Source organism: Vipera berus, assembly GCF_964194415.1.
Source record: "Vipera berus genome assembly, chromosome: 1".
Classification (NCBI taxonomy): Eukaryota; Metazoa; Chordata; class Lepidosauria; order Squamata; family Viperidae; genus Vipera; species Vipera berus.
Window position 1 is genome coordinate 114055985 of NC_138202.1, and position 144179 is coordinate 114200163.

General features: G+C 39.9%; 7 protein-coding genes across 9 annotated transcripts in view; 3 read left to right on the plus strand and 4 right to left on the minus strand.

The window, feature by feature from the left end:
• Positions 1–7398: 7398 nt before the first annotated feature.
• On the minus strand, positions 7399–18978 carry PSMD13 (proteasome 26S subunit, non-ATPase 13). The gene is made up of 13 exons (XM_081313327.1): positions 18760–18978; positions 17001–17079; positions 16145–16179; positions 16009–16064; positions 15011–15054; positions 13725–13811; positions 12813–12984; positions 12343–12422; positions 12137–12262; positions 10632–10694; positions 9753–9833; positions 9303–9419; positions 7399–8186 (listed from the first exon to the last, which is right to left on the minus strand). The coding sequence occupies exons 1-13, from the start codon at positions 18852–18854 to the stop codon at positions 8091–8093; spliced, it is 1131 nt and encodes a 376-aa protein (XP_081169453.1). The 5' UTR covers positions 18855–18978; the 3' UTR covers positions 7399–8090.
• Positions 18979–19040: 62 nt separating this feature from the next.
• Positions 19041–35788, plus strand: SIRT3 (sirtuin 3). The gene is made up of 9 exons (XM_081313326.1): positions 19041–19166; positions 24151–24246; positions 25129–25294; positions 27324–27521; positions 30793–31025; positions 31212–31312; positions 31920–32081; positions 32736–32945; positions 34994–35788. Exons 2-9 carry the CDS (start codon positions 24171–24173, stop codon positions 35012–35014), a joined length of 1167 nt encoding a protein of 388 aa, XP_081169452.1. The 5' UTR covers positions 19041–19166; positions 24151–24170; the 3' UTR covers positions 35015–35788.
• Positions 35789–36003: 215 nt separating this feature from the next.
• On the minus strand, positions 36004–75380 carry RIC8A (RIC8 guanine nucleotide exchange factor A). Of its 2 annotated transcripts, XM_081313325.1 has the most exons (12): positions 75157–75358; positions 70883–71040; positions 66574–66755; positions 63490–63537; positions 56328–56942; positions 52683–52777; positions 51238–51388; positions 49414–49509; positions 45250–45394; positions 44316–44460; positions 43125–43244; positions 36004–39095 (listed from the first exon to the last, which is right to left on the minus strand). In XM_081313325.1, the coding sequence occupies exons 3-12, from the start codon at positions 66655–66657 to the stop codon at positions 38960–38962; spliced, it is 1635 nt and encodes a 544-aa protein (XP_081169451.1). In that variant the 5' UTR covers positions 66658–66755; positions 70883–71040; positions 75157–75358; the 3' UTR covers positions 36004–38959. The 2 variants fall into 2 exon arrangements, with proteins under 2 accessions (XP_081169451.1, XP_081169450.1); XM_081313324.1 differs by lacking the exon at positions 70883–71040 and having other exon boundaries at positions 75157–75380.
• A 148-nt stretch (positions 75381–75528) lies between these two features.
• BET1L (Bet1 golgi vesicular membrane trafficking protein like) lies at positions 75529–78687 on the plus strand. 2 transcript variants are annotated; one of them, XM_081320251.1, is made up of 4 exons: positions 75529–75561; positions 76257–76348; positions 76544–76600; positions 77724–78687. In XM_081320251.1, the coding sequence occupies exons 1-4, from the start codon at positions 75543–75545 to the stop codon at positions 77889–77891; spliced, it is 336 nt and encodes a 111-aa protein (XP_081176377.1). In that variant the 5' UTR covers positions 75529–75542; the 3' UTR covers positions 77892–78687. The 2 variants fall into 2 exon arrangements, with proteins under 2 accessions (XP_081176377.1, XP_081176378.1); XM_081320252.1 differs by having other exon boundaries at positions 75531–75599.
• Positions 78688–80335: 1648 nt separating this feature from the next.
• Positions 80336–87784, minus strand: CIMAP1A (ciliary microtubule associated protein 1A; the record flags this gene model as incomplete). The annotated part of the gene is made up of 6 exons (XM_081320678.1): positions 80336–80413; positions 82134–82271; positions 82845–82966; positions 83719–83820; positions 84903–85100; positions 87676–87784. The coding sequence occupies 6 exons, from the start codon at positions 87782–87784 to the stop codon at positions 80336–80338; spliced, it is 747 nt and encodes a 248-aa protein (XP_081176804.1).
• A 12649-nt stretch (positions 87785–100433) lies between these two features.
• Positions 100434–130945, minus strand: INCENP (inner centromere protein; the record flags this gene model as incomplete). Its single annotated transcript, XM_081331898.1, has 18 exons — positions 100434–100754; positions 103401–103551; positions 104864–104962; positions 105084–105198; positions 105699–105871; positions 106860–106982; positions 107952–108072; positions 108162–108271; positions 109623–109664; positions 110704–110838; positions 110922–111036; positions 112936–112987; positions 115337–115433; positions 117114–117147; positions 117832–117880; positions 126475–127232; positions 129404–129511; positions 130809–130945. The coding sequence occupies 18 exons, from the start codon at positions 130943–130945 to the stop codon at positions 100549–100551; spliced, it is 2625 nt and encodes an 874-aa protein (XP_081188024.1). The 3' UTR covers positions 100434–100548.
• A 4123-nt stretch (positions 130946–135068) lies between these two features.
• LOC308660535 (inner centromere protein-like) overlaps positions 135069–144179 on the plus strand; it is a gene marked incomplete at its 5' end in the record, with an annotated part of 22990 nt that continues 13879 nt past the window's right edge. The window contains 4 exons of the mRNA XM_081314939.1: positions 135069–135205; positions 136661–136777; positions 138270–138988; positions 140779–140827. Of these exons, the coding sequence (XP_081171065.1) occupies positions 135069–135205; positions 136661–136777; positions 138270–138988; positions 140779–140827 (1022 nt within the window). The remainder of the gene's footprint in view (positions 135206–136660; positions 136778–138269; positions 138989–140778; positions 140828–144179) is intronic.

The following is a 144179-nucleotide window of genomic DNA, read 5'->3' on the forward strand; positions in this document are numbered from 1 at the left end:
CTCGAACCTTCAGCCCCCTCCACAGATTTTCCAAGGGATTAAGGTCTGGAGACTGGCTTGGCTACTCCAGGACCTTAATGTGCTTCTTGAGCCACTCCTTTGTTGCCTTGGCTGTGAGTTTTGGGTCATTGCCATGCTGGAATACCCATCCATGACCCATATTCAGTGTCCTTGCTGAGGGAAGGAGTTTCTCGCCCAAGATTTAATGGTACATGGCCCTGTCCATCCATCCCTTTGATGCGGTGAAGTTGTCCTGTCCTAGCAGAAAAATACCCCCAAAGCATAATGTTTCCACTTCAGATGGGCCTGTACGTGTGCTTTCTTAAGCAGGGGGACTTTGCAGGTGCTGCAGGATTTCAGTCCTTCACAGTATAGTGTGTTACCAATTGTTTTCTGGGTGACTATGGTCCCACTGCCTTGAGATCATTGACAAGATCCTCCCATGTAGTTCTGGGCTGATTCCTCACCGTTCTCATGATCATTTAAACTCTACGAAGTGAGATTTATGACCTTATGACACAATTGAACCCAAAAATTGTGTTGCTAAGTGAGATATTTGTTAAGTGAATTTTGCCCCATTCTATGACCTTTCTTGCCACAATTGTTAAGTGAATCAGTGCAGTTGTTAAAATTAGTGACACGGTTGTTAAGTGAATCTTGTCAGAAGTTTGCAGGTGATCACATGATCCCGGGACACTGCAATGGTCATAAATGTGAGTCAGTTGCAAAGTGTCTGAATTCTGATCACATGACCATTAGGATGCTGCAATGGTTATGTGAAAAATGGTGATAAGTCACTTTTCAGTGCCCTTGTAACTGAAACATAACAGTCATGAAATGAACTATTGTAAGTTGACTGTCTGTATTTAGCCCATAGGCCTTTGTGCTCTGTATCTTTGAGAAGGGTGGTATATAAGTTTAATAAAATAAATAAAATAAAATAAATCTGTATAGTGAAAATTTGACACTTGAAGAATCTGAGATATCCTGATAATCAATTACCTATTATGCCAAATCTATAATGGCTGGGGTAAAAACATTTAAATGAAAGGATTTGAAGAGAAAACAAGTTTAATGTTGATTGGCATGGAAAATATAAATGGCTATAATTTGTTTTAAAGACGTTGAACAAAATACAAAGCCTGTCTGTAAAATAAGACTCACTAGGTTTTGTAGCTAGGTTCCATCAGATTACATTAAAAAAATACCATTTTGGGATATCTTATTTGCATTCTAACTTGTGTGGGAATAAAGCTTGCATAATTTCTGAATATAGGTCTTTATAGATTCAAAAATACATGACTGCAAGTTGTTTTTGTTCAGAGTAAGGTAACATTTCAGATTAGCAAAGCACCCTGATTTACATCCCATCTTTTAAGCACAAAAGGGTACTGTAGTTGCATTCTTTTTTCCCACCCATCTTGTGAAATAGGCAGACTTCATTATGTATGTGCCTACTCATTCAGTGAATTTCTATGGCTAAATCTGGTTTTCTCTGCTTCTAGTTCAGTACTTTAACTGCACTATATGGAAACTGTTCTCTCTGATTAGAAAAAAAGATGGGCATTCATTCCTTATCCATCTTACATTTTATGGAAAAAAATAAATCTGGTTAAATGTAGTGATCTTTTTGCAGAGCATGATGTTCATCTACATAAAACTTTTTTAAAAAAATTTTTTATTGGTTTTATATAAACATATTTAAACAAAAAAATACATTTTAAAAACAAGACATGACATAAACAATACAATCAACAACAAAAATACAAAAAGAATACTTAACTTCCATTATTCCTAATCTTTTTAATCATTTTCAGGTGACTTCCTCGAATCCCCCCTATCTGCATCTCTTCGTTAATCCTCATTAGCAATATCTATTTCATAATTTTAAATCATATTTAATATCTACCTACGGTATATTTAATTTCTTATCATTTAACAATCATTATTTCATAATATCCTTAATACTAAACATTAAATTCTAAAACTACAACCTATAAACACCTCCAAGTCCATTTCAAACTAGTTGGTATAGCAATATTTCTTCAAATAATCCTTGAATTTTTTCCAATCTTCTTCCACCGACTCTTCTCCCTGGTCACGGATTTTCCCTGTCAGTTCAGCGAGTTCCATATAGTCCATCATTTTCATCTGCCATTCTTCCACCGTTGGTATTTCTTGTGTCTTCCAATTCTTAGCTATCAAAATTCTCGCCGCTGTTGTGGCATACAGAAAGAAAGTAACATTTTTTTTGGGAATTTCTTTTCCGACTATACCACAGGTCTGCAACCCGCGGCTCCGGAGCCACATGCGGCTCTTTCATCCGTCTCCTGCGGCTCCCAGTCCTCTGCCATGTGCAGTCCAAAAAAAAAAGTGGGACTAAAAAAGTTCAACCAATCAATTCAAATATGCAGGGTAGGTGCATATCTCGCCTTGTCTCCACTCTTCAGTCAAAACCTGTTCTGCCCATGCGCGGATGTATGCGCATGCGCACGCATTTTTTGCGGCTCCCAGTTTTTCCTTTTGTGAGGGAACCGGTTCCGAGCGGCTCTTTCACTGTTTCAGGTTGCTGACCCCTGGACTATACCCAATAAGAAGGCTTCTGGTTTCTTAATAAATGTATTTTTCAAAACTTTCTTTAATTCATTATAAATCTTTTCCCAGAAGTCTTTTACTATGGGGCAAGTCCACCACATGTGGTAAAAGGTTCCTTCTACAGCTTTACATTTCCAGCATTTATTATCATATGTATGATAAATTTTAGCAAGTTTAACCGGTGTTAAATACCACCTATACATCATCTTCATCATATTTTCCTTCAAAACATTACATGCTGTGATCTTAATACCCTTTTTCCACATCCTCTCCCAGTCCTCCATCATAATGTTATGCCCCACATCATTAGCCCAATCAATCATCACTGATTTCACTTGTTCATCTTCTGTGTGCCACTCCAGCAATAAATTATACATCTTGGAAAGATTCTTTAATTTTGTATCTATCAGTAACGTTTCCAATTTGGATTTCTCTATTTGAAAACCTCTTTTTTATCCATTTTATACACTTCATTCATTTGGTAATATTGAAACCAATCATCAACATTATCTTTCAACTGCTCATATGTTTTTATCTTAAATTGGTCTCCTTCTTGTACCAATATATCCTTATATTTCAGCCACTTGGTTTCCATATTTAATCTTTTCTGAGTCTTAGCTTCTAGTGGCGAAATCCACCTGGGTGTTTACTTTAATCCACACATTAATCAATGACTTTCTAATTATATGATTTTTAAAGCCTTTGTGGACCTTTATCTTATCGTACCATAAATATGCATGCCATCCAAATATATTGTCAAAACCTTCCAAATCTAATACATCTGTATTCTCTAACACAAACCAATCTCTCAACCAGCAAAAAGCAGCAGCTTCAAAATAAAGTTTAAAATGTGGCAGGAAGAAGCCCCCTCTATCTTTTGAATCTGTTAATAACTTGAACTTAATTCTAGGTTATTTCCCCTGCCAGATAAATTTCAATAATACCTTTTGCCATTCTTTAAAACAATTCAACTTTTCAATAATTGGAAGTACTTGAAATAGAAACAACATTTTTGGCAATACATTCATCTTAACAACTGAGATTCGGCCCATCAAAGACAATTTCAAATTTGTCCAGATATCTAGATCTCTCTTAATTTCATTCCACATTTTGTCATAATTATCTTTATACAAATTCAAATTTTTTGCTGTCATATTTACACCCAGATACTTCACCTGTTTTACAAACATCAAACCAGTGGCTTCCTGTAACTTATTTTTTTCCTCTAATGACAGGTTTTTCCCTAAAACTTTGGTTATACTCTTATTCAATTTAAAACCTGCAACATGTCCGAACTCTTGTATTATTTCCAGTGCTTTAATTGCACTGGTCTCTGGATCTTGTAATGTTAACACCAAATCATCAGCAAAGGCTTTTAGCTTATATTGTTTCGAACCCACTACAATCCCTTTCACACCTTCCTCTTTCCTTATCATATTCAGCAAGACTTCCAGAACCGTAATAAACAACAGAGGGGAGAGTGGGCACCCTTGCCTGGTACCCTTTTCAATTCTAATTTCCTCTGACACCACATTATTAACTATGATTTTTGCTTTTTGCTCAGAATAGATTGCGTTTAAACCATTCATAAAACTCTGCCCAACCTCCATATTTTCAAAATTCCTCTTCATAAAACTCCAAGAAATGTTGTCCAAGGCCTTCTCCGCATCAATAAACATTAATATAGCCTTACACTTCTTTTTGGCCTCTAACCTTTCCAAAATATCTACTATATTCCTAATATTGTCCTTCATATGTCTACCAGGTAAAAAACCTGCTTGATCATGATGAATAAGATCTTGAAGGACCTTCTTCAATCTTGTAGCCAAGATATTTGCGAAAATTTTGTAATCCACATTTAACAAGGAGATTGGGCGGTAATTCTTTACTTGAGCTCTGTCTGTATCTGGTTTGGGTATCAGCGTAATAAATGCTTCTCTCCAGGTCTCAGGTGCCTTAACCCCCTCTAGTAATTCATTGCATACTTCCATCAGTGGCTGAATCAGCCAGTCTTTCAATGTTTTATAATATTTTGCTGTCAATCCGTCAGGTCCTGGTGCCTTGCCAATTTGCATTTGATTAATTGCTGCTTCCAATTCTTGTCTTGTGATCTGGTAATTGAGTAGGGTCCTTTTCTCTTCAGGAATTTTCTGCCATCCATATTTGTCCAATAACTGTTCTGTTTTAATTAAGTCCTCTTTTTCTTTCTTGTATAGCTGCTTATAATATTTCTGAAAACATTTCCTAATTTCTGCAGGGTTCTCAATAGTCTTTTCCTCTTGCGTTATCATAGTTATTGTGCTTTGTTTCTGTCTCTTTTTCAACTGCCAAGCTAGTAACTTGCCACATTTATTTGCCGATTCAAAAGACCTTTGCTTCATCATTTTTATTTTCCATTCAATTTCTTGATTAATTATCTGAGAGATTGTGATTGAAGGGCTTTTATTTTTTTGAACCTGTTGATTCTTTGGATTACTCCTCAATTTTTTCTCTTTCCCTTTCAGTTGGTTCAAAATGATATCTTTCTTTTCATTTTGAGCCTTCTTCCTTATTACATTCTGTTGAATCAAAAAACCTCTCATGACCACCTTACTTGCATCCCAAATGACCCTTTTTTCTATCTCTGTATTCAAATTTATCTCAAAATAGTCTCTTATGGTTTTTTGGGCCTTCTCAACAATCTGTTCACTTCTCAGCAAGGCATCATTCATTCTCCATCTAAACGAACCCTGTAGAAACAGTTTTAATTCCAGCAGCACAGCATTATGGTCAGAACAAGTCTTTGGGCAAATCTCTGATTTGTTTATTCTCGTGGCCAAATCTCTTGTTGTCCATATATAATCGAGACGGGAACACGATTTATTTGCGTCAGAGAAAAACGTGAAGTCTTTCTCCAATGGGTTTTTCAATCTCCAAGTATCAATCATATCAAAATTATCCATCATTTCAAAGAAAGTCTTCATCTACATAAAGCTGTTAGCCTGATTTAACTAGCTAAGCCTGATCTCTTAAACACCTAATATATAGTAGAGTATAGTAAGACTGCTCAGTGATATGCAATACTACTCACTTGATTTAGTGCAACTGACATTTATGATTTTGGGGTGGAGATGGAGCCTCCTAGTGAATGCCATTAGGATGCAATTTTGGGGACAACAATCTTAAAAGTGGTCAGCCATTGCCATTTTCCTAGGATTGAATGATTGTGAAGTTCCCCAATTGACTTTGTACCTAAAGCAGGACTAAAATTCAATCTTCTAATTCCTAACCCAATGCTTTTTCCACTACACCAAAGTGGCTTTTTTTTTGGTGTGTAATTACTGCATTTTTCTTGGCAAAATTTTCAGAAGTGGTTTGCCGTTGCCTTTTTCTAGGACTGAAAGAATAGGTCACCCAACTGGCTTTGAGCCAAAAGTGGTGTCAGAATTTAGTCTATTTCTAGCTTAGTGCTTTAACACCACCAAACTGGCTCTCATCACAGGTAGTCCTCATTTAGGGACTGCTGTTACAACAGTGGTGACAAATTAACTTTATTACCAATCCTTGAATTTATGGCTTTCAATCGGTAAGGCAAGGGAAAGCTGAATTAAGACCATAAGCAGTCGCAGTTTCACTTAGCAATGGAGTTGGTGGTCCCAGTTGTCACTAAAGGAATACCTACCTGTATTAGAAATTTATTGGTGTAATAATTAGGACATCTTTGCATACATTCTATACAAGAGCAATGAGTTAAATGAAGTATTAAGGTTGTGATGCTGCCACAATTATTTTAGAAGACCTATGTTAATACAGCTCAAATGTTATAGTATTGTCCTTTAGTTTCCTTCGTCTCTTCTCTGCACTTCCAGTAAATAAGCTGTTGTAAATACCACTTAACTGTTTTCACTTGCAGACCATTCAATTTTTGTTAACTTTTAGAAACAATACAGCTCATCATGACACAACAGAGAAAATAAATGTAGCCTCAAATACAGCATTCACTTTTTCTGTTTTCGTCATAAAATGTTCAAATGTGCAATTTAAGACTTATTAGCACACTACTCATTTCCAGAAAAAAATTACTTGAACACATGGGTACATTGGTCAAGCTGTATTCCAGAAGAAACTCACAAGTACCTTTTTCAAGGAGCTATTTTAATACTATGATTTTGCTTATCCTATTAAAAAATTAAAATTAATTAAAATTAAATTTTTAAAAAGGCCTTGGGAATGGACATTAACAGCTTGGAAACCTTGACCTCTGATCGTTCAGCTTGGAGGCTAAAGACACAGCATGGGCTTCTCCAATTCGAAGAGACACTTTTGCGGCAGGCTGAGGCAAAGAGGCAGAACCAGAGAAATCTGGGGGCTGGACAGGGGACAGGCTGTATCTGCCCTCGGTGTGGGACTGCCACTCTCGAATTGGCCTTTTTAGCCACACCAGATGCTGCTTTCGGACCTCTTTCCAGAGCACGATACCATAGTCTCTCGAGACTGAAGGATGCCAATGAATGAATGAATGCCATTAAAAACAAAAAACGAATGGCCACTGTGCTGATTTTTCTCCAATGGACTTTTGAAATTGGAATTAAGTACTGCATATAAAAACAAGTATCTTTGGAAGCTACAGTATAAACTTTCCTTGCTCATCCATTAAAGTTGGGGGAAAAAATACCAGAAATTATATCAGCAGCACTGATTTCATTCATGATCAGAATCTTTTAAAAACTATTTCTACATCATTAAACATCATCTTGGATCTCTTGAAAATACTCAGTTCAAAAGTCGGCTTGTAAAAGAAAATAAATAAAAATGCACAAGAGGGACGGCAGAGACATTTATTCCAGCAGTTGTTTTACTGCATCATACTCCAGGATAAAATATTGTAAAAGGCGAGCAAACCCAAAGAAAAAGTATAAAAACAAATCCACAAAATTTATGACTTTATTCTCAGAAAACTCACGATGGTACTGAGCAATTTCCTTTATTGCAAAATATGGGAAGGCAATGGGGAAAACTGTGTGTTCCCAGTTTTGTTACCTTTAAGCTTCCAGGAAAAAGATCGTACTTTCTGCCACCCTTGAGAAATGCCTGACAATGGTTGAAGATAGCTTTACCTTCTTGCACAATAAGTGCAAAATGGAGGTCTTGCTGCTGTCCTGTGGAGCTAATAACCTGCACCCCTGTGACATATGTAGCGCCTAGCATTCTCCACTGGAAACTCGCAGCAAGACAAATTCACCATTATGGAATACCAAACCCCATTTTGGTGACAACTGGATGAATGCTCCCAAAGAATACACCACTCAAATGTTAGTGCATAGGAAGGATTTCCTGACTCCAAGCACCAAAGGGTCACACAGCAAATGCCACTTAAATCTCTGTACAAGCATGACAAAATGTTTTCCCCATTCCTCCCCCCCCCCTTAATAGCATTTAGTACAGAGTCAGTGGTCACAGGGCACTGCCAGTTTCAGCAACAGTACAAGGAATTTCCTCAGCCAGTGCAAAGTCCTCTATGTTAGAACATCATGGGCTTGGTGTTCCACCAACATTTCCATGTTCTTCACATCTGTGCACCAGAACTCCAGACGGTCTTTCATACCCTTTATCTAAAAAAACAAGTCAAGAATCGTATTAGAAACTAAGACACAAATGAGAAAAACTGAGACACAATTGCCGTATCAGAAAATTTTCTAGCAAAATACTAACAGAGTATTCTAAGCGGATCCAGTTTGCAGACAATGTGCAATCGGCACAACAAGCTATGTAAAGGCTCTCCTAGCTCTCACATTTGGCAACCTGTAGAGCTGTACCCCTGAAAACCTCGAGACTCCCAGATGACAGCTGTCACACCTCCACCCGTGTCCCGAAATCTCAGCAGATGCCACACCCAAAACCTAGCTGGGCACATTTCAAAAAGAGCCAGCCCACCCACCTCCTTTCCATACCCAATTAGATTTTGGTAATATAAGCCAATACTTATTTGAAACATTCCACCTGCTTAATAGATCCTTTATCAACCACCTAGTTGAGAGGTTGAAAATTTCTTGAAACTAACAGGGCATTTGTTTCAGATAGTTTATTTTGAGGCTTTCAAATACTGACAACAGCTAGGTGCCCCAACTTTTGCTACAGTGCTGCAGTGGATGGCTGGATCATCCACATGTGATATGCGGCAACCAATAAGAGGGAGGATGAGGTCCATGGATGGAAAGCTATAGCTTGTGTAAGACCTCAAAGGGACAGTAGATGTGGAGCACAGGCAGCTTCAGAAAGTTCACTCTGATGCCCTCTAAATTGTAGCATTCATTTAATCCAGACTGCTATGAGAAATTTGCTTCCAATTCTGAACAAAAACTTCCCAAACACCCTGAATTACTGGAGAAAGCATACTTCTTTTTTTGTCTCAACTCCAAATCAGTTTTACAAGAATGTCTTACTGCTTCCATTTGCCTTGGTAGCAGCATATTATATGACTGAAAAGTGTGGCTAGAAGTAGACATGCTGGCAATTAGAATTAATGTGATTCCTGCTGCTCACTACAAAAAAAGTAAGACTTCTACATTCTAAAACTGATGTGTGTGTGTGTGTGTATATACATATAAAATGTGATGGCTAAACAAATGAAACCCTCTGCCAACAGCCTACGCTATTTTCCACCATAAAACTATCTCCTATAGTTCTAAAACAGAATCTCTGTGAGGGACTGCATGAGGACAGGTTACCTGTTGTAAATCCAACACGCGTGGTTGAACCCATGTCATGTGAACCTTTTTATCCACTTCATCAATACTGCCTTTCACCAAGCCTACTGAGAGTGCTTTCATCACTAGCAGCTCCACCTGCACAAGAAAAGAAAGTGGTGTCTTTACTGTCTTTCGAAGTCGTATCCAGTACGTCCCAGGTCACAACTTACTGAATACATGCTACAACTAAAGGTGAAATAGCAAACAAATACAGAAAATACATAGAGCTTAGGAGTTCGTTACCGTCTTGCTCAAAAGCTTAAACGGAGCAGCTTCAATAAAAATGACTTGAAATAAAAATGTTACATTAAAGAGTGGATTGCTCTCTATTCAAGTGAGTAAAAACATGGTATATAAAGCAAATAAATAAACTGCTCATCAGACCAGATCATATGGTTACCACTGAGGTTACTTCCAAAAGCAACTCACCTCATTTATAGTGACTTTGGCACTTCTAGCAATTTCTTCAAAAGTAAGTTGTCTGTGATTAGCTGGTCTGGTGAAGGTCATCTGTAGCCAAGAAAAGCTATAGGATTAAAACTAATATGGACTTTAAAAAATAACATGCCCACTGCACAAATTATTTTTGTCTCATCTTTGCTGACCTCAATACAAGAAGTTATTGACTGTAAAGCACTCTAGGTTTTTGACAGAAACTTTACGAAAAAGTAGTATCTTGGCATTATAAATGGGAACTATATAAAATTTGCAGTGATTCCCAAAACCCCAGCAATCTCAAAGCATGTTTTCAAATAAAAACTAAAGCTAATTGATATTAAGCAGTTTGTGACTAACATTTAATTATTAAATATTATCAATCCATATGAGAATATTTCATATAGTGGCTTCCTTTATGCTGTTTTCTGGTCTAATATTTTTGAACAAAATAAATATTAAGACCAACATACCAAAGGATTTTTTTCCTTTAACATTAAACAGAATACATAATGAGATCAAATTGAATGACATACTGTATATGGCAGGACAGTAAGCATAATATATTACTAAGATACTACCTGGTGTTCTTAAAATCCATTTATTTCAACCACCCTGATAAGAAGCCTTTCATTTTGCATCATAATTTAGTTTCATAAAAATAAAAAACAAGATGTTTCAGTGATAATATCTAGCAAGTTTCCAGAATGCAAAAAAATGATCCTCTGCAATGAGGATGCAAATTAAAGTAAAAGTAATATCAGTTAACAAAATGAATATAAACGCTGGCCTATGATTTTGACCAATACTTTGGCCAAAAGAGTCTGTTATCCCGATAACTAGCAAAGGTGCTCTATCTGTTACAGGACTTACCTCCATTAAACACAGTAGTTGGATTTTTTGCAGCAGAAGTGTTTCATTTGCAGCCAAGTCTGGCTGTAAAACATAAACCCAAAACATTAAGAAGCTAACCTGCATTTTCTTTAATTTTTTAAAAAATCTAACAGGAAAGTATCATGCATTTTATATGTTTTGCTTCTGTGCTCAAAACTATTCTCAAGCACACTATAAAATCATTCCAAACTTCTAAATGCAGCTATCAAGATGGATTAAAATAGATCTCCTTATGAAGGGAAAGTCAAGAAAAATAAAGAATTCCACCAGTCTTTGCCAATTATCTTTATCTCATTTTATTGGTGGTCCTTAGCACTGGATGTTAGGGATGCACAGTTTTAGAGAACAAGTTGTACAAAATTCTCTAGAGAGCAAATCCAGCTCTTACCTGCCATTCATTAAAGCTGCATCTTTTTCCAGGAAGACACAGCTGCTTTAGTGAGCCAAAAAGTGTAACACTCAAGACTCTTACACATCCTAAAGCATTATACAGCAAACTATACAACAAAGTAGGCCTGCACAATACACGGAGAGCCAAGCAATTGGCGCAGCCCATCAGCAGTTTTTGAAAAACCAGTCCACTGACGCAAAATGTCACTGCCATCAGGAAGGATCTGCTGTTATTGTTTAGGTCAGGGGTGTAAAATTCAATTTCATTGAGGGCCGCATCAGCATTGCGGTTGCCCTCAGGGGGCCGGGGTGGGGTATGGCTAGGGTGGGCGTGGCTAGAGTGCGTATGGCCTACTGGGTGGGCATGGCCAGCTCTACATCGTTCGCATCAAGGATGCCTATGGAGGCCTGGGCAGGAGTGGGACAGATCTGACGGTCTCTGGGCCAGGGCCAAGGAGGGTCTCTGGGCCAGGGCCAAGGAGGGTCTCTGGGCCAGGGCCAAGGCAGTGAGGGCTGTTCCCTCACTGTTTCCAGGATGGCTTTGTGGGCCACATGAAACTACTTCGTGGGCCAGATCCGGCCCCCAGGCCTTGTGTTTGACATGTCTGGTTTAGGTCTTCAAGTCCCCCTCCCCCTCACCTTGAGACATGCTGCCAAACACCCGCAAGGCCTCCAAGCCTCATGAATACTGCCAACACCACTGCTGCCGCTGCACTGCTAGTAGCCAACAGCTGATCACCTCACCAGCTATTTGAATGTGATCTGCAATTATATGGCCCTTTTGCCTCTACAACTACGTAGGTCTGATCCTAAGTGAATCCGGGTTTGCAAATGGTGTTCTGCTCACAGAACACATTCAGCAATGGATTGTGTTCTATAAGATGCTTAACAGCCCCTCCAATTTGCAATCCCAGGCAGGCAGTAAAACCCTGGGGTGTCTATTAATCAGCTGAACAAGCCTAACCTTGCATAAGAACTATTACAATGATTTAATCTCTCTGAATTCATATCTGTGCAGAAAATATGAATGATATTCATCTAAAGGTGTTTACATGGCTTTCCTAAAATGCTATCAGATCATGCCCATCACTAACCTGTTGGCCCCACGATGATTTCAATGCTTGGAATTTTTCCACATTGCCACTATTGAAGGCGTAAAGAGTGTCAATCAGCCATTGTCTGTCAGTGTCCCTCAAAGATTCCAGTACAGGATGCATAAGCTGTAGATGGAGATTGATAAGATTATTAACAGCAAACTTTTTTAAAACCCAACTGTTAAAACTAATATAACTCTACTTACCAGTTCCCCGAAGTTATAGACTCCTTCACCCAAGAGTCCTGCCAAGCCTAAAGTAAAAGCTCTTTCCTGCTGGTCTGCCACTGAAAAGAAAAACGTTTTACTTCAGTGACTATCCCACATTCCCTCTCCCATTTCAGTAGCTGGGAGAATCCCCAACTTCAGAATTGCTATTTTAAATTCAATTCATATCTATTATTTTTAATCTACAGTTGAAACACTGACTTTATGTGTAAGATAAACAGGTGTTAGTGTGCATTCCCCACCCTTTTGAAAACTAAGGCTGTGTCTGTGACCATTCCATTTATAGAACTGCCTCGTTCTTTCCTTAAGATGTTTGCTGTGTGCTTCTACATCTGTGTTAGTTTTAAAGATTAAAAAATTCTTGAACTGAGTTGCTCTTTTTTAAGGCACGCCTTTACAAGCACTACACTGCCAAACACATTCACTGGGGAAAGAAAAAAGGTGACTACCTGGCAGGTCTTTGACATCTATGCAGCCCAGGAACCTTAATGCATCCTTATAGTAAGAGGCATGATTCCCAATTGTTTGATAATACTTGCTAGAGAGATCATAGAAGCGGCTGTGAACAGATGTTACTCCAGGAAGGTTATTCAACATTTCCTCAACTTCTTCAATCGTCTCCTAAAGAAAATAAAATGGATTCCAGATCTTAATTTTATTAAATAATATATATGGAAAGAGTGTAAGTCTGCTTTTAGAAATATATGCAATCTCTCAATCAGTACTCTCAATCAGTACAGAGGAAAATTATCAGTACTTGAATCAATGAACGCTAACAGATATAGCCTGAGGTTACCCATTTATTTTAGGAGAGCGGCAAATAAACATGCATTTACATATCTCTAGAGTATATAAGGTTAGCTAGATGGTCCTGAAGAAGGCTAGGTATAATTAGGCAGGAAGATTTGCCAGAATGAGTGAACAATATTTGAAGTCAAGCAAAAGACTGCCTGGTCTCTAAGAGAGAATTAGGTCGTAATACAGTATCTGTACATTTGTTGGCAACAACTGCATCAATTTCTCTGAATTGAAATACTTCATTTATATAAAGTAGAAATGTACAACCTAAACTCTCATATAATCCCACATCTTAGACACATCCCCAGAGTCACTCTTAAAAACTGTCACCCAAGGTGTAATGTTTAATCATAAACAAGAGGAGAAACAATATATAGGAGCAGCTGTATTAACAATGTTTCATTAATTTCATTAAATCAGATTTTAGTACTTTCACAGAATTCAATAATAAGCACAAGAATACTGGAAAGGAGAAATGGTTAAAAATTGTGAGCAACCTAAAAATGTAACTATTTAACGCAATAGGTAAAACTCAATGAACATGCAAATAAAATACTCCTCACCTTTGTAACTTGCAGGTCACCAATGTTTAATTTTAGAGCACCAATGGCTGTTTTACACAGAATCACAGCTTCATCGCTGCTTTTCACCTACAATCAACATAAATGCCACATCACAAAACAGCTGTTGTATATGTCATCTGTATCAAACAGTAAAAAAATCAAAATAAAAGTCCTAAATCTTAACTTCCGTCCTATCTATTTTCTTACTATAAAAAAGCACACAGAATAATTGGTTCCAGTCCAAATAGGCAATTGAAGTTTTTAAAGCTTATATTTATTATTGAAATAGAGCTAGTTCTCATTTTAACAACTGTTTGGCAACTGTTCAAATTTACAGTAATGCTGAACAAATGGTAGTTACCACTATTCCTTGAAATTATGGTTGTTGCAACACCTCTGTAGTCACCTAATCAAAATTCAAGCACCTGGAAGCCCCACCCACATGCTCAAGCTCCTCCCACCTGCCTCTCTCTCTCCCCCATCCATGTCTTTTGGTTACCCTGCACTCTGCTGCCACCATTCATTGTGTTCCTCTTGCTGCTGACAAATCATGCCAGGCCTGGGCAGTTGCCAGTCCTTCACAAGGCCTTCACGACAGTTGCTTACATCTCCCTGTCTCTGCCCTTTTGGCTTCACAAAGGGCCAGCAACTGCCTTAGCCATATGTACCTCATCAGCAGGAGGAAAAAGATCATGAAGATCAGCTGGGTAACTGCAGGGCAGATAAAAGGGCAGAAATGGGGGGGCAGATGGGGGGGACTGAAGCACAGGGGAGTATGGCAGGACAGGAGAATTCTACACTCCTTGCATAAAAACTACAAACAAGGCTACCAGAACTTCTGTCACTAAGTGGCACAGTCATGTGATGTTTGACTAACAATCACGTTGCTTAATGAAATAAAATTCTGCCCCAAATTAGGGTTGTTAAGGAAAGACTACCTGTACTATGTTAGAGTAAAAATGATAAACCTATATCAAAATTTCCTGTATTCTGCTACAGTTCTTCAAAACTAATCTCTTCCTTGACCTTTCCTCAAACAGAACTTTCCTTTTTTCCAGTTTGCACGCACAGCAAATTAACGTTTAAAGCCCCAACAGCAACTGCATGCATAAGTCATGAGCTAACTGAAACATGACCTGCTATCAATTTATATTTTGTACTAAATTGATTATTGCAGTATTTGCACCCTATCTGTCAACTGGCTGGCCAGTATAGCAAATGTCTGAAACTAATATTTGAATTAATTACAAAATTATATACAATTGTCTATTACATTCTTTCCTTACCTTTTCTCGGGTCTTTTCCAGAAAAGTAAGAGCAACATTAGGATCTAAAGAAATGCAAACCAGAGGCAATATTAGAGATTATTTTAAATATATATGCCATGCCTATCATGCAATCCAGCATTAACCCTTTAAAAATTATATTGTTCAATGAAACATATTAATATAAAAACATATAATTTCCACATTAATCTTTTAAGAATGAAATGTTTACAATGAAATATAATATAAAACATATAAAATATAATAAATATCAAAGAACTCCAGGCATGCTTTTCATATCCCTTTACTGTAATTCTCTGTGGTATAAATAAATGTGGGATCTCTTGCATATCGTATCATTTCATCCTACACTAAAGTGTAAAGATTAAAATCCTATAAGTATATGAGCAATTAAATAAGCTTTCAATTTGAATACTTTATTTGGCCAAGTGTGATTTGTTTCCAGTACAGAAGCACTCATGAAAAGCAACAGAACAATAATACCAATAAAAGGGGGGAGTGAAGAAGAAAATAAGGATAAATAATACTGCGGTCACACTATATGGATAAATATACATAACCATTACACAGCAGTGTGAGAATTAGGTATTCAGCAGAGCAAATGGCACAGGGAAAATATGTCCAGAAAAAACCGCTTTCAATCTGTACTTCCAGAATTCAGCACTTAGTTGGCATATTAATACCATCATTGGGCAAAATACTCAATTTTGAAAACTTTTTGAAAATGTTACTTTAGAATACTTTTGGAATAATCAAAAATAGCATGTGAACAGTCGCATTAAGATAAAAACAGCTATTCTAGATTTGAAGCTGTCTATATAAAACAAATACTCCTTTACCGTATTTGATATATTTCAGTACTAATAAGTACCACAAAAGGCTAAATATATAGATGTTTTCCCTAACAGAGTTGCTATTACTTTATACCATTCTCAGCCTCAAAATTTCTACCTGAACCATTGTCTTTAGGAAAATAATTACAAGTAAAAGAAGTTTACCTGTCATTTGCCGTACCACATGAAGAATGATTTCTACAAGGGATAAAGGGTTCACCCTAAAATAAAGAGAAATTATTATGAATCGATGAAAAATAATCTAGGCTTTTTTAAGTCTAGCCATGTGAAAATTTTTTACCTGTGTTCAAACTCACTGATAAAGTTCTCATAAAGCTGTAAGCCAAAAGAAAAAGATAAATTTTAATAACACAGATGTACACATTAAATAACTACAAACATTGCTACTGAGCACTTTCGTGACAATACAGATATTTTTGAACAAAAAAGGGAAGAGCAGTGACAGTTCTATGAACAATAAGGAGACTGCCGGGGGTGTGTGTGTGTGGAATGTGACAAATCACTTTCCTCGGCCCCAGTTCTACAAAGGTATAAGAGTATAAAGCCTTTTCATCAATAATATAAACCTACAAAATTAAAGTGTTTCATTAAATCAAGGATAGTATCTCATGTGATCTATCTAATTTATTTTAGAAGTCATCCAAGTAAGAAAGTCCACCCCTACCTCCAGGCATTTAACAGCTTTGCCCTTAATGTAAGAATGAATCATTAAATGCTGCATCAGTATCTTTAACTAACTGAAACCTGTTAGATATAATCTTGTTCTCTAAGACAGGAATCTAGTTTTGTGGTATCCTTTCAAGAATTTGAAGAGTACCAAGTTCACCAGTAGCAAAGGAAAATATATCCATTTGATCCTTCACCAGATTTGTTTTCAAAATGACTACAACCTTTTTCTTATTTTTGTTATATAACTTCTTCAGGGCCTTACTTCATTGCAGTGACATTACATGCCAATGTGAATACCTCTGTTATAAACCTAAAAATTAAAATCAAATTACTAAAATGAGGTTCCTTTGGACATATAAATTACAGAACTGAAAACTGTGTGTATTGCAAATAGATAACAACCCTTTGCATCTGTTAGGATGATTCTTAAACAAGCCATTCTAATTTAATAATACTAGGACATATACCTTGATAAGACCATCTCCTTGAGCAAAGCAGGGATCTTGCACAAAATCCAAAACCTGCAATGTTAGTTGGTGCCAGAGTCTGTAACATACATAGACAAAAGAAATAGTATCAATATTGACAAATTTATACATGAGCATATCCAAACTGAAAATTCACTCTAATACTTATTACATATGGAATTATTCAAAATATTTGTTTGAATGAGAAAACTTAAATAACATTGATTTTAAAATAACCTACCAACAAAATTTGCTTAAAATAAGAAAATAACCAAATTTATCAGGAATAGTTCCTAGGAAAAGTGCATCATTAAGAAAAATCAGGCAGCAGGTTTTCAGAGAGCTGCTATCATTAATAAACAACATTGAGCAAAATAGCGTGTCTCATTACAGAATAGCTTCAGTATATCCACAGACATGTCAGTATTTCAGAATAATGTATGTAGGCCATCAAAACCTGGATAGGTGCATCCAGTGCTTTTTTTGTAAAAGAAAAAGGTGCCAGAACTCACACATGTCATGCAACCCGCCTTGCCTACCCTACAAGGGTCCATCCAAAAAAGGTGCCGGAACTCCGTTCTGAGTGTTCTATGACAAAAAAAGCCCTGGGTGCATCTATGTATGTATGTATTCATGTATATTCAATTCAATGTTGACTCCTGGCTATTGTCGGGAGTGCTGTGTTTCATGGCAAGAATTTTTCATAAATGGTTTGCCATTACCTTGTTTCCTACAGCCCAAGGCCACCCAGTTGGTTTTGTGCCTGAGGAGGGATTAGAACTCACAGTCGCTGTTTCTAGGCTGGCACCTTAACCACTACATCAATATGGCTCTCACAATGTATGCCTCATTTAATTAAATATTAAGAACCAAAACAGATTCTTTGTTCTTGCCATGATGAGAAACAAATCATTTGTTGTTGATACCTATACGTTGGTTGCATCAAACTTTTTTTTTAATCCCCCAATGGAACAATATTCCCACTTGTTCTCTAATGTTTGAGAACTGATGGTCCGTGCAGAGCAGATTAAAAACTGTAGCAGGGACTATGGAAATAGAACATCAAATGCAAATCTGCTCTGAGAGAATGGAGTCTTATATGTCTGGAATCTCTTTTCTTGTTACTTTAAAAAACCGAAATGTTTTTTTTTATTATTATTTTAATTCCATTTATATCCCGCCCTTCTCCGAAGACTCAGGGCGGCTTACAAGCTTAGCAGTAGCCTTCATTCTATGTATATGCCCGCTTATTAGGGCTTTCACACACACCCCAAGCGGCGTTATTACAAAGTCAGCTTAATTGCCCCCAACAATCTGGGTCCTGGTTTGAAGCATAAATATTTAAATTCGAAAGCAACGTGTGTGCTACCAATATTATTAGCTGCATGAAACGTCGGGAACTACAGCCGGCTACCAGAAGAGGTCTTCAACATCTCAATACCTTAACCCAGGGGTAGGCAACCTCGGCTCTTTTATGACTCGTGGACTTCAACTCCCAGAATTCCTGAGTCAGCATAGCTGACTCAGGAATTCTGGGAGTTGAAGTCCACGAGTCATAAAAGAGCCGAGGTTGCCTACCCCTGCCTTAACCATTGTCCTTCAGCATTTCCCGAGTAAGGAACCCATCGCAGCTAGCAAAGATCTCCCCCCCCCCACTCCTGACCGCCACCTCCCGGACTCCAACGCACGTGTGCACCCCTTTACCTCGCTTCCCTTCCCCCCTCCCCCACCCCCTTGCTGAAACGATCTCCAGACTCACTTTTTATTGTAAAGTTCCTCCAGCCGGTGCCATACGGCGGCCTGACCAGGCCCAGAACTCTGGCTCTGCTGTAGGAAAGCTGGGACGTCCTTCATGGTAGGACCGGGAGGGGAACAGCACGGAAAAAAAAAACCGCGGTTCACTCCGAAGAGCAACAGAGACCGGCCCTTCTCGCCGCCGGAAATGCACACTCACTTCCGGCACCTTCCACGCGGAGCATGCCGGGTACCGTATGGCTTTGCGTAGAGTAGCCTCGCTTCAACATTCCGCCCCCGAAGAAGGATTGGTTGATCTCTGTGGTTAAGGGGCCCGCTAAACTCTCCGAATGGTTACTGGGAGAGTTCGGAGCTGCTTTTCTCGCTCGGGCGCCCCCTGCCGATCAGCTTTCCAAGTGACATGAAGGCACAGTCGGTAAGCACTACTAGGCAGCTGCCGTTTCATTCCTTTCTCTCGCGTGTCACAAGGACAGCAAGACGTATTAAGTTTCATTATTGTTGCTGCCTAGGTGCGTTGACATCATTATAGTCTCTTCTAGGGGGCCAGGACTCAATAGTCTTGCTGGCCATAGATCTTGGGTTCCATAGATCTTGGGTTCATTCTTAGCAGAACCAGTAAATGAGCTCCCTCCAATAAAGCGCTTTGCTGTTTTCTATATATTCGGGTTTACTTTAGCATTTAGAAAATTAGAAAAAGTTAACGTTAGGAAAGACACTCCTATTCCGTTCTGTGTCGTTTTGGAAAAAGCAGGGGACCCTTGCATTTTAAAACACTTTTGAAAAAGGGTTTGTGGTTTGCCTTAGAAAAATGCATGTGAGGAAATGTAAGAGTGAGGTTTTTAAATTAGTTTTTATTGAACATTTTTTACAGAGTAAAACAATACAAATATAAAGAGGGAAAAGTAGGAAAAAGCGATAAAAAAAGGAAAAGTTATGAAGAAGCACCTTTTGCTCTTTACAGCAGTTATAAATGCATTATATATTTTAGCTTCTTAATCTAAAGATACTGCTCCCTTCTTTCCATATTCTACACTTTATAGTCATCAAACCCATAAATCATGTTCATTTTTGTTCCGTTTTCAGCATAAAGTCCATACAGGTGTCAGATCTAATCACAAGTATAGTTGCTGCCTTTTCCCTAATCAAACCATTTTGGTCATCTTTGCAAATTCTGTCATCTTCACCAACCATTCCTCTATTGTATGTGTATTTCAGAGTCTTTCCATTTTTGTGCATATAATAATTTTGCTGCCGATGAAAAGTAGGAAGATTTTGACTGGCAAAGAGTTTTTTTTAGAATCAAAAATCTTGTTCCAATCTGTTTCATTAGCCAATTTATCTTACGATGATGCCTAACTTTATAGGTGTGACCCTGTACTTAAGGCAGTGTTTTTCAAACTTGAAACTTTAAGATAGATGAACTTTAACTCCCAGAATTCCACAGCCAGCATTTTAAAGTTTATTTATTTATTTATTTATTTATTTATTTATTTATTTATTTATTTATTTATTTATTTTATTACATTTATATACCGCCCTTTCCCGAAGGACTCAGGGCGGTTTACAGGGTGATTAAAAAACAAAGATACAAAAGTTAAAAACAAATTAAAAAAATTATATTCGTCCCTGCATAAATAAAACCCCAGTTAAAATTAAGATTAATTCTCAGCCTGGGCCAGAGAGCTCGAAGAGCCAGGTTGTCAAGTTTGGGGGGGGGGATGACCCAAGGAATATTATTTGTGGTAATCAGTTTTTTAAAAGTCAACTTTTGTTCATGCAGCTGTGTTGATAATTTTATTAATATCTGCATCTTGGAAGGATTTTTGTTTCCAGAAACTGGGACTTTTCACTCTACCAAGTTTAAGTGCTATCCATCCATTCTTTTGGTGGCAGAAAAATATAACTGCTGCATGGAACTTGCTATCCCTATTGCCAATCCCAGTTTCTGCCAGTCACCTGTCTTGCTTCCAAACCTGTTTTAAATACCTTGATGCTGCCCTTGGATGGTCTTGGAATAAGAAGAGAAAATTTCTTTTTGACAGTGGTACAGTTTAGGAAATGTTAAAACTATCTCACAGTGTGGGGATAAAGGCAATATTTCAGATGCAAGGCAGAAAAAAAAGAAGTTGCCCGGACATGTTTCTGCTAGTTAGTTGAAAAAGGGGACACTTTTAGTCATGTAGGTTTCTCTGAATCTTGCCTGTGAAACTAATTAGGATTCATCCTGTACTTTTTTATGGAAATGTATCCACTTGTTAAATTATTTAAAATTTTGGTTTTAAGCTTGTGTTGCTTAGTCAAAAAAAAGTCTAATGGTTGCAGAATCGTGGTTCAAGGTTCTGGTTCTTACCTATAAAGCCCTACATGGCTTAGGCCCGGGATATTTACAGGACCGTCTGCTGCCAGGAACGACTTCCCATCGCCCTGTGCGCTCACACAGAGAGGGCCTCTTCAGGGTGCCGTCGGCCAGACAATGTCGGCTGGCGACCCGCAGGGGGAGGGCCTTCTCTGTAGGGGCGCCTGCCCTTTGGAATCAGCTCCCCCGAGAACTTCGGATGGCCCCAGATCTCTGGTCCTTTCGTCGCGACCTAAAGACATACCTTTTCCAACTGGCCGACCTGGAGGTTTTAATATTGTTCTAATTTTATTGGTTTTAGTAAATAATCAATGGGGCTTTGTAAATTTAATCTTTTTTAATATTTGTATTTGCTGTTTTAATTGTTGTTTTATTGTTGTTAACCGCCCTGAGTCCTTCGGGAGATAGGGCGGCATATAAGTCCCATAATTACCGTAAATTAAATTAAAATGTCTAACACTGGAAATTTAAGCTTAAAGTTCCAAAATAATTGAAAAACACCAACCAAGTAACTTAATTATCACTATACTTATTTAGATATATTTACTTTGTCCCCTAGTGTTTGCTGTATTATATGTATTTGGTTGGTTTTCCATTTGTTTTTGTTCCTTTGTCAAAATTAAATAGAAAAGGTGACCATGAACACTACTAAGGAAATAAATATACTCCTTTATATATGAAGAAGGGTTAATGCTCATCACGTGAGCATTAAGACTTAGCTCATTGAGTATATCTAAAGTAAAAGTTTGGAGCATATATAAGATAGTTCAGAATCAAAATTAATTTCACGTGCCAAAAAACAATGAGTTCCACAATAAATCAACATTTGAAAGGAACCATTTAAAGAGTTGGATTGTGCAAGAGATCATTAATACAAAATTTGGCAACTGGATTCAGTGAAAGGGCAGTTCAAACTCTACTTATCCCAAAGGCCAAATAACATCAAGTTGCTAATATTTCACCATTCCTTTACATCTGCTCCTTTTGTGTGTGTGTGTGTGTGTGTGTGTGTGTGTGTGTGTGTGTTACTAACCCTGTCCCACTGCACAGAGAAAAGAACCTTGAGTAATATAGGTATGGAAAACTGACAGTAGCTATGTTCAGGAAACACAGAGATAATGTTTAGTGACCTTGGTGTGTCTGCAGAAGGAAGGAGAAGAGGAGCTCCTACTGACAGCGTCTTTATTTCCTCTGTATTGCCCTTGCCTCATTTTTTTTCCTTCAGACTGAACCCAGTCTTGATTTGATTTTGCAAGAAGGCTCAGCTCCTTCTAGCATTGACCATGATCCCCCAATTTTATATGAAGGCTAATGTTGAGTTGTGGAATTCTTCCAGTGTTCTTGCAGAAATACCAGTAGACTTGGCATTACACTCCTTTGCCTATGTCCCATCACTTCTCTTTCGAGTGAAGGACCAGCTGTGGGTGAAGCAAAACAATAGTGAAGGTCGGAGTAAGATGTGTTTTGTATGGTAGATCCTCCTGGCCTGAGGCTCCCTAACCAAGCTGCAGAAAAAATGGAAGAAAGAGTTTATGAAATGTTCAGAAAATGCTTATGAATTAGCACATTACACCATTAACCTTTCAAACTCCTGGCAGTTTATAGAGTAATGGAAACATAAAGCATTGGATAAAATCAGTGCCACCCCAGATAGTTATAGCATTTTATGCTTCAACCACTGTAACCTCTAGGAAAGACTTTGGTCTTCCAAACTTTCTGGAAAGTTGTCAGAGCTCCAGTTAAACTCAGGAGGAACCATGCTTCAAAACCAAAACATAAGGGAACGTACTGAAAAGCAGCATTGTATTCTTTTCCTCAGTTCTCATATGGTGATGGGATTCAGCAGCCCCAGACTGAATATATATCAGGTGAGTTAAGCAGGCAGTTTTTCACAGAGTCATGTGTCAAGTAATAAAGAGCTTTATAGGCGGAGACCAGCTCTTTAAATTGTATGTGGGAGCCTACTAAAGCCAGTGCTGTTTTTATTCACTTTGTATTGTTCTTTGTTTTTAAATGTTTTAACAATTGTAAACTGTCCAGAATCATTGGAATTTGGATGACCTATAAACAATAAATTATTATTACTATTATTTCATACTTGTAGCACTGCGGTTGTATGGCACTGGTAGCTCTCACCTACCAGCAAGTGAACCAACTTAGCTTGCTTGTAGTCTTCGTAGGCAGCTCCGTGTAAAGTACATTGCAGTAAATGATTGAAGCAAGAGGTGTGCAAGAGAAAAGACAAAATCTCCTTTGATGTGAGTTCAATTCCTGGTGATTTCATGGGCAAAGTCATGTAGTTTTGTTTAGCAACAATATGGACATGGCAAGGGGAAATGGGACTGGCTGGATGCCATTTTGTTTACATTCTCCCCTTGATTAGCTAAAGGAAACATTGGCTGATTCATGTTAGTTTTTTAGTACCGTATTTCAAGATTGACTGCAGTGAGGAAATAATGGGGATGGGTTTGAAAATGATTCTGATTATTTGGGGAGTGAAAGCAGGAGCCTTTTGGGAAAGCTTACATTCAGCTAGAGTCTACACCAAAACACATCTTACCTCCTACTCCAACCCTTACAACTGTGTTACTTCACCTGTAGCAGGTCCTTCCCCTTGAAAGGGAAATGATGGGGCATAGGCAAAGCAGAGCAATGCCCATTCTGCTGATTTTTGCATTGGCAAGAATGGATTATAACCATTTCAGAATCCAGAGCTGTTTCATGGCATAGGTGCTGCTGCATTTCATTTCTGTTCTCATTTTTTCAGAGGTTTAGTAAGAGGATAGTGGTGGAATTAATCACATTATTATGCTATACTCAAATACCGATAATATAGGCTGTCATTGGTTCTTCTATTAGGAACATTGTGGTAAAGAGCATTTAGTTGTGCTTCCTGGCTCAAGCAAACAGCAGTGCTGCTTTGTCGTATGTCCTAAATTAGTCTTTAGATCACAGCCACTGGCTAAATAATGCCAGGCTTTTATTAGCCCCTATAAAAACAATACTTAAAAATCACTTCTCTTGGTTTTTCTGATTTAGGACTAGGCCACCAAAGGAAAATGAACTGGAGGTTGCATTTCAGAGTCTCTGCAAGGAAAACTGTGCTTCAGACTGCCAGTTTACAAAGATTAATTGGTAAGTCTCAGTCTGCTTCAGGCAGCTTGCTTGATCTGGGAAAAGCATATCAGGGTTCAGAAAGGCTATGGAGATTTGTGACAGTGGGTGGACAAATATACAGGAGTTAATATATTATGAACAACAAAGGGAAGAGTTGAATATAGGAAACAGTGCTGTGTAATAACTCCAGTTCTTGAGTGACCCAATAATGAATAATAATAAAGCTGGTAATTTTGGTTCTGCTGGCTACAATTTTTAAAGAAGAGATTCTAGGACTTGAATCTGGAAAGTCTTCCTAATAAATTGTGTATTCTAACCCTAAGTTATGACTTCTTCTTTAATTAATTCAGTGTTAGTGGTGTTTTAATTTTGTGGGGTTTTTTGGAGAACACAAGTGATATGTAGAATACATTATTTTTCCAGCAGTAAGCCAATTGCTATGAAATTCAGCAGGCACTCCAACTGGCTTTCCATTTTTATTCCCTTCTCTTGCATGGTTCAATAGATGGACTGGGATGTTGAGCTGGGCTGTGTTTATTTATTTAGGATGGGAGACCCCAAAGCTGTAAACGCAAGGGGTAAATTGAAGAGTATCACAGAAAAAGGAAGTGACACACCACTTCTGTATTGTTTCCAAGAAAACTGAATTGAGATCCTCATGTAGTCACTAGGAATAAAGTTCAGTTTATTTATTTTACTTGTATTGCATCAATTGTAAGCAAATGCAGGTTTCTTTTCTTATGTAATTGAACTATATAATAAACAATAAAACTACTCCCTTACAGGAAGTATTAAACATATAAAATTTTATGTTGCTGAGCTAAATTATTTGTCATTCCTCTACAAAATGATACTTCAGTTTCAATATTTATCCCAAAAATGTTTTTTAATTATTTTTAGGATGGAAGTTTCTGGAAATACTTAGAATTACTTCCAATCTGACAGCCTGCAAAAATCTTCCCTTACTTCCCTTACGATCTGTCCTCTGCTTTCCTCATGGAAAACATTTGCTGCAGAAGACTTCAGAAAATAGCTTAAAAAACACAATAGACTTGTCTGGAATAAGGTAAGGCCTTGATATCCTTTGTGTAAATGTTCTTTAACTTGAAATTCTATTAAATCTTATTTAAGAGTAAGGCTCATAAGAGCTCAGGAGATTTTGAATGTTTGTTGTGAGCCTATAATAAACTACCTTTCAGGTTCAAAGTTCTCATTCTCATGATAGTTCTATTGCTGGCAGAAGGAAAGGATCCAAAGGACACTTGTTCAGTGTGGTATTAGATTACAAAGCATGTAAAAGGCTATTCTCTGCATAAAATATCTTTTAAAATGTCATTCACTTAATATAAAATACTTTTAAGTATTCTAATCCATGGGTTGTAATACAATGTACAGTTATCAGGCATACAATTTAAAAAGAGTAATCAAATTGAAGATTATTTAAAATAACGTAAAAATACTTTATTTTTGTTCCAAGGACAAAATCATAGTAATGATGTTACTATGGAGGAAATGTTTGTGATACTGGGTTACATTCAATCTCCAGAGTATTTTTCCAAGCTGTCTTCTGTGTTTTCCATAAGAATTCAGTTTTATGGGAATCAGGGTAGAATCCTTCGTTTTTCAGAACAGGTTCTAAATATTTGGCAAGTAAAGCAAAATAAGTTGGTTATTACAACAGATAGTATAATATATCTTCTACATTGCTGCTCTGACAGATGCAGATTCGTCAGTAGGGTAAGACCTTTAGGAGAATGGCTATCATTTTTGGTCAATGCCACTACTTGCATCAGAAATTGCATTAATGCTGATTGGAGGGAAGTTACAGTAATATATGTCAGATATTGACTCCACTCTGCTATGTATTTTCATACTGCATATCAAGTTCCAACTTCGTTGTTAGCTATTAAACTTTAATCAACTTTAATCATGCAGATACAATATATCTAATACCCTGCTCTTGAAAGTCTATCAAAGCATCCTCAGATGCAAAAAAAGTCTTGGTGAATACCACATTTTACATAACTTGTAAAAAGTGCTTTTTTGCATAAAAAGTAGGAGCTAGCAAACTTACGAGATGCTATATAAGAAATGATACCCTTGATTGTCTGTTTTGGCCTGAACTTTAAATGGAATTGTCTAATCTTTAAAAACACTTTGTTCTCCATGGAATCTAACTATGGCAGAAATATGCCCAACAAGTTCTTTTTTTCTACTATATCCACATGATGTTGCCTTCACCTTAACTTCAGTCCATGAATGAGAAAGCCCTAAGACATCCCTGGCTGAACTGGTGTTATTTTCCCCTTTACCTTGGCATAGTCCAAGGACTGTTAGGCATATGGTGTTAGCCTACAATGTTCGGTTGAAAATATATTAACCATGATGTTATGTCTTTAAGTTGTTAATTGGCCAATGGGTGTGTAAGTGTTCTCATGGCCATAAGAGGGAGCTAGTAACGTAGCTTCTTTCTCTCTCTGAATTCACTGCTCTCTACTGTTACTGTTTTTGCTCTGTTACCTGAACTGTGTATTGACCTCTGGACTGGTAAGAAGACTTTGTATTTTGGATTACTACTTGGACTGTTGATTTTTTGACTGTGCATTTTTGTTTTTACACCACCTTAAAGTAAAATACTTTTTGCTTTTACAACTCAGTGTACTCTTGTGTGACTCTTACTGCTCTCAGTACCCTTCCTTGTCTGTGCAACTCTTTGGTAGCACAAGGAGACCTCTGCACAACAAATTCCTTAACAAGGACAATCTGTATAACATTTCTTACTATCTATTATCAGGGAGGTCACGTGATTGCAGTGGTTTGAATGAGAGAGAATAGGAACTGGCAATGAGAACAGAAAGTTGTACATTAGTATAATTTCCTGTCAGCTAAAGGCTGGGTGGAGATTGCTTCAACTCAGCACCAAGAGAAGAGAAAAAGCTCATGCTGATTCTTTTCTGAATAAATTAGATAACAATCCATAGATGGATATTCTTATAAATCATCCTGGACTGGAATATTAGTTCTTATTTTTTCCTTATAATATAAGTATGCTTCTTTATAAACTAAAGCACACTTACCAATTATGTTGCCTGCAGGATCCATGGAGTAAGGTTCTTGTCCCTATCCACATTCTCAAGAGTATTTTTTGGAATTGGCCCAGGAGGAAATAACGGTGGAAATAAGAAGCTCAGCCTAAGCGATGTAATGGAATACATCCAGAAGAAAGAATGCCATAGGATAGTAGTGATGGCTGGAGCAGGACTCAGTACTCCAAGTGGGATTCCAGATTTCAGGTATTGTATGGAACTACTCATGTTGCTTTGCCAGCTTTAGCCAAATAAGCACCCACGTCACCAAGACACAGGAATGGTCATCCATTAAATCTGTTTTCATTAGGTGTCCCATAGCTTTCATCATGTGTTAAATAACAGAGGCTCAAATAGGGGTGTTTTTTTAGAAATGTAGGGAAATGTCAGTGTTGTTTTTCTGCCTCTCCCAACACAGAGCCTTGTTTCCTCTTTTAATTAGTAGTGCAGTAGTTCTTTGCAAAAAAAAGAGAGATGCTTGGACTGCATGAAATGTGGTATCTTCAAGAGGTTTTTTTTGGAGGTCCTCAAGAATAACTGTAGTGCTAACAATAATGTTAGTTTTATTGACTAAGAATCATCTGGCCTTTTACTTCCCTTTTATCCCATTTGATCTTGCTCTTCTAAGACATTAACACTCTTCCAATTTATTTATTTAGTGTTTAAACAGATTTGACTCCTGGTTATGTGATTATTTCAGGAACATTTTCAGAACTGGTTTGGCATTGACATTGAGGGAGTGGTTGGCCCAAGGTTATCCAGCTGGCTTTCATGCTTAAGATCAAGACTAAAACTCATGTTTCCCCATTCATGATCTAACACTTTAGCCACCAGATCAAACTGATCTGAATTTATAAATGAGTTGCAAATTAAAAATCCTCTTATTTTACAGTTGGTCCTCACCAATAGTAATTGGGACAGAAACTTGGTTGCTAAATGACACAGTTGTAAAGCACAATGTCACATGATTGTGCTGATTTACAATGGCAGTTCCAATCATATATGGGACGCGGTGGCTCAGTGGGTTAGGATGCTGAGCTTGTCGATCAGAAGGTTGGCAGTTTGGCGGGTCGAATCCCGAGTGCCGCAAAACAGAGTGAGCACCTGTTACTCATCCCAGCTTCTGCCAAACTAGCAGTTCGAAAGCACGTAAAAATGCAAGTAGAAAAATAGGGACCACTACGGTGGGAAGGTAACAGCGTTCCGTGCGCCTTTGGCGTCTAGTCATGCCGGCCACATGACCACGGAGACGTCCTCGGACAAGCGCTGGCTCTTCGGCTTTGAAACAGAGATGAGCACTGGCCCCTAGAGTCGGAAACGACTAGCACGCATGTGCGGGGGAACCTTTGCCTTTTTATATGGTCCTAGCATCTGAGAGTCACATGTTTGCCATTAGTGGCCTCTTGCTGGCTTCCTCATTGACTTTGCTTATGGAAGCTAAGAAAGAAGATTGCAAATCACAATGATTTAACCATGAGATGCTGCACCATCATAAGTGCAAGCTGGTTGCCAAGCACTTGAATTGCAATCGTGTGTGTAGGAATGTTGCAACAGCTGCAGCTAAAGGACCCATCATAAATACCCCTTGTTCAGACTCACTGTAATTTTGAGCAATTGTTGAACAAGTGGAGGTTACCCAAGGACTACCTGTATATGAATTCATTTTACAGGTAGGGCAGTCATTTCTGTGTTATCTCAGGTGATTCTATTGGAATGTTGTGTTGCCTGTTGCGCTTGGTAGCTTGTGTACAGTAACATAAACCAATTAAATATCTGCTACCCCTGTCTTAAAGTTAGGTGAGGTGAACGTCTTCAACTTATCCCATGCTCATTAAAACCCACATACATGCATGGTAAGCCATGTCTGGCAGAAGTCGATCCATATAGATGTTCTATATTTTGTGGTGAGTTCTTGGGAGAGTTTTTTCCCCTTGTCAAAATACTTCTAACTTGGAACATTCCTATGAAACATTCTGGATGTTTTGTTCTGAGTGAAAAATAAAATATATTTACCACTTTCCTTTCCTTAGATCTCTAACCAGTTGATATCTTGAATTAGATATTTCAGTACCGTACCTAGGCATTTCTTCTGCTAAGGCTTTGTGGATCTCCATCATACGTTCATTGGGTTGAACAATGACTAAGAAGTTAGGCAGACATTGCGTGCTTTGACAAATGTATGCCTTTGATTAAATCAGCGATATCACCTGCGACCCATATCCAATATAGATTTGGATTTCACATACAGAGAAAACAGTATATGTGAGCTCTTCTGGAATAATAATTGTTCCCATCTGGGAACTTCCACTTGACCAGTTGGTAATCCTGTAACATATAGTCCTGATACGTCATTTTAATTACTTGGGGGGAAGGGGGGAAGTGTTCCTAATCCAGTGCTTGCCTGTATTTATGTGTGCTGTGTGCTTAGCCCCTACCTGTACTCTTTATACACTTATGATTGTGTATCATCTAACCCATCCACTGCGATAATCAAGTTCACAGATGATACAACTGTGGTGGGTCTTATTACAGGTGAGGATGAGACAGCATATAGGGCGGAGGTACAAAAACTATCCATATGGTGTAGTAACAACAACTTGCACCTAAACATCGGCAAGACGAAAGAGATGGTGTTAGATTTCCGGAGAAAAAAGGAGGAACCTGCCCCACTTTACATCGGGGAGGACTGTGTAGAGAGAGTTTCCTCCTTTAAATTTCTGGGAGTCTACCTCTGTGAAGATCTGACCTGGAAAGTTAACACAACCCAGGTGGCTAGAAAGGCCCAACAGAGGCTTCACTTTCTTAGGGTCTTGCGGAAAAACAGGGTAGAACAACAGCTAATGACCATCTTTTACCGGTCTACTATAGAGAGCGTCCTCTCGTATGGTATTGGGGTTTGGTATGCTGGTCTGACAGCCGTGGACAAGTATTACAGAGGGTAGTGAGCACAGCACAAGACATTGTGGGCTGTTCCCTGACACCACTGGATGACATCACCAGGGCTCGTTGCCTTGGAAGAGTGAGGAAGATTCTCAGGGATGACTCACACCCTGGACGGTATCTCTTTACTCTCCTACCATCCAGTAGGAGATATAGGAATATAGCCAGCCGTACCAACAGGCTGAAAAATAGCTTTTATCCGTGGGCTGTTAGGCTTTTAAATGGGATATAATCTTATGCAGAATTGACTTGGGAGACCAGTGTGTGGTGTAGTTGGTTCACATGGTGTGGTAGGATGGAGGGTTTGTTGTCACTGTGTGTTGGGGGGGGGGGAGAGCACGGGGGAGGCTCAGCTAATCTCAATGTACACATGTTGTACTTTGACAATAAAGGTTTATTATATTATTATTATTATGTGAGCCACTTTTAAAAAACACATCCCATACAAAGAGTGAACCATAAGGTAGGGATCCCTTGAATGAACTTGGTTCCCTGGCCTATCATTATTCAAATTTTACTCTACTCTTCTTTTTTGCAGGTCTCCTGGGAGTGGGCTATACAATAACCTTCAGCAATACAATATTCCATACCCTGAAGCCATATTTGAACTCAGCTACTTTTTCCAGAATCCCAAGCCTTTCTTCAGGTTAGCTAAGGAATTGTACCCTGGCAATTACAGACCAAACTATGCCCATTATTTTCTTCGACTTCTGTTTGACAAAGGGCTCCTTCTGCGCCTCTACACACAAAATATTGATGGGCTGGAGAGAGGTGAGCCTCTTGCCTCTGAGAAGATAAATTGAAAGCAAATTATACAGCAATAATATTTGTGCTGGTGGTGGTGGTGGTGGTGGTGATGATGAAGAAGAAGATGATGAGGGGATCATCCATTTTAAATACCTTGTGAGTTGGTGAATAGTTTGACTAAATCTGATATTTCTGTCTTGTGTGTTCTAGTTGCTGGAATTCCTCCAGATAAACTAGTTGAAGCTCATGGCACATTTGCTTCTGCTACGTGTACTGTCTGTCGAAGATCATATGCAGGAGAAGATTTCAGGGTAAGCCACAGCGTAGCAGATATAGCACTTCAGGAATAGTACAAGTATTACATATATAAATTTTAATGCAAATGTAGTCAGCCTGCTTCTGTTGATTCTAGACGTCCAAGAAGGTAACATAACAATCCTTGAAATCCTTGTCCTACTAGAACACCCTCATCTTTACCTTGACTTCACAGGGAGCATCACTCTTACCCCACATCTCTCATCAGACAATCACAGATCATTATCATCTTTTCTCATATAACAGTGAAGTTAGCAGTGTGATTCCTGCAAAATGCAAGGGGGACATTGATAAAGGCAAAGACAACCAGACAGTAATGTTCCTCCAATTCTCAGCCTTTCCTGACTGCTCCTTCTTATTCATAGGCTATGCCTCCTTCCACCAGCCCGGCTAAGAAACTACAGTAACTGCCATACTCACTGGCTCCTCTTTCACATGGATCCACATATTTCAACTAGATCCTCGATTTTTGCTTCAGCAAGCTAATAGGATTGCCTTTGTTTTTATTGCAGTGTTGGTGTGCACTGTCCTCTGTGATGTCAGTCTTGTGGCTTGTGCTGCCTGATTAGGAACTTATATCCCTATTATCTGATTTCATTTCAGGGGGATGTGATGACTGACAAAATTCCAAAATGCCCCGTTTGCACTGGAGTGGTCAAGCCAGATATTATATTCTTTGGAGAAGAGCTCCCTCATCGGTTCTTTTTGCATTTGACAGACTTTCCTATGGCAGACCTGCTTTTTATCATTGGAACCTCCCTTGAGGTCTGGGCTATCATGAACATGGGAAAAGAATAAGAGATGGGTTTTTAAGACAAAGTGATTCAGAGACTCTGGAGAACAGAGAAAAGCCACGAGAATTCAAGGGAATGAGAGGGTGGCAGTTCAACAAAAGAGATGGGAAAGAAGTTCAGAGTTTTAAGTTCATTATACTGTAGAACAGGGATATCTAACCTTGGGAACGTTAAGACCTGTGGACTTCAGCTCCCAGAATTCCACATGCTGGTTGAGGAATTTGGGAGTTGAAGTCCACGAGCCTTAAAGTTATCGAGGTTGGATACCCCTGCTGTAAAGCCTTAAGAATTCATTATCTTCTCCCATAGGAATAACGTTGCAGGTCTTCTTGCTGGAAGGGTTCGCTCAAATATCTTTTAAGGACTTTTAGGAAAATCAGCATATAAATAAATGTACTATCATCATCTTAAATATTGATAGTACCATTTTTAGTTTCTTGTGATTTGCGCACAGCTCAGCTTAACACATATGGAATGGGCAAATTCAGGAGAAGTTTGGGGTAAGCTTTCGGTTTAGCATTTGAAGATCTATAACTATTTTGTTCTTAGAAAAAATACCCCAAAGTGCAGCAATCTTTGCAAAGAGACAACTCCCTCCACTCTCCTTTCTAATGCTTTATTTTAGGTGGAGCCCTTTGCTAGTCTGGCAGGAGCTGTCTGTGGTTCTGTCCCCCGCGTTCTGATCAATCGAGACCTGGTGGGGCCATTTGCGGTCCAGTCACAGCACAATGATGTAGCTGAACTGGGAGATGTAATCAGTGGAGTGGAAAAAGTGGTAGAATTGTTGGGCTGGAAAGAGGAGTTACAGGAACTAATAAAAAAGGAAAAGGAAAAGGTATGATATTCTGATTTGAAAACTTTGCCACTCACACTCTTTTTATTTTGCTGGCTGGAGTTATGAAAACAATAAAATTAATGGTAAGATTTTAATTAATATAGAGTACACAGTTATTTTACCCATCAGACTATTTATCATAGTCATATTAGGTTTCTTTTACTTACATTTGTTATAGCCAACCAATTCCACGGGATGCTATTACTTTCCATCTCAGATAACTCAAGGGATATGACTAGGTTTGTAATCTGTTCTATGTCACTAGTGCATTTCAGTAACATTTTGCTTTGGCAGAGTGAAACTTAAGATTCGGAAACAATCCATACAGTTATAGTTTGGGTATTCCCTGCGTATCAACTACTCATTCAATGTCCAATGTTTTATTTATTTATTTATTTATTATTTGGATTTGTATACCGCCCCTCTCCCGAAGGACTCGGGGCGGTATACAAGTTGCAGAAGAACTGAACAAATGGTACTTAAGATAGTTCCTTTAATTTCCAGCCATCGCAGCACCCTGGTGTCACATGGTTGTGATTTGCTTAGCAACCAGTTCACACTCAGCATCCTGCAGTCATATCAGTACCATTTGTAACCTTTCCTACAGGCTTCTCAGAAGAGAAGGCAATGGGAGTTGGCAGGGAAGTTCTGGTCAGTCCCCCACTTTCTGCTCATTGCACCACTCTCTTCTTCTTTTGGTTTCTCTGCACTTGTGTCAATCTGTACCTTCCTTCCCCCGTGTCCCTGTAGTCGTGTGAACCTGTGCCCCCCCCTTCCCTTGGCCTTCCTGCACTCAGTGTACCACAGCACACTACCAATTCACGCACATCCTGTGCCTGGTCTCCCCACCCACTTGCAGCATTTCTGTGCTGCTTCTCTGGGTCTCCCATCATTTCCTGCTTAACGATCCACACGTCTTGGGGATTGCATGGATTCCCATTGCTAAGTAATGCAGTCATATGACATTATGCTTTACAACTGCCTTTCTTAGTGACAGCAGTCTTGGTCCCAACCCAAGGACTGTATGTATGTCCAAACAGTCTGTGTCTGTCTGTGTCTGTGCACACACATACACACACACACACACACACACATATATATACACACACAAACACATATACACACACATATACACACCCACATATATATGTATGTGTGTATATGTGTGTGTGTTTGTGTATGTATATACATACATACATACATACACACACACACACACACACAGTCTGTATGCACAATCCATCACCACTCGTTACAATAAAATACTGAAGGCTTGTTTTCTCAGTTTTAGGGCTAAAAATCTTTTTCAATATTGCTTAATAATAAAAACAAAATAATTTGAAATAAAATGCAATCACACTGAATAATTAAATCTTACTTTTTTGTTAGGCAGTTATGGTAGCAGCATGCTTCAATCTCTTCTTTATAAGTAGATATACTATGTAATACATGCAGGAGTATTTCATTCAACTGAAAAAATTGTGATTCTGAGATTCTATTGGAGTTAATAGCATATCAGCTTAGGTTTGGTTCAGTTATATTAAATCATGATTTACTGCATAAACTTCAGTTGCTTAATTGTACATCATCTTGGTTTACAAACTACATTGACTAGGTTCATACATCACAATATGTCTTGGCACAATGCATAAATCAAGCCGTAGTTTATATTTTGCCATTAGTCAAGGTAGACTTGGTACACCTTAAAGATCTTATTTTAACTAATTATGTAAGTAGATCCAGTTCCTTTACTTATTTGTAAATATTTGTTTTCATAAGAAAAGCAAATTTTCAAATCCACATCGAGTTAAAGATCACTCCAGAATGATGTGATGCAAAATATCAGTCCATTCTGCTCAGGTTCAAGTAAACATCAGTGTGGTTAAAATTGGTTCTTCTTTCTGTGTTTATTTTACCATTTGTCAGTAATGTTTTTGTTTAACTAAATACAGTCTCTGCTTCCTCACTTCTACTTTTATTGGGGGGGGATATCTCATCAATTGTTGGTGTAGGTCGTAATAATTAATCCATGTTCTTTGTGTTTTCAGCTGGATACAAAGAAGAAATAGAACTGTATTCTCTAATTTTGGAAAGATTTAACTCCTCAAAAAGTGTGCCTCAGCCAAAGGTTATAGTGATAAATTCACAGATGGAAGTGAAAAGATGGGGTGTTTTTGTTCACCTAGTAGGTAACAGTAAGAACTATCTGGAGATAATAATTTAACTCTTCGGACATCTTTGACACCTCAGAGAAAGACATGTTCTCAAATCTCTTGGGGAAATGAAAACCAAATAATTTGATGAAGACTAAACCTCTGGTCCTGGTGACCAACCCAGATTGTATCCTGCAAATAATCTGAATTTAATTTTCTATGAAGATAGGCTGCAAGCATTTTCAATGTAACTGCTACCTCCCTTTTAGAAGGCATTAATTTTCTCCCATTTTTTTACTTTTTCCACTTGGATTATTTCTGAGTCATTTAAAAAGTGTAGAAATCTGTGGCGTTTTATTCAGAGCCTCAACAAGTGTATTACAGTATTTCATTCATATTGAATCCACAATTTTCTACCCATTTGGAAGAAATCAAATTGGGAGTGCAGTTTTTATCAAAAGTGAATTCCAGCTTATTTATTTTCAACATATAAAGAAAGAGTTCTTAAAATAATGTGTATATTAATTCATAGATATCACTTATGTAACTTGGAAAGATAGCTAGTTTATGCATCAGCATTTCTAGTAAAGACTAGCATATACAGGAATGCTATAATGTAGCTGCTGGATGAATGTGCAGCATTTGCAACTACAGTTCAATTTAAAGCAAAATAAAATTATTTTATCAATAGTTCAGCATCTCTTGACAAATTAAAGCTTTTATTCTCTGCCCTTGATTTTATTTAATATTTATTTTATTTATTTATTTAAAAAATCCTTATAATTCAGTTTCATCAATCCATTGGTGAGGTATCCTCAGCATACTCAACATCAGTTAACTAGTTTCCTGTTTATTATCCCCTTAAAAGGGATGGTGTGTCTTTTTAGGACTTTTTATTTCATTTTATAGTAGTCATTAGAATAACAGTGAAGAGCTCTTCGGATGTTTGTTGCTAGATTACAACTCTCAACAGCCTTAGCCAAAATAGGCTAAGGTAAAAAAAATGCTTTGAAATGTAATCCAGCAAAATCTGAGGAAAGTTACAAATTCTCTTTTCCTACCTTATGTTATCTTCAAAAACTGTGAGCAAAATCTCTTCTAATCCAAATTAGAAGTGGCTGAAAGATAAATAAGCCAAGTTGGATCTTCCAAACAAGCAATCACAACAGATTGAGCATATAATTTCACTAATTGATATTTTGTTCTTCCCTTATCAACTCAAAATTGTCTTGACCATAATATTTCTGTAAATAGAATCATCCACATTGATTTTAGCTAAGCCTTACATCTTTTTAAATATCCATCTGTTTTTAAGAATCACCACTCAAATAATTATAGACAGAAGCACACACCTTGGTATTGGGTTTGTTTATTCCAATGAAAAATTTTAATGTACATTTGTGCTAAGTTTTAAATTGCTAGTAAAATGAAAACAAGCTGGGAAATGGAATTCCTTTCTAAACTAGGAAGTTTAAATTCAGGTAAAGGATAAAAGTAACCTGTGAATGCAAAATGCTATTGAAATACAGAAAATAAAGCAGATAATTTATGGAAATAAAGTCTTTTGTCTCAACAGTACAAAGAGCAATATTATTTCAGACAACTAAACATGTAGGAAGAGGAACACAAAAGTAGTGTTAGACTGAAAAGATCAAAGTCCTATTGCAAATACTGTATCTACATATACTTCATTGTGGACAAAATACATCTCTGTATTTCCCATATATTCCCCATATTTTATTTTGTGTGGTATTTTATTAAACATTACAATTAAAATTTTAAATGCTAATACAAACTAGGGAAAAATAAAAGAATGAACAGAAAAATAGTGCAGAAAACAGAAAAGATAAAATATAGTAAGGAAAAATATAAAGAAAAGACTTCTCTCACCACAAGCATAAACAATTTTGATATCTTTTTATTTTCTCTTAAAATGCAAATTATCTTTTTACTAGATCTCATCTCTAAACAAATCCTTAAAACTTCATAGTCCTTGATCAGCAAATATTCATTAAGCATTACCAGATAACGTTTATTTTAACTTAATCAAATAAACCAACTTTATATTTCTACCTTTTACTTTTAACAGTCTTGATTTTTGATCCCTTCAAATAATGTTTTAGAACGTGAATTTTTTTTCATCCTCACAATTCTTTTCACAAAATTCTTCAAAACATTAACAAGTCTCTTGTAAGTCCAATATAGGAAAGATATCCAGGTCACTCTTTTCATTTGTTATTTGTATATCTCCTTTAATTATTAAGAAATCAGATGGTTTTATTTTTATATCCAGCAAAGCATCTTTTTCTACATAATTTTTGTAGCCTGTTATTTTTAAATTACTTTTAGGTCATCTCAGTCTTATCCAGGAAAACTTGTTCTATTCCATAACATCTTTTAAATAAAGTCTATTTATAATGGCAGACATTCTGAAAATTAACTTTTGAGCCATTGTTCACAAGTATCCCTCAAAAAGTCCAATCTTACAATATTTTGTTCCATCCTGTACTAATAAGTCAAGTTTAAATGTCCTGCCTCTTTGTTATCTTAAGTTCCCTGTGGCATCCAATTTTTAAAATGTTATTATATTTTGTTTAAAGAATCTAAAAGGACAGCATTTCCCCCTGGGAAGGATTCTTATAATTAATTTCAAAATTTTATTTCAAATTTATCTGTACCCTTACTCCAATTTTAATTTTTCAAAATCAATGCTCTAACCACATTTTTTGCTATTTATTCAAAGTTTTTTTAAGTCCTTAAACTTAATTTAAAACTTCTTTTGCTAAGGATTGAAGGAAACTTACCCATTGCTGTAAAATCTGTTGTTCCAAGGATTCTGAAAGCAGATAGTAAGCAATTTCCAAGTGATTAAAAAAGGACCTACGCAAACCTTGTGTCCATAAAGACACTGACTGCAGTTTGGATGGAGATAGTGCTCTCTCGTCTCCCAAAGTGCTAAACTTGCTGGACACTTCATGAGGAGCAACTGTCTGGACCATGTATGGGCAATCCCAAGTCTTCTCCTTGTCTGGAGAGGAATCCAAAAGAGCTGGTCCACTTGCTGTCTCTTCATTTCACTGCAATTGTTGGTTTCCCTGTCTGTAGTTCTCCTTTCTTCCCAGGAAATCCTACGTTCACATATTTATTTAACGTACTTCCTTGCACCTACGTGCACACAGATACACACACACACACACACACACACACACACACACACACACACAAAATACATGCACACACTCATACTTTCAACAACGGCTCTTTCGTGAAGATTTCCAACCATCCTTAAGGTGTTCTGAAAAGGAATGGTATGCAACTACATTGATTGTCACATAATACATTCATAAAAATGCACACTTACATTGTTCACACATTTTTATATTATATTTCTAGACATGTATACTATACATACACATTCATATTTGCCTACAGATCCCCTCTGTATCAACCATGACATACACTTTTTAAATGTTGTGCTTGGCTCAGGGATTAACATATGTCCCTAATTCATACACTTTTTCTTCCTAAACAATTGACTAAACGCGTGTACTCTTAGTGTTCCATGTGCTATAAGCTCATTTGAAACCACCCTTTGCAAATCTGCTGGAAAGTCTTTGGAATGCACCAGAGGGTGAGACTCTTACAACACTGAGGAGAAAAAACAGTCAGAAAGACAAAGTTGTAAAAATCTTTCCCTCAGAACAAGTGCTGTAGGGCTGCCGAAGCAGAAATTAGATGGATCTGGGTGGAGGAATCTAAGCCACCAAAAGTCTTTTTCCAAGTGTTTGTATCAGAAGATCAGTCTTGATATATAGAGAAAGTAGCAAGTCCATAGACTTGTGAGAAATAAAAGAGGATGACTTAGTCTATTTCCAGATCAGAATCAGATGATAACCTCTGCTCGGCTATCTGATGAACAGCTTCATCCAGGGAGGTTACATTGATAGAGCTTAAATTGCCATCAGGATCCAGGGCCATTGGTCTGATGATTTGCTGTCTTCAAAGGAGAAAAAGAAGAAGAAATAACAGTGATGAAAAAAAGTGATTTCACCTTAAAGAAAAGTCTTACAGAAACTGCCATGAAATGTCCTCTGGCAAGTGAACATAATGAAATATTTATTCATCGATTAAGCTATGAAGCTCTTGTGTGAGAATGAGTTGTTTTGTTAAAATTGAAACAAAATATTACTCCTAGCAAAAATAATCCTAAAATTTCCAGAGATTGATTCACAACTTGGACTCATTTTGCTAACAGACATTTTTTGAAGAAGGTATAAAACTTCAAGCAGACACTTTGAAATGTCATTGCTATTTGTTTTATATGAAAAACTCTTTTCAGTGATTTGTAATTCAATTTTGCCCCAGATGCCTTTTTTAGCTCAGTTTTTTAAAACTTTTATTTGGAAATTCATACTGGATTTAGAACCTATATATGGCAAACTTATCACAGTGTCAAACGACCCACCAACAGTACCAGTGAAGCTCCTTTTAAATTACCAAAGAAACATGACTAAGTCTCCTGAATCTCAATTCTGTGAAGGTTTTAGAAAGCAAGCTCATTGAGTAAAAGGCCAGCTTATTAACAAGCTGTTTTCCAAATTTTTGAACAGTTCATACATGAATGTTCCTCAGGGGATAGTACTAAATAATATAAAATGCAAATTTCCTAATATTCTTCAGGTAACCACTCTGTTTATTTTAAGAGTGCCATTAGAATGTTTAAAGTAATAAAATTATGCCTTCCTCATATGGCTCAATCAGCATTTTAATGCTCATAGAATCTGAATAAAATTTTGAAGCCAAAACAAATTAATATGTATAATTAAACTGGTATGTCAAGTCATATCCCCCTGCAAAACATATTAGCCATTTACTATGATGTGTGAACTCAGCCTAAGAACATGATTTTGGGAGGGGACTTCCGGTTTTGCATTGTAGCGACACAGCTGAGGGATTGCAGGGCTTCGCACCCCATGGCTGGTTTCGTCCTGCCAGGGGACCCTAAATGGGTCTAAAGTTGCCCCCGAGAGGCAACGAAGGAGGGGCCCCCCGTTGCTCACGGAAAGACAGCAGTCAATCTGTTTGATCCAGGGGAAGCCCTCCAAACTGACAGGAGAAAGGCTAGCTGCACTCCGGTGACCAGCCCAAGCTACCAGCAGCTAACTAAACCACTAACTAGAACAGACTGTGAACAATGTGTTTGGAACTGGGTGAGAATATCGAACTTTTCTCTTCTACTTTGCAACTGACTTCCTGGAAAAAATCCCCCAAAAGCAAAAATCCTCCAAAAGTGAGAAGGAAGGGGATCAGCCCCACCCTTCTATACATGGAAGTAGCAATTTAATTTTTATGGGGGACAGAAATACATTGAAATTGAATTAATATAAAGCTATAGTTTGGATAAACCTGAAAACTATGGAAATTGTTAAGATTTCATATTTGAAAGAGTATTGACAAAATTACAAGAAAATAACTTTTAAAAGTTGGAAAATGAAGAGTTACTAACATCTAGTGGCGGATCAGAGTATAGAACTATAGCTGCCTTGGCTCAGAAACTGGCAAGACACCCAGAAATAGAGAACAACTTGTCTCTTTGATCCTGATTCTTAGCTAATAAAGAACAGCTGGGAATAGAGGAAAAAAATACATTGGGCTATTTACTACAGAGTGACAACAATTATTATAAAAACTGCTGACCTTCTGGGATTATATACACTTACTGAGTTGTGATTTTTTAAGCACAAGAATTGTTTTCAGAGAAAAAAAACAACTTTTGGCTACTCTTCTGGGGGGGAAGCTACTGGACTGTTCTTAGGTGGTTGAACATTCTGAACTGCAATTTTGGCTGATTGATAATTGTAGGACCCCTGAGTAGAAGAAATGTTATAAAATATCGCTTTCAGTGGTGGATTGACAATTGGAAACATATTGGATTATAAAAACCATACATAAAGATATGAACTATACAAGATTTGGTTGTTAGGACCTTAAGATTGGTTGGCTTGATAACACTAGTATACAGGGATTATGGTACCTGTGAAAGATAATTTGGAAGGGAGAGATAAAATGGATGTTGCATACCCAACTAAAAGTGACAGGAAACCACACCTAATAGTCTCTTCTGAAGTCCCCTGCCTAAAATATCAGAGACCTGCAGGAGTAATATTTCAAGACAAGGCAAATATCTTCCAGGAGGAATTGCATGCTATGTTGCAACTAATTCAAATGACACTTTCTGAAATCATGATGAGATTAAAAAAATTTTTGATGATATAAATGAGCACATCTTTAACTTAAACCCTCAATTTAAAAACTCTCAGAAAATGATGATAATGAACAAACAAATCAGACCACAGAATACAAACTAGAGGAAAGTGACCCAAAGATGGAAGCTACAAACAAAGAATCACTGCTTAACACAGGCAAAGAAAAATCTGCAAGATTCTGCGATAACACTGGAAATAGAAAAGGCTTTTTATCTTTCAATATTTCAAGACAAACCTGAGGGTAAGAAAGAAGATTCAATAAAATGGATTATAGAGCTGCCAGAACCACTAGCGTCTGGGAAACAAAAAATGAAAAGAGAAATTGAGGGAAAAGGAAAGTGGAAATGCTCTAACGAATATAAATGGGCAAAACTCCCCCTCAAAAGCACCCTACCTAATTTGTCTTTCTCATTCCCAACATTAATAAAAACACAGGAAGAATCCATTGGCAAGCTGAACACACTGACTTGGAAAGCTACTTGGCAAAAGAAGAAAGCTACAGTCAGATTCAAGAGATCAGATGATTTGATTTACCAGATGGAATACTATATGACTAAACACTTGTTTGAATATGGTTTTTTTAAAAAGATAAACTTTTCATATAAATGGGTCCTAAAGTAAGAGGGATGAGATTTATAAGTAGTATAGTATTTTTTTTATGAGATGGGAAATGTAAAAGTATTGGGATGGCTTATGTGAATGAAATATTTCGATACTTAAATGTAATTAATCTTGAGAAAATAATAATTGCCAAGAATGTTTTGAATACTGAGGGGAAGTTAAGCTTAAATAAGAATTCTGAAAGCAGAATCTATAGTGACTTAGTAAGACGACCTTTTGCAAACACAACTGAAATAAGCTGATTAGAAAAGATGTTATACACTGTTATTCTTATCTCTATAAACACTAGAAAAATGCTTACATTCAATTTTGTATGTATCAAAAGTACTAAGAACTGTATTTGCTCAATGTTGATAAAAGGAGAATACTATTGAAAGAAGAGAAAATCAAGGAAATGTATCACTAGCTAGTATGTTGACTATGGAATTATAGAAATTAATTATTATTAATTGTTGTTAAATATATGAACCCAGACAACACATTGTTTACTAAGCACTAAGGACTGTTATTGAAAAAAATTAATAAAATATATTTTTTAAAATATGATTTTGAGATCCTTAATGTTCTGTAGTAAGGCCAAGCCAGTGTTAGATTGCCACTGAAAGTAATAGCCCTAACATCCTTCTCTCTTGAGCTAATCAGAAAATTGCTCTGCAATTCTTTCTGATATCATTTCAGCCTTTGTCAGACACCTCTTATTCTCGCCTCTTAAAACTTCCCATTTTTTACATACAACAAGATTTTCCAGCAAGACCAAACATGTTTTAAAAACCATGGTATGGCAACTATTACGGTCAATCTATCCTGGATAATTTTACTGAAGTTTGAAGGCAGGGCACCACTTCAGCTCCTTTCAGTGCAGAGATTATAGTAATATAATTAAATGAGGAAGACTAAATCAATCTCTTCAACCATACTCTGGGCTCACCGTTTTGCTTGCAGACATTTCTTCCAATGTTAACAGAACCATCAAACTGAGTAGTAAATTAGTCCAAAGAAAATTAAATAGTTTGAAATAACTTGTCTGAATCCATTGTAATTCTGTATCTTAGAGGTTTTGATTTAACCAATTGCTCTCTTTCAGCCTGTTCTCCTACTAACAATCCATTTCTGGATAATTATGCTGTATCCTTTAGTACCTGGAGAGTTTGTCAAACATGTTCACCAGTTTCATTGCTTCAAGCTCCTTCTGTTCATCTGTCATTCCTTCCATTGGATTGGGAAGCTTTTCCTCCACACGTCCAGTAATAGGATTAATGCTAAATAGTTGAATCACATAGTAACCCAAAGAAAAGAAGGTAGAATATATGAAACATGAACAATGAATCAACAAGTCCAATTCATTTTTTTCAGGAAGGTAACGATAACCAGCTTTTCCACTTGTAAAAATCAAAAGGGCAAAGGGAATATGTGATAAAATGGTATATTCCCTTCTTGGATGTTGTTTTTTAATGGATAAGAGTAAAAAAAAGGTATGTTGAGTAGCCTAAAATATAATTCTGATATTCATGTGATTAACACAAACACATGCTACTAAAATGAAGAGGAAGAGGAACTACATAGAATATGCAAGTAATGTTGGGTTTCTCTTCCCAAAACATGTCCATTACATTATTCTTCTTTATTTAGTTTTGTCCATTAATTTTCTGTTATTATTCTTACTTCTAAAGTTACAAGGAAATTCTCAGTTTAATACATCTTACATAGAGCAGTTGCCTTTCTACACGTTACACTAAATGAATGTAAATGTACACTAAATGTGTGCAGAAAAATGTGAGGAAGGTGAAGCAGGAGGGGAACATATATTACATGTTTCCCTCCTGTTTCACCTTCCTCCAATTTTAAAATGAGATGTAATTTTTAAAAATGTCAAAATACCTAGATTACAACTTTGTGCATATCTATTGGGCTGATAACTATCACTGTCAATTAGGTCAAGAGCTGGAGGTAAAAGGAATTGTCTATCTGTGAATAACTTGGCAAGAAGTGAAAGAGACCACTGAACAAGGAAACAAATAGAAAATAAGAAACTTAAGAGAAATCAAGTAACAAAATGAGGCAGGGGAAGTCAAAAAGCAACAGGTCTTTTTAAAAAATGAGATTCCACTGAGTATCAGGAGGTATTTTTGATGGCAAGAGCTCTTAAGCAGCAAAGCGGGCTTTGTAAGACAGCTGTGATATTCATAGGGAGGCTGGTTGATTTAATGGATTCCTGCAAATGACTTCTGTGCTAAGATTCTAACATCCAAATATGACAGGGATTTATTTGCACCAGAGAAGCAGAAGCAAAGATCATATTTAAGGAAGCAAAGCATGAAATGCATCCCTACTTGGGTTTTGCTTCCTTGTATTCCTCTGTATCAGTATCTTCATCCTCAGAGTATTCTCCTTCGGTCTGTCCCCCAGCCATGAGGCCTCGGGCTGCCAGAAGACCAGCAGCATTTCCATATCCTGTGTACTTCACAAACCGTGACACTGTGGAGACACAGAAGGTCAAACTTTCTCTTATTGGTGAAGGAACAAGTGAATTGAAATGGTAGGAAATACGTCTCATCTTTATCAGACTAGCTTTTCAAGGAGGTATATTCTTGCAAACCCACAAATCACAGATGAGGAGGAAGCTGAGCTGACCAACAGGATTCCTCTCTGTTACTGATACAGCTGGATGGAAGCATGACTCATTTTTTGGATTGGAAAAACTCTTTTGATTGTCACCACTTGTTTAGAAGCATTCTTATATAGTATTATAGTGAACCTGGTAAAAAATTAATTCTATTCTTCTTAAGGCCACTTCCTTACCTTTTCCTCAAGAAGGAAAATTAGTTAGATGTCATATACTTTAGAAGGTTGCATACTGTCTGCAAGGCAAAGCATTTAAAAGAGAAATACTATCTGAAAAAAGGCATCTTTGCAAAGCTACTTTTCCTGTTGTAATGTTCAAGAAAACCAATAGTGGCTTTGCTGTGAGGAAAAGTATGATTGACAGCTACAAAGGATTCCAAGCCCGGCAGCAACGCATTTTATTCAAGTTTGTTTATCTTCCCTAATTTTAAAATTGGTCTAGTGAACGACATTTCCCTTCATTTCCATGAAATTTAATTTAATCCAATAATCTATCAGATCCCAGTTTACCTGCATTCTTAATATTCAACCGACATCCAAATAACATCTCGGTTAGAGGGATCAGCTTGTTCCTATTTACTTATTCAAACTGCAAGCATAACAACAGGCCCGAGATGAACAAGTGAGAGCATGGATAATTACCACTTTCCTTGCAGAGTACAAACAGGAACTCAGCAGCACAGTGTTTCACATCCGTGTCAATATGAGTCATGAGGCGTACAAGTTTATTTCTCAGCAGGTTTCCCACCTCAGGTCTATTTTTCACATCCCGTAATGGAGGAAGTACCTGTGAATCCATGGAAAGCCATAAGTGATGCTTAAAGCCATATTAAACTTGGTTTCATGAAGCCCTGAAAATGGCTTCAGAAAGATTAATCTCATCCTATTAAATACAGATGCCTTCTTGTTGTACTGATTTACTGATAACTTCTTCTGTTTTGGTTTTTGGGAACTCTGGGTCTGTGTACTTGTGGGTAATGTTACTTCCTTCTTTGCCTCATAGGTCCGCTAAGACTTAGTTTGGGAACCAGAGAATTCAGGGACAACTGAGGGCTGGGGAGGAGCTTCAATGGCACCATTGGTGGGTTGCTTGACACTGTGATAAGTGAGCAGTAAACGGGCGCTACTTAACCTCTGCCTTGCCAGAGTGACTTGGGTGAAGATGTACCTACCTGAAAGGGATACCAAACATTTATGTTCTAAATAAGAAACCAGCAATGTATGGTCCACATACAGCCCACAGATTCTTTTTTGCAGCTCAGTCCTCACCGTGAATTACACTGTGAAAACTCAATTACAAATCCTTGAATAATGGTGACACAAGTTTCCCCCTTTGTTTGGCAAATGATAAAATAGAATTAAGAGAAATACTCAAATGCATTTCTCCTCTTTAACCACTTGTGCTTGCTGAGTACCACATACTCCTGATCACCTGTTATAAAGATATGTTGTCTCAGTGGTAGCAACTAGTCACCACTGGCTGATTTTGGAAACCAGGGTTGGCCCTGGTGCGAACTCTAGAAAAAAGGTAGAGGAAAGCAATTGCAAATCACTTCCACAGCAATACCAAAAGAAATGCAGGGATATGATCATTCAGAACACAACACAACGTGAAAGTATTTACATTTTATATAGCAATTGCACTATCCAGAAATGCAAAAACACAAAAAATCTCCCTCAGAACTTTATTAAGAAATATCCTTTTTTAATGTTTATATTCATTTTTATTTTTCCATTTCTTCCACAAGCAAATCAACAAATATACTGCAGTACATAGATACATACACGTAAGTTTGGGTGCTGCTCGTCCATTTCCCCTTTCACTGTATCCACCCTCCTTCTCTCTCTTCCCTCTTCTCTAATTTCTTTCTCCCTTTCTCCTTTCTTTCCTACTTCCCTCTTCTTCCTCTCCTCTCCTCTTTCCCTCACCACTCCCCTCCCATTTCTCCCCACTTCTCCTCCTCTTTTCCTCCAACCTTCCTATTTCCTTCCCCCTCCTCTACTCTCTTCCCTCTCTCCTCTCCTTTCTTCCCTTCCATTCCTCTTCCAATACAATTAAGGGATAATGTCCGAGCAGCTCCTCTCCTTAGATTTTCAATATCTATATTAGGTATGATAACATTAATTTTCTATTACATCAATATTTCTATAAATCTGACCTTCTCGGTATATACTTCTATAAATTTTTATACTACCTCCGGTTATGCAATACTGTGTCGCCTGGGTCTCCCTCCTTATCTCCTCATTTTTCTTTCATCTAAATTATTGTTAGCCGTCTTTTAAACATATTCTCTTTTTCACCCACTTGTAAAATTTCCTCCAAATTTCGTAATACTCTGACTCTGTCTTATCTTTAATTATCATTGTTAATCTATTCATTTCTACACATTCCATTATTTTCCTGATCACCTCTTCTTCTGGAGGAGCTTTCAGTGCCTTCCAGTTTTGTGCAAACACAATCCTAGCTGCAGTGGTTATATGAATAATCAAATATGTGTTCTCTTTACTATATTTCTCTGGTAAAATACCCAACAGGAATATTTCTGGTCTTAGTTCTATACGTTGTTGTATCATCTTTTCTATCCATGATCTGATTATGTTCCAATAGGTTTTAGCTTATGCACACATCCACCACATATGATAGAAAGAGCCTGGTATGTGATGGCATTGCCAACATTTCATAGATCTGTCCTTAAACATTTTAGCTAGTTTTTCTGGAGACATATGCCATCTGTAGAACATCTTGTACATATTTTCTTTATACGCTGTCGCCATTGTCAGTTTATAGTTTCCCATAATTGCTGCCACCTATCTAATTCAATCGTATATCCAAAATTTCTTGACCATTTTATCATTGACTCCTTAACTTTCATTTTTTCATTTCGACCCCAAACCACCCCAGTGATGCCCTCAACGTGATGTCCCGTTGCCTGGAGGCGGTTCGGGTCTGGATGGGGAGGAACAGACTTCAACTCAACCCCGACAAGACTGAGTGGCTTTGCATACCTGCATCCCGGGTTATTCAGGATATTCCATCTCTCTCTATGGGGGGTGAACTATTACCCCCCGTAGATAGGGCTCGCAACTTGGGAGTCCTCCTAGATTCATGGCTCACTCTGGAACACCACATAGTGGCTGTGACTAGGGGGGGCCTTCGGCCAGGTTCGCCTGGTGCGCCAGCTGCGGCCCTATCTAGACCGGGATGACTTATGTACGGTCACTCACGCGCTCGTGACCTCTCATCTAGACTACTGCAACCCTCTCTACATGGGGCTGCCCTTGAGGACCACTCGGAGGCTCCAACTGGTACAGAATGCAGCCGCGAGAGTTGTGTTGGGAGTCTCCCGATACTCCCATGTTACACCTCTGCTCCGTGAGCTGCATTGGTTGCCAGTTGTCTTCCGGGTGAGATTCAAGGTACTAGTAATGGTGTTTAAGGTCCTACATGGCATGGGTCCGGAGTACCTTAGGGAACACCTGCTGCCGGCATCAACTTCCCTTCGCCCTGTGCGTTCCCACAGAGAGGGCCTCCTCAGGGTGCCACCGATCAGAGAATGTCGATTGGTGGCCCCCAGGGGGAGGTCCTTCTCTGTGGGCGCCCTGGAGCTATGGAATCAGTTACCGGTTGAGCTCCGGACGGCGCCTGATCTTCGCTCCTTCCGTCGCGATCTAAAGACATTCTTATTTGAACAAGCCGGCCTGGCCTGATGGGGGATGGGCGGGGTTTTTTATTGTTATTTTATTATTTGTATTTACTGTTTTTAGTGGGCATATATTTAATCCTTTTTAACTTTTGTATCTCTGTATTTTTTATGCTTGCCCTGTTCACCGCCCTGAGTCCTTCGGGAGAAGGGCGGTATATAAATAAAATTATTATTATTATTATTATTATTATTATTATTATTATTATTATTATTATTATTATTATTATTATTATTATTATTATTATTATCTTGCTCCTCCTCTAATTCCCTATATAGTAAGTAGCTATACATTTTTAATCCATTTTTCTTCAGTTCCCGTATTTCATCTAACTCTGTTCTCCCCAAATTAAAACCATCTATTTTAGCATCTTTTTCATATCTAGATTGTATTTGCGTTCTCATGTACCAATCCATCTTTATTCTTTGTTCCTCTAATTATAGTTTGGTTTTCAGCTTCCCCGTATCTGTTAGTAGGTCTTTATATCTTATAATGTTTCCCATGTTAAACATATTGGGGTGCATTAACACTTCCATAGTTGAGAGCCAATCTGGAATCCTCAAGTAATGCTTCCTCTTTATTTTCTCCCAAACCATCAATAAAGAATTCCTGATATGATTTCTCTGGAAATAGCTGTGTATTCTATTTTTCCCATACATATGAACGCATGCCATCCCAACTGTAATTCATGTCCCTCTAATGTCAATAATCTAGTATTCCTCAGTAAAATCCATTCTCTCATCCATGACATTGCTGCAACCTGGTAATATAATTCCCAATTAGGTAAGCTAAACCCACCTCTGAGTCTTGCATCCTGTAACATTTTTAAATTAATCCTTGCCTTTTTCCCCCGCCAAATATATTTTATTTAGCCCCTCAAAATATTTCTTTTCCAATCTTATTGGTATTGTTGATAACAAAAACAACAATCGTGGTAATATATATTAAGAAATATCCTGATATCCACGGATTGCATACCAATAGCACTGGAAAGACAGTTTCTTACTATCAATGCTGTACATTGTCTTTTAAGTACATTTTGCCTCATACTGTAACTGGCTCAGCAAATTTTATTTTATGTGTCCTGCTTGATTAAAATGGTACCTTTGTTTTAAGGAATTTCCTTGTCTGTCGATGGACTCGGGCACTTTCAGTCAGCAAATTCAACACTGGAGTAAGACTCTCCTTGAGTTTGTGACCCTGTGAAAGAGGAGTAAAAAGAAAGAGATTTAATCAACTCTTCATTAGGTTTTCTATGCATGAAAATGGTTTGGAGGTATGGATATTTTTTTTGAGTGAAAATCAACCATGTTAGTTAAAATTGCAGAGTAACTGCAGGTCAACAAGAGACTACATCACAGACCAGAGCAATTCTCAAGACAAAAAAAACACTTTTTTTATGAAAGCCATCTACATAAACTTCATTTCTACATAAAATTTCCTCCCCAATTTTCCTTCAGCAGCTGCTGCTACATATTTCATGTCCTGACATATTCACGTCCTGACACATTCAATGTTTTTTATATAATAAATGCCCTAGCACGTATATCTAGTCAAGGTTTGATTCCAAAAAACCTCTGCAGGATCAAACCTAGTTAGTAATTAGAAAGAAAATTATCAAGACATCCCATAGTTATAGTCTAGATCAGCGCATTTTTTTTTAACAAATTCACAGAAAAAGACAACTACAAATCACCTTTGTATTATTGCCAAAAGCCCCAATACATTTGTGCAGTCACTAAGAAGTCAGATTGACTTGAGGGAGTCTTTTCTTTTCTTTTTTACATAATGAATAATCCTGGCATTAATGCATGCAAAACACAATATTCTTCTGCATGAATGTCTAACTGGATGAGAATTGCTTTGTGTACAGATAGTCTTTGACTTCTCACCAGTCCCTTAGTGATTATTCAAATTTATAATGGATTCCCCCCCCCACAAAAAAAAGTTACTTATGCTCTGGTTCCAAAGTTCATCAATGCTTGATGACTTTATTTCAAGATTTGGGGTTCATGAAAAGGAGCTTTCTAATCTCTATTTTTCACTGGCACCATAAAATAGTTGCAAAAACATGGCAAAGGAAATCTCTTCAGTGGTATGTGCTCAGTTGTGCCCATATCCTACAAGTACTTCACTGCCTTCTTCATCCTAAAGTTTCTCTTTCATTTATGGAAGATGGAGAATGCAGAAGCCTGTGTTTTGACTTCGTTGTGATTTCTAGCTCATCCTTATGAACTCTATGGATATTAGCTTCGATGAGTGTTTTCAGGTATGTTTGCAAGTATGCCAGGATTTCTACAGTACTATGCCTACTTGGGAAGTAATGGCACCCTGCTGAAGGATGTTTACCTCGGCTATCTCCTTAGCTACTTAATGTCTACTTTGGCTGAATACTGTTTGCCATTTTTGTCACAGGACTGGAAAGACATACTGTATACTGTACACTATTAAACTAGTTTGGAAGAGTATAAACATATGCCTTGTTAAAGTCTTATTTTGGCTATGGAGAAAATAGGACAATGGGGCTATGACGACAATTAAACAGCAACATAGAGAAAATGAGAAAGCAAATCAATGGTAATGTTTCCTATTCCAAAAATTAAATCTGCCTCTCACAAGCTAGTAAGATGTTGTATCAACCAAACAACCAATGGGGCAATGCATTTCTGGAATATTCTCTATTCAACTGCTCACGTCAGATAATAACCAATAATTTATGTTGTTGCTACCTCTTTACTGCCAGGCAAATTGCTATTACATAAGTTTTCTTAGGGAGTGATAAATAATTGAAATTTCTATCTTTGTGTGGTAGGGTAAATGTCATATATTTAAGCACAGGATGGACTTCAAATAAATCCTAATCAAACATGGGTATCAAAGTTGCTTGGGACAAGCAAGGAAGTTGTGAAAATGTTTTGCTTTACCCACCCTATCAAGACGTCGATCAAGGAAACTCAGGAGAACATTGACAGCATCCATATTGACTCCCATGTATTCAAGGGAGCCTCGGTGGACCTTGGGAGTCAGCAAAACATCTAAACACCTGAGAGGCAAATTGCCCAAAAGATTGATTGTATGGCTGAAGGGAGGATAAAAGGCAAAACAGGAAGAAGTTAGCAACCAATATAAATAAGACTGTTTCATTCTGAAAACCCGAGTACTTTCCAGGTTTTAGCAACAGGAGAACAAATTTCAAATTTTGCCGTGTCTAACAACAGCAAACCCTTCCTTTTTAGTTCAAGCTTCCATCACCTTCTCCTCCATCTGCTGTTATATAGCCATTTTTACAGTAGAAGTCCAATAAAAGTCACAAATTTGCCAGATCTTGTTCATAATGTGCAATGTACCCACTTAGTATTATTTATTAAATGTACAGTATATGTGTCTCTCCTTATACAACAATTAACATGATTTACAATAGTTCAAAACACAAATGATATAATACAAGAGTAATACCAATTATAAATAAATTCAAGGCAAAATTACAATTCACATCAGTGAAATCAAAGTTAGTTCAACTAATGAAAAGCAGTGGAAGAGAGGCATTTTCACTATTTTCTTAAATTCCTACTATGAGATCACTAGAGAAGGATTTCTCCCGTGTACTACATAGGCAAATTTCCAGCAGTAACAGCAATATTTTCAGAAGAACCTTTCCTGCTGATAATGTTTATCTCTATATAAAATTATTGTTGCCTGTGTCTACATCAAGCAGAATTCTAAAAAACTCTACTTTTTAAATACTCTACCTAAGCTGCCTAATTTTTCAACACTAAAGCAGTCTCAGTCATAGCATTCTTTTTTCACTTCTAAGAATTACTGTATACTATATATTAGGGTCCACATTTTTCCCTTTTATTAAACTTTCTCTTTTATTAAACTGATCAAAGTATAAAATACAAATGGAAACAATGGGAAAAGGGGAGGGAAAAGGGGAAAAAAGAAAGACAAGCACTGATCCGACTCTTTTTAGCACAGTAGAATAAGATAAAAACATACTACCTCAATTTTTTACTTCCACATAATGTTTACTAACCACTTCTATAACAACAAACCTATCTAATCAGCAAAACCCAAAAATGTTTTTTCCCCCCATCTCAAATTGGAAGTGGTTTACAAGGAGATATTGGGGCACATAAGTAGGATACTACATTTATTTTACTATACAAGGAGATACATGGCTTTTGTTAACAGTGGGGAAAATATTTTAAGCAACGTAGTCCAATTTATTTAGCTGTTCTATAATTAGTTACTATAAAATTTCCACACTTTCCCCCTTCTTCCTTTTTTTATTACTAAACCTACCAATTATCAATAGTTTAATATTGTTATATATATTTTATATTTGTTGCATTGGTAATACAGACAATCACCTGTGAAATTCTTCTGTCCGATCATCGCCATCTGCTGAAATCATCAGGCAGTGACGGAGAAGGGCACCTAGACGTCGGTACAGAGCAGCATCTTCCTGGCCCAAAAACAAAATTAAAACCTTTATTATGAGAAAAGAGCTCATTTTTATTTTAGGCAATCTGCTTATTGACACATACTGTTCCAGCAATGCATTTTCAGAATCAAATATACATTTGAGTTCAAGGGGGAAATGGCATATGTGGAATTTGAAAATCTTCAAAGCAAATTAGCATACACAAAACAAAGGATCTGTAAATTCCTGGTTCCCTAATTTGTGACGAATTGCAAAGCCATAGCAACAGATGAATTAGCATAACTGCCCTATCTGGCATTTATTTCTCTATGTCCCTTCATGTATGTCTACTGTATACCCACAATTTTGATTTGATTAGATTAGATTAGATTTACTGAATTTATATGCCGCCCTTCTCCCTAAGGACTCAGGGCGGCTCACAACAAAAAATTTAAGAAACATGGAATATAAAATTTAAAAAAGAATTAAACAGTAAATGTAATAGATACATGACAATTTAACTCAAATTTTAAAAACATAGTCAGTCCAGACCCGCTTGTTGGAATAACCAAGTCTTCAGGTCACGGCGGAAAGACCGAAGTCAGGGGCCGTCCGCAGCTCCGGAGGCAGTTCATTCCAGAGGGTCGGCGTGCCCACAGAGAAGGCTCTCTCCCTGGGGGTCGCCAGACGGCATTGCCTGTCCGATGGCACCCTGAGGAGGCCGAGACTGTGTGAGCGAACGGGGCGATGGGAGGTTGATAATGGCAGCAGGTGGTCTCGCAAGTACCCCGGGCCTAAGCCATGTAGGGCTTTAAAGGTTATTACCAGCACCTTGAATCGCACCCGGAGGGTAACCGGAAGCCAATGCAGCTCGCAGAGGAGTGGTGTAACATGGGAGTATTGAGATACTCCCATAAGCACCCGCGCAGCCGCATTTTGCACCAGCTGAAGCCTCCGGGTGCACTTCAAGGGCAGCCCCATGTAAAGAGCATTGCAGTAATCCAGGCAAGAAGTGATGAGCGCATGGGTAACCGTGCATAGGGCATCTCGGTCCAGAAAGGGGCGCAACTGGCGCACTAGGCAAACCTGTGCAAAGGCACCCCTGGTCACGGCCGTTAGATGATCTTTCAAATTAAGCCGTGAATCCAGGAGGACACCAAGTTTTCTTTCCCCAAAATGTCAAATTTTGCAAAATAACAAGAAAAAGTTAGGTGATAAGAATGCAAGACTGAGAATAAAATAACTGCTATATCAACAAGGCAAATGTTGACAATAGAATCAAGCTAGGTTCATGAAGAATTGAAATTTCCAATTTTAAAAGAAATAAAAAAAGGAATGGCAATGCTTTCTTAGAAATTACCTAAAATATACTACATCTTGGCTTTTCGTCCAGCCATTTCAGATTGTTCAATAATTTGCTGAGTTTTTGATCACAAGGAATATGTGTTGGATTCCTATTTCCATAATTTCCAACCAATACAATCATGTAGTCTAATACATTTGGAAGGTATCGTGATGGGGAGATTTATTTTAAGCCAGTAGATTTGTTCTCCCCATCCCCTTTAACAGTATAATGAGGCATACAAATGTAATAAGTCTTTAACTTTTCCTGAAAGCCAGTTTGATTAAATATAATAGTCTAGAAACCAGAAGATTAGGAGTTCCAGTCCTGCCTTAGGCACAAAGCCAGCTGGTTGAACTTGGGTCTGTCACTCTTTCTTGGCCCTGGGAAAAAGGCCGTTTCTGAAAAAGTTGTGAAGAAAACTGCAGCAACCATGCAGTCACCAGGGATCAAGACTGACTTGAAGGAAAATAATAATAATAATAATAATAATAATAATAATAATAATAATAATAATAATAATAATAATAATAATAATAATAATAATAATAATAATAATAATAGCAACAACAACATTACCTTAAATTTTCAAAGCCAAACTACCGGTATGTTGAAAAATTTGAGCAACTGGTACCAGAGAGAACTATCATATTTTAAAATAATGGAAGCAAACAGGATTTTACATATTTGTAATATAGAAATAAATGGCTTTAAAGAAATAGTATCATAAATCATTTTTGTGGCATGTATATGTAACCAAGAAACCTTGTTATAGCGAGTCACTACATGCACAAAAGCAGTTCACTGGGCAAGCATAAACACATACATAGAATACTAAGAAGAATCACATTATGTAGTTTGAAGAGTGGAAAAAATCCAGTTTAATGGAACAAATGGGGGGTGGGGTGTCAAGGAACTGACGCTGTTTCTACTGAAACATAGTTTATGACATTTTAAAGAAGTGCTGGGTAAATAATATCCATGACATAACCATGACATAATAATATCTGCTTGTTTGGCCTGGTCATTTGGAAAGGGTCTCCTGAAGTCCCCCACTCCTTGGAGGGTACCTGCACCATGGACAAGAGAGCAAGCTTTCTCAGTGGTAACCTGTATTTTATGGAACTCCTTCCCCTTAGCAGGGGTGTCAAACTCAATTTCATTGAGGGCCACATCAGCATTGCGGTTGCCCTCAGGGGGCCGGGTGGGTATGGCCAGGGTGGGTGTGGCCTACTGGGTGGGCGTGGCTAGAGTGCGTATGGCCTACTGGGTGGGCATGGCCAGCTCTACATCGTTCGCATCAAGGGTGCCTATGGGGGCCTGGGCAGGAGTGGGACAGATCTGAGGGTCTCTGGCAGAAGGAGGGTCTCTGGGCCAGGGCCAAGGCAGTGGGGGCCGTTCCCTCACTGTTTCCAGGATGGCTTCGCGGGCCACATGAAACCACTTCGCGGGCCGGATCTGGCCCCCGGGCCTTGTGTTTGACAAGTCTGCCTTAGAGGCAACATATAATCCATGCCATCCTTGCATTTCAAAAACAAGTGAACAATGCCCTATTTCAACATGCCTTCAGCCCAAAACAATTGGGAGCTGCTTTATAACTTTGTTTCCTTACAAGTTATTACATTATTTTGTACTTTTATTATAACCACCCAGACATTTGGGATTGGACTGGCCTAGAAACACAGTAATTAAGCAAATAAGGGGGAGAGCTGTAGGGCAATTAATGCAAGTTTCCTCTTATAATCTGGAGCTCATATCTGGTGTATCCCAGATGTGGACATCCAGGAAGACTTGAAACATGTCCCTAACTATAGGAATAATAGGTGAAATAAAATGAATACAGGTGGTCCTCAATTTACGACAACTGGGATAATAATTTCTGTTGCTAAGCAAGACAGTTGTTAAATGAGTCATGAGCAATTTATGACTTTTGCTATTGTTGTTAAGTGAATTACTGCAGTTGTTAAGTGAATTGTGTGGTCATTTAGCCAAGCTAGCTTCTCCCTTTGACTTGTCAGAAGCCAGCCAGGAAGGTCACCAATCACATGATCCTGGGGGTCTGCAACCATTATAAATACAGGCCAGATTTGAAGTGACGGCTGTTAAGTGCGAGGACCAGTTGTAATTCACTTTGTTCAGTACTGTTGTGACTTTGAACAGCCGCTAAACAAATGGTTGTAACTTGAGGACTACCTGTAAAGAATAAAGACGATGAATGAAATACTCAAGTGTCACTTCTGGGTGTCTTACCTCATCCACTTCCTTTTTGTTGATATCAAAAGTGATATTGAAGAGGATCTTCAGGATTTCCATAGCGCGCTCTGTCTCCTGCCGAGGTAATGGCAGGGAAGGATCCCCTTTAGCAGCTACCTCGTGAGGATCTATCCATTTTACTCCCAGGGTAAGTTCCAGGGTATCTGTCATTAAACCAATACCTCGAAGTTCTTGTGCAACCTGCTGCCGAACATCCACCCTTAGTGCCGTCAATAAAAAGAGAAGGCGCAGGTCAAAGAATTTTATGTCATGGGGGAAGTTTCTCTCATTATAGAGTTTGATGCGATCTGTAAGGCCCACCACAAACCGAGCCTCAGACATCAGTTCTTGAGCCCGGGGACTACTGAAGACAATATTACAGAGGCACTTAAGTGCCTCCAGAATTACATCCAGATCAGGAACCTCCAGGATTTGCTCTTCCCTGTAAACAATCCCAGCATGCTTGGCTAGTGTCTTCAAACTTTCCATGGTGGTGAAAGGGCCAAGGCATTTTTTATCCCGGGACAGAATTCGTATGCTTTCCAAGCATGTCACTTGACAAGATGGCTGGAGTACTCTCTCCAAGAACTTGATCAGAAGCATGGCCAGTTTCTAAAATATCAGAAAGGAGATATAAGAACAGATCTGGTAGTAAATCAGTGAAGTTCTGCATAAGACAAGAAGGATTATCTATTTATTTATTTATTTTATTTTAATTCCATTTATATCCCGCCCTTCTCCGAAGACTCAGGGCGGCTTACAAGCTTAGCAGTAGCCTTCATTCTATGTATATGCCTGCTTATTAGGGCTTTCACACACACACACCCCAAGCGGCATTATTACAAAGTCAGCTTAACTGCCCCCAACAATCTGGGTCCTCATTTTACCTACCTCGGAAGGATGGAAGGCTGAGTCAACCTTGAGCCTGGTGGGACGCGAACCTGCACTGATTGCAGGCAGCTGGTGTTACTTAAGGAGGCATTAGCCCACTGCTCCACCATTGCACTTGTACAATTTCGAAAGTCCAATAAAATCTAATGTATCTTAAACCCATACGGTGTGTTCAGATCCTCAGTTCTATTTCTATCTGCAAATGAGCGATGTTACTGCAACATTCACTTTATAATATCCCAAGTTGACATATAGCAAATAAAACATGCCCCTTACTTCTTAGGTTTAAGCTGTAAATGTTTTTTTCTTATATAGACAAAACAGCACTAACAGCAGGCTTGGACAAACTCTTGAGATTTTCAAAACTTGAGGGAAATAAATAAATAAATGGAAATCCAGAAATAATTTAATGATGACTGAGTATGCTTAGTGATTATTTTATGCAGATTGATGCTCGGAGGAAGAAAAGTGGAAGGAGGAAGGCCTCACAGCAGAGAGACTGAACAGTATTTCTCCTCTCTGCAGTATGGCATTGACAGCATCAATTTATGGCGAAGAAGATGGCAAACAAGATGGCAGCCAGCCAGCAATTCAGCCCTTTGCCTCCATCTTCACTCAACATGCTTGCATTGCAAAAAGTAGGGGATTTTTTTCTAAAGTAATTAGTGACTGAATAAGCAAATCAGCAAAACCTTCCAGAGATATCTGCAGGGCCATTGGGTACAGGGGTGGAGGGGATAAAGAAAGCCACATCACACTGTCATGGGACATTTGTGTATTATGACCTCCCACACATGCATGTGGCTTTTTCTCTGCATGCCCTTCAAGTCACCCCACATAATACATGAAGAAGGAAGTACTGTAGTTATCAAGTATACACTGCCATGGCTAAAGGAGAGAAACAAATCTCAGGAGCCAGAAGGCGGAGTTATTCCAATTAAACTACCTACCTACAGCTTGGACAATGTCATGAGGGCTTGGGGGGAGTGGGGAGGATGCCAGGGCATGTCTATACTGCAGACAGATGTAAGTGGCGAATAGGCCTTAGTCATAACACTGCCAGAAACACAAAGCCTGGCAGTACAAAGATTACTTTACCTGGGCAGTCCCATGTTCACTATAGAGTTGCACTATTCAAAAAGAGGGAAATGCATTCAAATTCAAATAATTTTACTAAACCTACTTGACTTTTTTTTCTCTGTATGTCAACAATGCAGCAGGTAGTATTTGTTTTCCACAACCGTTTTTCAGACATCAAACATGGACATCTTTGTCACTTGGCAGGCAGCATGGCCCCAGAAGCAGGACAAGCAGTCAATTCCCAGGTGGGCAGAGAGAGGCAAACTAGACACTCTCCATCTCTATATGGGACTGCCCTTGAAGAGTATTTGGAACCTTCAGGTGATGCAAAATGCAGCAGCACAGGCAGTTATTTCCTCATAGAAGACATTACCCCTCTGGTCCGTGAGCTGCATCGGCTATCAGTTTGTTTCCAGGGTCCAATCCAAGGTCCCATTTTTGACCTTTAAAGCCCTGCATGGCATGGGCCAAGTTTTTTGAGGGACTGCCTAATGTTTACATTTTCCCATCCCACCAGATCTAGTAGAAAGGGAATGCTGCAGATTCCCTCATTTAGGGAGTTACATTTGGTGGGCGCTAGGTGGCAGCTGTTCTTGTCAATGGTGCCTGTGTTATCGAATATCCCCCCCCCGCCCCCAAGGTTAGGCTGGCACCATTGCTTCTGATTTTCGGAAAATTCTTCAAGACGTGGTTGTGCTATCAGGTACGGGGATTTCAGGGAATCGGTGAGGTAGCTCCATTATTATGAACATCCCTTTGCCCATTGTATTATTTTCTGCTACATTTTATTTAATGTTTTCAATTAATAATATGTCTTATTGGCGTATTGCTGTTTTTTTTTTAACTTTGTTGTACATTGCCCAGAGTAATTTGTTTTCTGAGATGGTTGGCTATATAAAATTTAAAAATAAATAAATGAAATCTCAATATCTTGCTCCTAACTCTTAAATACAGAACCAACTTGTTTAGTGTCAGACCTTCCCATCTGCCTCTACCTCTTTCGATGGTGTTAAAGTATGCCTATCGTTCCATTATGAAAATATGATAATGAGCTATTTATGCAGCTCATATCTATTACCATTTTAGGTTGGCATTTGGCTCTTGGGCAGGATCCACCATTGAGGAATTTGCTGTTACGATATGGAATCCAGCGGTGGGACTTTTAAGGCTCCAGCCTAGTGTGGGAACTGATGGGCTACCCTGCTCTCAAGTGAAAGGATAAGCCTATGATCAGCTCACAGAACATAAACAGCTCTGCTCCCTCCCAATATAATCAGTTGGTAGACCAGAGCATGTTCATCAGCAGGCAAGCAAGTAAGAGAGGCTCATGCTCTATGGCAGGGGTCTTCAAACTTGGCCCTTTTATGACTTGTGGACTTCAACTGCCAGAATTCCTGAGCCAGCATGGCTGGCTCAGGAATTCTGGCAGTTGAAGTCCACAAGTCATAAAAGGGCCAAGTTTGAAGACCCCTGCTCTATGGTATACTAACTTCTAGCTGTAACCATACAGTTGAGGACTAATTTCAGTAAAGTTTGCAAGCTCTTCCTTGATGTTCCCTGAATCTATTACCACAATAGATTTATGTTGGAGCATCATAGATAAATGTGGTGAGATTTAAATACCTTTGGGACTGATGTAATAAATTATTATCCATAACATTTGTGAATAAGGAAGCGTCTGATAAGTAGGAAGAAGAAAAGAAAATAAGCTACATCAGCTTTCTCCTCCAGTAATAAATGGAAGAAAGATATCTGCATGCAGATGTTATTTTCATCTCTGCTCTTATTGTTGAAAAATAATAATTCAAGGAAGGAAAGTACTGTTGCTTTTGGTGTGTTTCTGATCATGAATAAATGATGAATATAGGATTTTGTGTTTAATGAAAAACTTGTCTTCTTTTCATCACCCTGTTACACACCCCATCCATCTTGCCTCCCAAGTTAAGCAATAATACAATAAATGCTGGCAAACAATATAAAGCAATCCTGTACATTGTGAATATCTAAAAGCACCCGTGCTTTTTAAAACAGTTAATAAGACTTCAATAGTTGTCGATTAAATAGTAATATTTAAAACAGATATAAGAGCAGTATGATGTGCATAGATATTAAATAGTATGCATCAATGGTATGTAATAATTGTTAGGAATTAAAGTCCTAACCTGGTTTGTGTGAAATACATATAATATGGTTGTGTACCTTTAAGAAGAGAAATGGCCTAAGGGTGTGACTAATTCTATTCAGCATAAATGAATTTCAGATGATAGACTTATGTTCGCTCTCTCTAGTGTTTTTTCTCTGACTGACTTGTTACTGTGTGTATTGATATTTGACTTTTAACTGGTAAGGATTTTTGACTTTGACTTTGTTTACTCCTGAACTGTTATTCAACGGTGATTCTTCGTTACTGACCTTGGATTGAAAACTGGACTATATGTAATTGTGTTTTTTTGTTTTGTGTTATATTGTCTGAGTAAAAATATTGTTATGATACAACTCAAGTTAGTTTGCCTTTTACTGTTTGCTTCTTAAAGGTCCCAGTACACTTTCCTTTGTGCATTGCAAGCCTTGTATAAGGCATTCTGCACATTCTAATTTTGTTTCTTATTAACAATATTAATAATATTAATAATATAATAATATAATATGAAGAAGAAGAAGAAGAAGAAGAAGAAGAAGAAGAAGAAGAAGAAGAAGAAGAAGAAGAAGAAGAAGAAGAAGAAGAAGAAGAAGAAGAAGAAGAAGAAGAAGAAGAAGAAGAAGAAGAAGAAGAAGAAGAAGAAGAAGAAGAAGAAGTTGGAAGGGACCTTGGAGGTCATCTAGTCCAACCCCCTGCTAAGGCAGGAAACCCTATACCATTTCAGATAAATGGCTTCTTAAAAACTTCCAGTGTTGGGGCATTCACCACTTCTGGAGGCAGGTTGTTTCACTGGTTAGTTGTTCTAACTGTCAGGAAGTTTCTCCTTAGTTCTAGGTTGCTTCTCTCCTTGACTAGTTTCCATCCGTTGCTTCTTGTCCTGCTTTCAGGTGCTTTGGAGAATAGCTTGGCTCCCTCTTCTTTGTGGTAGCCCCTGAGATATTGGAACACTGCTATCATGTCACCCCTCACCCTTCTCTTCGTTAAACTACACATACCCAATTCCAGCAACCGTTCCCTATATGTTTTAGCCTCCAGTCCCCCAATCATCTTTGTTGCTCTTCTCTTTACTCTTTCTAGAGTCTCGACATCTTTTTTACATCGTGGTGACCAAAACTGGATGCAGTATTCCAGGTGTGGCCTTACCAAAGCAATGTAAAGTGGTATTAGTACTTCACATAATCTTGATTCTATCCCTCTGTTAATGCAGCCTAGCACTGTGTTGGCTTTTTTGGCAGCTGCAGCACACTGCTGGCTCATATTTAAGTGATTGTCCACTAGGACTCTGAGATCTCTCTCACAAACATTTCGAAGTTATGTCACTTTAGTATAATTGGTTATCGCCTGATCAAATTTTAGAGTTTTAATGCATTATCATATTTTTTGCAAAGAAATGCATCCGATTGACATGTGAATTACTTGCTAGCTGCTACCAATGATCATTTCCTTTACAATTTGCTGATGTGTGCAAGTGGTTTTGCATCACTTCCTGCCTTTTATATATGCCATATGCTATGGAGAGTTACATCTGGATGCTAAGGTGTATGATGATATACAGTGAAACAGAAATACATGTTATTACTACAGAAATATATATAGCTATTTGAATTTTTTCCATTTAGACACAGCATGCATATAGACATAGAATAGGAGGAGGAATGCGTGTTGGATATGTTGGCCACTTTTGAGTTATTTGTAAAAATAATAAAGATGGGAAATAAATAAAAAAAATGAAGCTACTTTATCAGACTCTTCTTAGTCTGTATAACTCAGTAGTGTCTATTTCAGTTAGCTGCAGATCACCCAAGCTGTGTTTTCTCAAGATTTGGGGAATTATTTTGGGGAATTTCTGCAAGCAGTGCTTGTGTACTGTGTACTGTTTGTTGTATGTTCATAATTTCTAAGAAAGGAGCTTCATTTATATAGGAAAATCTATTTAAATTGATAGAATTTCCAGATCTTTTTATTTATGCTTGGAGGTTCTGCAGAACTAAGAAGAGAGTCACTGCATTTCTGGCACTGCTGCTCCAACAATATCTGTGCCCAATTTGCCAGCTATGGCAGTTAAAATCCAGTCTCTACTGGAAAAATGGGAAATGATGCTGGATTAACTGGAACATTTAAACAGAAACCTGCACATAGCCGGAACATCTGATATTTTGGGGCTCTATGTATATGTGCGTGCGTATGTGTAAATGAGTAATTTTTTCCTGTTGTATTTGCATTAATCAACATCATCATCATCATCATCATCATCATTATTATTATTATTATTATTATTATTATTATTATTATTATTATTAATTTTATTTGTATACCGCCCTTCTCCCGAAGGACTCAGGGCGGTGAACAGGGCAATACATGTTAAAAAACAAGAATACAAATATTAAAAGAAATTAAACAAGATGCCCAACAACAGCAATAAGTTAAAATACATTAAAAAACAGTAAAACCCAAGCCCATCACCCATCAGGCCAGGCCGGCTTGTTCGAACAGATAAGTCTTTAGATCGCGCCAGAAGGAGCGAAGGTCGGGCGCCATCCTAATCATATCAAGACTGATACTGTACTGATCCACAAGCAGACACTCTCTGGCACAGAGGTAACTGGAAGCCTTATAAATTCATACTGAAAATCAGAATAAGATGTTCAGCTACCAAAGTATTCCAGAGTAGGCCATTTGGAGCCCTTCAGACATTGTTGGACAACAGCTATCCACTTTGCTCATCATTAGCAATGCTGGCTGAGACTACTAAAAGGTGCAATATATCTAAAGGGCCACAGGTTATTGTATACCTTAACCATCCTTACACAGAGATGGATTTAATTCTCACTGGACATTAGCAGCCTTTCTCTTCTTCCTGCAGGCACTCCTGGACTTCAAGGCAAAACTGTGTATTATGTTAAATATGGCTTAAAATGGCTATGCCCCAACTCTCCATATTTCACAGTGAAGAATAGTTCATGACTTTCTTCCATCCAGAATCCAGAAATTATTATTTTTCACACCCAGTATTCCTGGTGGACTACAAACAATGATACAACAACATACCTTCCTTCCTTCCTGTTCTTCGTCATCAAAGGTGAAACAATGAGAATTCTGAGAAAGCAAAAATGAAAATTCCTTGAATGAATTAAGAAAATAATTTTCTCTAAACATAAGAGAATTTTTAAAACAAGTGACAATCAGTTTCTTCCAAATACTTAGCTACCAATGAAATGTAGAGCTGAGTGAAGAAGGAAAGAAAAAGAAACATTAAGATGGATTATTACTTTCTAAGTAGCTTTATTAATTGGGGCAGTTATTTCAAACCTACTTTTAAAAAAATCTTTCTATGACTAGAATAGGATAATAACTTTATTGTCACTTTGAATGTACGCTAATCGGCATACATTAAAATGAAATTTTGTTGCATACAGCTCTCAAAGGGTCACCACCTCCAATATACACTACATAAATATATACTTGTTTTTTTGAAGTAAACTCTGGGCATTGTAAAATATTTTAAGGTATATTCTAAGGCAGGGGTCGGCAACCTCGGCTCTTTTATGACTTGTGGACTTCAACTCCCAGAATTCCTGAGCCAGCTATGCTGGCTCAGGAATTCTGGGAGTTGAAGTCCACGAGTCATAAAAGAGCCGAGGTTGCCGACCCCTGCTCTAAGGTAAATAGTCAGCTCAAACATACACTGGCCTGACAGTATAATTTAAACGTGGACCGGATGATTACAAAACTTTTTCTACTACCGCACGTTTCAGATGAAGATAATGAGCAAGACTTCATGCATAGGTTTGCCTCTCATTATCTTTTTTTAACTGAGGCATTTCTCATTAGCCTCTAATGATATCCCAGGTGGCCCAGTTCTTAAACTGGGATTTTTGTCCAAATTTTCCCAAATGGCAAATACCTTTAGCTTAATAGAAGTTTCTTCCCAATTGCCAAATTATGTTCTGAAGAAGGAGATTTAAATGACTTTGTCAATTGTTTCACTTATTTAAATTGTATTAATACAATTGTTATTCCATTTTTGAAGTCCATTAATAGACTTTACTTTATTTGGCAATAAAAAATAGAAATTCAAAGCAGTTTATTTATAAGGAGACTATATTTCTGTGCCACTTTTAGTTACTGAAAACAGAGACACCAGCTCTAATATAATCCAAGAATTTTCATTTATCATAGCATATTTTATCCCAGATTTTTTTTTAAAAAAAATTGCAGTTAAAGGCAGTTCTATTTCTGTTCCTCCATAAATGAAAACCTCCAGCTTGCTATCTTGAAAAAACATGCCTAGCACTGTTCTCAACATACTATAGCCTAGTTAGAAGCTAGGACATCAAACAATCCATTCCCAGCTACTTTTGGGTGGTGACAGCTTGAAAGAGGAACATGGACTATAACTGCTACTTTTAGAATTATATCAGCTCTTTTTGGAACAAGATATATTTCTCTGTTATTATTAACTAGGAAAGGAATTGCCATATGTTTTGCTTTATCTATTATGCAGTACCTTCTGGAGTTATCTGGCACAAATTCTTAGAAAGCCTCAGCATTAGCCTCTTTCCATATTGAGAGGTACCCATGAATCATTCATGTGTTTTCTGAGAATGGCATCTACCCACCACATACTGAGACTGATGGAGAAACATGTTAACAAAGGTCTCAACTTCTCTGTAGTGCAACGATGGGACTACAATCATATTTTCTCTAAACAAAATTGTTAAAAACAACCAGTATCTGAAAAGACAAGATATATCTGATATTTTATCTCCCAGAGTAAAAATTATTTATACTGTCATTACAGCAGTTTTCACCAAGATAAAACTTCCTGGTTGAAAATTTTGGACAGCTCTGAGTAGCAGGACTCGTTCTCCCACAGCATTTCCAGTTAGGAAGGTTCTATGGTTAACAATGTTTTTTAAAAAATGTTTTCTTGAAGTTTCAGAGAGTTCCTCCCAACGGATGGACCATGGCCAAATATTGTATTTAGGTAGTTCTTGACATGCAACCAGAATAGTTATGTCATGACAGCCATATGACCAACCTGATCTTATTACTTTTTTGTGGGAGTTGTTAACTGAATCACCTAGGTGGTTAAATTAATCTGAGGGAATGCCACGGTTGTTAAGCCGCAATTGTTAAGCAAACCGATGGTTCCTTATGGATGCCATTTTGACAAAAAGCCAAAGTGCAAAATGTTTGGCAAAATATTGTAAAGTGCAGTCACATGACTGCTGGATACTACAAATGGTTATAAATACAGCTTTGTTGCTGAGTGCTGAAGTTCAGTCACAGGATTGCTAAGGGGACCTGATGTTGGATCTTTGAATTGGATCATAAATCCCCTTGAGTTGGATTTAAGTTGAGGACTACCTGTATTGCAGCTTCACAGATGTGTATGAAGAGAATGCAACCTACCAATTGATATTTATATTCCTTCTCTTTCTCCTCTTTGAAAATAACATTTGGGGTTACACATATTACATGCAGCTAATCTGAAAATCTGTTGCAGAGAAAGTCACAAAGATGTATAGAGCAGAAATATCCCTAATAAAAGCAAATATAAATCAATCCACAACTGCATATTCATTACAGTTTGATTTCACGTTCCTAGAAATGTTTAATACTGAAGGGCACATTTCAGGTTGTGTAACATTTTGAAGGAAATCTAATCAACACAACTATTTATTTTGTGATATCAGTTGTTATATGAAAAGTTCCAAGGTTGTGGCAGATTTTATCTAAACCAATAATAATCAACCTAATTCTTTACATATACAACTTCCTAGGACTGTGTATTTGTGAATTCCATACGCCTGCCTGCCACTTAGGGGTTGTTGTTGAGGTTTTTTTGCTCTTTTTCATCTGAAATGTTCTCCCCACTATTTCTCTGGCATGATCCATTCTCACAGAACAGCATACTTTTGCTATAGCACCCCAGCTGCAGCTCATTTTGAGAAAGGAAGGGACAGAGTAACCCCAAATACCTAGGTTAAAAGATTAATAACAAGAACATATTGCCCAATGACACAGACAGATGAAACTGAAGGGAGAATCACAAGAACAGCCTTAAAACATGCAATGTGAATTCTTCAAGACTCCATCGGGGTGCCTCAATTCCCAATGAAAACTCACCTCCTGGTTGTAGATCTGTAGCACCTTGAGGACTGTATCTTGCTTCCCATTTTCTACAGTCTCTAGCACAGCTTGGAGTGTCATGTCTGCCCAGAGGAACCGGACCAACCGCAGTGAAATGTAGTAGAAGGCTTTGTGGCGTGGCTGGATATTTACTGATGCAAAGAGTCCTTGTTAAACAGCTGATGAGAAGAGGGAGGAACATTAGCGAGCCTGGCCACTCCAGGATGCCAAAGTACGAAGCAGATGGGAGCTTCCAGTAAAACCAGCCAGTAGCTTGTTGTCTTGCTTACACACTAATCCTCTTCCTCTTTTGGCTTTTCAGCATTTTATAAATGTCCTCTGAGCAAAGCATTACCTAGCTAGCCTTCCCTTCCACCACTCGGAGGATTACCTTAAAACAGATAACTACATGCCGTAGCTCCTCAAATCACCTCCTCCACCCATTGTCCTCATTTCTCTCCATGAATATAAAAGAAAAGAAAAGAAATTCCCCTACAATAATAAGAGGATGTGTTCCCAGCAAAACCACCCATATCTCCTTGCTGGGTTCCGATGGCAATACATTTTCTGGTGAAAAAACATGGGAGGACTGAAAATGCACTAAAGCTGTGCTCACCAATCAGAGTATCTCTCAAACTGACTCATCCCTCAGATTCAAATCTCTGATCCTGCTTAGAAAACATGAGGTTGGGGGGGGGTAACCTTTCCACCCTAAGGCCTTAACTCTTTGGTTGCCAAGTTCTCCACATCTCTAGATTCAACATTTGGTCTGTGTCACCATAAAGACAGTAGCTGTTTAAGAATGCAGATGTATGTTTGTATCCCTCCAGTAGTCATGCTAATCACAGTCCATGTCACAGTATGCGATGGTAACAACTGTGACAGGGGCAGGGGACCAGCACACTATCAAGGCAGATGTTAAAAGAGCTTGCCACAATCATAATGCTTAACCTTACGATTTAAATGACACCCCCCCAACTCTTCAGTTTATGGATCCCTTCACAAAGTTTCAGATTGTTCATCAACCTTCAAACATTTATTATATGAAAATAATTTAATGAGCACTGCTTTAACTAATAGTACTATGAATAACAACAACAACAGACAGACATCTGGCACACAACACACCTGACATCACTATTGTGGAAAAGAAAAAGTCTGGTTCATTGATATAGCAATACCAGGTGATGCACAAATTGAAGAGAAACAGCTAGGGAAAAATGAAATATTGTGATTTACAAATTGAAGTTGAGCAATTGTGGAGGAAAAAATCAATGGTTGCACCAATAGTGATAGGAGCCCTTGAAGCAATACCCAAAGTGCTACCTAGATACATGGAAATTTTGAACTTATTAGACCTGAATATTCTGAATTTGCAAAAAACCATTTGGAACTGTCTATATACTTAGATGTTACCTAAACAGCTCTTAGGTCCTTGGTTAGGACCTGAATTGTTAAGTTTTTACCAGTCCCATACTGTGAATAAAATTGAAGACGAAATAATAACAACAACATCTTGGACAATTCCAATGACTCTTGGAAATCAATATTGACCACTTTGGAGTATCTTCTTTTAAAACATTTAGATCTTTCCCTATGTAGAACCTATTCTGACTTTTTATAGTGGGGGATGTGAGGGAATGAACATGGTGCACATTTCATTTACTTATGTACGTAACTAACCAAACCACATGGCTTACAGAACTTATATAGCAAAAACAGAATGCAACATCAAAAGAAAATTAACTCAAATAGCAATTAGTGGTCAAAAATTAAAATTATGCATTTCTGACAAATGGCGCTACTGTGTAACATTAATCCCCAGAGACCCTCTGGAAGAGCCATATTCTAATCAGCTAATGAGAGTCGCTAGGGGAATGGGACATCCTTGTTCAGGAGGCAACTATTCCAAAGCAGAGGTCCCCAACCTTTTGGGCATCAGGGACCAGTTATGTGGAAAGAGGTTTTTCTGTGGACCGGAGGGGGCATGGTTTTGTGTACTGTCTGCATACTATGGATGGGGTTTTGCTTGTTTGTGCGGACCGGTTGCTGGTATGCCATGGCCCGGTACCAGTCCACTGTTCCAAAAGACAGAGATCTGGTGTTCAGGCCCCTGCATGCTGTACCTCCTAGCGGGGGGGGGACCTTTAGCAGGTGCTCCCTGATTGTTTGTGTAGGGAGGCAGAAAATATTAGAGAATTTGTTGGGTACAAACCAGAACTGCAAATAACAGTTCCCAGAAAATCACAAATGCTACTATTTCAGTCACTTCTCACTTTCTAAAGTGTTTGTCCTTCACAGTTTACATATCTGCTATGGAAAGCACCAGGCAACTTAGTTGCCAAAGAAATGATGAAGTGGTTTTAAAATAAGCAAACTGTTTGTTGTTCTTTATTTACAAAATTCAAGAACAGCATAAAACAACATTTAAATAAAGAGGAATAATGTGCCACAATGTGTATATCACTGAGCAACTGCCAGGATCAGCAGGTTTCCCAAAGCTTGGAACAATCTGTAAATTGTAGACTGTATCCCTTCACAGTTGTTTAAAAGAAGCAACAACATTTGACTACTCTTCATACTATAAACATGCAGCAGAGAACTTGAACATTTTAAAAAACAAATTAGATTATTATAATCAACTTTCTTCTGTGCAGAGAACTGATACAGAATACCTCCCCACCCATCACAAGTAATTTCTACATAAAGCCAATAACTTGTAACTGGAATTGGCTGTTGTAGCCCTGAAATCCAATGAGGAAGGAACTTCATGGCATTTACATCTAATTTAACGTATTTTTAAATGCTACAGAAACTTCTGATCACACAATTTCACTACAATTTTTCAAATCTACAATTTTGATTTGTTAATAGGTAAGTTATAAAAATGTTCAGTCCCAGCTGTTAAAAACAGCAGAGATAGGAAAAGCCATCCCTGTATATCATCTTAAATGTTTTTGTTTCACCTGCTCCTTCATTGTTTTCTTGATTCATCCAAATAATTTCTGGCCTATTTATTATCAGAAATTAGGGACAAGTTTGTCTTCTAAATCCTCTGAAATCAATCTAGTAACTTTTAGAAATTAGGATTAGGATTTGAAAAGTCTCCACCACAATTACTAAACCAGATTAAAGCATAAAAATAAGGAATTCTGTGGAGCAGTGGTTCTCAACCTTTTCTTCACCACGGACCAAAAGGCCAAAAACTCCCATGACGCAATTCATTCCATTTACTGGAAATGAAGAAACAGAGGCCCATAGGGAGGTTTCTTTGTTGAAACTGGAAGGGGCAGCCGTGTTACTGGGGGGGAGGACATCAGGAGAGCAGTAGTACTTTTTCTGATTAAGAAATTTTATTAAAAGACACAAGCTTCATCTCATGAAGTGAGGTGATTCCTTTTTATAAATCTACTAGTCAGAAAAGGTGCTGCCCGACTCCTGATTTTTCCCCCCAGGGTTTTTGTTGCTATTGTTATTGCTGTATTTGTTTGAATAAGTCATTATATACCAATATATAAATTGTACTCTGTTTATTTAGTCTTATTATTCATCAAAAACCAAAGGCATTCTGTTTCTCTCTACATGTTTGGCCCAGGTTTCTTTATGCACATCAATGAATAGGTCACAGATATGTTTAATACAAAGTTCCCTTGTGCTCAATTCATATCCTGAAAGTCGCAGGATTTATTACGGTTTTCAGGATAAGAGTTGTGATAGATTGTGAACCAAGGTCCTTCATCTTACAGTATTTGGAAGTGAGACTGAGACACTCTGACAAAGATATTTGACATATCTTGACACTAAATCTGTAACAGTCACCTGTAACTCTACCACTTCACATTTTCTTCGGAAAAATAAACATTTTGAAAAAGCTGTTTCAGGTTTTTAAAATTTCAATTTGCAAACAGAATATAGCGGAATACTGCAAAACAGATAAGATCTTTACACAAAGATGAACTGGCAAACTGGAAAGGTTATAATCGGGTCTATTTGAGATCTGTTGAGTGGTATTCCTGCTACTTCCATGGTGAGACTCCTTCAAAATTCAACATCTAGAATCCGTTAAAAACATTCACACACTCTGCCACCAGCCATTATTTATCCACTCTTCTTAGCATAATAGATAATTTATTTAAAATATATTGTGCAAATAGCCTTTTTATATGCTATATATTTTTAACTAGCAAGAATAGAAGACAAACACCTTTTCACTGTATATTCCATTCTAGTCAGCGCCAGTGTCCTGCATTAAAAACAGTAAATACATTTTTTAAAAAGCTAACTAGAAGCGAAAAGCAAAAATTACCTTCTTTATAGCATTGCTGTCTTTATACGCAGTTATTAATTAAGATTTTTGTTTCATTTTTTTGAATGAAGCAACTATCCCACCTTCCCTCAATCTTCATAATGCAATTTTCAAGTGAGAAGATACTGCTGTTGTTTTCTTTCTTCCGGATAATCTCACTAGCAGAAAAACAGGGAGAGCAGTGGGGAATTGTAATGCAGGGTTGCTGATCCAGAAATTATAGCAAAGAAAGAACTGACCTCTAGGGAGCTCTACCCCTTTAACAAGCTTTCCTACAGCTGCAGCTACTGTACAGCTATCCAAGGCTGATGGGAAAGAATTCATACAAAACTATACAAAAATAAAATCTAAATCATGGCACTGAACACTGTCAGCCGTATCCAACTGAATCTTGATTCAGAGACAACAAATCAGCATTAAGTACATGAGAAGGCATCCAAAAGAATAAGAGTTCAGACAAAGACTTGAATTTTTAGCTTTAGAGACAACAGACTATAATTCTTCAGAGGGTATGGGAGCACTGTGTCAAAATCATCTGTGACAGAACATACAGGTAGTCCTCAACTCATGACCACAATTGAGACCAAAATTTTTGTGGCTAAGTGAAACATTTGTTAAGCGAATTTTGCCCCATTTTATGACCTTTCTTGCCACAACTGTTAAGTGAATCACTGCAGCTGTTAAATTATTAACAAGTGAATCTGGCTTCCCCATTGACTTTGCTTGTCAGAAGGTTGCAAATGGTGATCACATGACCACAGGACACTGCAACCATCATAAATGCGAGTCAGTTTCCAAGTGTCTTCATTTTAATCACGTGACCATGGCGATGTTGCAATGGCTGTGTGAAAAAGTCACTTACACTGTTGTAAGTCGAAGACTACCAGAATGAGTCAAGAATCACTTACTGCTACCTTATGACTACTTAGTGTAGATGTGGGTATTTTATGCCTCCTCGGCCACATCTGGCCCTTTGGCTCTCCCTGTCCTACCCCCGTGAAGTCAATCGGAAATTAGAAATCAAATGCAAATAAGTATAGGCCATGCATGCAACACCACTGCATCATTTTTATTTTGAAGGTGACTATTGTTTTTTCAATTTATATGCATGTGCGGGTACCTACACACCTTCACAGCACTGTTGGTTCAGCCCTACATAACAGTCCCAGTTTTTCATGTGGCCCCTTAGGAAAATTAATTGCCCCCTGATGTAGCACAAGGCTTCTTTAAACTGATTCCCTTTTCGATAAGTAGGGAAAGGAGAGAGAATCCATTATATTATTATTTCACTTCCACTACCCTTCATTCAGATTCCATAATGTTGGCCATGTTACACTAGCTTCAAATGTATTTACCCTACTACATAAGGAGTCCATTTACATACAGGAATGGAGCATCACAAACAAGAACTTCCCCGTCACTTCTTTATAAACCATATCTAGTTATTCGTAAAGAAATGCCCCCAAACCAAATTACATCTCTGGGAATGTGAGATCTTTTTGAACACTGAATTATTTCACTTTTTATTGCAACATTACATCTCCATAACAATTCATCTGAGTTTGGCAAGCCTTGTCTCTATAAATTTTTATCCTTTTCAGGAAACTGACTCCTATCACTTTCTTTTGATCCTAGCAGAATTATTTTCCTTCTATCTGTAGATGCAAGGTCCTTTCTGTGATTTTGTTAAAATCTGAAAATAAATTAATCAAGACAGATTCAGAGTAACAGATTATAAATGTTACAAACCATTTCAAGATTTAATCTGAAATTATTGATTTACATGTGTGACAGAGGAGCAAAAGCTACACCTTATTAGCATTCCTTTGGTGACCTTCACATTCATTTTTGCATTTTAGTGAATGGGATGGAAGATGGATTTTTAAAAGATAATAATATTCTACACCTTAGAAATACTTGCATCCATTTCACCTCTTAAAACTTCCTAATGTCCCTTTCAAAGCATGTTTACTCTTACCTAATGTTTGAAATATGGGCTTCTTGAATACATTCATGTCTGAATAAGTGTTTGGGTTGATTTTTTTAAAATAGATGCTGCTGCTTTTTGCATAGTATGCAAATCAACATAATAAAATTGGCTCTAACATCAGTGTTTTCCCTTTCTGCTGAACAACATACCTGCTACTGCTGTACTACCATATCTGCATGTGACACCTGGGCATTCTTGCTTGCTAGGACAAAAAATATATTTATTGGCAGCACTTTTGCAAGTGGTTTTGTAAAAGAGCACCATTCAACCATCTAACTGTCAAGCAGTATTGCAACTAGAGCAAGATATTGGAAACAGATGTTAGGACTTCTGTAGACCAACTTATTCCAAAGGAGATTTGCTTGACAAGTGAGAGAAGCAAATTGCATTTCTGTCACAATAATGCCTGAGGATAGGTAAAGATAAAGGTTTCCCCTGTCCAATCATTTCTGACTCTAGGGGGCGGTGCTCATCTCTGTTTCTTAGCCCAGGGAGACTGTGTTGTCTGAAGAGCCTTTCCGTGATCATGTGAACAGTATGCCTGTAAGCAAAGGCACACGGAATGCTGTTTACTTTCCACTGAAATGGAATCTATTTATCTACTCACAAATGCATGCTTTCAAACCACTAGGTGGACAGAAGCTGGGGCAAGTAATAGGAGCTTATCCCATGGTGAGGTGCTTGGGTCTCAAACAAGCTCAGCATCTTTAACCATTGAGCCAACACACTCCTGCCTTAACATAAAATATGAAGCTTACTCATCTTTTTTAAAAATATATATATATGCAGGTTTAGTAAACTGGGTTGTGGCAGTTTTTTGATCATCAACATGTATTGTGTCATCAAAGTCAATGTCAGCTCTAAACAAACACACAGATACTTCCTCCAAGATGGCTATGACTATTTTCACCAATAATAAAGGCACAAAAAGAACACGTAATGGCAGAGGAAATGAGAAGGGAAGATAATTTTAGGTGCTGACCTATGGAGCTCCATCAGGTCACTCAGTTCATGCTCAAGAATTTCCTAGATGGAATTAACTGGAGGTACAATTATGACTCTGCGCTTCCACACCAAAGCAGTAGCTGACAGGTATGGCATTCAATGCTATATACCTGCAGACACCCACTTTCCTAAAAGAAATATTTCTTGCTTTCATCTGCACAATACAGGAAAGATGTGGCTACATGAAACATGCAATATGGGGCTCTATTAGGTTGCACTGTTCAAAAACAGAAAGTGAAAATAATTTCCAGCTTTCCCCAAGCTCTGAAGAGCACAGAGTACCATTTCCCCACTGATGAGAAATGGGATCTTTGCCAATTGACACCACAAAAAAAGATGCCCCACTGAAACTGCGAGGTGGTCCCCTTCTTTTTCTCCCTCCACATAGTAAACTCCAATGCAAAATTTTAATCAAAGATATTTTCTGCAATAAAAAAGCTGATAATGGCATCCTCTGCCATTAAATCATGAAGTGACCCTTGTTTATGTCTGTTTGCACATATGTCAAAATCCCGGTAAGCTAAACCCTGGTTTACTTAACTAAGGCATTTTTACCTAACGCTGAACCGTAAACCAATTACGCAGGTTGAGTCGGCACCGGGAGCTCGGCTTTAATTGGTTGGGTCAACTATTGGGTCAATGCATCGTGGGAAGACCATCATTTAATATTTAGTCCAGCGCTAAAAACACGTGAGAAGCCCCGGGGCTGTTATTTCTCTTGCCTGCTGACATCGAGACAGTAAAGGGGAGGAAAGAAAAAAGGGAGACTACACTTTGTTGTTGTTGTTAGTTGCGAAGTCATGCCCGACCCATCGCGACCCTATGGACAACGTTCCTCCAGGCCTTCCTGTCCTCTACCATCTTCTGGAGTCCCTTTAAGCTCACGCCTACTGCTTCAGTGACTCCATCCAGCCACCTCATTCTCTGTCCTCCCCTTCTTCTATTGCCCTCAATCTTTCCCAGCATTAGGCTCTTCTCCAGTGAGTCCGTCCTTCTCATTAGGTGGCCAAAGTATTTGAGTTTTAGCTTCAGGATCTGGCCTTCTAAAGAGCAGTCAGGGTTGATCTCCTCTAGGACTGACCGGTTTGATCGCCTTGCAGTCCAAGGGACTCGCAGGAGTCTTCTCCAGCACCATAGTTCAAAGGCTTCAATTCTTTGGCGCTCAGCCTTTCTTATGGTCCAGCTTTCACTGCCATACATTGCAACTGGGAAGACCATCGCCTTGACTATAGACTACACTTAAACCTCACTAAAGCCACCGAGAGCAGAAGTTACCTACGTTGCGTAATAAAGAAGATCGCCCGCAGCATTTCTCTGCCTGGGGCGGGAAATCCAAAGGCGCTCCAGCGGGGAGCTTCCCTCTGGCTCCCGAGACGGACGGGCGTTCCGCGCGCGAAGACTTGCCTTATCCCTCTCAGCCCCGCTTGCCTAGGCGCCCGCGCCCGCTTCCTATTACAGGACAGCCCTGCCCTCGTTCACACGCAGCGGCAAAGCGCAACACCCCGCCGGCGCACCAGCGTAAGGCTCTCTAGGCCAAGGAGCCCGCCTTCCCCGAAAGACCTATCCGCGGCTGCAGCCGGGCCCAGAGCCCTCCTACTTCCCGCGCCCCAAAACAAATCTCCGCTTCTCGGTGGGCGGAGCAGGACACGGAGGCAGGAAGCAGTCATGGCGGACTGGGGCCGAGGTGAGTGCAGAGAAGGAGGAGGAGGAGACGTGGAAAGAGTGAGTGGGTGCCGCGGCTTTCCTTTTCTTCATTGCCTTGACAGATTGACTAGTTTTGAAAGAGGAGAGGGATGCAAAATAAGGAAGGGGTGTTTTCGAGCCATCCTCCGCTCGGAGGTCTCTCCATTCCTTTCGCATTACTCCAACCTTTGGGGATGGAGACGGACACCATCGTTTGTGGAACATCTGGCAGGCAGCTGGCAGGAGAGAATGTCCGCCGGGAAGAACAGCTGCCTTCTCTGTTCTCTTCTCTCCTTTGCCCACCACACCAGCTTTCCTGCTTTCACTTAAAGATCTTGGTTGGGGCCAAAAAAAGGCAATAGTAACATACAGAATAACAGAGTTGGAAGGGACCTTGGAGGTCTTCTAGTCCCAACCCTCTGCCCAAGCAGGAGACTTTACGAAATGGTGATAGGATACACTGGTATGTGGAACTGGGTAGGCTTTGTTGTTATGGCCTTTTAAAAAAAATTTCCTTTTTACAAAGTATTTATTTTTGAACTCTGCCAGCTCAATAATATTTTGAACCTGGAATTTGGGGGAAATGTTCCCTGTGTGTGTGAAATAGGGATCTGTAGGTTACCCACTGTTTGTCTTTTTCTATGAACTCCTACATGTATTCTTAGCTGTTTTTAAGTTATAACTTTTTTTTTGCAGGTCCAAATACAAATGCGGTGGATGATATGTTAGATGTGGAAAATAAGCGCATGGCAGAAAATCTAGCCACTAAAGTCACCCGTCTAAAATCGGTTGGTAGCCCACTCAAATCTGTTAATTTTTCACTGCTAGCTATTTATAATGATGAGTTTCCTATGCCAGATTATTTTTTCTATATTGCTAATGTGGAAATGAAAATTGTAATCATTTCTAAAATCAGCATTATTACAAAATATGTCAAAAATGACAATGTTGGAAACAACAATTTCTTCTTTTTTTAAATCTAGCTTGCATTGGACATTGACAAAGATGCTGAGGATCAAAACCAATACCTGGATAATATGGTAAACAACTATTTGCACTTCATGTGGAAAAATATACCTGAAGGATGAGTTGTATAATACAATACACTTGAGTTATGTCAAAACACGATTTTGTTGAGAATTTTGGATCCATCAGATTCAAAGAAATTGTTACTACTAAACTTCCTTCCTGGCAACCTTCATCATTTTGTCTTCATTCTCCCCCACCCACCCAAAAAACATATTTTATCCTGCCATGGAGTTCCCAGAGTTGTATGTGTGTGTGTTACTTTTCTAAAAGAAGTCAAATGTGAACCTTTGGTCTCTTGGTATCAGCAATGGCTTGTAGGTTCTTAGTTGTGGCCTTCATGAGGCTAATGTAAATATTTTAAGGAACTGCTTTGTATAGTCAAATTGGTAGGCCAATTTCAAAAGGATTTCCTATATATAAAACATTTCCATGTATGCAAGTACAAACCATGTACAAACCATGTGTAGGCCATGACATTATAAAAATAACTAGTGATCTGTAGTGATGAGTTTCATAGGCTGGTAAATCACAATCAGTCATGGCAGCTGTGGCTTGCTACTTCGTGCACACATTAGTTCTCACTTCATATTATCCTTTGTAATATTTTTGGATATGGTATGTTCTGTTCATCACACTGTTGTATGATCTAAGTTTAAAAGTCTGTTCATTATTAATAAAAGCTAATGATGGACCTCTGACATATAATTTTTCTCCTGTTGGTTAAATTGTGAGGATAAATGATGTTAGAAAATTTGTAGTAGAAAGTGCTGCAGCATCACTATAGTATTACTGTACATTGCGAATTTTGCCAGTTTAAGAAGTATGTTTATGTATGGCTACAGTTTAATTTATTTGATCTAGGAGCTGTCTAACTGAAGAATGACTAGATTGCTCACAATACAATGAAGGAAATAAAAACACAATTCAAAAAGACAAAACCAGCAAAGTAAGGGCAGAAAAAGAACAAGATGGTTGATAGAATTTCCCTTTCAAATCTTAAACAGTTTAATTAATCTTTTCTTTAAATGGGAATGAAACAATCATTCAAGTTGATTCTAGATTTTCCTGCCTGTTTTAGAGCAATGGGCTATCTATTCTATAATGTGTTAAGAGTTATCTTTTTCTTTGTTTTAGGATTCTGATTTTATGAGTGTGACAGGTCTTCTCACAGGAAGCGTGAAGCGTTTCTCTACTATGACTCGGTCAGGAAGGGACAACCGCAAGCTTCTCTGTTATGTGTCTGGTGGACTGATTCTTGTCTTCTTCATCTTGTATTATTTGGTAACAAGAGCACGAACTTGACGGAAATTATTAAAGTTTTGTACTGGATGTTTGTTGAAGGAAAAAAGGGGTAATGGAAAACGGAGCTGTGGATGACCTTCAGATGTGTATCTTGGGAAGGATTATTTAAATTTTCACAGTAACCCAGAAGCTCCTTTATGAACTACAGCATGATCTCTCCATTCTGAACTCATCTTTTTTCTTTAAAGAGGATATGATTTTGTCCCTCTCTTGAAAGCTCAAATGCAACACAATTCACTGAAATGAAGTCTCTTTCCCTCTGCCCTTGTATTAGCTTGCTGTCGTTACTTGATGAAAGAGGAAGCATATTGGTGATTAGCTTTCTGAAACTTATGGTTCAGCAGGAAAATCCTGACAATGTTTAGTAAAAATGTTCTAATGCCCTTTTTAATGGGGAAAAAGTGTTGCTTAAAAGGCTGATGTTAGGATATGTGCATTTCTGAGAAGTGGTATCTCACATTGGAATGTCTTTTAAAACAAAATTCCTTTATCACTGTTTCTGGGTAAACCAACAGCTATAAACAATAATCCTTGCTTGTTATCTCTCAAAGAGGTGTGTAGAAGGACACAGTTGGGTTTAAAGCACTCACAAAATAGAAAACACCTTGAATATATGACCATATTACTTCTGCTTTTTTCCCTTTCCGTTCTAATTAATCCCTTAACTGATTTACCAGTTTTGAGTTGTACTAACCATATTGTAAGTTATTGTATCTTCATTTTTTAAACTTTGTCAAAATCAATCTTAAGGTTCTTTTTTAATTTGATGTATTGATTCTAGATTAAAAATTCAATTTTATGCATATTTTCCTGGATTGCATTTTGTTGAATTCAGTAAGATTTATTTTTGAGTAGACATGCATAGAATTGCGCTGTAGTTCTAGAGGTGTTTTGACAACTAATGATTGCTTAGTGATTCTCATCTCGCTAGAACAGACATATCAAATTCGTGACGTCACGCAACGTATCGGGACAGTTTTGCCATTGTCGGCAATGGGGTGGGCGTGGCTTCCACATGACACATCTGGCAGTTTGACACCCCTGCGCTAGAATCAATATTTTCCTTCTGATGTTTATTACTAAAGCATTAGCAGCATTTAAGCTAATATAGTATGTACAATTACAGGTACTGATCAACTTATGACCACAATTGTGCCCAAAATTTCCATTGCTAAGCGAGACAGTTGTTAAGTGAATTTTGCCCCATTTTATAATCTTTCTTGCCACAGTTGTTAAGTTAGTAATATGGCTATAAAGTGCATCTGGCTTTCCTATTGACTTTGCTTGTCAGAAGATCACAAAAGCTGATCACATGACCCCAGGACATTGCAGTTGTCATAAACACATGTGTGTTGCCAAGCATCCAAATTTTGATCATGTGACCATGGGGATATTGTAACAATTGTAAGTGTGAAAAACAGTCATGTCACTTTTTTTCAGTGCCGTTGCAACTTTGAACTGTCACTAAATTAAAGGCTTAAGTTGAGGATTACCTGTAACAATGCAATCCTGTATTTGTCTACTGAAAAGAACTCCAGATATAGAAGATTTTTATATCATATCTTACTCATTAATATTTTTGGTTTCCAAAATACAATTTGCCAGCATATGTTATTCTGTAGTAAAAAAAAGAATAGAAGGAACAGGATATCCAGCGCTGATCCATTTTGGATCTTCCTAAAATTGATATACATGTACCTTTCACTTGAAGCAAGTGAATATTCTTTTGTAGGTGAATCTGGTTTGTAACTTATCTCACAGTTGAAATAGTAACATTCACATTGTATTTAAATTTGAAAATAAAGCAGGTTTAACCATTCCCAATTTTCCAGAGCATTAGGCCAGTTTTTCCTCAAACTTAGCCATTTTAAAATGAGTGGTTTTCCAACTCCCAGACTTCTCCAGCCAGCCATTGTGTACTATAAAAGGAGACTTAATTTTCATTGAAAAAAGGACAAAGTAAAATCCGACTTTTCAATTTATTTATTCTAAATGAAGATATAAGTGATATACAAAATATTTTTATGTGACTTACTGTAAGAATAGCAAGTTCTGTGAAATATTTCTGGAGCAGGAATCCAAGTAGGTTTTTACGAAAAAATATATAAAATATTTCTAATTCCAATTTCTGGAGAATGACACCATGGTCTTTATATTAGTGTCAGAATCTAGGCATATATTCAGCAGGGCAGAATTTGCAATGGGCTCTCTTCATCCCAAGAAACGGCTGTGGCACATTCTTTTTGTCAGAGAGTTTAGAACGTCAGTTTCAATAGTTGGTTACTGAATATTTGTGGTAGTCCTTCCAGACAGGTGGTTATAAAACATGGTGAAACAGTTGTTAGTTGGTTTTGAAGCTTTAAAAACAGGTAGCTTTGAAACATGAGCAACATGGTATAAAAACAAGTTGAAAAACCAATGTGATTTCTGCACAGAGGACACAATCAGTAAACGTCCACAATCACAGGGGTTGTATAATCAGAATGTCTGATTCCAAAACTGATTACAGGAGCACAAGATATCTAGAAACAGGAGGACGAAAGCAGGTAAGGCAAAATAGACCTGTCTTCTGGCTATTGGTACATTTTATTACTATAAAATTAGTACATTTTATTAGCATTTATTTTCTTCTAATAAGAAAAATATAGTTTATAATAGTAAACATAGTAGTGGTAGACACCAGGGCCCATTTTGCAAATGGGGTCCCCAAAGGAGAGAGCTCAAATACCATGCACCTCCCTCAACCCTGACTTGTAACAACCGAGTGCAGCAAAGAGAAGGACACCCAGCCACTTCTTTCCTGCTGATACAGCAGTGGTAGGCTTGAGCCTCATGCGGGTCTCTTCTCACCTTCAGCCACCCATGTCCCTCAGCTTCTTGCCCCAGAAGATACCTTCCCCCACTTAGCCAGGTGAAAGTATTCCTCTTTTATGTATAGGCTATATCTCTCTGCTGCCATCTAGAGAGATCTTCTGAACTTTGATTACGGGATCCCTGGAGGTATATTACAGTGCAGAAGACTTTACAGACTTTTTCAGGCTGCAGAAACTTTTAGTTGCCTTTTTAAGAAATCCTAGAAGTCCGATTAAAAGGCACATATCTGATGATATACTATTTGAACAGAAACCAGAGCACTGTAACGATAAAAAAAATTGTTGCATTTGAGTGAAGTTGGGGGATTTTTTTGACCTTAGTCGCCCATGAAACCCCATTAAGTCTCATGGAACTTTAGGCTCCCCATTTCAGATTCCACGGATACAGTTGGAAAAGCAATGTAGTGCAGGATGGCTATTCTTTCTCCCTGCGTCCCTTCATAAGCTAGTAGAAGAAGAGCCAGAAGAAGAGAGGGAGCAACCAGAAACAGTTGAGAAAGCTGTAGGAGCCTCCAAGGATTCAATTTCGAGCCCTTGCACTACTAGTCAAGGGGCAATAGAAAAGAAGGGGAGAGCAATCCTTGTAATGTTAGTTCTTCTGTCCTTTGCTTCCTTCAACCCCTTTCTTCCTCTGTAATTCCACTTGAGGCCCTGGATCTGAGCTATCGGGTCTGGATCATAAAAATCTAAGCTTAACATAACTCTTCTACCCATCTTATGGTCTAGATCAGCATTTCTCAACCTTGGCAACTTTAAGATAGGCATTGAAGTCAAACCTATCTTAATGTTGCCAAAGTTGAGAAACACTGGTCTAGATTCTGCAGCTCCGATATAATGGCCCTTCGTTAGACAATCAGATTTGTTGACAGCATGGGGCAAGGAATGGGTGGCCAGAGGAAGGCTTTCAGCACTTTTCTTAGATTAAAGCTAAAAGCTACAGATTTATCTTAGTTTGTGGGAAGAGTTTACATTACAGTTGGAATTCTGAATATCACAATCAACTGTAGTTTAACTGTAGTCTTTTGGAGCAAGATAAAAGGAAGAATGAATGCCCATTTTCATTCCTAATGTAACAAATCATTGGAATATGAGAATGGAATATACGAATGTTGCAGGGTAAAGGAAAAGATCAGACTTATTGAATATTGGTGGGACCAATGTAAGCACAGAACTTCTGAATTCTTAAAGTATATTGCAAAACCTCCTTACTTCTTCTTCTATTGTACAAGAACAAACACAACATTCTTCCCTTCATACATTTTAGCCCTAATAAATGTCAGAACCTTATGAAAATTAAATAACACTTTTTCAGGTGGGTGGGTGGACATTTTTCTTTTTTTTTTCCTGGAAAAAAATATATTTTTCTCACCTTTCCCAGTTCGTACTCTGCAGGTCCAGGCAATTTGTCAGTTTTGTGATCTTTGATTCGGCCTGCCATGGTATATTTTGGTGCACTCTTTTTGTAGATCTCTACACTGGGCTTATGATATGCGGCTGGACCTGGAGTCTAGAAAGGAAAGAACCACACAGTGTCCCAAGATGAAAAGGAACTTAGCTCATATATCATCTTCTAGAAAAACCGAGCAGCTCATTATAGACCCCTTTCACATATGTCAGTGATGTCCTAAGGCTTCCATAGGACTTGGGATGCCAACCTAATTCATTACTTCTGCTTCTGTTCCAAGGAAAACACTGTAAAAAGAGCTGGACACATTAATGTTGGAAGCTTCCTCGCTGCCCTTCCCCAAGAACCTAGGTGTTTGCTTCTTCTGTCAAAAAGCAAGGCTCTCTAGCATCTTGCCACCAAACTCATGTTCTTCTCTGTTGCAACAGGGACAACATTGCTGCATTTTATCATTCCTCTGTTAGTTATCTGGATGGAGCTTTGACTCTATCAAGGTAGGGACAATGGGAGGGGATAAGTGCAACTCAGCAGTGTGATCATTATGCTGCCAAAGTACAAGTAACAGAAGGCTACAAAAGTTGGGTTTAAAAGCCAAGTGTGTTTCTAGGTTGTCCATTGTGGTTATTAAATAACAAAGTCTGATACAACAAAATAGGAATCGAATCCACAGATTACCTTGTGAAGGTCTTCATCAAAACGTCCAAGCTTACTCTTTCCTGTCATAGAATAGGAAGGGCTGCCTGGGGTAGCCACTGAATGTGGTCCAATGACCTCTGGAATCATATAATTGTTAGGACCTGAAAAAATGTGAATATTACCAAAATGAAGAGTGAGAATTCTGATAACCCTGGAGAAAAAGACAAGTAAATGCTGTTCTTCAAAGTGGTACTTTGGGTTTGTCTAGAGGATTTGGGAATAACAGCTTTCCACTTTCTGGCACTTTCCAGACATGTTCCAGGATTTCAGTTCCCAGAATTTTCATAGAAGAAACTGACTGGGAATTCTGAAAATTGAACCCACGAATTATCTTGGAGGTACCAGACTATGGAAGATTGTTCATGAGAATTGTTGAGTATTTTTCTTCGAATATCAAACTATCACAAAACATCACAAATGATTTTTGAATATTCTCATGTCCAAAAGCAATGTCTGAATTTTATTGTTTAAAGAGGTATGAAGGGCTCTTTCCCAGCTATGCCCATTTTTGTTGTTGTTTAAAACAATTTTCTGTCAAGTCTCTATTCTTGCTGCACAATTGGTCCAATAAATTGTGGATAGACATAGTGCAACAGAGATAGGCATAACTGAAGCTTACCTCAGTGAGAAAAAAATGTTTTGTGGTTGGGAAGAATCACAATTCTATGCTCTTCTGTTCAATTACACATAATCAAATTCAGTTGGGCTTTCCTCCAAGGAAATCTGCATGGAATTGAGCTGCCTCCCAGTTTATGAGATGATATTGCTCTGAATTGTGACTTAAACAGGATCTGGGTATGATTCCTTCAAGGAATAGCCAAGTCAAACAACAAACAAAAAGAATCGAACTTACCTGGCGTGCTATCCACCTTTCCTCCATGAGTCCGATATCCCATGGAATGCATGGGGGCAGCTTTATAGATAACCTTTTTTGCCTTATCAGGTGAGTAACAGGCTAGGAGAAACAAACAACATTGCTGAAAACTGGATTTAAACTTAATTTTCATTGTGCCTTGTATGTCTTAAAATAGGACTGGGCAATTCAATTCAGGGCCAGGTCTTGTTCTTCCTTTTTGATGGTTAGATCAGAGACCGCACTTTAAAAAGTAGGTAAGGTTGGCTCAAGAAGTTGAGGGGGCGGGGGGGGGGCAGCAAAAAAATAAAATTGATTTCATTTAATTTCAAATTTCCTGAAAATCATAAATAATTCAGGTAAGGTTAATTATTGAGTATCCCCCCTCCCCCCTGCCACCACTGAAAAATGTAGTAGCCATTTTTGGAATGACTTTGGGAATTGTACTTAAGGCATCAAGAAATCCCAGAGCTGTAAGCCAAACTGGAATCCTGAAAAACAAACCCTTCTGGAAGAAGCAAAGGCAAACCACTTCTGGATTGTTGCTAGGACATGGAACTGTTCTATGGCCACCATGAGTCAATGTAGTTCCAGGATGAAATATCATCTTTGCACCATTTATTCTGCTTGCAAAGAGGAATAGGGTTAGAATTTTAGAACTAATACATAGGAGAAAGAACATGCAAAGTGGTAAGCTAGAGGAAAAGGCCTTTGTGTGTGTGTGTGTGTGTGTGTGTGTGTGTGTGTGTGTATACACAAAAAAAGTTATCTTCTAATCAACGTGATCTATTTGTCCATCTGAACATTCAGATTTTGAGCAAATAGTAGGCTGTTTATGCCCATTCTTATAATCCAGGTATACTAGCTTGCTTATTGATTGATTGTTTGACTTGATTTGATCTGAGTGCTGCCGACTTCTGATCTAAAGGTGACTATTGTCTGAAGGTTGAGGTCAATTCTTAAACCACCAACATCTATTTTTTTTAACAAAGCCTTCTTGTTAAGTGAAAATAGTTCTGCATGATGAAAATGCATAGGACAACATTAATTCCTTTTCTTGTACAGGTGATGGCAGGCTTTTGCTTCTATTTAACCACACAGAATCTTTCAAAATGTTATGTCAGAATTCCTAGAAGAGGTGATCCATTTGATTTATATACTTGGGATAGAAGTCTATTACTCACCAGGACCTGGGGTAGTCTCCACTTTTGATTCAGTTCGCCCACTTATTGAAAAAGAGGGACCAGTCTTCTTTCCTCTATTAGTCACAGTACCCTGCACATAGTAAGGACCTGGAATATTGTCCTTGCTATTTGGAGGCTTTGCACCATACATGCTATAAGCAGGTGCTTTCCTTTTGGTGGGCATGTGCGATACATAACCTGGAAAAAAAGAGTTGCATCATGTCAACTTTATAGTAGTGTGACCACACCTAAAATGATACATTAATTTGTGTGACACCCTCACTCTGCAAGGAGATCCCAATCACAGTCAGGGAAACCCTTAGACAAGAGATGTCTTAGGCTACAGTAGCAAAAAAACCCAGGAGTTTGATAACACCTTTTCTAACTAAGAAATTTTATTAAAAGGCATAAGTCTTATCAGCTTCATCCAATGCACTTATGTGCTGCAGTTCATGAAAGCTAATGCCTTTTAATAATAAATGTGTTCGTTAGAAAAGGTGTAATCAGAGTTAGTCACCAGAAATTTCACATTGAGTTGTATCGTTTTAGCATCTTCGCTTCAGTTGACAACTAACAAAGTTGGTAATCCCTGTCTCCTGATATCCTATAATCCATTACAGAAATGAGAGCCAAATCTTCTCTTCTGAAAAACTAATTTCCCCCAATCTAGCAACTGTCAGGATGCACTGAGACTGCAACATCCAAAAATTTCCTTATGGCTGGAAATTGTGATTGAAATTCATCTGGAGGGTGTCAAACCAAGAAACTTGGTCTAGACATTAACAGAATTGGAAGGGAGCTTGGAGGTCTTCTAGTCCAACTCCCTACTCAAGCAGGAAACCCTATAGCATTTCAGACAAATGGTTGTCCAATCTCTTCTTAAAAACTTCCAGTGTTGGAGCATCTGCAATTTCTGGAGGCAGGTTGTTCCACTGATTAATTCTTCTAACTGACAGGAAATTCTAGCTTGCTCTTCTACAAGATTAGTTTCCATCCATTGCTTCTTGTCCTGCCTTCAGGTGCTTTGGAGAATAAGTTGGCCCACTCTTTTTTGTGGCAGCCCCTTAGATATTGCAACACTACTATCATGCCACCCCTAGTCCTTCTCTTAATTAAACTGGACATACCCAGTTCCAGCAAGCGTTCCCTATATGTTTTAGCCTCCAGTCCCCTAATCATCTTTGTTGCTGTTCTCTGTACTCTTTCCAGAGTCTCAACATCTTTTTTCAGTATTCCAAGTGTAGTCTTACCAAGACATTGCCTTTCCCAAATATTTTTGGGAAAGTTGTTTGATTTCTGTGTATAAACCAGCTGAAAATAGCTTAAATAAAAATAAAAATGGCTTAATAAAGTCACTTCCCAATTTCAACCTCTTCTTCAACTTTTGCTAGGATGAAATCTTTGGTATTCCATCTGGACTTCTACTTTTTAAATCTTCCGACACATGCTGGGAAAGCAGGAACAACCTTTTCCATTTCCATGTATATTTCTTTGAGGACATGTAATTTCCATTGATGGATGCCTTTCCATTGGGGGCTTTTGTTGATGAAAAGAAGGGGGGGGAGATCCAAAGGGAAAGCACCATTGTTTATTCTTCCTATCACCTGAGCTAGAGGGACAAACTGGCAAAACTCTTGTCAATTTATCCTGTTTTTATTTAATAATCCCCCATACTTTCACCATTCCACTGGTGAGCTTGGTAGGAATGATTTTGAGTTTCACAGTCCAGTAGTGAAATGAAGGGGGAAATTAGATTGATCCATCAAGAGCAATTCAGAAATGGAGAGGCAGCTAAGCAGCACAACCAAGATGGCTGTGGGGAGCAGTAACCTATAGCTCTTCATGGCCAGTTAGAATGCAATGTTTGTCTTCAATGAAGTGAAGCACAGCGGGTAAACAGGGCAGCATAGCCTGTGTGGATACAAATTTATTTTTTAAAAAAAATTTATTGCAAATTTTATTATTTAAAACTTTGGACAAATTTAATTTTTTTTTATGTGCAGCAGGAAAAGATGACTGAGGTTGTCTTCCTGGTGGCCAGTGGGAGGGCAGGAAAGAGATGGCACCATCCATGGCTGCCCCTGAGAAACAGTTAGTGGTCTGAATTCATGCTAGTACAATTTGGACATGTAGATCTGCCCTCAGCAGCATCACCAAACTGGAACCAAGTTTAAGTATTCCCAATTCAAAATTTTGTCTTTTGCCAACTATTGTTGATTGAGAATTCTTGGAGCTGCAATCTAGCACTTTTGGAGGGCATTAAAGTGGGGGGTGGCTGGTCTAAATTTTAAGAGCTATGGTGTTCCTGACTTAATGTCAAGACTTGGGGTTTGAGAGGATGATTTTTCACATCTCCAATTAAATTCTACTTGAATCAGTGGGGGGAAAAACCCACCAAAGTCAGTATCAGTTTTCAAAAAGCCATAAAAGTAATAAGTATATAACATTAAATAAAATATCAGCATCAAGCAAGAATTGTGATATGCCAGGCACTAACTGGTAGGGATCACTCTGTACAAACTCTGTTGAAATGTGCAGAAAATCATTACAGAAAACTATTTCCAAAGGAGAATACATGTGGGCATATTGTGATGCCTTTTCATGTTGAATTCTTTTTTAAAAAATTAGTTCTACTGATCGTTACTATTGGATGTTTCACACTGTTATCCAAGTCATTTTTGGGTAGGGTCTGCTGTAAATGGCAATGATAAATAAATATAAAACAAAACACTGACTGTATTTTAAAGTCCTGATTGAATGACTGTTTATTTACCTGTTGCTCCTTGTATGGAGTACTTGGGGCCAGGACTGGTATACTGGGCCATGATTGGGCCTCTTGGATGATGAGGCCTCCATGTTCCTATCCAACCTCCTTGGTTCATGGTGGATACTTATTCCAAAACCTAAGAAACTAAGAACACAGAGCAAATGTTTTAAAAGAGAGTGGATATTTCCTTTTATATTTTATAAAGCCTTATTACATTTTTTCTGCTTTAATTGGCATTCAAAGGCTAAGAAAATATTTGGTCTTTAATCTCCACTTTAAGGTAGTCCTCAATTTACAACCATTTGTTTAATGACTGTTTGAAGTTACAATAGTAATGAAAAAGATGACTTATATGACTTCTGATTGTTTTTCACACTGACCCTGTGATCAAGTGATCAAAATTCAGAAGCTTGGCAATTGGCATGTATTTATGATGGTTGCAGTGCCGCAGGGTTATGTGATCACTTTTTGTGACTTTCTGACAAGCCAAGTGAATGGGGAAACCAGATTCACTCAACAACTACAGTAACTTTACATCTGGAATGATTCACTTAACTGTGGCAAAAAAACATTGTAAAATGGAGCAAAACTCACTTAACAACTATGTTGCTTAGCAACGGAAATTTGAGGCTCAGTTGTGGTCATAGGTTGAGGACTACCTATATTTCCTTTCTTCTTGTGTTCTGACCTTTTACATATACACTTAGTGGAAATATCACCAGGCCTCCCCTAAAAGCAAAGAAGGCATAAAAAGCAGAAATTGAAATGGGAAGATTAATGGTAGACTTTTGTGAGAAGAAAAGTATTTTGATTGAGTAAGGGAGTGACTGTGTATCATCAAGTAACTGTTGACTTTTAGCAATCCCATATTGTAGATAGATTTCTCCATTACAATCTGCCCCTAACAAGATTTTTCAGGTCTTGGGCCTTTGTCCAAAAAGTGGACCTTGCCCACTTTTTCAGTAATGTGCAAAAATAAATTTGTCATTAAATGCTGATTCTTAAATAAAAAGGTAAAGGTAAAGGTTCTCCTGCACATGCGTGCTAGACGTTTCCGACTCTAGGGGCCGGTGCTCATCTCCGTTTCAAAGCCAAAGAGCCAGTGCGTGTCCGAGAACGTCTCCGTGGTCATGTGGCCGGCATGACTGCCCTTATCCACCCCAGGTTGGATCTCATGGCTAGGTGAGAGGACAGTTATGGGCTTTTGTCTGGACCGGCTCAGGTGAGAGCAGAGCCGGATTGGCGGATTGCTGGATGAAGACATGTTCCGGATTTAATGTTTTTACATCTTAACTAACATCTTATCATCTTAATAACATCTGACCCATTCGTGAACAATGGCTCATACGGACAGTTCCATTTCATGGCTCGAGTACAATATTCTAGATCGGACTTGTACGCCCTCAGGGGGGGTTTTCCCTCCTGGATACGACCAGCCTCCCTTTCTAACATTTCCCTTGATGACAGGCCCAATTGTTGGGACCCCGAGAGGTGGCTGGGCTTAACTAGGGGCCTCTGGTGGATACGCATTAAGAGGCCCCTGATATATTTTTTAGCTAGGTATTTTAAAGGGTTAGGGAAGGGGAGGGACAGTAGGGTGGGGAGGGAATTTTTAATTGGTACTCAGTCTGGGCCTATGAAGGGTCCCGGCGAGATAGGGTTGGGGGTGGAGACTGCTGGTTCTGTGTGTGCTGGGGTGGGGCTGCAAATCCCCACGACGATAGGGAATGGTGGCAGGTGGTTGCAAGGAGGGCCATATCAACAGCTGGGATCGCACCCCCGCTGTCTTCGAGCGGTGGCGCGCTCCGACCCTCCGGTTAGCACCCTCTCGCCCGGGGGTGAGGGTGATCAGGTCCCTGAGCTTAGGCTGGTTTATTTTAACGCCAGATCCGTTGTTAACAAGGCTCCCCTCGTTCGTGACTTGATCGAGGAGGAATGCACGGATCTGGCGTGCATTACGGAAACTTGGGTGGGCTCAGAGGGAGGGGTCCCTCTGACTGAATTATGCCCCCCAGGTTTCCGTGTGCTACACCGGCCGTGGGCTCAGGGTAGGGGTGGAGGGGTGGCGGTGGTTATCAGGGAGACTTTATGTCCGCGGGAGACCACCATTGTCCAGACTGGCGGGAGTGAGACCCTCCTCCTGAGATGTGTCCCTTGGGTTCAGATGGGCTTGTTGCTTACATACCTGGTGCCCAGCTGTGTGGCAACAGCCCTGCCCGAGCTGCTCGACACCCTCTCAGGGGTGGTGGTGGAGTTCCCCAGGCTTATGGTGCTGGGTGACTTCAACCTGCCTTCACTGGGAGGGTCGTCTGAGTTGGCTCGGGAGTTCATGGCTTCCATGACAGCCATGGCCCTGACCCAAGTAATTCAGGGCCCGACTCATGTGGGGGGTCACACTCTCGACCTGGTGTTCCTGTCTGGACAGTGGTTGGATGATCTGGGAGGGGGTTCACCGGTCATTGTTCCCCTGTCATGATCCGACCATTATCTCCTGCGGCTGGTCTTCCGTTATGCTACCCCCCACTGCTGGGCTGCGGAACTGACCAGGTGGTTCCGCCCCAGGCGCCTAATGGACCCGGAACGGTTCCAGATGGCACTTGGGTCTATACCCATCGCCCTCACTCACAGCCCAGTTGATGCCTTGGTTGATGCCTGGGATAGGGCGGCCGCTGAGGCACTCGACTGTGTTGTACCCTTGCGACCCCTGACCCGGCGCAGATCCCGTTGGGCTCTATGGTTTTCTGTGGAGCTCCGGGAGATGAAGCGTCGGAGACGAGGTCTAGAGAGCTGTTGGAGATCCACCCGATCCGAATCTGACTGATTGCAGTTAAGAATCTTTATAAGATCTTATCTTGCGGTGATGAGGACGGCGAAAGCTAATTACTTCGCTGCCCTCATCGCGTCCGCAGATAACTGCCCGGCCGCCGTGTTTAGGGTGACTCGCTCCCTTCTTAACCAGGAGGTGAGGGAGGATCCCTTGCAGGGGTGGGCCGAGGAGTTTAGTCATCATCTGACGGACAGAACTGCTCAGACCCAGGCCGGGTTGGACTCTGACTGGGCGGAGTCTGACATGGAGGAATCGGACGGTCTTGAGCATGTTATCTGGACTGAGTTCGATCCTGTTTCCCCTGATGATGTGGACAGGATGATGAGGAGGCTGAGCTCCACCACTTGTTTGTTGGACCCGTGCCCCTCCTGGCTGGTTTATGCGGCTTGGGAGGAGACACGAGGCAGTTCCAGGCAGTAATAACTGCTTCCTTGAAGGAGGGTGTCTTTCCCGCCTCCCTGAAGGAGGCAGTGGTGAGACCCCTCCTCAAGAAGCCTGCCCTGGACCCGGCTGTTTTAAATAACTATCCTCCGGTCTCCAACCTTCGCTTTCTGGCGAAGGTTGTTGAGAGTGTGGTGGCGCATCAGCTTCCTCTGTTCCTGGATGAAACTGATTATCTGGACCCGTACCAATCGGGTTTCAGGCCTGGGCACAGCACGGAGACAGCATTGGTCGCGCTGGTGAATGATCTCTGGCGGGCTCAGGACAGGGGTTGTTCCTCTGTCCTAGTCCTATTAGATCTCTCAGCGGCTTTCGATACCATCAACCATGGTATCCTACTGCGGCGTCTCAGGGGGTTGGGAGTGGGAGGCACTGTTTTGCGGTGGTTCTTCTCCTATCTCCTGGGCCGCTCGCAGTCGGTGTTGACGGGAGGGCAGAGGTCCGCCCCGAGGCCTCTCGTTTGTGGAGTTCCTCAGGGGTCGGTTCTCTCGCCCCTCCTGTTCAACATCTATATGAAGCCGCTGGGCAAGATCATTCGTGGTTTCGGGGTGGGGTATCATCAGTACACTGATGATACCCAACTTTTTTTCTCCACCCCGAACCAACCCAGCGATGCCCTCACCGTGATGTCCCATTGCCTGGAAGCAGTCCGGGTCTGGATGGGGAGAAACAGGCTTCGTCTCAATCCTGCCAAGACTGAGTGGCTGTGCATACCGGCATCTCGGGTCAACCAGACTATTCCATCTCTAACGATGGGGGGTGAGGTGTTACCCCCCGTTGATAGGGCTCGCAACTTGGGCATCCTCCTGGATTCACGGCTCAATTTTGAAGATCATATAGGAGCCGTGACCAGGGGGCCTTTTGCCCAGGTTCGCCTGGTGCGCCAGTTGCGACCCTACCTGGACCGAGATGCCCTACGCACAGTCACTCATGCGCTCGTAACCTCCCGTTTAGACTACTGCAACGTTCTCTACATGGGGCTTCCCTTGAGGACCACCCGGAGGCTTCAGCTGGTGCAGAATACGGCCGCGCGAGTTGTGATGGGGGTCTCCCGATACTCCCATGTAACACCTCTACTCCGCGAGCTGCATTGGCTTCCGGTTGCCCTTCGGGTGAGATTCAAGGTGCTGGTGATGACCTATAAAGCCCTAAATGGCGAGGGTCTGGGATATCTGAGGGAACACCTGCTGCCAGCATCAAGCTCCCTTCGTCCAGTGCGCTCCCACAGGGAGGGTCTTCTCAGGGTGCTGCCGGTTAAAGATTGCCGGCAGGTAACACCCAGGGGTAGGGCCTTCTCAGTGGGCGTGCCTGCCCTTTGGAACCAGCTGCTTGCGGAGCTTAGGACTGCCCCCGACCTCCGTTCATTCCGCCAGGACCTGAAGACCTGGCTCTTCGAGCTCTCTGGCCCAGGCTGAGAATTTTTAATTTTAACTGGGGTTTTTATTTTCTCTCAGGGTTTCATTTAATCTTTTTTAATTGTTTTAACTTTTGTATTGATTTTCTTTTAAATATCCTGTAAACCGCCCTGAGTCCTTCGGGAAAGGGCGGTATATAAATCTAAATAATAAATAAATAAATGACTAGACGCCAAAGGCGCATGGAACGCTGTTACCTTCCCACCGTAGTGGTCCCTATTTTTCTACTTGCATTTTTACGTGCTTTCGAACTGCTAGGTTGGCAGAAGCTGGGACAAGTAACAGGCGCTCACTCTGTTACGCGGCACTCAGGATTCGACCCGCCAAACTGCCGACCTCCTGATCGACAAGCTCAGCGTCCTAACCCACTGAGCCACTGCGTCCCTTGATTCTTAAATACTTTCCCCTAAAAAATGTACATTGATTTTTCTGGATTGAACTCACCTATACACATATAAAATATAGTTGCACTTATTTTATTTTTCCAGAATGTTGTTTGGTTATATTTTGTAGGTCTGGCAGACCTAGTAGGAGGAATGATGTGTTGGTCTATGGTAGCCAGAAATCAGGAATCTGGTAGCAGCTTTTTAGACTAACATATTTTATTTAAAAAGCATAAGTTTTCATGAAGTACACTCATATCATCAGATGGATGTCTGTTTGCTTAAGGCCTTCTGAATTAATCTGATATCTTTTGAAGTACACAGTCTCTTACTCAACTCACATATCAAAAGGTTCAGGCTATCATAGTACAAACCCAACAGGTTTTAACACATTTCAACTGTTAAACTGGCAAAGTAGAAAACTCAATGGATGATTTACAACAGGCATGTCAAACTCGTGACATCACATGATGTCGCGCAATGTATTGTGACTTTTTCCCCGTTGCCGGCAATGGGGAGGGTGCGGTTTTGTCGTGATGCATCTGGCCCGCAGGTTGGCAGTTTGACATGCCTGATTTACAAGGACAGATCAGCTTGGTCCTAAATATGAATTAGAGATACCAAGTCAAAACTGGTGATAAATTTGTTATAGGTATCATTAAGAGCCTAAGCACTGAGGTGCATGATCAAACTAAGAAAATAGATCATAAACTGGCTCTTAACAAAAGGCCTTTAATCTAGAAATAAACAGGTTGACAGAATTATACAAGACTTGCTTCCAAATAAAAGATCTGAATGTTAACAATTGAAATATATTGTGCAGTTTTTCTTAAGGCCAATCATTTGGCTGCATTGATTTATCAGTTTAAGAGGCACAAAGAGATGTGTAATTATAGAAGATATCCAAAGAGCAAAAAGGCAATGCAAAGAAGAGTTTGAGTTGCCCTTCTTTTATTAGAAAGAAAAGAGAGATTAAGCCTAAGCTTAATTAAGGGATTAAAAAATGAAGCCTGATATATGATAAATCTGAAGACAGTATTTAGGCTAGTTTGAAATCTGTCTCCCTCTGTTCATATAGTAATTTATTTGGTTAATTATTTAAATTGATATATCCTGAAGTTCCTTATAACCCATATCAAGCTTCCAATTGGCATGAATTTCTAAGGGCTCATAGAAACCAATTACACTATAAAAAGGAATGGGAGAGAAATGAGGAATATAAGGATTTTCTTAAACAACCAAACGCTAATTCACCTTTCGCCTTGGGAAACTGGATATATAATTCTTGTCAGTGATATCTTTCCTTACTTCTGTTCAGCAGGCTATGGATGGGTCAAAGAGAAGATGGAATGCTGACCAGTCAGGACCCATCTCTATTTGCAAGGATTTGCCCTCCCCTCCATGAGGGCATAAGAAGAATCTTCATGAAAGTGTCATAGAAACAAACAGTTACCTTTCATAGTACTACTTAGTGTTCTAGAACCCAAAGAACAAGTAGGAAAGTCTGGACTGTGTGTCAGGAATTAGGGTCAATCTATATATGTGGGAGATCCATAAATAGGTCTCCTAATGTAATTTTCTATATTGTAAAAGAAAGATTTGGACAGTCTGTGCTGTATGGGAAGAGGGCACTGACCTTCCCATACATAGACACCTATATTTTCCTAGTCAAATTTCTCCCAATACTGTTATTCACCTTGGAGATGAAAATCTGTTAGACCAACAAATTCTGAAAACAGATGGCAATAATTCACACTAGTAAAAAAAATGTGGGGGGGTCTAAATATACTGTTTTTCATCTAGATTATTTCTGCATTTCCTTACCATTTCTTTATCTTTCTCCCAGAGAAAATCCATTAAGAAAGGAAAGTTGCATAATGCCTTTGACAGCAAAAATTAAAACTCATTTGGCATCACTTCTGAATAAGTACATTTATCACTTCTGAATAAGTACATTTGTCCATTTGATTTTTTTAAAGCAACCTCACCATAGAGTGAGGAAAGGATGGCAGGGAGAAACTGATTAGCTCATACAAACTACTTTGAAGCTCAGAGGGCTAGGTTCACAACATTTATAGCATTTGAATAAGTATGATGGCCTGCAATTCCAGGCTTAAAAAAGGATGGACTCTGCACATGTTTTGGATATATCTAAAATGCTACTTTAGATGAAGTCACAGTCACTTCTTCTTTTAATTTCTGCCAAAAGATGACTATAGGATTTAGGGAATAGCCTGCATATGGAATAAATAAGATATTTGATATTTTCCTTCTAAATAATCATGTTAATTTCAGTTAAAGCTGATATTACTCTTTATCTAGATATTTTCAGAAGCTAATTTGTTCTCGTCTATTGTGAAGAACTCCCCACTGTTTCTGAGGCTAACTTAATCTTAGATTACTCTTGCATTCCTACACATAACTATTGGGAGAAGCCAAGTCTGCTTCTTTGCTAATACTGTGTCTCAGGCAACAGAGAAGAAAGGGAACTTACAGGTAGTCCTCCACTTGTGGCCACAATGGAGCCCAACATTTCTGTTGCTAAGTGACACATTTGTTAAGTGAGTTTTGCCTCACTTTAGAATCTTTCTTGCTACTATTGTTAAGTGAATCACTGCAGATGTTAAATTAGTAGCACAGTTGTTAAATGAATCTGGCTTCCACACTGACTTTGTCAGAAGATCGCACAAGGTGACCACATGACCCTGGGACACTGCAACTATCATAAATATGAGTCAGTTGCAAGCATCTGAATTTTGATTATGTGATCACAGGGATGCTGCAATGGTCCTAAGTGTGAAAAATAGTCATAAGTCACTTTGTCAGTGCTGTTGTAACTTTGAACAGTCACTAAACTGTTTTAAATTGAGGACTACCTGTATTTGCTCACCCAGGTTGGATTAAAAATGAGAGGACTTTATTCTTTTCCATGTTGACTTCAATATGAAAAGAATAATGAAAGTTTTAACTTTTAAGACAGTTTGGAGAAAGACATTCATAGAAACATAACTGCCTGAAGTAAGATTTACCAACCCATTTGACCCACAGAGGGTTGGATAGAGAAATGTCCAAATCTTTAATAGAAAGCACCAAAGATAAGAAATGGCTTCAGTACAATCAACAGCCTCCTCCCCTTGGAAGCTGAGCAAAATTTGCAGAGAATGACTATTGCTTACAAAGAGACAGTCTTTAGCTTGAACTGTGTGAGAAAAGATGTTGTCCTCCAGGCTATCAGATTTTCCATTGGCCAATTCTTCTCAGCTCAGTTGAAAACACTCTTGATAGTGATTTGGGCTCTTTGGATTACTTGGATGTTAAGATGCTATCTGCATTGACAAGTCTACATCTTTATGAATCTAGAGTTTGCAGAGGACCGTCAGACAATCAGCACTTACCATTTCTGGTCAATGGCTGAGCGGAGAGAGTTGTCATCATATCAGTGCATAATTGGTATCAGGTCAAAATGCCCAATAAGAGTGACCTACATGTCCCCTTAGATTTCACTGAGCACTAACCTAAACCAACATCTCTTCCACACTTCATAAAAAAAGGCTAGTTCTGTCTATTGGCCTTCTGTTCTGCAAAATATACCAGAGAAAATGCAAAGGGAACCTATACAACAGGAAAACCAGTTGTGTAAAAATCTAAACATGTTTATTGAAAATCCTCAAAAGGTCAACATGATAACAAAACTTTCTTGCCCTTCAAATCCCTGCAATTTATAACGCTGGTATTCCAGCAACCCAGCAGCAATTGTCCGAATGCATTTCAAGACCAAGAGCAGAGTAGTCACAAGGTGAAGTGGAGCAAGAATTTTTCCAGGTGCATAGGCTGCTCCTTAAGCACCCAACATCAATAGTATGTGAGTTGTAAAGCAGTATTCACTGGAGTGACATGACATTTTCTGCATTCAAGGGAATTAGCACAGAACATATTGTTAACAGAATACTCCAGCAAAAACTTAATGCAATTGCTAGGAGCATTCTGAGACTAAAGACCGCAAAATCATTTCAGATACATCAAAGTAAACTCTTCTCACTTTGCTTTGCTTTAGAAAGAATATTGTGCAGTCTGTAATATGTTAAAACAACAAAACAAAACTTTGGAAGACGATGGGGATTGAATTAAATTAAATCTGTTAAGTTCTACCATTAAGTAAAGTGATGAGCTTTATGCTTCATGTAATAGAAACTGAAAATCATAATGCTATTGGCTTCTTGGAAGGCAGAACTTCTGTGGTACAAGGGTTGCCATATTTTCTGTAAGCTAACCTACTATTGGCTTAATTAAATCTACCAGATCTAGTAGGAGTGCTGGTGGCCTCTCTAAGTGAAGATTTTGTCTCCAGCAAAACATGGAAGAGAAGGTCCAGGTCTTTGGTATACTTCCCTTCTTCTTGTCCATGGTTAATTATTAGCTAATAGTGGCTAATCATCATGATTTTAAGGCTAATTCTTAGAGTGAAATGCATGTGTAAACAAATCACTGTAGTTTAAATATGCAATGCTTTTCAGTGGAGGAGGCTTTAAGCAAGAGTTCAAGTTCTGCATATGAGGTTTTATGCATATTCAAACTAGCTTTTGTGGTGTTGATATAATCCCTCTTAAGATTTATTAAAAGGATCAGCAGCTCCAGGGTTTAAGCAGTAAGACTGATAGTAATAGCACTTAGATTTATATACCGCTTCGTAGTGTTTTACAGCACTCTCCCAGAGGTTTAGAGTCAACATATTTCCCCAACAATCTGGGTCCTCATTTTACTTACCTCAGAAGGGTAGAAAACTGACAATCTTGAGCCGATCAGGATCAAACTCCTGATTGTGGGCAGAGTGCATTGTAACCACTGTGCTACCACAATAGTACTACCTTTGAATATGGTTGGACTCTGGGGTAACTTGCCTTCACCAGGCCTCTCCATTTTAAAGAACTATCCCTGCTAGCATCATCGTTGTCATCTCTTGCCACTGCTGGCATCTCTGAAGAGGCAAAGAGGATGAGGTTGCTGTTCCACAGAGCTAAACTTTCAGAGTAAAGAGTGTATTGATTTTAATTCTCATGTAAAATTTGCCTGAGAACATTCCTGAGATACAGCAAGACATAGTGCTTGAAATGCATAATATATATTGATGACTAATGTGGAGAGGGAGCTTAAACAAGCCACTGCCAGTGGAATCTCTTCATTTATGAGAGGCTTTCCAAATAAAGAATGGATATAGTCCCTGTCTGCAGTGATCTTGGAGCCCAGGAAAACAAAATCTATCACTACCTCCATTTGTTCCCCATCTATTTGTCAGGAATTGAGAGGGCCGGATGCCATGATCTTGGTTTTCTTAGTGTTAAGTTTCAACCCAACTTTTGCACTCTCCTTCTTCACCCGCAACAAGAGGCTCTTTAGTTCCTCTTCCCTTTCTGCCATTAGAGTGGTATCATCTGCATATCTTATGACAGTTGTTGATATTTCTCCCGACAATCTTAATTCTAACTTTTGATTCATCTAGCCCTGCTTAAATGTTTAATTTAAAGTTTAAAAACCAATGAAACAAGACTTAGCCTGCACTAAAATAGTAACCAAAAGGGAAAAACAACCCCAAAACCTCACAAGAGGCCCTGCAAGCATATTACTCCCCAGCCTCTCCCACCCCTACAAATATTCCAATCTGGTTTGGGATGCTTTTGCCTGTTGCCAGTTATCACCCCGGTTGCTGTTAAAACTGCATCAGTGCCATATATAACAAGCTTTTGTCAAAAGTAATGAAAACATCACTATAACTCCAGATCAGATAAACCTGAAGTTAGGTGGTCTTAGCTGGGGATGGGATGAGAGGAAGGTTGTGCCTGTGAGGAAATATGCTTCATATCAAACAGATTTCAACACCAACATTAGGGGACTGTGTGAATGGGTTCTAAATCTCCATCCAATTCTCATAGTTGTCCATATTAGTGGACTCTTCTGTTGGAGTCCTGTATAGTTTGTGGGTTCCTAACAAAGCTAGCTCTCCCCTTAGCCAGAATCTCAGAACGCAATTCTTCAAAGATGAAGTGTAAATGCACCTTAAGGTACATGCACCTTAAGAATGATGAACCCTGATTACTCAACTAGATTTGGTTGGATTTTATAAACAGAATGGAAGCAATGAGTGTTAGTTCTAGTTTCTTGGATCAAGCTTTATTGTGGACTACAAAGCTAAACAAAGCATAGCCCAAGAATTTCTAAGACAGTAATAAAAATAAATATATATATAATGAAATTTTAAATTGCTAGTGTGGGGATTTTTTTTAAAAGCTATTTTGAGGTTCTTACCATATTTCTCCTGGGTATTACAAAATAGAAGCAAATACACAAATCCAATTTTACACCCACAAGTTCCGACTACATATATAAACATATTACCATATATTCTCTATACAATAAAAAGGCTGATAAGTAGATTTGTTTCTAAAACAAGTTTGTTTCTAACAGTTAGTGATGTCATAACATTGCAAAATATTGCATTACTGGCTGATATTTTTTTCCTCAAAATTGTCAGATGGAATTTTTGCACCATTCCAGAACAATTTAAATGGCAGAATTCATGCATCGTGCTAGCCCATAATAGTATGGTATAAAAATATAACTTGTTGCATGAAACACATTTTTTATTTGTAACTAGGGTTTGTGCCTTAGAACGACGGTGCAAAAGGGGCAACTCTGTTAGGGAAATATATTATAGGACAAAGTAATCAAAACACTGATGCAATTTATTGAGGAAACTAGAGATTAATAGCAGCCAATCCTATGTGCAGCTATATTGAAAACTAAGCCCCTTTATCAACAATTGCATTCTCTATCACAGCAGTCCCCAGCTTTTGCAGCTTGGTGGCTTGGCTGGGGTGGGGTGGGGAACCAGGTGATGTGAGTGGTGGGTTGGCGTGCATCTGTGTGCAAATTGACTTCAAGTGGAGCTGCACACGTGTGAGTGCCAGCCAGCTGCTCGCATGGCCTGGTTGCAAATAGGCTATGGCCCAGTAGTAAGCTGTGGCCTTGGAACCCCTGCTCTATCGTGTTTAAAGATGAAGCTCAAAAATACATAAGATGACCGTAGGCATGCTTCATGGTGCATTTCTAACCCCTCTTCCTCCTCAAGGGCTTGATCTGTCCCAATTCATATATTCACAGTAATCTAATGATAGGTTAGAATGAGCAATTACCCAAGGCCACTCAATGCCAAGTGATGACATGTCCTTATTCTTGAACCAACATGTCAACCCCACTAGATAGAACAGACTAAATAATAATATACTTTATTGAGGTAGGCTATAGAATCAGAATCTTGCATCTCTGATTGTACTGTACCCGCCGCTCTTGTTATACCTCAATGAATCAGGCAAACATTTGGCTGAGCTGCTTCCAAACATTTTCTTGCTTCCCAGGACTTAAATGATGTTTCAACCCTCTTTGCCTAGGTCAGGGGTAGGCAACTTCGGCTCTTTTATGACTCATGGACCTGGGAGTTGAAGTCCATGAGTCATAAAAGAGCCGAGGTTGCCTACCCCTGGCCTCGGCAATGGTTCTTATATACTTCTAATCAAGGTCAACTCCCTGTCTCTGCACATAGGTTTCCAATAGCTGTCATACATAACAGTAGGTTTATTATAATATTGTTGCCAATCCTAGCAGGTCACTTAGGCACTGTGAGTAAAGACAGCAACTTCATTATAAGAGGATAATATTTATTAATATTGATAAAAGAAAACAGAGTGCAAAACTCTGTTAAAAAGCAACACATTTTCTCCTTTGACAAACCTAACCAGACACACATTAGACTGAACAGACATCAGCACCTCTTGAAGGCAGAAGACAGAGATTTGGCCCCCGGGAAAGGTGGGGAATTCCATACTGCAGAGCTTGTGCGCTTGAAATAACGTGGCTTGCTCTTATCGAAGATTTCTTCCAACTTGGGACTCTTCACCACGCCAAAGAGTGCTTTGAGGTTTGGTGGGTTATGATATTGATGCAGGATTGCTTGGCTTAGTTGATTTCCTAAGGGAGGGAAGAACCGACATATTGACTGTCATGGTGGTTTGCATTGAGAGGTTTGTTCTTAAAATGGACAGCAAGTATTCTCAAGGAACAAGGGATAAATTTTCCCCAATCTCACAGAGGAAATTATCTTTTTCCCTCATAATCCAATTCATATAAAAGACAGCAACAATTAAGAACATTTTAAATTAAAAAAAACAACAACCCCAGACTGAAATTAGAATTGATCTTGATTTTGTTAGCAAAGCATTTCCTTCCCGAAATATTTTTGAACCATTATAGATTCTAGCTAGAAGCAGTGAAATCTGCCTGTCAAAATATACTTAACAGATCTGACCCATAAGAGATGGATATCCTATATCAGTGATGGTGAGCCTTTTAGACACCGAGTGCCCCAAAACCACCCCGCCTGCCATGCCCCCATCCTACACACCCACATGGCCACCTATCACCTCCATGGCCCGCCGCAGCACATCACCCAGGTGGTCCTGCAGTGCCATGGCAGCCACGCCCTCCGCCTGTGCCCCGCAACATCATCTGCACATGATGGGACACAAGGGTGGAATCTTGTCCCTGCAGCCCGGCTGCCATGTCCTTGGCTGTGCTGCTCCACACGGGCTGCACCCGGGGGTGACTCTCCTCCCGGGGAGGGGGGGCTGCTGGGGTGATGGTGCGCATGCCCAGAGAGGGCTCTGAGTGTCGCCTCTTTCACACATGCCTTAGGTTCGCCACCACTGTCCTATATACAACTTTTATTTTAATTTTTTTGAAATGCATTTATGCAATCTTTGTAAATATTTTGTCTATATTAAAAATAAAAGTCACCATTGTCAAACAGCAGGAAATAGAAATTCTGCTTCGTAGCACATTTTAAAAGTATACCGTATTTTCCGGCGTATAAGATGACTTTTTAACCCATGAAAACCTTCTCAAAAGTCGGGGGTCGTCTTATACGCCGGGTGTTAGAGTTAGGGGTGGTTTTATTGTCCGATGTTACAGGAAAAACCAGAGGCAACAACCCTCCACACATACACACATGCAGGCAACCTCGGCAGCTCATTGATAGGGGGGGAGGAAGGGGGAGAGAATCACAAAATTGCTGTCTGTTGTCGAGCCCGCAGGGGGTCTCGTTCCAAAAATAAGCCCTGCTTCACCTACTCACCCACCCCACTGCACACGGCTCTCTCCATGACACGGCGCTCCGACAAACAAGGGAGGAGGTCACCCGTAATCAGCAAGCCCAACTATCAGCTGATCGTCGGTTCCTGGCTCTGCAAACCCGATGACCAGCTGCTTCACGGCGTTTGCACGCGCCTGCATCGCAGGGCTTTGCTGAGGACCCCGCAGGCACTCAGGAGGACAGCCCAGTCTGCCTTGCCATACAGGGAGCCTGGGCACTACAAAACATGCCAGCTGTTCCGTTGCCTGCCAACGGACCTGTGTCGGGACTGCATGCTATAGCCTGCGCGCTGGAGGCAAGGGCCGGCTGTTTTCCATCGGTGTCAGATGGACCGGAGCCGGGGACTGCTGGAGGGCGGCCCTGGGACGTGTGGACGAGCCCGCTGGAGCCAGATACGGATGGGCGGGGCAGTTGGTTGGAGAGGGATAGGCACACACTGGGAGCACGTTAGCATTTTCACCCGGGTTGGGGTAGAGGGGGTTTGGAGAAGAGTCACCCAGGATACTAACAGCAACAAGGTTTACAATGCTGAAGTTGTCGAAAGTCGGAAGCATGTGGAGGTTAAAGAAATGCAGGCAGGCTCTGGATGCCGGAAGTGTACTTTGTACATTGCTAAGCACATTGATTTGTGCTTTAGATTGTAAGCTGCGGGATATAAATGGGATTTTTTTAAAAAAAATTGCGTCTTGGAGACAGGGAGGGCTGGGCAGGCAGAGAGGGAGAGAGAGGTGACCCACCCAATCCAAGCAGACTTTGTATGCAGTGGGGTAGTCTTATACAGCGAGTATAGCCCAAAACCTATAATTTAACAGGAAAAGTAGGGGGTCGTCTTATACGCCCAGTTGTCTTATACGCCGGAAAATACGGTATTCACAAAGTGTGCAAAAAAGACTAAGCTACTAAACCACCTTTAAAAGACTTTGTGTCAAGTCTTCAAGTACATCATGAATACCGTACTGTCACATTACACAGAACTTTCACATTTTTAATAGCCCATTTCATGTTGCATTAAGCTCTGATTTGTTTTTAAGCAAGTATGTTTAGAAGATGCTTGAAAATCTTATTAGACTAAGCATCTTCTAAATCAGAGCTTATATAGCCTAGCATCTCATTCACTCTTCCAAAATACTAATGGTTTCTTACACAGCTTCTGAGCACATATCTTCTGTTCAGTACTCAAGGCTAATTGCAGGATAAAGATTTTTTTCTGTAACCCTGTCTGCTAATTTTTAAAAGCATGTAAGGTGAACTATCATATTCTGTGGTAACAGTTTCCACAAAATACTGGGAAGCCTTCCACAACCTAGCACCCTCCTGCCATGTTACTATTTTCTCCCTCTGAATTCTTAGCACTTCTACAAGCTGCACTTTCCCTACATCTACAGAACACTGGGTTAGGTAAAGCAGATCTAAGAGACCGCTCAGCTATAATGTGAAGCAAAGAACACAGATGGGTTTCAACATACCAGAAGCCCAAGCAGGGACGGTTTTGCGAGGCTGATTCTCATCATCTGTTGAATCATCACTGTTCAAATCCATTCCATAATTATTTATATCAATTTTGGGTTGTTTGGGGCCTTGAGGTGTCATTTGATATGAATTACAGATAGGCAAGTTCTAGAAAAAAGAAGGCCAGAAGCAAAATCAAGTCACTGGAACTACTAAAAGAGTCGCAGCAAATGCTAGAGGATACCTACTAGTAGTCTCCTGCCATTTCGCAGAAGAGTAACCCACATAATTTATTCATCCTCATTCCCAAATAATCTGCCTAGTTCTTCCAACAATGGCAGCAGTAAGACGTAATCATCTGGGCTGCACCCTCCCTCCCTTTAAAGCAGCTTTGGACATTTGGACCAAGAGCCTTGGTGGAGCAGTGGGCTAATGCCTCCTTAAGTAACACCAGCTGCCTGCAATTAGTGCAGGTTCGCATCCCACCAGGCTCAAGGTTGACTCAGCCTTCCATCCTTCCGAGGTAGGTAAAATGAGGACCCAGATTGTTGGGGGCAATTAAGCTGACTTTGTAATAATGCCGCTTGGGGTGTGTGTGAAAGCCCTAATAAGCAGGCATATACATAGAATGAAGGCTACTGCTAAGCTTGTAAGCCGCCCTGAGTCTTCGGAGAAGGGCGGGATATAAATGGAATTAAAATTAAAAATTAAAAAATTAAAATTTGTGGTAAAGCATATCCTGAGGATCTGAAGTTCCTTTCTATTTCAAGAAAAAAACAATTCTATTAGAGTAGCCTTATTTTTCCAACAATAAGCTTTAGGAGGTAGCCAGTTGTTGTTTTTTAATACAATGTATAAATCTAGATATTTCCTTCTAGTAAATTTATTTTCTCTCCTTAGATTTTAACTTCTGATACTTTCTGGTTTTTCCAAATCTGTGAAAGACAGAAGCACACCAAAAATTATCTTCCCCCCCCGCCCCCAACAATGCACACACAGAGGGAGGAGCGATGGGAGAAGCAGATTTGATATTAAATGACATAGAGCAATAAAATAAGCCAACATTCTTATTTGTTGTTTTTAAGGCCAAGGCTATCTTATTCTGGTTTATTCAGTATCAAATTGTGTTTATTATAGAATAATTAATTGGAAGCCACTCAAGTTTGTTATAAGATGGGTGGTTATACCTTTTAAATACATAAATAATAATAAAAAAATTTTGACGGTGACTCTCCAGCTTGTAGCTGCCAAGCTACAATTCCCAGCAGAAGAGGTGTATACAAAGAGATGTTCTTATTCAACAACTGAAAAGCTGCAATTCCACTTTATTGGCATTACTAAAAATGGTTCTACAAATTAAATCTTAAAACACTGCTAGAGGTAACCTGCTTTCCAATATATTCTTAAATTTAAGACCATATATTATTTATTATTGTTAATGTTACTTTTTGCTAATTATTCAGGGTAATTCCGAGGTTACCTCAATATTCACGGTCACATTCAGTTGCTTATTAGCAACCTTTGCCTGAGCCTCTGAAGTTATTTTCTGTAGTTCCTCTTCTTGCTTCCGTTGCTCCAGCTAAAAAGAGGCCATACAATATTGAGAAAGGTCACTGATGTTGCCCCACAACAGGATCCAGATGAGGTGGATGGAGGGCAAACATGACTGAAGACATTCAGAGAGATGAAGAATCCCTTACCAGTTTCCTCTCTTTCTCCTCCATTTCTTTCCTGAGCCTCTCTTTTTCTTTAGCTGCTTGTAAAACCTCCCTTTGCAAACGAGCAGCCTTTTCTCTTTCTTGTTGTTCATGCTTCCTGCAAGCAAACATACTACATTTAGGAGCCTTGGTGGAGCAGTGGGCTAATGCCTCCTTAAGTAACACCAGCTGCCTGCAATTAGTGCAGGTTCGAGTCCCACCAGGCTCAAGGTTGACTCAGCCTTCCATCCTTCCGAGGTAGGTAAAATGAGGACCCAGATTGTTGGGGGCAATTAAGCTGACTTTGTAATAATGCCACTTGGGGTGTGTGTGAAAGCCCTAATAAGCAGGCATATACATAAAATGAAGGCTACTGCTAAGCTTGTAAGCCGCCCTGAGTCTTCGGAGAAGGGCGGGATATAAATGGAATTAAAATAAAAATAAAATAAATTTAGCACCAGTAATCAATCTTTTCATCATTAACTCAAACCCCATGGTAGTCCCAGTTATGCTGACAGGTAACCCATATCATATATTTATGCACCTCAGAAGCCTTCCCATGCCTACTTTTATGGGGAATTCAGGTAATGGAAGGATGCTCAGTTACTCTGTTCTTACCGCTGGGCCTGGAACTTTTCCTGCTCTCGCTTCTTCTCCAGTTCTCTCTTAGCAGACAGTTCTTTTTCTCTTTCCAGCTCAGCCTGTTGTTGTTCTGCAATCTTCCTTGCTCTTTCTTGTTCCTCCTCTTTTTTCTTCTGCATCAATTCCTTATGTCTACGTTCTTCTTCCTCCTAAGAAAAGATCTTGTTATTGTCCAAGTGAGTTTCACTCCATAGATAACTAAAGCCAGCTAATAAGAAAATCAGAGTTTGGGAAAAATCATACATGACACTAACTACATCTCTTTCATAATCTCATAAGATCGTGGACCTGAAACATACGGTATGTGTTTTCTTTCTGCTCAGCTCTTAATATGTAAGATTGTAAAGAAAAAAGAGGCAAAACAATTTTTCCAATTATACACAGTGACATTTTGAAGCTTATCTTGACTATGTGGGAAACAGTCTGTCAGAAAGAAGTTCTATATAGGAAGAAAGTCTAAGCCAGGGTAGACATCCTTGGCTCTTTTATGACTCCCAGAATTTCTGAGCTAGCATGGCTCAGCTTGGAAACCTCTCCCTTTCCCCTCAGCATGGCTGGCTGAGGAATTCTGGGAGTTGAAGTCCACGAGTCATAAAAGAGCCAGGGTTGCCTACCCCTGGTCTAAACCAAGAATTGAACTTGACCTTCCTAGTGCATTTTTGCAACCACTGTAGTAATGTGGGTGCTATTGGGCAAATGACCCATCCAAGTGCTTTTTCCATTGCTATGATTTTGGCCTGATTCAAATCTGCATTGGATCAGATTAGTTATAATCTGGTTTTTTTTAATCCCATTTATATCCCGCCCTTCTCCGAAGACTCAGGGCGGCTTACAATCTAAGCACAAGTCAAATGTGCTTAGCAATAGTCTTCATTCTATGTATATGCCTGCTTATTAGGGCTTTCGCCCCCCCCCCAGCGGCATTATTTTTATCGAGGTTTACCTTGATGCTCATGATATAAAGCACATTTAATCTGGTTAATCTAAAGATGTTGTTTCTTAAGATTACCTCCCCAAATCAACAGAAATTAAAAGAATTGTGTCAAAAACAACAAACAGGAATGTATTAATTCCCCCTTCTTTAGTCTCCTACATCCACCACTGCCCTGCTTTTTGCCCATCAACCCTCTACTTTACCAGTTGCAGTGCTCTCTGTTTGCGGGCATCTTCCTCTTTCTTGCGGCGGGCTTCAAGTTCTTCCAGCTTCTTAGCCGCTGCCCTTTTCTTAATTTTGCCTTCTGCCATTTTTTCCTCTCGGACCTAAAATACACATTTTGCCTGGTACATAGAACATATCCTGTTCGAAACACATAGTGAGCGGACAATACATTATGCCAACTGGGCAAGCAGTATTTCCATCGTGGAGGGCTGCGGTCCATAGGACCATGTTACACACATGGGAGAGTTTTGTTTCCAGCTTTGAGAAAAATAAGAAAGAGGATGCTTTGTTTTGCTACAGTTTTAATGAATTCCTCACCTCAGATTATTAGAAAATGATTGTACTAACCAAAAAAGGGTCTTATGGTCTATACATGGAAGGGAACCCCTAGAGTTGTAAAGTAGTGGTTAGGAAAGAATTAAGAATCCAAAACATGAATGTGATGTGGAATTATATTTTGAAAAAATTGGTACCTAGTGAAGTATGAAAAACATGAATTTATCCTGCATGGGAATAGCAGCAGCTCAGATGTTCTGCTGTATCCAGGTTAAAAGTATGGATGACATTTGTACAGATTAATTTACTTTCCATCAATGCTGTGAGAAATCTGATAAACATGGTTCCGTGTGGCCAAGGTTTAATTTGTTATTCAAGAGTTTATTATGATCATATTTCATCATTCTAATATGTATATATCATTTTGTTGTTATTACCGTTATCTTCTTTCTAAGCTTTAGTTTTATTCTAGTTTCTTTTGTTTTTTAATTATCATTTATTACTGTATTGAATTATTTTTTTTCTCTTTTGTTATAGATTAAAAAGCAAGTTGTTTTTTTTTTAAAAAAAAATAAAAGTTAAATGTAGTGTTTTCTTTGCATGAGCCTGAAAAGTCTAGTATAAATAATAATATAGTATAAAGACTAAGAGTGGTTCTGAGCTGAGATGATAAGAGCATGACTTTAACAATCTCATCTGGCTTTAGCAAGATACAGTGCTAGCAGTATCTTACAACTAGATACTATGTCAATACTATATACCATCTTCCCCCAAAGCTGTCTCACTTCATTTACCTTTTCATTCTTCTCTTCATGTTGAGCCAATTTTTGTTCAAGTCGTTTTTTTCGCTCCTCCTCTAACTGCTCTACTCGCTCCCGAGCCTGCAACACCTTTCGGAGGCGCTCTTCACGTTTACTGAGGGTACACAGGAGAACAGTTAGAAGGAAGCCAAAAAGATCAGGAATGATTACAAAAGGAGCAGCCAGAAGGACTCAAATCCACACCGTTTCATCTCCTCTAATTGTCGTTTCTTTTCCTCTTCCACTTTCCTTTTTCTTTGTTGCTCGGCCTCTTCTTTTTTCCTCAGATTCTCTAACCGCTGCCTCTCTTTTTCCTAGACAGAAGAGAGGGAAGCAGCTCATCTTAAGGTCTTATGGAAAGTTGCATCCATTTTTATTGTGACTGTAAAAGTCCACCCTGAGGTGAAAGGTCAAAAGCAGAATTGTGGTTTTAGCAAAAAGAAAAAAAAGCGTAACCTCTCTATTCTAGTGAACACATTTCACAGTAAACCTGCAATATAAATAAACCACCCTGTTTGGAAGATGAAAAGTTTCCGAGGGCATTAAGAATTTTTTTTCCTGGAACATAAAGTTCCAGCCATTTATTTGGGTTGTTAAAAGCTTTCTGAATTAGACTAGCAGAAATAGGTATTCTTAAATATTTTTGAATCAACACCAGACAACTGGATTAGAGAGGCCTGGGGGAAAAGTGGGATGTCCAGAATTCTGCTCAGTCTTATTTCAGGAACAGAATGTTTTCTGTGGATACAAAATAGTGCCAATTACTCATAATTTTCAAAGTAGGATAAAGGCAATGGCTTAAGTAGTTCTTTGCAAGCTCAGCTTTGCTCCTGTAAGTTGTGTGCTCTGCCACTAGAAATTCCTGAAATTTTCAAGCAACTGGCATAAAAAAGAATCAGAAGTGGGGATTTAAACCAAAACTATTTTGATAAAACCTGAAACATATGACAGGTTTTAGCACTCTGTACAAGTAGCTTTTGCTTGCTGGAGCAGTTCTCTTCCATTCAAGGTGGTCTTTGGGATCTGAGATCTGTTTTCACTGCCCTTCAGAGGATAACTCCTCCCCTCACAGGCAGCCCTTTTGCTTTTGGAAACAACTAGGCAGTTAGGCAAAGTTTGCTAAGTGAAACCACAGCTCTCATTACCTTTTTACTTAAGCTTTCCTTTGCTTTACAGACCTGCCAACGTTGTAAATGTGAGGATTGATCTTTTTTTTTGGTCACCTTTGCAGCTGCAGACAGTTGCTAAACAAGCCAGTTGCTAAGGTCTACTTGTACAAACATACAGCTAGTTACAACTGAGCATGTCAGCATGAATTTTGTATTTTATTTATACTTCACATTGCACGCACTAAAGCAACTTTATAAACAATATACATGAAGTAATCCAAAGGTAGCTTAAATAGCTTTTTGTTGCACTTTGTTAGCTTGCAAAAATAGATCTGAGAGATGAATTAGATGGATTAATATACCATATTTTGAAATATTGAAGGCTAACTCAATAAACAGTACAATTCTAATAATAACTGTACATGCACTATCTACTTTCTAGAATTTAGTTGAAAAACACTAAATATATGCTGGGCTTCTGTTAAAGAGATCTCTATGCAAGTTAGGACAGCTTTGAGCAACACACACTGGGTTAATTATGCACAAATGCACCTACTGTGTAAGTAAGTTCATTCTTGTTACTTACAACAAACCCTCCCTGTGTAAAGAAAAGATTGAGACATAGTTAATAAATATATTTGGGTGTTAGAAAATCTTTTCACTATCTATATAGCAATAGCACTTAAGACTTGTATGCCACTTCGCAGTGCTTTACAGCCCTCCCTAAGCTGTTTACAGACTCAGCATACTGCCTCCAACAATCTGGGTCCTCATTTTACTGACCTCGGAAGAATGGAAGGCTGAGTCAATCTTGAGCCAGTTAGATTCAAACTGCTGAACTGCTAGAAAATTGCTAGCAAATAGCAAGCAGCAGAATTAGCCTGCAATACTGCATTCTAACCATTGTGCTACCACGGCTCTTTGCCTACAACAGGGCTGAAATATGGCCTCATACAGGATACTGCCCTATTACACATTTTGTTAATTAGAATCATAAGAGCATAAGAGCAACCTGTTGGGATATTCAACCCACGAAGCAACAAAGGGCTAAACTATCTGCCAGAAACTCATATGGAAGAATACTGAACTTAAAGGCTACAATGCTTGAGGCAAAATTATTTAAGTTTTCAGGTTTAACAAAAAGCTAAGTCTAGAGACATCGCTCAGAATTTCAAAACAATGCATCTCGCAAACCCCATGTTTGCCTTTCAGTCTCTTTGGTCCCTTTGCCTATCTATTTTCTTGTGCCACTTGTGCACGATTTTACCTATCCAGAAGTTGCTTATCCTGGTCCTTCCTAAATCTTATTACCTTCATCAATTGCTCACATTCTTGGTTTTCAACTTTGCTCTTTTACTAGCTCAACTCAACTGAATATAATCATATAGTACTTCAGAGCTTTTCGCTATTTGAACCCAAAGAGCTCCAACCAGGGACTTTCAAACTGAACATTTGTGTAAACTCACCAGTTAACAGCGGAATATATGCAACGTGAGACTATGTCCTTAGCTAAATAACAAGACTAGAACTTGAACCTTTTGATATTTACAACTTTTGAAGAGGGGCAACTTCTATCATCAATTCAGAAGGCCCCCCCTCTCTTTTTTTGATATTAAATACAAAGTACTTTAAATTACCTTGGGTGTGAAGCGGAGGGGAGTGTTCTGCCTGAGGAATGATTTTATTGTGCTGTTCCGATTTACAGAGGCAGGAGTCATCAGCATCTGGTTCTTCTGCACTGTGTGCAAGAATGTTTTGAAAGGGCGCACAACCTGAAAAACCCAGAACATTATCAATCCACAGAAGTCAACTCCTTGTCCTGGGCGTGCTCTCAGGGACATAACGCTTGCCTTACCTTGCTGGCAGGACACTGAGGAGACAGAGTCTTTTTTCTTGGTGGAGAGAGCTCATCTTCTGTGTGCTGTCCATCATCTCTATCCCTAATTGCTCTCTTATAGCTTGGCTTTCTCCTGCAAGATTTTAAAGGCTCATTTGATATCACGATTCAGCCCTGACGCCTCATCTCAGATACAGGTGGGAAACATAAAATCTTATATCCTGTGGCTTTTAAACTCACAAAGGACTCGGGGCAAAATAGCTGCTTGGTAACTATTTAATGAGGTAGGAGTCCAAGATTAGCTACTTAGGACTTAAGAATGAATTTAAACCTTAACCTAAAATCTCAGATAGGGAAAGGATACAGAGTCTTTGTAAAATTATTATCACTTTAGCAGCTGATCAGTAATTGCCTCCCATATAGTAAGGAAAAATTAAATGCTAAGGCTCTAGGGATTCCCCCCAACCCCAAGATGATTATCTTGATGTATCCAAAGAAAAGAAACCCACCCCCACCCCATTGGCTTTAGCCATCTGGAAATGTTGCATCTATTGTTCTTTTCTCCCATTGGTGGCTTCTGAGAGTAGTTTCCATATGTCTGGGACTCAGAATAACCTGCAGAGTTTATTAAATACTAACTATCATCAGCATTAAGCAAAGATAATGCATACTGGGAGATGTGGAGCACTGACATCTGAAGAACTACATGCAGCCCACCTCTGGCAGGGGGTACATAGAGGCACCACTGGATTACTTTGGCAGGAAGCTGGCAGAAGATTCCATTGAATTTCTGGAGGGACTGCTCTGTGGGAGACTTCTGCCAAGCATCTCTTAGTTAGTATTTGCACAGATGGCTGGGAAGACTAGCAGCAGGATTCCCTCAATAGCTTGGCCTGAAACCAATGACTCCTTTTTGTCCTGTAACTTGGACCTGCTGAGCTTTCTTCTTTGTGGGTTTGCTACATCACACACTTCACTGGGGGTGCTGTGAGAAACAGAGGCAAGGAAAACAGAAAGAAACTGTGCAGCCTTTTTTCCTATAGAACTTAAGATTACAATGCTCTGAAAGCAGAGAAGTTTCAAAATCCTTGAAATGACAGGTTTGGGGAAGAGGATCGCATCTGTTCTGAACACACAGAAGAACTGGGAAGGAATATAGCCTTTGATATTAAATCAGGTGGTTCCTTGTAATTAGCTACAAAGATTTAAACCTTATCCTGATTATCATCAAGATGTTTTTTGTCTCCTAGCAACCACAGTGATATTTCTCTTCATGACAATCTATCTCTGACCTGTCCTTTCAAATGTCCCAATGGGCCACTCATCACCACTGTAACTGAATCCATCCTTCTTGCTGGTGGTCATCCTCTTCTACCATTCTTAGCCTTACAACCTTTTCCCAGAGAGATGAGAACTCTGGGTTGATTTGTTCAATGATGCAACAGTTTTCCTTGGCTGTCCATGGTATTCTTGGAAGTCTTCTCTAACACCAAAGTTCAAAGGTGTCAATATTCTTCCTATCTTTTTTAAAAAAGTCCAGCTTTGACTTCCATAAAATGTCACAGGGAATGGCTTGTATGATTTTGATCTTTATAATATTGAGATACACACACACACACACACACATACAGATTTGAATATCTTTTTCAAAGTCTTTATGGCTAACTTTACCAAGTGCTAGTCTACAATGTTATTTCTTGAATGCTTGTGCCTTTACTGCAGAAGGTTGATCATGAAAAGGAAAAGTTATCCACTACTTCAGTATCTTCATTATCAATTCTAAGGTTGGTTGCTCTACCTGTTGTAATTACTTTTGTCTTCTTTTTTTAAATTTTAATCCCATTTTTTTCAGTTTGCTCTTTGACTTTTAGTATTAAGATTTGCAGATTCTTTGCATTTTCAGCTATCCTTACTTACCCTGACTACCTCCTATACTCAAAGAGCAAAGTGAAGAGGATTCCTTTATTATTTTCCTCTATCTCCCCAGATCAGTGTTTTACAGCTTTTGTCAAAAAGAGGCAAAGAAACATACCGGGCACTCTGAGGCTGCTTTTGTAACTCATCACTCACTTCAGAGCTGTCTTCTGCATATAAAGGAAAATAGAGGATGAGCATTCAAAGGTTTCGCCAAGCTAGGCAGAGGCAAAGTTGTTTCATCAGCATATAAGTAAGTAGTCAATTGTCCAGGCAGAATATTCATATGTGTACAAATTCTTTTTATAGAAAATACAAGCTATTTAGTGTAAACTAAATCAATGATGACAAACTCATGACATGCTGTCAAAAAGCGACATACCACAAAGTTTTGAGTGAAACACCAGCATTCACCAACACTCAACAGCTATTCTCAAACACATGCCCATTCTTGTGTGATTTCTGGAGACTGCACAATAATGGGGTGTGCACTCAAATGGCCTTGGGTGCCTCCATAATCAGGGAAAGGGTGAGAGGGGAAGTGAGGAATACTTTGCATGGTTTCAGATAGCAGTGGTCACAGAAGAGCATTCACCATTCGCCACCTCAAGAACAAAGATTTTGTGTGACCAGGAGCAGCCCTGAGTAGGTTGCAGAGGCTGGTTAACAGAAAGACAAAATCACCTGAAAGCAAGCAATGCATGGCAGATCCTGGGGAGTGATTAGCCATGGAGCAATTTTGAGTGACAAGGGTGGCACTAGAACTGAAGTCAAGGCCTGGGCCTCAACTTATCTAAGCAGCAAAAATCCAGATGATCACTAGATAGCAATGTTTTAGATTTTATCCAGGATTGTTGCAACCCCACTACGATTGGCATAATTAAGTCAAAAGAGTACCAACTCAGGTTTAGCCAGTCAGCTTCTTGGCAAAAAAAAAAAAGACTGAATAAAGATTCTTTAAGTAAAGGTTGACACTCTAATGTAAGAGATGCACATGTTTTCAACTCAGCCTCCTAACTAGCCTATTAATATCGCAGAAGCAACATTGACAACATGTTTGATCTAGTGAGAAATACTTGGGGGTAAGGAGGGGGAGTTTAAGAGAAAAAAGATTGTGTCATCTTCCAGAAACTGGTCACATTCCCACCCTTATTTTCCCTGCTTCAATCTGGCTATTCTGCTATTAAATACAATCAAGAGTATATATTCAATATATATGGCTACCCAATTATCAGGTAACTCTGAGCAGCTAACAGGGGTTAAAAATTTAAAATATTTCCTTAAAATAAAAAGGAAAAAATATAATATAAAACATAACATACTAAAGCATACTGCATTGAGGTGTAGACACACAACTCATCTAGTTATACCTGGGCTAGCTCTTGGGGGTGAATTAGGTGCTCTAGAGCAGGCATGTCAAACTGCCGGCCTATGGGCCGGATGCATCATACTAAAATTGCGCCCACCCCATTGCCGGCAATGAGGAAAAAGTCGCGATACATCATGCAACGTCATATGACATCGCGAGTTTGACATGTCTGCTGTACAGTCTAGACCAGGGGTCTTCAAACTTGGCCCTTTTATGACTTGTGAACTTCAACTCCCAGAATTCCTCAGCCAGCATGCCTGGCTGAGGAATCCTGGGAGTTGAAGTTCACAAGTTATAAAAGGGCCAAGTTTGAAGACTCCTGGTCTAGACCTTAAAGGCCAGTAGGGCAAAACACATTTCAAGGGCAAGGCTGTTTGATAGGGCAGACACAGAAAGCATGCTTCCTGGGTCCCATAAGGTAGCAATGTTTAACTGACCCCACCTGTACCACAGAAACTCTAGTTTTAAAGTACGGCGAAGATAATTATAACCAGACAGTCTTGCAAATATCCAGATGACACACCATGAAAGGCATTACAGGCAGCCACCAGTATTTTGTATTGCAATCCAAAGCATATGGTAACTAGTGCAATTGACACAGTAGCAATGTGACATGGATGTTCTGAGATGCACTGATACAGTGCATGCTGCATATGCAACTACATTGTGGAACAATTATAGCTTGAGTAGTCTTCAAGCGCCGCTTCATGTAGAACAGGGGTATCAAACTGGTGGCCTGCGGGCTGGATGCGTCACAAGCAGGCCATGCCTACCCCAGCTCCGCAAAGGCAAAAAACATCACGATATGTCACAATACGTCAAGTTTGACACCCGTGATGTAGAATACGCAGCAGTATTCCAGAAAAAGCAATTAAGGCATGAGTGACATTTTAATTTATATTGGCTTTTTATATTGTTTTGGCTTTAGGTGCTTTACTTCAAAGAGCAAAAATGAAGGATATATATCTAATTTGACCACCAATGGAAGATGGCTGATTCTCCTCTTCCCTGAAAGAAAACCCTTATTAAAATTATTACTATTATATAACTGGATTGGTACTGAATATATATGATTAAGGTTTTGTATTTCTTAGGCATGTCCCATCTGCTTCAAAGCTGGCTATTTTTGCTACTTAGCCAATCTACTGACCTTCCCTGTCTCCTTTATGCTGTTTATCTTCAGACTGGGGAGTCTCTGGCATAGCAATCTTCTTCGAATGAAGAGATTTGTTGAGATTTTCATCAATCTATAACAAAGGTAATCATATTTTGAATTGGTTTCCAAGCAAATCACATAGAATTATTAGTTGACTGAGATATTGCTTTAATGGTTCAATTTAAATTTAAGGCTCCCAACTGAATTGAAATTTACATTTCACCCACTGAAATCAATGAGGCTTAAATGGCAGAGAATTCCTGCTTTATACGTAGAATTAAATCAAAGTCCAGTGCCTGGTTGAGAAATATCAAGCACTGAAGTGGGCCAGAAATTTTTCACTGCAGGTAAGTTTGGCAGATTCAGAATTGTTATATTTGCTTTCCAGATGATCTGACAGTAGCAGGGATCATAAGACTCCCAAGATATAATTTGTATATTCTTTCAGGATCTCTTTCTGGCTGAAAGACCTTTGTGACAATAAAGATTAATAAATAAAAATCTTTTTAGTTATAGACAGTCACAAATATAATGTTCATGTCACTTTAATACAAACTGGTTTAAAGCAATAAAAATAGGAATGTGAAGCTCCAAACAGGAACAGTTGTTTTTATTGTACCAGTCACCTCCAGGACAGTTCAAATAAGAGATTATACAACTTTATTATTTATTCTTTATTATTAGATCAACATAACCAATTATGAATACTACAACACACACTCATAGATTCCTACTTCTCAGAACCAAAATGTTCAAGGCTTGGCCAGAAAAGCTATATGCTCTTATCTACAGTAGCTGCCAGACTCTGCTTCATAGTGTCAGTCACTTTATGTAAGGAAGTATTACATTTGGCCAAGAGTAAGCTACTTACGAATTTTCTCATCCCCTAGTAAAAGCTCACAAAAGTTGTATGAATATATTTTGTATGAGTATAAATTTAATAAGCAATTATCTGGTACCAACCAGAAAAAAGCCAAACTTCTGCCATTTAACAATGAAGCAATTGTTTCCTTTGGAAATACTAAGAAAATACATTTATAGCTGGCTACCTGAATTTTTTTTTTTAAATTCAATTTATATCCCGCCCTTCTCCGAAGACTCAGGGCGGCTTACAAGCTTAGCAGTAGCCTTCATTCTATGTATGTGCCTGCTTATTAGGGCTTTCACACACACCCTCAAGCGACATTATTACAAAGTCAGCTTAATTGCCCCCAACAATCTGGGTCCTCATTTTACCTACCTCGGAAGGATGGAAGGCTGAGTCAACCTTGAGCCTGGTGGGATGCGAACCTACACTAATTGCAGGCAGCTGGTGTTACTTAAGGAGGCATTAGCCCACTGCTCCACCAAGGCTCTTACTTAACATGTGCTCTATAGCGGACAGTGAATAGTCCAAGTAGTATGACAGATGCGTCTTTATTATTGTTATATATATGAAATCTGATCAGTTAGAAATTATCCAGTTAAAGTTCCAAAATGCAGTTCAGTAGACAGAAGGACAGAGCAAAGCATTCAAAAGAGATCCTTTGCAACATTTGTTAATGACAGCAAAACCCTCCCATTCAAAAGACTTCTTTGGCAGAATTAACATTTGTTAATGACTTCAAATCCCTCCCATTCAAAAGACTTCTTTGGCAGGATACACAGAGTTAGTCAGCCTTAGAAGTAGTTATACACTCTTATCAAAGGAAACAGCTGAGTAATACAATACTCTATGAAGGGGTGCTCTGCTTACACCAACATGCTTTTATAAACATCTGCTTTAACTTACCTCCTGCGAATGAGGCATAGAATCTAACATTGCTCTACGGGAGGGGGGAAAAAAAGAACACAAGAGATAAATATAACATTAATTGACTAGATTTGTTTTGAATAGTAAGATTTTAATAAAGACTGCGCAAAGCTCACAGATTCTAGAGAGTTCTGTTACTCTCTAGTCTGTGTGAAAACTTCCTCTATCTAGATTGTGTTTTTCAGAGGTTGGCAGTTTTTGGAATTAAGATTCCAAACCAGAAGCAGTCCAAAGTGACATAAGTCGGGTCATACATCACTGTACGTCAGGCTTCACAGAGAGTAATTAAATTGCCACACAAGAATGCAGAAAAATCTACTTTGATAAGTAGATTTTATTGTAGAAAAGTTAAGAAACTCTTGTGAAAGAATTTGAAAAACTGCTGTGTGTGAAAAGCAACCTCTAATTACCACAGGCAGTATTTAAATGTCTTGTTGCTTTCTTCCAGTCACTCTACATAAGGAAAATAAAAGCGATTTGCTTCTGTGCAAGAGATAGTTTCCACCAATTCTTTCTTTTGTTGTTTGATCTAGTATTTAATTTACTTTTGTTCATGCCAGAGCATTTCTTTGAGAATAAATGAATCAACACGATTAAATAAAATTAACTGCTCACCAAAGACATTCCACATTAGACTACAGTAGCTGTCTTAAGTCAAGAATTTATTACTTTCACAAACCTGTGAAATCCAGCTCACCTGGATTCAGTACTTTCTTTATCCTGAACCGTTTCCAAAATACCCTCAGCTGAAAACACAAATAAGATTTTAGGCCCAACATAAGCTAGATCATTACAATCAAACACAGCAACTACAAATAAATCTTTTTCTCTATTGCAATTTTAACAGCACCCAGGCCAAAAGATAACTGAATTAATCTGGGTTTGAAGCACATGAAACTTGTCTAACAACTTTAGATTATTCTGTCTGAGACTAGATGTTATTTTCACAAACCAGAAATTTGAGTTCTGTTTATTGAATGAACTTTAATTCCCATTATCAATGTTCTTTCATTTGTTACAATATCCTTTACTGGCTTTTTAAAGTTTCAGTTTTGTCAGTTAGTTTTGTCAATATTTTTTAAGGATCAACTTTAAAAGTGGTCCTTGACTTACAATCATTTAACAATGGTTTGAAGTTATGATGGCCTTGGAGAAAATTACTTGCAGTTACGACCATCGCATCAGTCTCACTATCACATGATCACAATTCAGGTACTTAGCGTCTGGCTCATATTCACACCGGTTGCAGTATTCTGCCGTCATATGATCACAATTTGCAACCTTTCGTTTTGCTGCTTTCCAGAAAAAATGATTAAAAAATCCACCGATTTGAGAATCTGGATTCGCTTAACAACCTTATAATTCACTTTTCAACTGTTGTAAAAATTGTCCTAAAATCGGGTCGGACTTGATTTATGACAATGACTTATGATAGAAATTCCAGTCCCAATTGTGATCGTAAGTTGAGGACTATGTGTATATTAAAAGAATAGTGGTTTATAAGAATGAACTTTCTCCCATTAAGATGCCTCTCCATTGAGAATACCTGCTACAGCTATATTACTCTAACTCATCTGTGCTTTTATTTACTTGTCCTATATATGCTGTGTTCACAATTATTAGGCAACTGAGTATTTTGACCATATCATCATTTTCATGCATATTGTTCACCTCCAAGCTGTATAAACTTGAAGGCTTAGTGCAGGGGTTCCCAACCCCCGGTCCGTGAAACAGCCCTGGTTCACAGCTTGTCAGAAACAGGGCCGTGCAAACAAGTGAAGCCCCATCCATGGGATACATACAATACACCAAACCATGCCTCCTCTGGTCCGTGGAAAAACCTCTCCACAGTCCGATGCCCAAAAGGTTGTGGACCGTTGGCTTAGTGGATATAAGCCTATCTTGTCATGTGTACCGTATTTTCCGGCGTATAAGGCGACCCGGCGTATAAGACGACCCCCTACTTTTAAGAAGTTTTTCAAGGTTTTTTGTCTTATACGCCGGAAAATACTTACATGCCCTGCCCTCCCTGTCCGTCGCAGAGGAGGCGAAGGCCCGACTGGCCCCGCCGGCCCTCCCACTGCTCCCGCGCTTCTGCTGGCCCCCGAGACGCAACGTTTCCCGGGCGGCAGGCAGCGCCGGAGGGCAGCCGCCACCCACCACGGCCGGCGCCCCTCTTGCTTCCACCCCCAGGCCTTGAACTTCTCCCATTCGGCGCAGGGCGGGGCAGCTCCGCCCGCAGCCTCTTTTTCATGTGCCGCTTCCCTCTCACCGTCGGCTGAGGCGTGCTCGGCCCGGGCTCCCGGTCCCTCTTCCCGACCGGCTTCCCGCCCTGCCCCTCATGGAGCTGGACTGGGCGTGCAGCCTCTCGGTGTGGCTGCTTTTCCTGGGCAGCCTGGCGGTGCGGCTCCTGCGCTTGGACCTGTTGCTGAGCCGGCGGCTGCTGCTGCGCGTGGGGCTGCTGCCCCTCAGCGCCGCGCTCACGGAGGCTGCCTGCTGGCTCGTCTCGGCCAGCACCGCCCGGCGGAAGCGCAGCATCGGACGGGAGCAGGACTTCCCTGCCGGCTCCCGTCCGACGCTCTTAGGGAAGAGCGAGCCGGCAGGGAAGTCCTGCAAACGCACGCGCACGCAGGACTTCCCTGCCGGCTCCACGCTCTTGAGGCAGCTGCTGCCTCGAGAGGGAAGAGCAGCTGCCTCAAGAGCGAAGAGCGTCGGACGGGAGTCGGCAGGGCAGTCCTGCACACGCGCGAACTCCCCAGCTGCTAAGGAGCAGCCGGGGAGTGCGCGCGTGCGCAGGACTGCCCTGCCGGCTCCCGTCCGACGCGAGGGAAGAGCGAGCCGGCAGGGAAGTCCTGCAAACGCACGCGCACGCAGGACTTCCCTGCCGGCTCCACGCTCTTCCCTCTTGAGGCAGCAGCTGCCTCAAGAGCGAAGAGCATCGGACGGGAGTCAGCAGGGCAGTCCTGCACACGCGCGAACTCCCCAGCTGCTAAGGAGCAGCCGGGGAGTGCGCGCGTGCGCAGGACTGCCCTGCCGGCTCCCGTCCGACGCGAGGGAAGAGCGAGCCGGCAGGGAAGTCCTGCAAACGCACGCGCACGCAGGACTTCCCTGCCGGCTCCACGCTCTTCCCTCTTGAGGCAGCAGCTGCCTCAAGAGCGAAGAGCATCGGACGGGAGTCAGCAGGGCAGTCCTGCACACGCGCGAACTCCCCAGCTGCTAAGGAGCAGCCGGGGAGTGCGCGCGTACGCAGGACTGCCCTGCCGGCTCCCGTCCGACGCGAGGGAAGAGCGAGCCGGCAGGGAAGTCCTGCAAACGCACGCGCACGCAGGACTTCCCTGCCGGCTCCACGCTCTTCCCTCTTGAGGCAGCAGCTGCCTCAAGAGCGAAGAGCATCGGACGGGAGTCAGCAGGGCAGTCCTGCACACGCGCGAACTCCCCAGCTGCTAAGGAGCAGCCGGGGAGTGCGCGCGTGCGCAGGACTGCCCTGCCGGCTCCCGTCCGACGCGAGGGAAGAGCGAGCCGGCAGGGAAGTCCTGCAAACGCACGCGCACGCAGGACTTCTCTGCCGGCTCCACGCTCTTGAGGCAGCTGCTGCCTCGAGAGGGAAGAGCGAGCCGGCTCTTCCCTCTTGAGGCAGCAGCTGCCTCGAGAGCGAAGAGCGTCGGACGGGAGTCGGCAGGGCAGTCCTGCACACGCACGAACTCCCCAGCTGCTAAGGAGCAGCCGGGGAGTGCGCGCGCACGCAGGACTTCCCTGCCGGCTCCACGCTCTTCGCTCTTGAGGCAGCTGCTGCCTCGAGAGGGAAGAGCGAGCCGGCTCTTCCCTCTTGAGGCAGCAGCTGCCTCAAGAGCGAAGAGCGTCGGACGGGAGTCGGCAGGGCAGTCCTGCACACGCGCGAACTCCCCAGCTGCTAAGGAGCAGCCGGGGAGTGCGCGCGTGCGCAGGACTGCCCTGCCGGCTCCCGTCCGACGCGAGGGAAGAGCGAGCCGGCAGGGAAGTCCTGCAAACGCACGCGCACGCAGGACTTCCCTGCCGGCTCCACGCTTTTCGCTCTTGAGGCAGCTGCTGCCTCGAGAGGGAAGAGCGAGCCGGCTCTTCCCTCTTGAGGCAGCAGCTGCCTCAAGAGCGAAGAGCGTCGGACGGGAGTTGGCAGGGCAGTCCTGCACACGCGCGCACTCCCCAGCTGCTAAGGAGCAGCCTGTTGTGACTCAGGGCCAGCCTGTGGGTCCGACAGCCGGCTCCGATGTATCGGATGACTCAGATGAGGGGGAGGAGGGAAACGAACCGGCTGATGATGGTTTGGAGGCTTTGCAGAGCCCTCAGCCGGGGACCTCTTCTCAGCTGCGTGAGCCCGAGAGTGCGGAGGAAGATGACCCACAGCTGGCCCTGTTCAAGGACGCCCGACGCAGGAGGCAGTCGAGCAGGAACAAACAAAGAAAGACTGCGGGACTCCTCGGGAGGAGGCACAGGGAGACCACGCCCTGAGCTCTCTATAAAAGGAGTGTTTGGGGAGGGGCTGGTTGCTGAAAGCAACTTTTCCGCTTGAGAAGACAAGCTCTAGTGTTTTTGTTAACTGCGTAATAAATCTTGGCAGATGCCTTTTAGCCTTGGACGCTCTCCAGTCTCTTCTTTCTGAATAGGGGTTTGCCTTATTACAAGGCCAGAAGAGGGCTGGTTCAGAACACAGCCGGGGAGTGTGCGCGTGCGCAGGACTGCCCTGCCGGCTCCCACCAGACGCCACCCACTGATTTTCCGGCGTATAAGGCGACTGGGCGTATAAGACGACCCCCCAACTTTTGAGAAGATTTTCAGGGGTTCAAAAGTCGTCTTATACGCCGGAAAATACGGTATTTGTATAATGGAGGGTGTGGCCTAAGGAGATCAACACCCTAGATCAGACGTGTCAAGCTCGTGATGTCACGTGACGTCGGGCAACGTATCGGGACGGTTTTGCCATTGCCAGCAATGGGGTGGGCACGGCTTCCGGATGATGCATCTGGCCCACGGGCCGGCAGTTTGATACCCCTGCCCTAGATGAAGGTGTGCATAATTATTAGGCAGCTTATTTTCATCAGGCAAAATGGGCCAAAAAAGAGATTCAACCGACTTTGAAAAGTCAAAAATTGTAAAGTTTTTCAGAGGGATGCAGTGCTCTTGAAATTGCTAACTCCTACCTGGAGTGCTCAGAGACATGGCCAAGGTAAGGAAGGCTGGTAGTAGGTTTGGGAGTTGATTTTGAGTCCCTCTTCAACCTGAAAAGGTCCAACTAGCTCTTCTTTAATAATAGCAGCTCACACCAATACTCTGCTTCCACCTTGCTGGCATCTGAGTCGAAGTGGAGCTCTGTGCCCATTACTGATCCAGCCACAGACCCATCCACCTGGTCCGTCAAGAGTCAATCTCATCTCATCCATAAAACCATTGAAAAATTTCTTCAGCTATTTCTTGGCCTAGTCTTGCCATTTCAACTTATGTGTCTTGTTCAGTAGTGGTCAGGTTTCAGACTTCCTTACCTTGGCCATGTCTCTGAGCACTGAGCACCTTGTACTTCTGAGCACTCCAGGTAGGTTGCAGTTCTGGAATATGACAGCACTGGAGGATAATGAGTTCCTGGTAGCTTCATGTTTGATTCTTCTCAAATCTTTATGCGTCTTTTTTTCTCAACATGTTTCTTGCAACCCTGTTGACTATTGCAGGACTTTTCAACTTTTTCATCCATTGCACCACTTTTAGGACAAGGCAATGTCCAAGTACCACCAGTCGCCCAGCAAGGTGTCAAAAACTTGACCCCCCCCAAAAAAAGGGAAAAAAATGATAAAGTACAGGTAGTCCTCGACTTACAACAATTCACTTAGTGACTGTTCAAAGTTACGACGGCACTGAAAAAGTGACTTATGACCATTTTTCACACTTATGACCGTTGCAGCATCCCCAGGGTCATGTGATTTACATTTGGATGTTTCGCAATCGATTCATATTTATGATTGTCACATTGTTCCAGGGTCATGTGATCACCTTTTGCAATCTTCTGACAAGCAGTTAGTGGGGAAACCATATTCACTTAACAATCATGTTACTAATTTAATTTCTCTCCGTCTCTCTCTCTTTCTCTCCTTCTCCCTTCCTCTCCCTCTATTTTTCTCTTTCCCTCTATTTCTCCCTTTCTCTCTCTCCATTTCCCTCCCTTTCTTTCTCGTCTCTCTCCTTCTCTCTATTTCCCTCCTTCTTTCTCCTTCTCTCTCCCTCCCTATTTCTTTTTCCTTCTCTCTCCCTATCTCTCTCCCTCTCTTTATTTCTCTCTCTCCCTCCCTTTTTCTCCCTCCCTATTTCTTTCTCCTTCTCTCCCTCTTTTTCTATTTCTCTCCCTCCCTCTCCCATTGTCCCTTCCTTCTTTCCTTTCTTCCTTCCCTCCCTCTTTGTCCTTTCCTCCTTCCCTCCCTCCAAATCCATTTTTACCAAGAAACCTGACGCCCACTTAACTCTTTATGAAGCACCGGAGGAAAGTTGGGGAAGTTCTATCAATGATACTTGGAGGCTGCTAGCTCATTTAATAAGCTTTATTCCAGCAACAGAAAAACCTTGTATTCACTCAGTCAATCCACGCATGCCATCAATGCTGCTGTGGACCGCGGGGCAGGAAGGCGCCCTTCACACGGGAGGGATGGAAGACGCACCAAAGTGCCCTTCGCCCAGCACGCCTTCTGCAAACGCAGCCGGAGTCCTGGGTGGGGGGAGATCCGGCACTCAGGGAAGCGCATGCTAGCAACTCACAACCAGCTGCTCTTGGGGGATGGAGGCACAAAGCTGGCCAGACAGAGCTCGGAGCGGTTGACTGTCCCGGACTACAGCTGCGCTTCCACCTTTCCCAGGGTGGCCCCCGCAGCAGAGCACAGCGCAGGGCACCAGCATGCCCCACTGCCACAGAAACGGCCTGCCGGAGAAGCCCCAACTCCTCCCCCGACAGGCCCTCGTCCCAGAGCCTCCCGCTGCTGGAAATCTGTGGCGGCAGTATAGCAGGGCTTGCGAAAAGTGGGGCGGGTGGCTGCTCCCGGCAAATAGGGCAAGGCCGCTCCTGCTTGAAAGCCAGGGTTTGGCGGCCGGCGACACGCTTGCGCAGGGCTCTCCCAGGGCTGGTGGGCCGAATGGGGACCGGCCTCTCCATCTCCGCGCTAGAGCAGCACCTGCGGAGGCAGCCATGTGGCCCAGCTTTCTCTTACAAGAGAAAGCTTAAACGGAGCGAGGGAGATTGCGCAGGGCTCTCCCAGGGCTGGTGGGCTGAATGGGGACCGGCCTCTCCATCTCCGCACTAGAGCAGCACCTGCGGAGGCAGCCATGTGGCCCAGCTTTCTCTTACAAGAGAAAGCTTAAACGGAGCGAGGGAGATTGCAGCAGCGTGAGATTGGCCGATTCACGTTCCTGGCAATCTCCCTCGCTCCGTTTCAGCTTGCTTTCTCTTGCAGCAAGGCAAGCTGAAACCGAGCGAGGGAGACTGCAGCAGCGCAAGATCGGCGTTTCTCAGCATGCGCCGATTCATGCTCCTGGCAATCTCCCTCGCTTTCCACTTGCAGAAGTCAGGGCTGGCCATAAGGATCAGCTGGTGATTCCGTACAGCTGGCCCTGACCTCTGCCAATGGGCTCCAGTCGGCGGAGGTCAGGGCCAGCTGTACGGAGTTGCCAACAGTGGGGGGGAGGGAGTCGGGCACTTTTTTCCCTCCACACCTGCGTTCTGATGGCTTTGCCTGCCCTGGCGCGCATCAGGAAAACAAACGTGGGCCTCGATTCCCACCTGCTGCAGCAGGATGAATCCTTGGGGAGGGCGTGCACCGTCTGGCCGCTTTGCTTTCCCCTTTGCATTGCACATCGGGAAGAGGAGAGGGGGAAATCTCTCGAGCCCTGGGAGTGAGGCAATGTGAGGGCTGTGAGGGGTATCGCAAGCTTGTGCGGGGGGGAGGAAAAGAAGATGGACGTGAGAGGACGCAAACACCTACCTGCCGAGGGAGTGGATGGCTCTGCCCCCTTCAGGCTAGCGCTTGTTTCTGGGGGAAGGACAACATGGTTGCTGCACAATGAGTCCCAGGGGAGGGTGGGGCCTCACTCTGAGCCTGCGCTCTTCGCACGGCCTGGTAGGTTCCTGCAGCAGCATGTTTTTTGGCAGCAAGTAAGCTAGGAAGGAGCAGGGGGGAGGAAGAAGGCGACGCCCTGTACCACCAGTGGTACGCGTACCACCAGTTGAAAAGCCCTGGACTATTGCAACTAAACATTTGATGGTTCTGTTTTCACTCCCCAATATCTTAGCAATTTCAAGAGTGCTGCATCCCTCTGAAAGACTTTTTACAATGTTTGACTTTCCAGAGTCAATTAAATCTCTTTTTGGGCCCATTTTTGCCTGACAAAAAAAGCTGCCTAATAATTATGCACAACTTGATATAGGGTGTTGATATCCTTAGGCCACACCCTCCCTCATTACACAAATACACACCTGATACGCTTACATCCATTAAGCATTCCAGTTTGTACAGCTTGGAAGTGGAAACTATGCATGAAAATGATGGTATGGTCAAAATACTCACTTGCCTAATAATTGTGCCCACAGTGTATATATAGATATCCATCTCACAAACATGTGACTCTGGTAGCATACAAAAAGATAAAATAATAAATACTTAAACAATTATCATCATTATTAAAAACATTTTTAAAAAGTTTTAAACAAGAAATTTTCAGATTGCTCACTTACTAGGCACTCATGAAGGTCAGTAAGGCAGAGAGGTATCAGAATGAGGGACTCCTCTTTGTAGTAGCCCCAATCTGATTAAATCAGTTCCACTTAGGGACACTTTAAGGGAGTTTTGAAAACACATTAGACTTTAAATAAACCACACTGCATTAAACACTTTCACTCTTGAAGTATAACTATATCTAATTTGGGGTTGGCGGGGCGGGGAGGAAATGTGCCTTCAACTTAGCCTCGACTCCAGGTTAACTGCTTGGACTAGTTCCTGCAGTTTCCTTGGCAAGATTTCAGAACCGCCTTGCCATTGCCTGCTGCCTAGGGCTGAGAGTGTGACTGACCCCAGGCACCTAGCTAAGGTGGGACTAGAACTCATGGTCTCCTAGCTTCTAGCCTAATACCTTAACCACTACCCCAAACTGATTTGTATCTAATTTGAAACTGCATATGATTTTTTTTTTAAAAAAAATTGAACTTCTTTAAAAGTACAGTGTTTTCATAGCATGGTATGGAAATTTATTTTGAATTATGTCCACTGAAAGCACCACGCTTGGGATGATGGCCAAGAAAGTTATAAAACTGAAAAGAAAGAAAAAAAAGAACACTTACTGTTTACATGCCTATGCACAGATGACTGCCGGATAGATTCTTCTTTGGATGCAGTCCTGCTACTGCGCTTCAACACAGTTTGTTCCCTTTTCGCGCTTAGCGAGTATCTCTGGGCCAGTGAGGCCCTAGAGCTTGTGGAGGCCCTGCCCATCAGGCTTCGGCGCACAGAGCGACGGCTTCTTCGAGGGACAGTAGGTGTTTGTGGAGCTTCATTTAAGTTCAAAATGGCTTTGGGTTCAGATAGAGGCTTATCTTCTTGTTGCTGTGGACATAAATTTCCAGCCCTGGGTTTCTCATTTTCAATAGTTTTGGAGAGAGAGACATTTGCTATCTTCAACTTACATGCTGCCCGTCCGGCCTCTTTTTTTATTTTTTCCTCAGGAGTGTCTTGGATTGTGATCACTGATGTTTCAGACCAGGGTTTTGATCTCTTAACAAGTGAAGAAGACAAAGTATGGCTTAAGGCAACCTTTGCTATTTCGGGTGGCGTTTTTTCTATCTGCAATTCTGCATTGCGCCTCTCATTGCCACTAATTCCTACCAGTGGTATCCTCCCTTTGGCTAAATCAATAACTGGATTCTTAACAGCAGAAACTGAGAGAGACATGGAAGACTTGGCAGCCTGTGATCTAGTTACACGCACACAAGGAGAGGTGTTCTCTAGTCCAGCTTTCTGAATTTCTAATTCTTTTTTGCGCTGAGCATTTTGGGAAATCCTCTTTGAAGCCCTCATCCGGGCACTGATTCTTTTAGATGATCTGGTAAAAGAAACATATTGTCAAGTGCACAATGCCAAAATCAGCACTTATTACGAGTTATTTAATAGGCAGACTCTACCTAATCAATGTTATAATAAATAAAGTAATGGCAAATCATCTGGGCATGAAGGGTACACTAAAAGGTTTAAGAATCTTTCTGAACAAGGGAGCAGGATCCAAAAACGTTGTCTTCCATAATGTAAAGACTACTACCAAGAATCCCTATTTTCTACTCCAGATTTCACGTGAGGGTAAAATCCTCGCAAAATCTTCAATGTTCGGACTTGTCAGATAGACTCATATTTCATAAGGCACTCCTGATATATCTGAATACCATGCCATATAGGGCTCTCTAAGGGACAACCAGCATTTTGAATGGAGTACTGAAGCCTGGTAATCAGTGTAACAACTTCGAGATGGGCATTAATTTTGAAATGTCTTTGATTAGTAATCTAGCACCAGCACTGTGTGACATCTGCAGTTTCTGAATTGTCTTCAGAAGCATTCCCAATATTTTGAAGAAATTTTAAATTATTTGTCAGCTGATCACTCCTTCCAAAATTCACCCAGTCTTATCTAATGTTATGTAATATCAAACTATCATAGACTCCTAAGTCCTTAACAATATAGCCAACACATACAATCAAGTAACTAGAACTGCAAACACCCAGATGACTACCAGGCTAAGTATTTTCTGTATGTCTTTGTTTCCATCTAAGTGGTGATCCATATTTTTGCAGCCCATATCTGGTAGCACTAAAAATCCAAATATGTTAGAAAAAAATATGTAGAGTCTTGGTACTATGGCCATCTTTCTGTTGTCAGCAGGACAAGTCTCTTGAAATAGCACACAACTGAACCAAATTTGGGAGGGGGGGGGGAGAGAGAGAGAGAGAGAGAGAGAGAGAGAGAGAGAGAGAGAGAGAGAGAGAGAGAGGGGAGCCAGGGAAAAAAAATCAAAAATTGGCTGGATGGATCACAATTGGAGCATCATTTTGAAATGGCCCTTTGTCCAATGCACACTACTTTTAAAATCTGTTGCCTGAAGCAGGGATCCCCAACCTGTGGCCCGTGGCCTAATCTGTGGCTTGTTGGCCACGGGAATGGCTGGTAAGTGCATGCACATGTGCATGCACCCCCCACACTTGTGCTAGCATCGTCACGCGGGTGCTAGCAGCTGTTTGCGCATGTGTGCGGGCACTTGTGCCGTTTGCACATGCACGTGGGCATAGTGGCCTGTTTGATCGCTGGCTTCAGCGCCGCCACCAGTGCCACCATGGGTGCATGTGGGCTGCTGGTGCATGTGCGCAGGTGCTAGTGCCACTGCTGTGCAAACGCCCATTTTGTTCATGCGCACATACAATTTCCCTGTTCCTCCCTTTCCCTCAGGGCCACCAATCCAGAAAGGCTGGGGAGGTATGGCCTAAACGATAATGAAAACACTTATTGGGGATGGGGAGGGTTAAGTTTGATTTTTGTAAGTGCAGCAGGAAATGAAATATTTTAAAAGCCCCTCTGTGAATGTTGAATTCCCTAGAATCAGTTTAGGTTTCCTCCAAATGATTGCATCTAAAAATATCCAATAATATACAGCAAATCTTGCTCATTAGTGACATTGTATTTCATATGCTTTCATAAAAAAAATTCAATGCATCATTAAATTACCTTATTTTGCATGTTTTAATCCATTGACATTGAAGAAACAATTCCATATAATTAAAACAGAACAGTAAGGACACACAAGTTGTGCTATTTATTTATTAGACTTGTATGCCGGTTATCTTACCTAAGTAGTTATGCCATCTTCTCAGGTTTTTTCCTTTTCTACACTGTAGAGAGACTGCACATATTTTTGTACTAATGTGGGAGTGCATAGAGTTTCAAGCTCCTTACAATTAAAAGAAAATACAGACATGCAAGAACACAAACTGATGCATCTCAAGCAGACTCAAGATTCCAAAGATCTAAACTAGCCTACACAAGTTTGCTAAATCTGTCTTCAGAGCTTGTGGCAAGTTGTTTCATATCCCACGCATTACATCTATTTTAAAAAAAACATTAAAACATCAGGGTGAGACATTTCCTCAAGTAGCCTGGATCCAAATATCAATTGGAATTGTACCTATAACCCAAATATTTGCATACATTCAAACATGAAACAGAAATCCTACCTTCTTATGGCAAACTGATCATTCTTAATAGAAGAGAGACGTTTCTTTCTACGATTTCTCTGAGATGGGGTTTTTGGCATCAGCTGTGGTTCTCCATCAAAGCTACAGCTTTGATACAAAAGAAATAACAATTTAACATACTTGACAGGTGCCTTTATTAAAAATTCTGTCAATTTTTCCTAGGATATTTAATTGTTCAGATTCACAGTTTTGTTCAACATGGGAGGACTAGTCATTTTCTTTAAAAAAATAAATTAAAACCCAATTCATACTATAATGGTTAAAAAATCGGATCCATTTGGAAATCCATTTCCATAAAGGCTGCTGTTTGATGGTGGTTTGGAGTATTAGCATCTCTTTTGAACATTAGAAAAAGCAAGGACCAAATACAATAACTAGGAGCTAGGACAGGGGTCGGCAACCGGAAAAAGGAAAAGAGCCACTCAGAACCGGTTCCATCACACAAACAAAAAAGTGGGAGCTGCAAAAAGTGCACGCGCGTGCGTCCACGCACGCGCATGTGCAAAAAACATTTTGCGCATGCGCAAAATGGGAGGCACCTGCGCGGCGATGGGTCTCCCCTTTGGAGAGGTGCGCGCCGTCCCGTTCGGAGACCTGCCGCGTTCGTCAAACATGGATGAACGCAGCAGCTGTGCAAACGGGATGGTGGCGGTTTGGAGAGTGCGCGCACACCTCTCCCAAGCCGCCGTCGTCCGGACACCTGCCGCGTTCGTCAAACATTGACGAACGCGGCAGCTGTGCAAACGGGATGGCGGCGGTTTGGAGAGTGCGCGCGCACCTCTCCCAAGCCGCCGCCATCCGCGCGCACTCAATGTTTGACGAACGCGGCAGGTCTCCGGACGGGATGGCGGCGGCTTGGGAGAGGTGCGCGCGCACTCTCCAAACCTCCGCCATCCCGTTTGCACAGCTGCCGTGTTCGTCAATGTTTGACGAATGCGGCAGGTCTCTGGACGGGATGGCGGCGGTTTGGAGATGTGCGCGCGCACTCTCCAAACCGCCGCCATCCCGTTTGCACAGCTGCCGTGTTCGTCAATGTTTGACGAACGCGGCAGGTCTCCGGACGGGATAGCGGCGGTTTGGAGAGGTGCGCGCGCACCTCTGCCCGTTCGAAGAGGTGCGCGCGCACCGGGCGGCTGGGAGCCGCAGGAGACAACCCGTGAGCTAGGACAAAAGGCCAGGGTCAAATCTACTTACTTTTATATATACTTAAGTTGAATATAGATAAAATCATTTCCTGTATTTAATCTTTTTCACCTATTGTTTATAAAGATTTACATTAAGAATTTAAGACTGAAGAGTTTCCAGAAGCTATTATTGTTTGGATGTATAGGTAAAAAAAAACCAAAATTTTTAGTACCATTTCTAGCAATTTGTTAGTTCTTACTTCTTAAACATCTTGATAGCCTCTTCAAGAATCTCATCCATCCATACAAAATCTCTATTACAAACATTTTGGGTAAATGCTGTGAGCTTTTTATTTGTCTCTTCTTCCAATGTCATAGAGTTCAGCATATTGAACATGGTTTAGCCTGCAAAGCACAAAGAATAACATCTGTTGGATAAAGTCACAGAAAAGTAAGACCACCATTTTAACATGCTGTAAATTGCATTTTTCAATGTAAAGCTGCAAAAAGTAACCTTTTCTCAAACTCCATATAAACGTATAATTCTTATCACCATGTTATTGTTTAGTAGCATTGAATGGCTTGTGTTATTTTGGTTAATTACCGGTACGTAATATTCTTTGTTTCCCTTGTGTTCACTATCCAGAATCCAGTCTTAGTTAAGCAGCCATATAAATGCTTAAATAAATTCTAATAATTCTAAAATACTTAATCATCTTTGATATTTTTCCCCATAAACATCCAAGCCGTAATAACCTTAAAATCAAAATCTTTCTACAAATATATTTATCAATTTTAAATGTATAGTGGTTCCTTGGTACACACTGTTAATTCATTTCAGGAGTACTAAAAAAACAATGCATACCAAACATTTTCCCCATAAAGAATAATGTAGTGAGTCACAAGGCAGCAGAGAGCAACCAGTTCTAGCTTGACAAAAAGTTCTAGCTTGTGCATTGAGTACCAAACAAAAAATGAATATCAGAACAAAATTTTTATGTCAATATGTACTGAGTACCAAATTTGATGAGTTTCAAAGCAATTGAGTACTAAGGTACTGCTGTAATTTTATGTTAATATTTAAGATTATTTACTATAAAATATATAATTTACTCTGGTTTTCAAATGCTGTGGAATTTCAATTTAAAATGTTAAAACAGGTTGAGTGCCTCCCCAATAAATAAAACTATTATTTTCATTGATGTTATGGTTGGCCAAAAAAACAAATATTCCATTTTCCAGAATAAATTTTGACAGTGCTCCCTCTTGCTGCACATGGAAGCTCTTTTTTCCACAAGTGTCCCCACCACCTTTCTAAGTTGACTGTAACCCCCAAGGATACAACTCAACCTGCAGCTGGAAAATCTGCTGTAACTCATTATTTAATCTTGCTGCAAAACTTGGTTTACAAGACATTAACCATTTACTTATACAGTATGGCATTTGCTGTATATTACAAATCACTTCCAGAGCACAACACTACAAACAACTCAAACAGGAACAGATTATCAACCAGAAGCCTGTCCATAGCCTTCAAAAACAGTACAAATTAACTTTTGCAATACAATATTTAAAACACAGATTTGGGGTTTCAGCAAGTACTAGTTGATCAAGTGGCCTGAATAAAGCAAAATATGACTTACTTAGCTGAGCTGATAACTGGTATGGAACCCCAATTATCAGGAGCTGAAATTTTAAAAATAATACTGTGGTGTTTGCAAGATGTCCATCTTGACAAAACAATCTTGCCAAAAACTGAACCCATCAAAACATCCTTCGGGGCTAATGTCCGCATCAAAAGCAGGCACCATATTCTTTTCCACGTTACAGATCATTTGGAACGAAGAAATTTAGGGTGGAATAACAACGGTACCGAGACTGTAACTGCACAAAATCAACCAGGCTAGATCTAGCTACAACATTTGCACATGCAAACTTGGTTCAGTATAACATCGGTTATACCTTATATCTGCAATTCAGGATGGGCGTCCAATAGCCGTTCGCGTAGCTTTTAAGAATTTACGATTCAGAGCATCATGCAAATGCAAAATGAATTATTTTGTCAACCAAGTTAAGCACGCTGTGCAAATCCAGACTTCAGAGATCAGCCCCCTTTAAAGAGCCGTCTTTCAAATCCCATAGCGATATCTGACTATAATCCTCATTATTCCTAACCAAATCCATGTTGGGAAGGAATAATGGGAACCGCACTCCACAATGACCGTTGCTTGCCAATCCACCGAGAGTAAAATGAAGCCTCTAAGGCTGTAAAGCCCACCACCGTCCCCGCGGCATCTGACGATCAAGCAGCCAGACACCGATCCTCCTACTTTCATGAAAGGTCGCTCACTCACTCACTCAGCCGCTCCCGCGGAGCGACAGCCCGTTTCCTCCAGACCCGGCACAGATCCCGAGTGAACCGCCAGCCTTTCTTCTAGCAACGCGCGGCAGGAACACGGCTACAACAGCCACAGTTGCGGCGCCCGCTACAAATTTCAAAGAGCGTCACGCTGCCAGAAGTCCAATCAGAAGCGGAGTTTTTAAAGGCGAGGATTGCTATTCGCTGAGTGAGGAAAAGAAGAAAGCCGCAGCGGCAGATCCGCGCAGTTCCGGGGGAGAGGCTTCCGACAGCTGGAGGAAAAGGAGCTAGGAGGGCGCTGGCTGGACGCAGAGGAAAAAGGAGCCAATACAATCTCATTAATTGCAGTATAAAATCGTTGCAGGGAAGTCGTGTGCGTGCCTCCGAGTCAGCGTTGGCTCCTGGCGATTGACTGGACTAATTCCTACAGTTTTCTTGGCAAGATTTAGTTTGTTAGTCTACAGCAGCAAATAAATAATAATAATAATATCAAGACTCTTGTTGCATCTTTTCCGACTAATAAATCTTATTAAAAGGCAAACGCTTTTCGTGAGAAGTAATATCTGTTAGTCCGAAAAGGCACTACTATCAGATTTCTGGTTACATATACAATGTGCATGACATGGTTGTAGCTGATAGCGCAGAAATCAAAAGGTGAAGAAATATTTTAACTAACAGACTGATTTAAGAATGGCATTTCTAATTAAGAAACAGAAAAGGCAAAGGCAGAAATATTAAAACATTTGCACTATGACTCGGAAGAAGCGCTATCCAATAGATACCCATTTTGAACACAATGGGAACTACTTCCAAGGTATGTTTACCTAGTGCAGGGGTAGGCAACCTTGGCTCTTTTATGACTCGTGGACTTCAACTCCCAGAATTCAAAATTCAATGCAAAAAAAAGTCGCGACACGTGACGCGGCGAGTTTGACACCCCTGCGTCTAGAGCAGGAGTCTTCAAACTTGGCCCTTTTATGACTTGTGGACTTCAACTCCCAGAATTCTTCAGCCAGCGTGCCTGGCTGAGGAATTCTGGGAGTTGAAGTTCACAAGTCATAAAAGGGCCAAATTTGAAGACCCCTGGTCTAGACTCTAGAGTGTGGTCGCCAGTTGCAACTTCTTCCAGGGCAGTTTTTATAACATCTGCTGCTTTTCCTTCCTCCCCCAAGGCCAGTTGTTGCTTTAACCGGACTTCAAAGCCCCTCCAAGGCATCTGACACGAGTCCGCGACCCCCTCCCCGCTCCTCTGCGATTGCAGCCTGACAGACTAATTCAGTGACTCTTTTCCCTTTCCGCCCTTGGGTTTAAACGTGCAAGAGAGCGGAGCTAGTCGGGGCGCTTTAATTTAGAAAAAAAATCTAAAAAAAAAATCCAAAGGAGCATCCGGAGATGCGACGCGGCCTGAGATGGTTTGCAACGGCGCAACGCGCGCACGCTCACATTTCGCCCGAGGCGCCTTGTGTGTTTGGCTCAGGTGTTTGCTGTTGTTGAAGTGGGGTATGCGTGCTGTCTCTTGCGGATGAATTGCCTCTTTTTTGTTATCTGAAAACTGCCTTTATTGTTATTAATGGAAAGGGGAAAATAGTACTGATTTATAGATGGAAGGAATGCAAAGGGGGTTTTTTTAGTTTGCAGGATACATTAGTTACTTTTTACTTGGCTCTGCATTTGGTTCCTCTGTGGTTCTTTTTGTTAGTTTTTCAGATAAGCGAGAAATTGTCAAGAAAATGAACATGCTCCCCCCCCAAACAACTAGCTAGAATTTAACTTAAGTCTTCTGAGGATGGTTATCTGCAAGTGTGATTGCGGGCTTCTTAAAAATGGTGACACTGAAAAATTGTAGTATTATTATTTAGTTACTTATTTACTATAGAAATAAAGTCAAGATAAACAAAAAAATCATGTTTCACTTCTTCACTAAAAATCTGAGTGTGGCTGTGTAACTGCACAACTCACTTCCCCCTCTGAAAACAAAATATTTTTTTAACATTCTCTTATATAATAATATATACTCACAACAAACCTTTCCTGTTGTATGAATGGCATGCCATTTCTTTTCCCATCAGAGTAGTTTAGATGTTTTTCTATTTTGTTGGAGCCGATTTCAGTTTATGCCTAATTGATTAGCATCTCCTTTTCCTTTGTTTTATGCAGCATCATGGCTGAAGCAAGACAACCCATTCACCTTCTAGATGTTTGCCATCAAAAATTCTCAGAATTCCTGTTCAATGCTGAGCATAAGCACTTGGTGTGGTTGAGAGAAATTGAGGAAGAAGCCATGAAGATGTTTGATAGGTATAGAATCTTGAATTTTGCAAAATGGAAAGAGGGTTGAGTTTTTACTTCCAAGGGTTGTAAATTGATTTGGGGTCATATTTTCACAGCAAAGTTTATTGCCTAGGGTGGGATTTTTTTAAACTGACTTATGGAATCCTAGGGTTCCAGGAAAACAGGAGGAAGTTCTGAGAGTGAGTAAAAGCAAAATAATAATGGTAATAATACCAGTAATAAAAATAATAATAAATTTCTCCAACCCAGCTACATTTCTATCATTAGAGCGTTGTCTATTGGTCAGTGATTTGGGTATTTATTTCTTACCAGCAAGTTCTGCAACCTGAAAATGTATCATAATCATAATAGTAAAATTGGAAGGGACTTTGGAGGTCATCTAATCCCCTGCTCAGGCAGGAAACCCTATACCATTTCAGACAAATGGCTGTCCAGTCTCTTCTTAAAAACTTCCAGTGTTGGAGCAGAGAGCAGGATATCTACTACAGGTAGTCCTCAATTTACAACTACAATTGAGCCCAAAATTGCTGTTGAGATAGTTGTTAAGTGAGTCTTGCTGTTTTTAACGACCTTTCTTGCCACAGTTGCTAAGAGAATCATTGCAGTTGTTAAGTTAGTAACACAGGTGTTAAGTGAATCTGGCTTCCCCATTGTCTTTGTTTGTCAGAAGGTTGCAAAAGGTGATCACCTGTCCTTGCAACACGGCAGATGTCATATATGGGAATCAGTTGCCAAGTGTCTGAATTTTGATCACGTGACTAGTGGTGGGATTCAGCCAGTTCACACCAGTTCGGCAGAACCGGTAGCTAATTTTTTGTTGCCCAGGCCCTGAATGGACTTCCGGAAGCGGCGTCCACAGAGAACTGGTTGTTCACATATTTGAATCCCACCACTGCACATGACCACAGGGATACAGCGACAGTTGTGTCAAAAATGGGCCCCATGATCATGTGATCACAGTTCAGATGCTTGGCCACTGACTCCTACTTACGATGGTTGCAGTGTCCTGGGGTCATGTGATCAGCTTTTGCAACTTTCTCACAAGCAAAGTCAATGGAGAAGCCAGATTCACTTAACAACAGTGTTACTAACTTATCAACTGCAGTGATTCTACTTAATAACTGCAGCAAGAAAGATTGAAAAATGGAGCAAAACTCACTTAGCAAATGTCTCACTTAACAGGAGAAAGTTTGGGTTCAGCTGTGATCATAAGTCAAGGACTACCTGTACTGTACTTCCTTTGTCCATCCTCTTCCAAATAAAGATTAATTGGGAGGAGTTTATTAATTATCCTGAGTTAATGAATTCCTTTGTTACCAAATACAAGTTGTTCAGATAATGTCAAGAGTATAGTAAGTTACATTTCAGCATGGGTCATGAAAGATACAGACTTCCCTGTATTGCTGTTAATTGCAATTATTGAGATCTATAGGTTTTTTAAAAATTATTATTTTTGACCAGTAACAACTTTAATACTGAACCTGAACTGATGCCCAAAACACCATCTCAGAAGAAGAATCGGAAAAAGAAGCGGTCTTCATTGTTTAAGGATGAAAATAAAGAACTAATTAGAAAAAGGTAGAAAAAATATTTAAGCTTTTTAATTTGGAATTGTACCCAAAGGTCTCAGGTTGTATGGATTTTTCTTGTGCTATAGGTTGCACAAGGTCTCCAGTACCTCTGTGTATCTGTCCATGTAAAAATAAGTATTTTTGATATTTGTCTGACAATATAGATTAATAAATTAATACAGCTTTCAGATTTCACCAAGATCATGTTCTTCTCTTTGCTAGTAATATCTTCCTATTACCATAATATACATGCACTTCCCTTTTTATTTTTCAATTACGTCTTTAATCCTGTTTTTCCATATTGATTTATTTCGAAGGGCATTTATGTATGTATTATGTATTTCGAAGGGCATTTATGTATACAGATAGACTTAAATCGGGTGTCAAACTCGCAACGTCATGTGACGTCGCGCGATGTATCGGAACTTTTACTTTGGGCGCGGTTTTGTCATGACGCGTCTGGCCCGTGGGCTGGCAGTTTGACACCCCTGACTTAGATGAAATCAACATGGTTAGGCAGCTGTTGATGGAGTAGTCTATGCTCACTGGTGACTAAAGAAAACTCATTAGAATGTTTTTAAAATAACTCCATTTTGCCTAAAAAAATAAGCATGGTAGATAGAGTCACTAGTGAAAAGATCTTCAATATCGTTAAGGTTGATGTTCATGGCCCTCTAAAATAAATAAATATTTTGGTCTACCCAAAATAATGTTCTTTGATTTCTAAAGCAAATAACTTGCTGCTTCTTTTAGTTCATTAACTGTTGATATGATTCAGTTAAATGTTTTGATAATTTTTACAAATCTTGGCATAACTTTATTAATGTTAGACCCAAATGTCTCACAATTGGAGATACAGGAAATGCATTGGTGTCTCCATATCATTTACTTTCAATAGATATTATTGTAAAAGCTTGCTATGTTATTACAACATTTTATATATAAATTATAGTGCTTCATATATACATTATACAAGTTTCTTTTTTCATACTTGTTGAATTTCCCTGCAAACTGCTCAAATTATTATATGCCAGTCCATGAATTTTATTTAAAGTATTATCCTTTACCCTTTTCTGATGAAAATGAAATGATTGCAATACATTTGAACACAAAGTAAAAGTTCCTTACATTTTACTTATTTTCAAGGAAATTTCCTCCCAAATAAGTACACAGTAACTTAATTATTCTGCCTAGCAATTTTGTATTTTTAAGACACATTTATGTGCTCATGCATTTGTCTAACTGTATCTAGTAGCTTCTATACCATTTTTTAAGATATGTGAACTTAGATATGTGGCTGGGGAATTCTGGGAGTTGAAGTCCACATATCTTAAAGTTGCCAAGGTTGAGAAACATTGCTCTATATTTTATTAGGTGCCTAGTCAATGTAGTAAATACATAGTGATGTAGGAAATATAGAGAGTTATTTTAGTTTCTGCCAGAACAAATTTATTGAAATTGTTTTAATTTTTGAATTAACCATTTGTTTTTTTTTTAAGATTATCTAAAGGACATGGCAGTTTAAAGACTGAATTTTTTCAGAAGGTTTCTCCAAGAAGAGTACTGAATAATCTCAATGTGGGAGATGCAATATCTTTGCCAGATATTATGACGAACTCTTCTAAGGGAAGTTCAAAAGTACAGTCTGACAGGATATCTACGGGTCCAGTAGGGGAACCACTTGGTACTGGCTGCTATAAAAATGGTGAAGTACAGGAAAAAAGGAATGAGGGCATGAATAGAATCCCTGAAGTTTTTATTATCCATTCAGATGACCATTTAGCTGATAGTTCAAGGGTCACTGAGATTCCCATTATGTTAGACAGTCCTGCAATGCTAGTTCCGAACATCACTGATCCAATAAAGACAGAAAAAAATGGGAATGCATCAAGATTACCAAGTATACCCACTCTAAAAGAATCTTTAAATGGGAAGAACACATCCAGAGGAGAGATTCCACCCCAAGAATTACTTAATAATAATTTGGATCCAGAAGGTAAACTCTCCCAAGGCTTGAAAGAAAGTTCTGATGCCTCCACAGGGTCTTTGTCAGGCCATCGTCATCTAAGTAGACCACACAAACCTCCAAGGATCTCACTGGTGGAGAAATACTCACTGAGCAATAAAAGAAAAAGCACAATTCGAAAATCCCTCAGCAGGACAATTGCCAGGAAGCAAGCAACTCAGGACTCATCATCTGCTTCAAGCCGAGTAAGCTGTAAGTAAAGGCAGTTAACCATGTCAATATGCAATTGTAAGTTGTAGGAAAGGTTTTTTTTAAAAAATCCCATTTATATCCCGCCCTTCTCTGAAGACTCAGGGCGGCTTACAATCTAAGAAGCACAAATCATTCTATGTATATGCCTGCTTATTAGGGGTTTCTCCCCCACCCCCAGCGGCATTTTTTTACAAAGTCATCTTATTGCCCCCAACAATCTGGGTCCTCATTTTACCTACCTTGGAAGGATGGAAGGCTGAGTCAACCTTGAGCCTGGTGGGACTCAAACCTGCACTAATTGCAGGCAGCTGGTGTTACTTAAGGAGGCATTAGCCCACTGCTCCACCAAGGCTCTTGATAGGTCCAACTGTTTTTTTTCCATAACAATTTTTTTTATTTTATTTTATTTTATTTTATTTTAATTCCATTTATATCCCGCCCTTCTCCGAAGACTCAGGGCGGCTTACAAGCTTAGCAGTAGCCTTCATTCTATGTATATGCCTGCTTATTAGGGCTTTCACACACACACACAAGCGGCATTATTACAAAGTCAGCTTATTGCCCCCAACAGTCTGGGTCCTCATTTTACCTACCTCGGAAGGATGGAAGGCTGAGTCAACCTTGAGCCTGGTGGGATGCGAACCTGCACTAATTGCAGGCAGCTGGTGTTACTTAAGGAGGCATTAGCCCACTGCTCCACCAAGGCTCTTAATAGGTCCAACTGTTTTTTTTTCCCATAACAATACGATACAGGGCTTTCAAAAGGGGCATTTTGCAATGCTCAAGACACACTCAGTGTATCTTAAATGTAAGTATTGCTTACATTTCCTACTGAAGTTAACTTGCTGACCTAGAAAGTGAGAGATGTGAGTTTGAGTTCTGGCTTAAGCATGAAACTAGCTGGGTGATTTTTGGGCCAGTCACTCACTCTCAGCCCAATTCGTCTCGGGATTGTTGCTGTGAGGAAAATAGGAGGAGAAAGGAACATTATGCATTTTCACTGCCTTGAATTACTTCTAAAATAATAAAGGTGGACTAAAGATCAAATAAATAAAATGCAAAATTTCAATCACTTTTGGTCAGGCACGGTGAAAGTGTTAATGGGCTCGTAACTGGATATCCCGAGATAGTCTGATTATTTCACATATGGTATATTGTTCTCTACATTTCAGAGACCTCAGCATATTTAAGACTGTCTCTAGTGCAATTTGATAGTGAGAATATATTCTGATTTTTGAAAATTTAGATTAATGTCTGGGCTTGCCTCTTTTCTAATTCAGATTTGGTATGGGTCTGTAGAGCATCATTTGCTTCCAAACTTAAGTCTTGAATTTATTCAGTTAGGTTAAAGTGTTTCTAGGCTTTGTTGGTAACATGTTTCCTGAAAAACTATATTTTGTCAGCAGAATTTGCCAGTTTATACTGAACAATATTACAGGTACTCATAACTTTTATGCAAATCCAAATGAATATAATTTCCACTATGACTGTAATGATCAAATCTAGGCTTTGTTTGACAACATAGGTCTATTTTGGTGGATAAATTTAAGGAATGTGTATTATTATTTTTTATTATATTTAAATGTATTTGCCAGTCACTTTCCAGAAACTCTTTACTTAAAAGATAAAAACAAGACAAAAACAACAAATGCTGGAAAGTGCTAGAATTCCTCCTGCAATGGGTGTGCACTTTCTCTTTTATTGAAAGCAATACTTATATGTATTCCTATACTTACTACATACTTAGTATACTTACTATATTTATTTAGTCTAACATTTCCATTCTCCAGGCCATAGTTCCACTGAAATATTTTTGAATGATGAAAACCACAAGCATGGGTAAGCAAACTTTTGAAAACCTTTGAAGGGTTCTAATAATTTGAAGCTTATTGAACTTCATCTAGAATCAACAAACATATTCTGAATCTGTAAACCTTTGAAATTGCTTGGAATTTTTTTTAAAAAGGTTTGACTAGAATCTTATGCTTCTATTTACATACTCAAAATTAATGCCACATTAAATGATTCAGAATCATGTAGTATTCAGACATCTGATTAAGAATTTGTGTTTTTCTAGAACTGGAAAAGAGGTTATTCTTGGTATTTATCTCTTCTCCACCAACGCCACCAACTCTTCTTTGAGGAATGAAGAAAAGATTATCACAATACATCATTAGACTGTATAAAATACAAAATGACAAACAACAAATAAAATTTTCCTAAATTTTAAGTCAATAGGAAGAAAATAATCCAAGGTTTAATTTTATGGTGGGTGGATGGGTGAATGTTATAAGCGCATATACAGATATATACATCACCTCCAGCTTTTTGTTATTTATTTTGGTTTACTTTTTGAGTTTACCTGTGTAAGTATTTATATTTGTTTGGGACAAATATTTACAAGGATTATTTTTTTTCAGTAGTGCATGTTTTTGAAAGTTGGTGTTAAATGGTCTATACAACCCATTCTAGATGTTTGTCCCATCTTTTTGCCTGCGATCCCTCTTTAAGGACAGCTCCCTCTAACGAAGAGTGCATTTGTCTAAATAAGAGACAACTGTGTTATCAATTATTGTAGTAAAATTCTTCTTTCCCATTTTTTTTCTTTCATTACAAATTTTATACATACCAGATACTAGGTTATGATGGCACCATTAGTTTGCTTTGATTTAATTTGGGATACTTGCCCCCAAAAGTGAACATCACTGGCATTTTAGAAAATTGTACAATTGTACAATTCAAATCATTTATACTGTGCTACTGAAGATCAGTGGTTCTTTGGAGACAGATGGGTACATTCTAGATGTTTGTCCCATCTTTTTGCCTGCGATCCCTCTTTAAGGACAGCTCCCTCTAACGAAGAGTGCATTTGTCTAAATAAGAGACAACTGTGTTATCAATTATTGTAGTAAAATTCTTCTTTCCCATTTTTTTCTTTCATTACAAATTTTATACATACCAGATACTAGGTTATGGTGGCACCATTAGTTTGCTTTGATTTAATTTGGCATACTTGCCCCCAAAAGTGAACATCACTGGCATTTTAGAAAATTGTACAATTCAAATCATTTATACTGTGCTACTGAAGATCAGTGGTTCTTTGGAGACAGATGGGTACTTGGATCTGTCACAATCATTAGTTTTAAAGTCCTTGGAACAATAGTGTATTCACTTTACATTTTTGCCATATGCAGCATAAATACCGTATATACTTGAGTATAAGCCGAATTTTTCAGCCCACTTTTTGGGCTGAAAAATTCCACTTCGGCTTATACTCCAGTCAACAAAAAAACTTACCGAGGACTTGTGCGCGGCCGAGGCTTTGGTGCTTCCGGGATCGCGCGCACCTCTCCCAAGCCACCGCCGTCCGGAGACCTGCCGAAGTTTGGGGAGGTTTGGGGAGGTGCGCGCGCACCTCCCCAAACCTCCCCAAACGTCGGCAGGTCTCCGGACCTCCGCGCCCTGCCTGCCTGCTTCTTTCCGCAGCGGAAAGAAACAGGCAGGCAGGGCGCGGAGGAACGGAGACCTGCCGACGTTTGGGGAGGTTTGGGCGCCTCCCCAAACGTCGCCGGGTCTCCGTTCCTCCGCGCCCTGCCTGCCTGCTTCTTTCCGCTGCGGAAAGAAGCAGGCAGGCAGGGCGCAGAGGTCCGGAGACCTGCCGACGTTTGGGGAGGTTTGGGGCGGTGCGCGCGCACCTCCCCAAACCTCCCCAAACTTCGGCAGGTCTCCGGACGGCGGCTTGGGAGAGGTGCGCACGATCCTGGAAGCACCGAAGCAAGTCCTCGGTAAGCTCCGGGCGGTCACTTGCTTCGCGTCTCCTGAGGGAAGGGGGGGCGACTGGAGCGGGCGTGTTTCCTCGCCTGCTGGGCGCCGCGATTTGCCCGGGGAACGCGCGGGCCCCGAATGGCAGCGTGGAGCGAGGAAGCGGACAGCCAGGGCTTCCCCGAGAGCCGCGGCCACACAGGGTATTCCTGTGTATTCAGGCTTGCAAAATGGCGGATCGAGCCTCTGCTGGCGGCAGAGGCTTGCAGAACGGCGGATCGGCTTATACTCGAGTCAACAACTTTTTCCAGTTTTTGGGGGTGAAATTGGGGGTCTCGGCTTATACTCGAGTCGGCTTATACTCAAGTATATACGGTAAGTGAATACTAGTTTGATACTATTTACCCATTAATAAGATTGCTTGAACAATGATGAATATCCAGGCTGTTATAATCAGACAGATCTCTTAAATATTACAGTGAACTCCTGAAAGACTTCTAAAGTTTGGGAAGAGGATTTGGGGTTTGAAGTTTGGAGTCAGTTTGGATTTCTAAAACTCTCTTTAATTCTATTGACCATAAAAATAATTCGTAGATGGTACCCGCATTCTCAGACAATTCCATTACATGAATCAAAATCTTTCTAGATTATGAAGGATTGTAATCAGATTAGTAGATAGGATTATTTCTGGTAACAATGCCTATTCCATTTTTCATTTCAGTTGAACATTTTCAAGGAAACTGGAAAAAATAGAGAAATCTATAATAATTCTACTGAAGTATTATGTTCCATTTTTATAGGATATATGAATGATGGAACATTAGATTTTTTATAGTTAGATGTTAGATTTACTATGGCAAAATGCTGGAAAACTAAATATATTTAATGATTTATCAATACAGAAAATAGCATTTGGTGAAAAATTAACATGGCAGCTAAGAATCTTGAACAATCCTTTAATTAAAAATTAATGATAAACTGGTGCTCATTTTTGCTATATTAGAAAAATACAGAGATTTATTTATTTTGCTTTTGTGCTGATTCCAATGTTTCAGCATTGAAGAGTATATATCTGTGATGTCCCTATGATTATTTATAGATTGTATGTACTGGTTTTAGAAATGAGTTGACTGAGGATGTACTGGTTTTAGAAATGTGTTGATTGAGGATTTGTATATATTTGTTGTATGGAGAAGATGCCATATTATTGGCATCTACAATCTAAAAGATTTGTAGCAAACATTATTATATGATTATATGATGCATTCAACATGGATCATACTGAATATTAAGATATTGAAGATGAGATAGGTGATGGGGAAAATGGAGTGAATGATTGCAAGTGATGCCTAAAAAAAAATCGGAGCATGTAAATGCATATGTGTACCTTAGTAAGTTTACTAAAGATGCGGAAATGAAAGGAAAAATA

Bases quoted from the DNA above. Each gene is read 5' to 3' on its own strand.
- BET1L (XM_081320251.1), top strand. The intron at 76,349-76,543 runs GTTGGTAGCCCA...TTTTAAATCTAG, and splicing joins AAGTCACCCGTCTAAAATCG to CTTGCATTGGACATTGACAA. The intron at 76,601-77,723 runs GTAAACAACTAT...TCTTTGTTTTAG, and splicing joins ACCAATACCTGGATAATATG to GATTCTGATTTTATGAGTGT.
- RIC8A (XM_081313324.1), bottom strand. From the start codon at position 66,657: ATGACACTCCAAGCTGTGCTAGAGACTGTAGAAAATGGGAAGCAAGAT. The intron at 51,389-52,682 runs GTGATTGTCTGT...TCCTCCCTTCAG, and splicing joins CGGACAGAAGAATTTCACAG to CCATACAATCAATCTTTTGG. The intron at 44,461-45,249 runs GTAATTATCCAT...GTGTCTCCACAG, and splicing joins TGTACTCTGCAAGGAAAGTG to TGTCACGGTTTGTGAAGTAC.
- PSMD13 (XM_081313327.1), bottom strand. From the start codon at position 18,854: ATGAAGGACGTCCCAGCTTTCCTACAGCAGAGCCAGAGTTCTGGGCCT. The intron at 12,423-12,812 runs GTAGTCACCTTT...TTTTCTTTTCAG, and splicing joins AGATGTCAAAGACCTGCCAG to TGGCAGACCAGCAGGAAAGA. The intron at 12,263-12,342 runs GTAAGTAGAGTT...CTCCATCTACAG, and splicing joins TCTATAACTTCGGGGAACTG to CTTATGCATCCTGTACTGGA.
- SIRT3 (XM_081313326.1), top strand. From the start codon at position 24,171: ATGAACTGGAGGTTGCATTTCAGAGTCTCTGCAAGGAAAACTGTGCTT. The intron at 31,026-31,211 runs GTGAGCCTCTTG...TGTGTGTTCTAG, and splicing joins TATTGATGGGCTGGAGAGAG to TTGCTGGAATTCCTCCAGAT. The intron at 31,313-31,919 runs GTAAGCCACAGC...ATTTCATTTCAG, and splicing joins ATGCAGGAGAAGATTTCAGG to GGGGATGTGATGACTGACAA.